The sequence below is a fragment of the Ammospiza caudacuta genome, chromosome 2 (genome assembly GCF_027887145.1).
Source record: "Ammospiza caudacuta isolate bAmmCau1 chromosome 2, bAmmCau1.pri, whole genome shotgun sequence".
NCBI classification, from domain to species: domain Eukaryota; kingdom Metazoa; phylum Chordata; class Aves; order Passeriformes; family Passerellidae; genus Ammospiza; species Ammospiza caudacuta.
Window position 1 is genome coordinate 44,758,209 of NC_080594.1, and position 144,179 is coordinate 44,902,387.

A 144,179-nucleotide genomic window follows, 5' to 3' on the forward strand; every position below is an offset into this window, starting at 1 on the left:
CTGAACTCAAGTAATTAACAAGATTTAAAGATACAATTAAGTAGGCAGCAAGACTATCTTGTTATCCTAATAATTCACAAACAAATATGGAAATACTTTCTGATCAAATTATTGTTTTATTAGAAACCAAAAGGAGAACTATGTAAGGTGAAAATTATGTTACTGCAGATGTTCTGAAACATCTAGCACCAGGCACAGTCAAAGGAGACAAAATACTTGGCCTTGAGTCTAATTAAGTATGAAAATACTTCTTTGAAATGTTTTTTTTTAATATTAGTGTTGTTCGGAAATCCAAGTTTTTTACCGTATCAGTCTTCCAAGCAGGAGCAGCCGAATTTCCAAAGTGAAATACCAAAATGTTCATTCAATGGATCACAAAGGCATTTTTAGTTTGGTACATTTAATTTTTTTTTAATCAGCATAATATATTTGGTATTGTGCTCATTTAAAATACTACATTGCTTGTCACACTACATTTGGCAATAGACCTCTTCAAATATATTTAACAAATTGTTCCATGAGTAATAACTACATATAAAATATCTTCAATGATTAAAAAAATCCATATGTATTTTCTTCATGAAATACAATATATACATTATGATCTTATAGTTTTAAGGTACATCAAATTTTGGGTTTAAACAAATTCACAGTGTACATTTTACCTCTGTAATAAAAATCTTCACTTTAAAAGTGCCTGGATCTCAACCTGTGTATATGTATTTCCTCTCTCAGGGTTTATGGAGAGTGAGGGTTTACCATCAATGAGCACTACAGCAGATCCAAATTGTGTATTACAATGACCAAAAATTAAGACTTCTGATTACTGAAAGTGAACGCTGGCTGTCCCTCTTACCTCTGATCCTGACCAACAGATTTTCTGAAGAGCTTCCCTCAGATGGAAGATGTGCTTTGAGCAGCATGGCCTCTAACACAGCCCTTCTGTGGGGCTGAATGAGCTGCCCACTGTTTCAGAAAACCAGGTCCAAAATACTCAGGTGGAACTTCAACTCAGAGGCCAGTCCTGGCCAAGAGAGATGGCCAGGAACCATCCAGGAGCCAGAACACAGTGAAGTTACCATCACACTGCTTTCCAGCCTAAGGTCACACCAGCTGCCTGTTGAATCCTGCCACTACCTTTGAATCCTCACTTTCCTCCTTCTCCCTCAGATGAAGAAGCCTTAGAAGTTTCTAAACCCTGAGTTCATTGCACCTGAAGCCCACAGGACACACATTGCTCCCCATACACCATTTGTGGCTAAACTTTCGTGCCAAGCTCTTCCTCCAAAGCACGAAACACAGTCTCAGGGCAAGCTGACCTCAGTCCCCTACCTCCACCTGTCTCCAAGTGATTTCAAAAACCATTCTAATATGTCTTTTTTCCCTGAAAATACACAGTGATTCCATCAATATTTTTTTAAAAAGAACTATCAATAAAAATCCAGCTGGAAACTAATCTAGACCCCATAAAAATAATCTCCAGCCTGAAAGGGAAAGGCAGAAACATTCTAATACATTCCACAGTAAATAAATTTCACAAAGCTAATTTTAAAGCAAATACTGACAAGCCTTTTTTAGTCTTGTTTCATACAAGTCTTTTACACCTGGATGCCATGTTATAATTTTTCACAGCCCTTTCACTAATCTCAAAAAAAAAAAAAAGCTTAAAGAGAAGCAGAGATGCCCAATGTAATATATGTTTATAACACCTCCAGAATTAGTGGCTGTCCAAAGAGAGAAACACAAATTATTATATTAACCAAGGGAAAAATTATGGAATGGAATTTATGCTGTTTCTATCTGGAAAGACAGAAACCATCTGACTGTCCTGCATGGACATTGTTACACAACAAACAGCCAGACAGAGCATGGGATAGCTCATCTGCAGTTTAACAGAAAGAGATTTTAACTATTGCAATGGGCAGGGTGAAAATGTTGGAGCTTTCTTTACCATGTGGAGTGAAGATTCTTCATTAAAAGAGTCCTAAAGAATACAGCACAAGAGCTGAGCTGTCACCAGTGGAAAAAAGGACGAGGGATGCAAATCCAGAGAAGAAAAGATTTCACTGTGTTTTGCAACAAGATTGTTTTGTTTGCTATCTGTGTCTGCAGAAAATTTAATCATTTAAACAGGTTTAACATAGAGAAAGATGGTCCCCCATGCATGACATTCCCAGAATTCATTCCACCTCAAATAAAAATGTTGCATTCAAACCCCTAACCTGTGGTTTGGGATGTTCAGTTCAAGACATAAAAGCCAGAGAACTTGGGAATTCTGAAACAGATTGGAACATCAAGGGTTAATTATTTTGGGTTAAAGAAGGTTTTCTTCTAGCCTCCCAGGCTCAGAAATAGCTTTTCAATAAACTTGGTGAAAAATATTTCTTTCTTAATGCACTAAATCCCACTGGAACCTAGGTATCTCAAAGGAGAGCCCAGTGCTGACAGGGATCAGTAGGGGAAAATACAACACAGTGCTCTGAGTGTCCTGGTATTTACTTCTACATGGAAACATTCATAGGTTTATTTTCATATCCTACATATTCTTAAGAAAGAGAGTTAGCTTTTTTTCCTTTTTTTGCAAGTTTGGAATGCTGGAAAAATTAAATAGCTTTTGATATATGTATATATATATAAAAGCCTGGATTTTTCTCTTTTGCTTCACTAAAATACATGTAAGAATGGTTACAAAGGGAAATTTGCAAAAAACAAACAGTTAACATAGGAAAAGTTTTGATCTATGCTTTTAATCTTTCGTGACTGAGCTCATTGACATTCCACTGGAATTCTAGACAGTAAATTGAGTACTTAAATTATCTCAGATCAACTACTCTTTAGCAGGTAAAGAATAAATATCTTTACTGAAGTGGTATGGTCTCCCTACTGTAGACCTAGAGGATTTGCAACTGTGTTCTTTCAACGGAATTGGAATGATTTAATTTCTGAATCCTTTTTAGAAATGTGAGCTAGACTCGAGGAAAACAGAAATATGGCTTTAAGTGAATTGTTAACATTCTGTTGCATATCTTATTTTGGTTATCTCTTGCTTTCTTCTTCCTTAGAGTCAAGTGACAGTTTTTCCCCAAGTTTCCTTATAAGTTCTGCCAGATCTTCAGAATTCTGAGATTTTTCCTCAAGGAGTTCATACCGGAGACTTGAGATGTCCTGTTTAATTTCCTTCAATTCACCTGTAACAGATTTTAAAGGATCACAATATTAACAAAAGAAAAAAACAGCATACCCAAATATCTCAAAATTATGGTTTTTTTCCTGTATTTCTTTGTTGCAACAGAAGAAGTAGATATTCTGCTGCCCATTGGTGAATCATAGGATATTCTGAGTTGGAGGGGACCCACAATGACCATTGAGTCCAGCTTTAAGTGAATGGTCCAAGTGGGGATTAAACCCAAAATCTTGTTGTTATTAGCACCATGCTCTGACCAGCTGAGCTAACCTCAGTGGAATGGTGTCTTGGAGATAGGAATATGAAGATGCAGTTCAGGAATCAAACAAATCTGAAGGCAAAAGTGTGAGAGACCATGAGTTCACAAAACTCACATGATCTATTTGATGGAGGATGCTGTTCTGCTGCAAGAGAGATCACAGAATCACAGTCACAGAATCATTTAGGTTGGAAAAGACCTCTAAAATCACTGAATCCAATCATTAACCCATCACCGCCCAGACCACCAGATCTTTAAAGAACCATATGATCTTGAAGGGCTCTTCTAAACCAAACTATTCTATGATTCTATTATTTCTAAATGTAGCAACACATTTTAACACTTGTCAGATCAGTGACAGTTTCTGATGGGGGAGAAGAGACATAAATCCCATCTCTTCAACAGCATGTTAATTTTACCTCTTGCACTTGTAAAGATGTGAAGTGGATTAAGTATTTTGGAAATATATAATCACTTTAGTTTGATTCTCTGATGAAACATACAATTCATCAACATACTCACCTTCATTGACTTCATCACTTTCCTTATCGATCTGAGCTTTCAACACGTATCTTTTAATAAGACGCTTCATTATTTTCTGCAGAGAAGAAACAAAGAAAGGAAAGGGGAGTTTTCTTAGTTGGACTAGTATTGTTATGACTTTTCAAAGTAAGAGCTCTCGTCCTGATTTCAGCTGGGACAGAGTTAATTTTCCTTTTAGTAGCTTGTACAGTGTGAGTTTGGGCTAGTATGAGAATAGTGTTGATAACACACTGGTGTTTTAGTTGTTGCTGAGCAGTGATTACCCAAAGGCAAGGACTCTTCAATGCCTCATGCTCTGTTGCTGAGCAGGGGCACAGGAAGCTGGGAGGGAGAATGGTTGGGACAGCTGAACCAAGCTGGCCAGAGGAATATTTCATACCACAGAGTATCATGCTCAATATAGACACTGGGGAGGCTTGGCCTTGAGGGGTGATCACTGCTCCTTTATGTCTCCTTCTCATTACTACCACTACTACTACTTTTTTTTTTCTTTATTTAAATTAGTGAAGTATCATTATCTGAACTCACAGGTTTTACCTTTTATGATTCTCCTCCTCATCGCATGAACTTGGAAGGCGCAGTGTGGGGGCAGTGAGTAAGCAACTGTGTGGTACTTAGTTGACACACAGGTTAAATTATGACACCTCTGTTACCTTCTATTGCATTCTGATACTTCAGTGTAGAATTTGACAAGTTAAAGAAACTTAATGTAAAAAACTTCATGATTCTGCATATATATATATATATATATATATATATATATTTGAAAGTTAGAGAACTACACATAATCTTATGAATGCTATAATTCATAAGCTTTAACCTACTACTGGAGGCTGTAAGAGCTATTAATAGAGTTGCATCTTTGATCTCCAAGTAGATGAAGCCATCTGGCCTTTATTGCCACCCAAAGATGATAATGACCCTGCTTAGCATTGATAGTTGTAATTCCTTTAGTTTGTTAAGTTTATTTGAACCTATTTTGATATATTTGCTAAGTCATGTTTTCCCAGTGTAGGGCTTGCTTAGAGAAAATGGGATCCAAAATTCTAAGTCATTTAAGTGTCTCAGCTGGGACTCATATAACCAAAGACAGATACTTTCTAAGGTAAATATATGTATTATTTCCTTCTATGGATAAAAGGAGCAAACCTGAGATCACAGCTCATCTGAGACAACTAAAACTGATCAAATAGCTTATATCATGAGAATGACCAACCTCTCTGCTTAATAAGGGGAATCTAGGCCAGCAAATTTATTGTAAATTTTACCTTTCCAGGAAAAAAAATTAATTCTGACCCTGATTCACCCAACAGTTCAAATTACTTAAAAAAGAACAAGGTATCCAAGTACGTTTTAGGATATGTATTTCTGCCTTTGGGTTTAATATTTTCATAGGGTGTAATCCATGACATCGTAATACTTTTTCTTTTCCAGCTTAAGATAGAAAACATTCATAGATTTATATTTCTACTTTTGTCTCCACAATAATAGAGCTGGTTTTGAGGTGAGTCATGCCAGATTAGTGGTCCCAGGCCATCACCGTAGTCACGCCTGCAAGGTCAGCAGCTGTACTGTTTATTACAATGATCCAAGAATCTTTCAAATACAAAGCCACACTACATGTTTATGGCATAGATTTTTAATCTTAGTATCTACCCCTGCATCATAATGAAATTGGCTGTGAAAAAGTGAGGGAGTTTTGGAACAGACTCCTGTAGACACTGCATAACATAAAAGTGGAGCGGAGCTAGCCTGCCCAAGGGAAAATCTCTCTTGTGATCAATAAACTATACTCATTTTCTGTACCTTTTTTCATTCAGATTGTATTTTTATATTACCCAGGCAGCTCTTGCTTCCTCCTTTCCACCCACTTTGCAGTATTACAAGAAGGAAAGAAGCAGTCTCTGGACCAGAATAGCTGAGATTTATGAGGACTGTGCTGGGTCTCTTTATACTTAACTGCACAAAGGCTCACTGCAGTTGTTTAGGAGGCAAAGGAAAACCAGACTGCATTGATAGGATAAAGGCTGACAGATACTCGCAGTGCTTGAGGCATTTGTATGTAGAGATGTGCCACAATAAGCTCATCTGCTTCAGCAAATGGAATGGAAAGATTTGGGGTTTATTTTTGGATTTCTCAGTTCACATTGTGCAGTTGAGAACTCAACTCTAAAATTAAGAACATTTTTCTAGAACACATAAATAAATTGCACTGTAAGGGTGCCATTTAAGAAAAAAAGAGTAGCGAAAAACACCCTCAAATTGTACTGCAAATACCTAAACCATTTCATTTATTTCTGAAATATACAAGGTCTGTGGATTTATCCTTGACTCATGTTACTTAGCATAAATTCAAAACTGTCCTCATGCCATCAGTCTGCCAGTTCTACTATTTCTTGATTTTATTTAAAAATAAACTGTTTTTTACCTGGTATTGTCTTGGAGGATTGTTTAAACTGTTCAAGTGAAATTCATCTGAGCTTCTTATACTTGATTGCTTCCTTTGATCAAGCTGAAACAGAATCATTATTTATAGTACAAAATAAATAGAAGATCAATATGTATATCTCATGTATATATCCTATGACAGAAAACCTAAGGCATCACAAAATGGTGAACTGGAACTCAAGCTGAACGACTGGGCTGCAGTAACAGTGAACAGAAACTGCAAAACCAAATGGTATTGCTTTAGATAAAGAGTGGGGCGGGTTCAACAAATAGCAGTGCAAGAAATATAAGTCATGGTGGATCTGGATGAGGAATAAGTGGGACTACCACTAAAAATTCAGTTCCCTGAAATTATACACGGTCCAACCAAATTTTTACTCTTTCAAAGGATGGGACCATCAGAGCAGTGTCTCAAATCCCATTAGATGTTTTGTACTGCCATTGAACCTCTCTATGTTGTGCCCTAATATATCAAGTATCTACTGATAAGCAGACTTTGAAGCCTGTTAAAGATCTGTGGGATATGCTGGGAAACAATTTGTTGACAAAAATGGGGCAGGATTTGCTGCTTACACAGCTGTACACCGGGAATAATTTAAATACTATTAGATTTTGCTCAGCATTCCATAGAATCACAGAATTGTTTGTGTTGGAAGGGACATCTAAAAACAGGTAGTGCAATGCCCCTGCAGTTGGCAGGGACACCTTCTACTAGATCAGGCTTGTATTTTGATACAAAAATTTATTAAATCTATTGGTAAAATACATTCATTAGCAAGCAATATAAAGTGCACACTGAATTTGGGAATTTTTGGTTCTTCAGAAAGATTCACAAATCTGTTTGCCCATACTTTAAAAAAAAAATTATTTATCTATTTAGTCTATGTTTACTTGACTAAGAAAAAGTAATTATAAAAGATAAATAATGTAAAACATATAAAACAATTAATATTTCTCTTATATATTAATCTACATATGGACAGGCATGTATAGAAAGGGCAAGTTACTATTTTTTCATGCTTGAATAAAGCTACTTCAGATATTTTGAATATATCTTAAAAAGTATAATCTTATCAAAATGTTTTAAACCTACCTTAAACTAGGTATCTGATTTATAATAACAAATAATGACTAGTGAGTTTACACAATCACTACAAAATCGCTATGTTTTTCAGGATTTTAGAACTAATTATACTTTCTTGGGCCTCATCTACTGGGTTAAAAGAGAAAAACAATCTTCCTGCTATTCCAGCTCCTGGATTTCTCATGCAGCACTTTTTGAAAAAGTGTAAGATCACGCTTCCTCTGCAGCAGTAGAGGGAAGTTGCCTTGGGTATTTACTATGTATTTTATTACATATTTTAAAAGCAAAGTGTCATGCTGGTTACCAGTTTCAAACTTATGTTACACTGATTCACCTCAAAAGTTAATCTACTGCTCAATTACAATTTGATTTTCACTTGAAATAGCAAAATTGGAAATATGTGATGACATGAGTTATGACACTGCAAACTTGTAAAACCAGGCACACTGTAATGCCTTTATGTTAAACTTCACCCTCCAGCACAGTCTTTAGGATAATAATTTACTTTTAATTAGCCACCTTGAAAGTTGGCAGGTAAATCAGAAGTGTGAAACTTTAGATCTTATGTGTAGCAGTAACAGGACATAAGATCCACTGTAAATTGCTGAATGACCACTTGGTGGCAGAGACTGCCAAGATTTCATTATCACATTTAACATTTGTTAACTCTCTTTAAGCTCTGTTTAAGCTTCCTGCTTAAGGTTTTTTCTTTCTCCAAAATTAGTACTAGAGTGCACTCAACCTGCCACATGGGTGACTGACCTAGAATCCGTATTTTTAAGTTATCATTTATTGAATATGAGTAACCAGAGAGGAAATGATGTAAATTAAATAGAACAATGATATAAATCCCAACCAAAATAACTCTTCTTCTAGAGTGGGGGGTGAAATATGAAATGCAGGATATATGGATCATTGTTCTTTGAAAACATCTTCATCTTTACACTTGCCTCTCATTTCATTATTCTCTTGTATTACGTAAAATTCAATCAGAATAGTAATGAAATTGTTATAGCTGGTTTCTTCAGCACCTCATTAATGTCTTAAATCAGAAACTGCTGTCAACTTGCAATTCCAAAAAATTGTACTTTCTTGGATCAAAAAGGAGGGTTACCAGAAAGTGACTCAGTTTGTGCTCCTGTAAGCAGACATCACTCATGAAAATTTCAGAGATACTGTTTTACACTAGGAAAGTTAAAGTTAACATATTTTTCTTGTTTGAGTGAGGGCTTAAAGCTACTTCAATAAATAGCTGTCCCTTACTACTTTTCTGAAGGGCCATGTTTAATGAACAAAATTTAAATATATTATCTCTCACTGCTGATTTTTAGCTCAGGAAGATGAACAAGTTCTGTGACACTTGAACAATAAATTTTCTCAATCCCAAGGCAATTTTAAATTTAGAACAGTAGTCAAAGTAGGTTTTTTAAAAAAAAAAAATCTCCTTTTCCTTAATTTCTTTTTTCTTTTTTATTGGTTTGAGTTTCTCACTCGATATTTAAAAAGTCTATTCTAGCCTGAAAAAGGAATGTGGATTTTAATCAGCAGCCTGAAAGAAAACATCTTCACAGTCTTTAGTATTGCATTTAGATATGTCTCAGGAAATTAATTTCTGGTGTACTATACTTTGAACACAGCTATGTAAATTACTTGCTGTTTAGCACTGACAGCATCTGGCTTTGTTTTCTGCTAGCAATGATCAGGGCAGAGCTGGAGCTAGGAGTAGAATTTCCTTCCTTCCCACCCTAATTCTTGTCTTCCCACTCACTCTGAAGCTGCAGCAACTTTTGCAGAGAGAAGATGCAGGCTCTGCAGCAGAACAACCCACAGGCTGGCTCTGGATCAGTGAACCCCAGTGTGTGTTAACATTCCTGGGCACTGCAGTGCAATGTCTCCCACCAGTAAACTTTCACTGTCCTCCCGGGTAGGACTCACACCAGAGCAACCTTCTGTCTTCCTAGGCACAGTCTGGCAACTGGAATGGCTTGGGGACAAGAGGTTTCCTACTTTGTGAGGAACACTACCTGAATAGAGGCAAGCCATTCCTGAATTGGCCTCCATGCCCAGATAAGCTACCCAAGTTATACTAGCACAAACACAGCCCTCAAGTCTTGGGTCTGGTCTTGCCAAATCTTTCCTTATCTTTCCACAGCTCATTTTATTTATACTATAAATATACCTGCACAGGTAGCTCCTTGCTCAGCAGTCATAGCAGCATCAACCCACTCAGCACTAAGGGAACCAAAAGTCAAAATCCCAAAAGCCTGAGAGTGCCCTTGAGAAGATGCCATGACAGCCTAAACAATAATGAATCGCCAACAGTGGATAAAAAGGTTACACAAAACCACTTTAGCTACTTCTTGGAAGTGCACAGGATGGCAACAGATTCAGATAAATTCAGCATGTAGAACCCCAAAAGGTAAGTGAAAATGCAATCATCTGCCACTGTCTGCTGCAAAACCTGAGAAATTAATAAATACAACTCAGACACTTTATGTTTTTCAATGTAAAATTTCAATTTTTTAAAATTTGATTTGCATTTTTATAGCTGCTTTGGCAGCAGAGTATGCACATTTCATTTAGGATTAGTTATACTAAAATCTGAGTGTAAAAGCATTAATATTTGAAGACAAAATTAATTCAGGGCTAGGAAAACATCTGATAAACAATGTTTGCATCCCTACAGCTCTCTTTCAGAGCGACTGCTGTAAAAGCTGACAAATCTGCTACTGTTTTATGTAGAACTGGTTAGTATTACACTATGCACCTTTCTAGAAACATGCTAGAAAACATGAATTGCTAGGTTTGAATGGAGTGATAAAAATACATCTTCTTTCCTTAGTCTGTATAAATGGGACTTATAAGAATACCTGTTTTATGGGAACATAAATTTCATGCTAAAAAGTCATTTACACAAGCTTACAACCTACTTAAGTGCTTTTAAAATTCACAGACTAAGTGAATTAGAAAAAAAAACATTTGTTTTTTTTCCACCACCACTCATTTTTAAGTTTATATGCATCTCCTCAAATGCACAATATTTTAGTGATGACTTTATCACTCACAGAGGTTTTAAAATCGGGTTGCATCACGCAGCTTGAAGAAGAGTTTTGCAAATGTCAGATTCATTAAAAACCTGAGCAAATACATGTGTCATTTCTATTAGGTCCTAAATACATTAGGATTAGATTTTCCCAACAAAATGAAGTGAGATCTGTGAAACACTAGAAAAATTACTGGTAATAGAGATGAGACACTTGAACTTAATAGCAATTTTGACTTAGGTAACAGTGTTTGTAATACAATACCTACATTTGTTTTCATAAACGGTATAAACTTACCCAGAGGCACAGGATTTTTCCCTAAAAGTCCATTTTTTCTTTCTAGGACTGTGAGCACTTTTTCCTCTTTTACTCTTCAACTAATAAGTGTGAAAAATGTTCTGGTCACATTGGTGACAGAGAACTGACAGATGCATGTAAATTCTTTACTGGTCCCCAGACTAAGGACTAATGGCTCTTGACAACAAATTCAAGAACTTTTAACCTTGAACAGGCCTCTGCTCAGACCACGGCCCATTTTAACAAAGATTCTTCCATACTTAAATTTCCTTTGAAGAAAATTTTGCTTTTCCAACATGAAAAATTCTTTCCTTTTTTTGTTTTTTCCTGTATGTTAGCATATGCTCACCTTTCTACTCACTACATCTGATCAGCTGCCTTGGATAACTCTTTTTCCCTAAAATGTTAAAATAGTGCTAGAATAGTGCCAGGCTTTACATTTCCAATGCCACCTAACATTCCATGTTTTTCTCAAGCAATTGAAATAACCTATACCAAGATAGTGTAGGAAAAATACACCTGCTACAAACTAAGCAAGTCCAACGCATCAACTCAAGTGCTTTTTACTGAAGCTGTGTAAGTAAAACAGGAAACAAAATATTTTACAATAAAAGCAAAGGGCATTTTCAGTGGAAGCAGAGACAGGGTGCCAAGGGGGGACTTTGGAGACTGCCCAGGCATGTGAGGGTGGCATTAGGAAAGACAAAGATTGCCTTAAGCTGACATTTGCAAGAGCAGTAAGAAATATTGCTACAAGAGCAACGTAAGGCAGCACAAGGAAAATGCAGACCTCTTGGCAGTGGGGAAAGGGATTTAAGTGACAGCTGGATTAAGGTAAGAATGAGGGACTTGATGCCTTTTTTGCCTCAGGTTTCATCAACAGTTTCTCAGACCTCTGTGCCCAGTGAAGGAATTTGAGGAGACAGGAAGAACTTGAACCAGGCAAATCCAGAGCGCTACATCCACAGGTGTATCTGAGAGAGCAGATGCACCCCTTGTAAATACGCTATCATCTCTGAAAGACCAAGGGTATTGGGAGAGGTCCCCAAAGGCTGGAGAACAGCAAATGTCAGATCCATCTTCAAAAAAGGTCAAAATTATGATTCGAGCAACCCTGGGCCACTCAGCCTCCCTTCAGTAACTGGCAAAAAAAAGCAATGAAAAATGAAACTTACTGGAGCACATTCAAGAACATATGGTGACTGGAAAAACCAGGTATGTATTTATGAAAAGTAAAATCTGTCTGACCATCTAGATGGTATTCTGAGATAAAGTGACTCGCAGATAAGGGGAAAGCAGGAGATGTCATTGGACCTGAACTTCAGCAGGGATTGTAATTATTCTATTCTATTCTATTCTATTCTATTCTATTCTATTCTATTCTATTCTATTCTACTCTATTCTATTCTGATCTCCCATATTAGTGACTGATTCAGTATGAATTAAGTAGGTTGGGAAATTCATGAATAAAGCAGGGCAATAATAAAAATAAAGTTAAAACTGGCTTTATCTTCTAAAAATAGCACAGTATATACAAGAAAAAAATTACCTTATTCATCTCTGCATCTTCCTGAAAGCTTTTCTTTTGGCACAAAAATGGTTTAGAAATACATTTTTTGATTCTGATTAGGAGATACAGCAAAGATTTTGGGCTTGGCACTAAGTTGAAGGGTACTGGAAGAGTTCTCCCTTCTTCAAAGTAAGAAAACCAAAGTTTAGCCCTTGCAAATTTCCATTCTACATCAGCATCATCCTGTAAAACAGAAACACAGCAGTTAAGACATGGTTAATACCACTCTGAGTATTGAAGATGCTTTAGCTAAACTTCATGTGTGTTTTAAGTGTAATTGGCTGAAGTAAATCTCAAACAGATCAAGATCTATGAAAACCAAAATTTCAGTGAATGGAACTGTTCTTAATCCATTTAATGAGCTTATGCAATTGCAGAAGAACAGAATGGATTTAATTTAAATGTTGTTTATTCCACAATAAGTGCTAATAGTCTGTGGTACAGGACCACAATGACAGACTCTATTACTAGCCTGTAGACTCTATTACTTTAAACATGAACTTTAAAAAGATGAGGTGATTCTTACCTAATTCCTTCAATTTTCTGAAGTATATGATTAATCTAGATATAGTATCATCACCATGGTTTATGTTTATCATTTATGATCACCAAAACACTCACCTTATTTCCCCCTGTAAAGTTTAGGAGGGTTTTCTACAGAAAGGACTGACATCAGTTCAAGGTCATGACTCAATATTGCTGTACCTTAGAGGCTGTTTTGTCCAGTCACTGTATTTTTAATGCTCCAAAGCTGATAGATTTGCCCTGTGGCCTCCTGATTCAGAAGAATGTGAACATCCCTAGAGAATGTCTTGCTCTTGCTCTAGCTTGACAATGCTACAGGCCCCAGTCAGAGCCCAGAATGTGAGACCAAAGTGGAGTCAAACCCAACCGAGTTTGATGCTTTGGCAAGAGCAACCCCTAGGAAAGTCTGGGATGGCCCAGCTCCTGGAGATCTGCTTACTTTTTTCCTAAACAGTGATAATGATTTAGCCCTCTGCTTTCCATGGAATGCAAAAGGTAATGCTGGATTTCGGCAAGTAATTACAAATGAGGCAAATGAAAGATTCACAAAGTCACATCATGTAGCCCATACTCTTCAGGAACATAACACAATTCACCAGTAGTTTCTTATTCCAGTCTGGTTCTTACTATTGCAAGCACATGCAGCCAAGTAATTGACAGGTATTTTATAATAAAAATGAACAGTGGCATTAATATTTTCTTCTGAAATTTTCCAAAAGCTTATGTGGTACTTGTCTTGATGTCAACATGAAAATTTTCCAAGAGCCAGAGACAATCAGTTGCAACAGTAAATAGGGTGATATTTCATCATAAACGGACTTTTTTACCTCAATTTCCTGGAATGAACTGTTGATCATAGCGATAAGCATGTTCAGTAAGACGATGACCATGGTAACATTATAGACTCCATAGAGAACATAGCCAATATTTTCAATAAATTTGTGTTTATAATTGATAACAACTGATTTAACTTCTGAGAGTCCAAATATAGCCCAGAACAATGTTTTGAAGCTTTCTTCAACACTAAAAGGAGAAATTGGACACATGCATACGTTATTGAAGAAAAGCTGTATATTCTTATTGTAGAAATTGCCAGTTATCAATTTTATACAGTGTACAAATTTTTCCATTATCATAATGTTTAACTACATCTCTGTACATAAAAGTAGACTGTCTAATTTCATGGCTGTTTCATAACACAAAATTCCTAATAGAACTAACAATAAAACCATCTGATTCAGATCAGATGGTTTTACGAATCATATATCCATCCTCAAAAGAATATTACAATGATTCACTTGTTAACTACTTTAATCTATATACTACAAGCTTGCTGTTAGCATGAAAAAAAATTAAAAATAATTAACCTGTAAATACTTTATTTAAATTGCATCATTAGTTCACTTACTGAGAATAATTTCACTGCTAATATGATAAATATTAACATGAAACTGAAGTATATAAACTATGAAGAAGACAGGATATCTGATGGCAAATCAGCAATTTTCAAAAAAATTAGTCTTATGGACCATAATCTTCCAGCTGAGATTTTACTATTCCACAATTCCAGGGTAAAGTCATGGTGTGGAAATAGTGATTTTTTTTTCAGGTTAGTTAATTTAAATGCATGTATCTCGTCCTGATAATTTATAAATAAACGTAAGTCCAAACCTCTGAGGTACTTTTTCCTATTTATCTCCATCTCTTTGAAGACTTATTTTCTCTTGCTTTGATAAAGAGATCTCATTTCCCCACATCCAAAAATACAGTAGCATTGCAAAGAACATTTAGTATTTTACTGAGTTATTGGTAAGAAAATAAAGGTTGCAATTTAATCAGTTGTACTTACGTTGTGAACGCTTCATTTTGTTTTGCCCCCAGATAGTAGGAATAGAGATTAAACATGCCTATCATGAAAGCCACAAACACCATGATAAATATCACCATAAACTTGAAGATGTCTTTCACGGTTCTGCCAAGTGATATCTGCAGTGGCCCAAAGCTTTCATTAGCTGGTAAGATGTAGGCTATCCGTGAGAAACTCAACACCACTGCAATTGCATACAGCCCTTCAGAAATGATCTGAGGATCAGACGGATCCCAGTTTATTCTGGCTGGAAAAAAGATGAGAATTCCTGTCAATACATGTGCTTATCTAAGGGAGGCGTTTTTGGACCGCCTGCTGCCAATGCTCTGCCTAATGTAGCCCAGGGTACCACGGGCCTTCTTTGCTGCACAGGCTCGTGTTCAACCTGGTGTCCATCAAGTTATCTTTGCTACCCTATGAAAAAACCTGGCATTAAATACTCACTATTAATACCATCCATACACAGATGCTCTTCAAACAGACTTCAGTGTACATGCATACATGAAAAAAATGCCTCAATTATTGCTTTTAGGACTTATGTGAAATTTATAACTTTCAAGTAAAATTTATAAGACTACAATTTAATGTGTTTCAGAATATATACATTTTAATTGCTCTGCTTTTCTGCAGTCTGGAAACTTTCTGAAACCTTTTCAGAAACAGTATCTGAAGCACAGAATAAAGACAGAAACTGATGCAATTTAGTATCTAGAGAAAAATATCTAATAATGGTAAGTGAGATGTGGTGGTGTTGAGAGTGAACACAAGTCAGCAGTGCTTAATTTTTAGCCCATTTGGGCAAAATACCTTCTAGGACTTCCCAAATATCCCAAGAAGAAAGTTTCTTAACATTTTTATCTCTTACTGGTAAATAGCAAGGATTGAAAAATATTAAAGAAATAGAATAGAGTCTCTTAGCAAATAATATATAAAAGATATATTGGTTTTTCTGGCAAAATAGGTTTATGAACTTCCTGCACCTCATTGCTCAGTTCTGTCCCTGCATTACAATACATTCCATTCAAAGCTGCACCACCACAGACTGGTTGGCAGGACAGTATTGTATAACTGAACAGATTAAAATTATCTAGAAAAGGGGTGGGTGACAGTGAATTTATTTTGATATTAGTTCATTTCAGTGCTGTCTAGAACAGTCTACAGAAAGATGTACCAAGGCAGACAGGGGAGCTATGATCAATAGTGGAATCACAGAAACACAGAATATGCTGAGTCAGAAGGGACCCATCAGGATCATTAAGTCCAACTCCTGGACGTGCACAGCACCATCCCCAGCAGTCACACCATGTGCCTGAGAGTGCTGTCCAAATGCTTCTTGGTCCCAGTCAGGCTGTGACCACTTCACTGGGGAGCCTCTTCCAGTGCCCAAAAACCCTCTGGATGAAGAACCTTTTCCTGATATCCAGCCCAAACCTCCCCTGACACAGCTTCAGGCCGTTCCCTCGGGTCCTGTCGCTGCTCACCACAGAGCAGAGCTCAGTGCCTGCCCCTCCTCCTCCCCTCACAAGGAAGCTGTAACAGAAATGAGGTCTCCCTTCAGTTTCCTCCCCTCCACGCTGAACAGACCAAGTGACCTCAGCTGCTTTTCATATGACTTCCCCTGAAGGCCCTTCAGCATCATCATTGCCCTCCTTTGGACACTCTCCCATAGTTTAATGTTTTTTTTTTATGTGGTGGCACCCAGAACTGCCCCCAGCACTGCAGGTAAGGCTGCCCCAGCCCAGAGCAGAGCAGGACAATCCCCTCCCTTGCCCAGCTGGCCGTGCTGTGCCTGATGCCCCCAGGACAGGGCTGGCCCTCCTGGCTGCCAGGGCACTGCTGGCTCACGTTCAACTTGCCATAAAGATAAAGAAGAGAAGCAGTGGGAATTTCTTCACATTGTGAAACTATGGAATTGGAGACTAATTAAAAGAAAATCAGTTTGTTTTGGCCCAATAATTGTGCCATCAACTCACCCAAGGTGTAGTATTTTATGTTGGGCTCCAGTGTTGGACTTGTCAGATCTTTCATATTTGCATCAACGATGTTCTGGGCTCTGGATGCATGCCAAAACGCCATAAACCTTGCTATAAATGATGCTGCAAAAATTGCTAACATACCAAAATCAAGCATATTCCATAACTCAAACAGGTATTCCTTTGGACCTTGGGACCAAATTTCTTTACATTCAGACCATATCATGCCTGTATAAGAGAGAACAGAGAAAACAGTGTGTTCTTTATTCCTCATGCTTGTTTAATATTTTTATTATATATAGGACATGCTCTTGGTGGCAGTCAAATTCAAAACTATTTTGATCAGTGGGAGTTCAAACACAAAATTAAATCCTTGGACCTGCAAATTTATATACATTCTGAGACTTCTTTCTCATCTAAGTAATAATAACAATCTTTCAGACTGCTTCTTCCTGTAAAACTAAAAAAGCTTTCCAAGAGAGGAATGGGATGTGAGTATTACCATCTGTTACAGACACAGAATGAGATGAGAAGAGCAGAAATACTCTGGCATGAACATTCAATGGTGGCAGAGCTAAAGCATAACTCAAAATTTCTTATTTGCCATTTTCCTGGCTACAATCTCTTTTACATATGTGACAAATGATCATGAAAGTAAGACTCAGACCTAATTCTTCTTCAATAGGACAAAGGTATCTGTCTGATTCCTAACTAGTAATAAAGTGGAAGTACATTATCAGCTTATGACAGCTTTTTTCATTGTGAAAACCCTTTTTTCTTTTCAAGGTAAAAAATATGTAATTATGAAGTAAAATTCTAAAGAGCTAATAACTAAATGGAATAATGTCACTAATTTTTACACTTACTAAATTGAAAGCACTTTTGAGATAAGGACAATAATAATGTCAATTACAGTCAATGTTACATCCTGTATGCATGAATCAATTTTTCATAAACTGTCTTATGCATGACACTGATACAAAAATAGATTAAATTAGCAAAGTAGAACTTCAAATTGAGAATTTATGATTTATTTCTTTATTACCAGATGAAAATATTGATGTTTATAGACTTTGAAAGTCTAAGTGCTATATTATTCCTAAAATAAAAAATTATAATAATTTATAAATAGCTTTACAAATAAATAAATAAATACTGCCAAGGTCTTTTAAAGCTATAATCAGTTGGTATACAAATTTTGATCACAGTGAGATCATAAAAGCAATATACTTTAAATGCATAAGGTCTTGAATGGATAGCTTGAATTTAGCTTTCCCTTTTTATAGGCATAAGTAACAACCAGCTCCTTAAAATACTTGGACATCTAAACCCTACTGACTAAAAGGTAGTAGACTTGAAAGTAAGAATCTGACAGCGAATATATTTTGGAAGGTCTATGCTCAAGTTCTGATGCTGAAGAGTTCTACATCACCAAGTTGAATGGGTCTGCTCAGAGTATTGTTCATAGAACTCATTTAATTCCTGTGTCGGGATGGAAAAAATAAACCACTGAATCTTCTGGGATCTATATTCTTCTCTTTTGTCACTAATATATTCAGCTAAACACTATTAGTTCTGCAGGCATGCTTGCAAAATAAGAGATTAAGAGACAATTGGACACAAATTAATCTTGTCTCATCACGTAAAAATCTTTCCTCCTGGAAATTCACACCGAGACTCAACCACCCCAAAAACTGATAGACACTTTGCTTTGATATTCATAAAACTGAATTAATTAATCTTCAGATAATATAGATTTCACCTAAATACTTAGTCTGTATGTTTGTGATCAACTAGACACCTGAATCCTGCTGCCATCTAATAAAAAACAAAAGGCCCACATGGGAATGCAGACAGCTGAATAAACTCCCTTTGTTGCAATTTTTACACAAAACGTTAAAAGGAAAGGGTTCAGTTGGGTTCAGCTTCACTTGTAATCATAGCAACTTAAGCAAAAATTTTTACCTACTACCCAAGAAATAATAAGCATCTCCATCCATGAGAAACATGATGTTTTCATCCTAAAAAGCTGTTTTACGTTGTCTGTTGTTTCATTGGGTCGGAGTTTGGTGCCATCAAACCTGTCAGCTGCATTCATGACAAGCAGACCAAGAAAAATGGTGAAAGAAGCTGCATGGGCTACAAACTTCATGAATGGGCCACGCATTATCCTCCCCAGCTGCAAAAGAGATCAACAAACACAAGGCTATTGCACTGATTGATTCCAAATAAAATGTATATAAAAAGAGCAGTAACACAGATAATCATATATTTCAATAATACAAAGCAACAAATATCTGAAAACGTTTGTATACTGTGATGCCCTGTTCACAGTCATCTTTACAAGTTTCTACTGATTTGCTATTTTCAGAGGAATAATCCATCAGTTTCACTGTTAGGATATCAGCAATAGATTAAAAGTGAAACTGAAATGAAAAATAAAAAATATATATTTTAACTCGGTGACTTGAAATAATACTGTAATTATTTTTGTCATTATTGTCTATTACAGATAATCAAGAGAAAAATCTATTACAGCTGTTGAATTTTTTAATATTAGCTAGCTTCATTGTAAGGCAAGACAGAAAATAAGATTTTGACACACTTACTAAAAGCATTATCATTATGAGTGAATTATGAAGAAAATAATTCCCTTTCCTGACTGATGAGATACTCAATTTAGCACAGTTATTGTGCAGTTTTCCCAACTTATTTTCTTTTTTTAAAAAAGTCGTGACATCTCAAAAAGTTGTATTTGTAGTTCTGTAGAGTCTTAACTTCCTCCTGACTTGTACAAAGGAAAAGTTCTCAGCTTTGTAATCACTATGAACAACTTAAAAAATAGCTTAGCGCAACACTTTAAAACCTGAAAGCTCCACACAAACTCACATGAGGTTGAACTTTTAGCAATTCTTTATTTTTGAGAGTGCCTGTATTAGTATTAAAAGTCTTAGCTTGTCCACTTAGGTTGGCAGCTCCAGAAAAGTACTTTTTAATTTTAGACTGACCGCATTTGTATATGACAAATAAATCATTTAAGGAAAATAGCAAGGTAAGTCAGTGCTACAGCAAAAATTCAATTACTGAAATGTGTTGTATCTCAAGGCGTTTTAAGAGAAAATTCTTCATAAACCCCCTAGGCATAATACTAAAAAGTGAAAATAATGCAACTCATTTTTATTGTCTAGATTGAAAGAGATGAAAAAAATTGGCAAAACATAAAAGGCTACAGAGTCTAATCTGCTAGAATTGTGGATCTTGTACTGCAACATGTTGAATAATCCTTATAGGATTTGTCCCTCTAACATACTTTCAAGGGAAATTTTCCATGAGTGTCCACTCAAAAGGGATACTGGCCAACTGAAACAGGGATTCAACAAAAAGCTCAGTGAGGTCAAAAACTGCAACCCATCTTTATCAGAAAGGTTTTCCATACTATATATAAACCAAACCAGATATATTGGTAGCACCTAATCCCAGACAGAGTATTCCAAGTGAATGCAGGACAGGTTGTACAACTGCTTTGAAGACCTCACAAAATATGATGAATACTAGCAGTGTCTTGACTTTTATAGAGCTATTTTTGATAATGAAAAAGAAAATTTCCTTTGAAGCAACTGGAATCAACCCACAGCCTGAGCTTAGCTTACATCTGAATCAATGGAAAATGAGTATCCTCTGAAATGCCTACTAAGGCAAGAATTAAATGAAAAACTGTTTGACTGGTTTATAAAGCAGGATTTCCTCAATGTAACACTTGGTTGACCATTTTAACTTAGTTTCCTTCACACTGCAATTAACACATTTACTTGCCTTAATTACAATTGCCTGAATGTGCAACCTTGCAGCCATTCCACTCTAACCTGGCTTTAAAACAACATGTTTCTGAAGTGCTGTGTAAGTGTGTCTTTGCCATACAGGAATTTACAGGCTGGGGAGTTCTTAGGAGGCCCTGACAGGGCTTCCCAGGCTGACCTTACTGCAAGGAGCAATCCAATAGGCCATGGAGAGGAAGGGCAGTCCGACCGCAACAGCGAGGACAACCAGAAACTTCACTGCCATCGTCTGCTGCCGCAAACCCGACAGATTCTCGTACCAGATAGAGAGGAGCTGCTGCTGGCAGTTTGGATGTGCTACAAACTAATAAAAATAAAAAAGAGCACAAAAATGATACTGCTTTCAGAATAACTTCTCTTAAAATACAGCTATAGGTAGCAGATTAAGAATGCTGGAATTGTGAAAATGCAGCTTAAACTCAAAGGAGCATTAACAGGGGCATAAGAAAATCTATTTTGATAAGCTAAATCTCCCAGCAAACATGCATGTTGCCATCAGCAAGAAATACTTGAACTAAAAAACTTATTTATTAACACTATGTTCCATCACAAACTATTAATTTCATCTAAGGCTGATTTATCTGGGCAAACTCTATATGTTTCTGACATTTATAATTTTAATTATACTGCTTCAGAAATTCCAACACCTTGAATCTTCTGTTCTGCAAAAATCGCTACGTAATCTTCACTTAGGAAAGAAATAATACATCCCATTTTCACATAATTACACAGAAAATACCATTTTTTTCAGCTGGCATGAGAAAATGGCTATCATATTTGCAGGAAATCAGATGAGGATTACTTATAACTTGGAACCATTTGGACAAACTGCAAAACTGAGAAGTCTGTCCTATAAGGCTCTTTGTGTCCTCTAGACAGTAAAAGAAGCATCTTACAGAGGTAGATGTTAAAAAACTGTAGATTCTTGTGCACTGTACATTTTAAAATCCAAATCTATAAATAAATAAAAATTTATTTGAATGTAGTATTTTTTTCTAGGTCCTTTCTCTATACTTAAAAGATGACTGGCTGAAGGGACAAGAAATGTCTTTATTGAGATAAGAGAAAGTGTTGCAAGAAAGTTCACATGTGCAGAAGCACCAAGACTCAAACAATATAAAGTACCCAAGCTCAATGTAATCTGTTCTCTTCAACAGCTGCTTCAGATCTCTTTAGTGACTGTAGCTTGGAAGTGTTTTGCAGGTTGTGCTCATATACTGGTTCAGCCAAAATGGTTTTTGTCTTTCCTTCCCTTCGTGAACACATAAATACACCTCTCACATATAAATCTCTGTGTGTCCCCCAGGCACAGGAACTCAATTTCTGTAAAAATTTAGGGTAACATGCTTTTGAAGTACACCTTTTATCTGTGTCTCCTTGATCTTTGGTCTTACAAACTTCACTGCACAAATCATTTCTCCCTGGTTGACACAAGTCACCTAGAATTTTACAACCTATATTATCCAAGACAAGTTTCCTGGGAAATTCCAATGTTTATGCAGTTACAAACTCAGCTGGTTTCACTGAGCACTGTTCAGATGGAGAACAGAGTATTGTTCAGCAGAAATAAAAGCAAGCCAAAGAAGGGACAATAATTCCTGTAGCTGGCATTGCCTAAAGCCTGCTTTCTCCTGAACTCAGAACCACAGTTCTAATATTCCTAGGTTGTTCCTCTGATCCCTCTGCACAGACACAAACACAGTTTCTGTGAGACATGTAATTTTTCCAGGTTTTCTCAAATTCCTGAGCAAGGCACAACAGCTTGACAAAAATCAGTATCGATACTCATGTCACTACTCATGTAGTGCACTAGGTCTGATGCATTGTTTTTAGCTTTTATTAGATCTTGCATTTTTCCAGGCTTCAGAAGTAGTGCAAAACTTTTCCATATTTTTTCTTTAAAAAAGAGATTTAAAATTAAAATGTATATCAAAAATTTTTGCATATAGCTACACATTGTTTTAGAGTAATCTGCTCTCATGCTCATTGTGAGCAGTATTCACTTAAATATCTGCTTCTTGTTTACATTGCAAGCAAGGACTCTTTAGATTGTTAAAACCACTGTGCCCAAAGGGCCCAAACATTCATTTCAGTGTCAAAGGCTACCAAAACATAAAATTTAACAAAAGGATAATTTTATACCACCATCATGACATGCCTCTTTGATCAACAGAATTGCTTACTTTTTTAACTTCATACTTGATTGCAAGTTTTAAGCGGCTGAGGCTGGGACGACCATGCTCTCCATTATTATGGCTCATCTCCACATCACCATTCAGAATGGCTTCCACTTCTTCTGTATTTCTGCACAAATCAAGCAGTCCAACTACAAAATCTTTGCATTGCATAGACAGTTTCTTGTAATCATTCTAGAAAAGAGAAGCAGAAAGAAAAAAATCTTGGTGTTTAGATCCAACATGAGAGAAGCAACTCTACATTCCACATACACCTCTGTGAATGTGAATAGCTTCTTTGCATCTTGTTATGCTTTTTTTCCCCTAAATGTTCAAGGAATGGAGTTCATCTCACCTTGGTTGTCTTGTACATCTACATTATCAATTTTCACACCTGAGTCACTCGTCTAGACATGCTTTAGAGGAAATTAAAGTAAGAAAAGAAAACCAAAACACTTTCAGCAACATCGTATGACACATTTTAATGACCAGTTCAAGTTGAGATGTATAGCAGAGGGGAAATTTTTCTATCCACTGTTGCAGAAGTTTAGAAAAGATGTAGAAAATTGCACCATCGAGATTTCAATTGGCCAAGATGAGCATCCTACGCAGAATACATCTAAAGAAATTCCCAACCTTCTTCCGAAATGCATAAATATACTGAAATTTCTAATGCCTAGAATTATTCTTGTAAACTTTGTCTTTCCCCTTTTCCAACATCTATTCTAGCTTGCAAACACAAGGTTTGATTGCTGTTCTCCACAACACTGCTACCAGTGGTAGAGCTTGTGTGGTGACACCACATCTCTGACTGCAGCCCTGCTCTAGCTCAAGGACCTCTCAGGAGACTTCAGCACAAGGGCCGAAATGTTGCTCTGCAACTGCAGCTTCAGTTGCTTTTTGCTTTAGCTAACAGTGTTGTCCTTGGGCACTGTTTTCCAAAAGACAGAATTCAAAACAGAAAACGGTATTTTGATCATTGCAATCTGCAGTTCATTAAACACTCCTTACATGCAGCTGTGTTTGGATCATAAAAGTTGGACATAGCTGGGAATTAGGTACAGATGTGTGTCTAAAGCTAAAAAAAAAATCTCTCAAGAGATTTAGTCACACACGTGTCAAAAACTTCTGCTATTTTTTGATTTCTGCTCATTTTAATGTCTCAAAAAGATGAAATTACTGTAGAATTTTTTCCTAAATGAAAGAATGGAAGAAACCTCCCACCACCTCACAGCATGCAGGACTGCTCATGTAGTCTCTGTGGCATGTTCAAAGTAATTTTCTACAAGTGCTTTATTACACAGACACATTTCACCCTCTTCCAATCTCTTCTTCGCGGTATCTCCCCTTCTTCCACCCTTAGTCTTGAGTTAGCCCCTTCTCTTTAAATACTTCCTTCATACTAACTGCCATCTAATGCATCCAATACTTCATCCTAGAAGAGAAGGAGCATACAGGATACCCTAATTTCTTTGCTAAGGGTGTACTTCATGCATCTTCGTGCTTTATTACCCACAACACTACAATAGCAGTTTATTACTTGGATATATTAAAGGATTGCATCCAAGTTTCACACTGCACTTTGCTTAGATGGATGCAAACATTCACAGACAAATATTTACAGACATCTACATAAAACTGCTAGTGATTTATTTTTTTAATAATATAACATAAACAAGGTAACTCAGATCTCTTAGAAGAGCAAAAGGCACTTCAATGCCATTTATCTACAAAGACAACAGAAGTTAAATACTAAAAGTAATAACTTCCTGTCATTCTGAATAATGTATTATTGCATTATTTGTTTTCTCTCCATTCATTAAATAACAGGAGATTTTAACCAAAATCCTGACTTCTGACACTACAGAAAGACTTTTTTGAGAGTAATATTTCACCTTCTGTTTGGCTTTCATTTTTCTGCAGAATCTAAGATTCACTATTCTGTATTTTTAACACATTAATTTTCTCTTCCAAATGAAAGGAAAATTAGCCATTTCAAATTCACAGACAAAGTAGAAACACAGAGGCAACTACCCACCTGTGATTAGGTACTAACTCTTCCAAACTGATATTTGACCCTTGAGTACCAATATAAAAAACCAAGTAACTTTCAGTAAACATACGAAAAGTATAATTTGGCCTTCATAAGAACTTATAAAGCATTGTAATACATTAGTATCTGTATTTTTTCTGGTAGAAGATTCGTACATACCTCCACACTCATACACACTCTCCATAAGTATTTTCCAGCTTAAGTGACTTACACCAGACATGGAGTTTCAAGACTGTACATGAGGAGACCATTACTCTACAGGGGAATTATCCCTTCTGAATTTAAGTTTGTACACTACTACAGTATGTATTAGAATCCTGTAAATTCATCCATAAAATCCACCAGTTTATTTTCTCCTCTGCAAATGCAAGAAAACACTGCCCCCTCCCATGAAATACTGCCACAGCTGTGACCAGTGGTGGAAGCCAAGATGAAAAGTTCTCAGCAGTCAGGTTATGGCAAACAACTGCTCAACTGGGAAATTGAGCATTGCCCATCACTGCCTCCTCCTCTGCTGTGTCACAGGCAAAGTCAGCTGAAGGCAGAACAAAAAATGAAATGACAGCAAAAATGATTGATGCACTTTTCAATGTGTCTCTGTATATACACAAAAAAAGGTCCCCCTCCCCGGGGTCCCACATGTCTCCTACCATTTATGTGAGCCAAGGGAGTGGGGCAATTTATTTGGCTTAATTTATTTTCAAAAATGGACAAAGGCAGGGATAATGAGTTCTCCTTTACTACATGTTGTAAAAGTAGTGATTTAAAAAAACCCGATTCCTGAGAAACTTCAGATGGTAGTTAGAAACTAAGTTACAGTTGGAGCCTCTAAAAAGAATCAGCACTGAATTATTCAGCAAAGCATGTGTGCTTCATTCTCTGCATGTGACAACACTGGCTCAGAGCTCCTCAGCAGTTTAGGAAAAAAATAAATTGTGCCAAATTTCACAAATTTCTTCCCAAGGATGAGGGAGCAGTACCAGCTGCTCCCACCTGCAGAAGGAGGTGACGCAGCACAGCGGGGGATGAGGAGCTAGGGAACAATGCTGGTGGCAGAGGAGTGTGAGTAGCACTGCTGAGAGGAGTCACCTGCCCTAAACATGCCAGACTGTCTTGGGGTGCCAAGTAAGGGAGCAAGCAGGCTCTTGTCACTCTGAAAACCTCAGCTGACCATGGCCTGCTTTACCTCTGACCATGCACAGGAGAGCACAGCCAGGAGAGCAACACTACAGCTGTATCTCCCAAAGAAAGAGACTTTTTTCACATGGTTCCCTGTGACCAGACACAGGCTCCTGCTGTCTCCCAGACTGCGCCTGGGATTAGAATGCTCTCAGCATGCAGGACGACATGGATGGGATGGAGCAGTGCTCCAAACCATGTCCTGGCTCTGCTAAGTGAACTGCAGAGGACAAGATCAGAAATATGGATACTGCTATACTAGAACTTAGGATTTCAAAGTGGGATGTCATGTTGAATTTAGGTGTCACAGTAGATACCTAAATACATTACTTCCCTTTCAAAAGAGGCCCTTATGCCTTCAGTGCTTCCCTCCTTCTCTAACAAGTAATGTTACTTTTCTTTAGGAAAGCTGATAACAGCTGTAGTGAAGATGGGGGCCCCATTTCTGTAATGGGGGTTGTATAAATGAAAAAAAAAAAAACAAAACAAAAAAAACCCAACAACAACAACAACAAAAAAAACCACAAATAAAACAAAAAAAAAAACAAAAAACCAAAAAAAACCCCTAGAAAATTAGATTTTGAGAGGGTTGAACTGAATTTTGCCTCTCATCAGAAAAGCAAATTCGGATGATTTTATTAGGGGGATTACTGTACAGCAAACAGTAATATATCTATGTTTAACTTAAAAACACATTTTCTATTTCATCAGTCAGTTGCCATTATAGTTGCAGTGGACTTTTTAACAAATGCTAATCTTATCTATTTTGAACAGCACTGGGCCACAACTGTCCCTCTCAAAACTTCAGGTCACATCTCTCTGCAAGACAACCTTTGTCATGTATCATCTACATCTTTATGTGTATAGTAAATATATTAGCTCTTAGGTGGGCAAACCACTGAGATGACAGAAAACATGAACACCATCTCCAAAAATAAAAATATTCGCTATAATATCAAACTTTGTAAAGCTGCACACTAAGCCATGTCCTGCACATGTGCTGAGGCAATCCCAAGTGCAAGCATGGGCTGGGCAGGGAACAGATCAAGAAAAACCACGGGAAGCAGGACTGGGAGTATTGTGGAGGCAGCAATGTCAGACTGCAGCCTGAAGAGTCAACTGTGTCCTGGGCTGCATCCAGTGGTGGGCAGCAGTGCCAGGGAGGGGATTCTGCCCCTCTGCTCTGCTCCGACCCCACCTGCAGGGCTGCATCAGCTCTGGAGTCCCCAACATAAAAAAGAGGTTGACTTGTTGGAGCAGGTCCAGAGGAGGCCAACGAAGACAATCAGAGGGCTGGAGCACCTCTCCCATGCAGACAGGCTGAGAGAGCTGAGGCTGCTAAGCCTGGAGAAGATGAGGCTCCAGCGCGACCTTACAGGACCTTCCAGTACCTAAAGGGGCTCCAAGAGAGCTGGAGAGGGACTTCAGAAAAAGGCCTGGCAGGACAGGACCAGCGCCAATGTCCTTAAGCTGAAGGAGCATAGGTTTAGACTACATATTAGGCAAAAATAGTGGTAAGGCACTGGAATAGGTTGTCCTTAGAGTACTTTGTATCCCTGGAGATGTTCAGGACCAGGTTGGATGGGGGTCTGAGTAACCTGATCTAATGGAAGGTTCCCTGCCCTGGCAGTGGGGTTGGTACTAAATCATCTTTAAAGTAATTTATAACCTAAACCATTCTATGGTTCTATGACACAAAACTAAATTAAATGGTCTTCAGAAAGACCTGAAGATCTCAGAATTACTTAGGAAGCTTGAATTACCTATTTATTTGGTACAGAAATATTTCTACACTGTGATTTACACATCTGTCCAGTTATTCTGCCTTCAGAAGTAATCTACTTTTTTCTGATTTTATGCCTCATAAAGTATTTTTCTCCAAAACACTATTAAATACTGCAACACTTTTAATACCTGCAACAAAATGCAAAATGCATGTAATGCTGGATAACACTACTGCATAGGTTTGTAGAAAGAAAGGGGTTTATTCCAGAGAATAATGGTTTCTCCTGACTGTGGCATTTCCTATTTTGTGTGAATCACAGTTTCATGGCCAGTGTTCTCTCTAATGTTAGAAGAGAGAAGCAGTTTATAGGACAGTCATAAAACAACCAGCATCACAGTTTGGCACTGATCCTTCCGATTGCCTCTGAGGAAGACCTGGAAATTATCAAGACCTGGAAATTATCTGTGTCACTGGCTGCTGTAGGCAACCACTTGAAAGTTTCCCTGCTACAATACCCTATCAGCACTATAAAACAGGTGACCTAAAGTGGTGTGTAACCAGAAAGCTCAGTTTTAATTTAGGTAAGATTTGAAATATTTTACATGGCTCAGGCTAACCCTAGGTGGAGCTAAAGATTTGCCATGTCCAGCGCCATAACCTATGCATTAAAAATATACTTGTTTAGATTACACTAACACACGTTAAGCATTTTTTGCCAAGCCCACACTTTTATGCAGTGACCACACTCTTCAAATGATTGTAGAAAACTCCTGAAATTAAGCAAGGGTAACATTTTTTTTTAGATCAATTGCTGCAACCAGGGATATAAACTTGCAGGAGAGCAAACAAGCCCAGACTCATCAGAGCTGACAGCCTCCATTTCTTGTAACTTTTACACACTTGTACTGCCTCCACTGAACTTAAGGCAGGGTATTTTGCAGTCAAATCTCTGGCCTGTCTAGATATTGTAAATATCACTACTTATCAATATCGTAAATGTCAGCTCTCATAAATTCAGTCATAAATGTACTTCACAGTCTTTAATATTTATCCAGAATCCCTACATGGTTTTAGTATCTATAAAAACATTCCCAAAAGACCTCATGTTGCCAGCTGCCAGCTCCTGGTGAAACCTTAAATTATTGGAGAGTTAAATTTCCTTGTTGCCTTGTGCTCCTCAGTGTTCCTATTCTACTCCACTCTATCCAAAGAGTATTCATACTCCCAGCAGAGCCTGGATGATTAATGCCCAGCAGCATGGAGCTGCTTTGTCTCTAATCTCCTGTTTTGCTGAGGGACAGTATCCAAAATTCTTTGTACAACATTACACTAGAAGTGAAGCTCTCATTTTACAGAGAGCAACTGAGACAAAAGAGGAACTGGAAAAACAGAAGTCACCAAAGAAGGACCTCCTCATGGCACTTCAGAGCTGGCAGCAGAAGCTTTTTCTGTGACCCAGCCTACTTGGGTTCTCACCTGTGAGCTCCATTCTCTGCCTGGTACTGTCCTCCCACTCATCTCACTGATTGTGTTCTCTAGCATACATTGAAGGACACCTCTTTTTGGCTGCACCAGATGATGAGTTTATTTATCTTTATAATAATCTTAGCTTGTGTCACTCCAACTGTGGTAAAGGGATCTATGCAGTTCCTACAAATCAGACATGCTATTTATCTCAACATAGCTGTAAACTTAACAGGCTGCACTTATGGTTTATGAAAAATGGGTTTTAGCTCTGTTCTAAATTTACTCTGCTTTAAGTTAATCAAGTCCTTTTGTTGCCATCAGCAGCTGCTGAAGAGAAAAAAGTATGTGGTTTCAATACTCTTCACTGAACTGCACAGGAAATCAGTGGATGAAATCTCAGCCCACTGAGGTCTTAAAGGTTTCTGCCAGGGACTTCAGGGGGCAGATATTCATTCTCTGCAATAGTCTCAAATGGTCCTCTCAGCATTTTGTTTTTTTCTCCTTCCCTCCAATTTCAGCAGTTCAGGTGCTGTTTTTAAGATCACCTTATACATTCTTCTTCCTCATTTTCCCTCTCCAATAAATATTTCAGCTTCTTATAATAGACTGGTGCCACCTATGAGCACAAGTCCAGGGGAATTCATTCAGAACTGCAGCACCTCAGCTCAGGTTGGCTGAGTAGAGACAGTTCACAATTTTGTGAACTGTACCACTGCCAAGATTATTGTTAAATATTGATCATGATAACTTCAAACACTTGCTAACACAATGTTGGAAATTATTCTGTAACAGCTTTGGAAGGACGTTGATCTCCTGCTAGTGAAGTCTATACATAGAGCTCTGTCACAGGAGCATCTGCTTTTGACAGGGTCCCATGAGGCAAACGCACACTAGATGATTTTAGCTAACCCAGGTCATAAATAACATTGGCAATGTTTGCACAAGGCCTGACTTCACATTTACTGACAGATAAAACCTTATATTCCTACTCCTTAACTCATGCTTCAAGAGTCTCAACTACTAATATTTTTTTTCAAAAACATCCATTTATGAAATAAAAAAATTTCTATTTAACACTGAAAAAGCCTTTTAACTCTACACAGTTTACATATAACTAAGTACAAAAAAGTAAGAAAGAGGAAGAAGTGAACAGAAGTACTAGAATAGCACATTAAAAAAGGAGGACATCTACTTAGAATTCTCCTCATGAAGGAATGCAATACACTGTAAGTATGAAAGCTTCAAGTCCAAATACAAGAAACTAAAGAGAATGCATGAGGGTTTGATAGAATCACGCAACTTATCTGACATAAGTGACTAAAATGTACCACTTTAGACTCCTCTTTCCCCTGCCCTAGACCAGCTTCAGCCATGGGTTTGAAGGGCCTCCTTCACTCTCCTGCCTGGTAGGAAGTAGAAAATTAGTTCATTGGCACATTCTACATAAGCAGCATGAATTACAATCGGCACATGGCAGTAAGACATTCACTAAGATTTAAATCTTCCACTCAGTAAAAAACTGTGTGGTTTCCCACATTATACTGCTGATTTATGAAGGATAAAGTTTGCAGTTCCGTGTCTGCCAGAATCAGTGTCCCTCTACTCACCTTGAACTCTTTTTCAATGTTGGCAAGCACGGCCAGCTCATTGCTGAGCTCTAAGGCAGTCATGACCGGGTCCTCACTGGACAAAGACAGGTAGGCAGGGCTGGCCAGACCTTTGTAGGCATTGATCCTGGACCTAGAATGGCTGAAAGAGTCATGCTTCTGTTTCTGGTTGCACTCGCTGCACTTGCAGAAGTAGTCGTGCGGCCTGTCGATGCGCGCTCCCTTGCGCAGCAGGGTGTGCACGATCTCGTACTCGTGGCAGTGAGCCGCCAGGATGATGGGCGTCACGTCGTGCGAGAACCGCGTGCCGTCCTCGTCGTACGCGTAGAAGTCGTCGTGCTGCAGCTCCGACTGGCTGGGACTCAGGGCCAGCCTCTTGCCCTCGGCGAACGCGGGGTGGCTCAGGATGGCCTCCACTATGCGAACGTAGCCCTTGCTAATGGCCAGCAGCAAGGCGTCCCCCACCCGGGCCAGGTTCTCCTTCTTCAGCAGCAGCTCAGTGATCTCCAGGTGCTCGTTGGCCACCGCCAGCTGCAGGGCGTTCTGCCCCATGTAGTCCACGCAGTTGACGTTGAGCGAGGGACATTCCTCCAGCATTTTGCGAACCACCGGGATGTTGCCATACTCAGCGGCGTCCAGGAAGCGCTCCTCCTCCAGGGAAAGGCTGGTGGAGCGGTCATTGAACATGTAGGCCGGCCCCCGGCTGGCCTGCCTCCTGCCCTTCTCCCGCAGGATGGTCTGTCGCCGCAGGGCCAGCCTGTTCTCGTTGCCCCGGCTGTGAGCACACAGAGAAATTAAATTGTTAGTTCTTCTTTATGCAAGGGCATTTTGAATCATAATTAGTAAAAATATTCTGGTTCTTTATCTGCTGTGTATTTTGAATGCAGCAGGGACACCAGAAACCCTGCCTTTGATGCATTTTGTAACTACTGTTACTACAAAACCTGAGAATCAGTAGTCAGCTACATTTTATTTGAACAAGAAGAAAAAGCTGTCATCAATCATCATCTAAAACTACACTTTTTTCCCTTATTTTGTCCTCCCATCTCAGAGTGAAAATACGCCACAGTGTGAGAGGAGTCAGCAGTTATGGGATGGGAAATGAGGGATTGCTCAGGATAACAGGGCACACAAAGATGGAAAATGTCTAAACTCCCTTCTGCTTCACAAAAGCAGTCAGGCTGACTTCCCTTGTTCTTACTCTCTCTATTTCAGCAACCATCTAACTTATATCTTGGCTCTGGTTTCTACTCTTCACCCTGCTGATGATTTTCTCACATCTATAATGGAGTGCTCAGGCATTAACTGAATCTGGACAAGATAAAAGCACATTAAATACATTGTATGGCATCTCTTACATCCCATCTCCACCATTCTTTTCATTATTGCAGTTCATAATCTTGATATGATATTTATTCCTTCACTCAGGGGCTTGCCAACAAATCCTGCTAATTCTTGATTCATGACAGCCCTGAAATGTTGTCCAGTCTGCTACTACTGAAATCCTCAGCCATTTCCAACCATAATTATTAAATACATCATTAATAATTATTTAGTCATTATTATAAAGTGAACATGGCAAACTTAAGTTTTCTAAGAAATGTTACAAAATGTGCTATATTCTTGTTAAAAGAAGGAAATCTAATTCACTAATTCAATCTTATTTTTTCAGCCTATTAAGATTCCAATCTTCAATATAAATTAAATTGCAAATAATTTTCTCTTCTAGAGTTACCTTGCTAAACTACTTTATATTCCCCACAACTTCATCTTTTTTCTTCATTGAATAATAGCTTAATTATTCTTTACATACATATGCTCAAATACACTTTACTACATTCAGTATTTCCCACAAAAAATAACCATAGGCAATATTTTATTCATTAAATGTTAACAAATATGAATTTAAGTTTCAGTAAAAAAAATTAGTCCTTTGTGATTCAAAATTTCTTCACAAAAAGTAACATTAAAAGGTATAATTTATTCTAGGTTGTTTAGATTTAGCTTTAGTATAAATTTCCTTTCTGCTTCTTGCCCTCTCTGTTCTAGAGATACAGTCTTCTGCAGCACTGGCAATACTTGGAACTGTGAAAGTCTTAAATATAAAAGGACCATTTTTCTGCACGATAATAATAGGTATGGAATGGAGAATATATCACAACTGACAACAGTAACTATTAACTATAATTATTAGTTTCATTATTTGATATTGTTAATAGTTATTCAGAATTGCTAGTAGGGAAGCACAAAATATTTAAATCAAGCAAAGAAACGTTTACTTTTATGTTTAAATTCATTTCAAAAGCAAACTTTTTCCTAGTGATAAATGTGAATCCCATGAACTAAGAAATGTAGCTCTGAAAAAAAGCTATAGAAACTTTATTTCATATTTATCCTAGTTTTCCTGTGTATATGTTGAAGTTTGTAACTTGCTGTATTTTCACAGTGCAGTGTGTTCCTGTGACATCACATTTGTAGAAAGTCTGAAAAGCAGGGCAAAGTTTTCATATACATTTTTTATTGATTTGTTCTTTTGTACCAGAGAAGGTCCTTAGCAGTGTGAGGCATTACCTACATTTAAGGCAAACTGACCTGGGCTTCAATTTAACCAACAAGACGCAAAGTCCTGAGACCTGGCATCCAAGGGTGCAGAGGGAGAAATCATGGCAAGGTTGCTCTCTACCTTTTTTTTTAGTGCACCAAGTTTTCCAACTTTCTTAGCTCCACACTGGCTTCTCAGTTTTGAGTAAACTGATTATTTAAATGCAGTAGTTCACTATCTATCTTGAACTGCTTCTTTCTTCAGTGCAGCAATCAATTGCTGTTGAACATAATTTAAATAATTTATACTGAAGTTATTTCACAGAAGGACAGAATCATTTAGGTTGGAATAGACCTCCTAGATCATCAAGTACAACCTTTAACTCATCACTACTTTGTCAACCTGACCAAAGCACTAAGTATCAAGCACCAAGTGATTGCACCACCTCCCTGTGCACTCCTTTCCTTAACAACCCTTTCCATGAAGAAATTCTTCCTGATGTCCAACTTAATCCTCCTCTCAACAGATTATAGACAGATAAAAAATTCAACCCATAAAAAAATTGGAACATATTTTTTAAACTTCTTCCAAATAACAAAGACATGTTCAATAGAGACTAAAATATTAGTTAAATTGTCAATAACAACATCATTGATATAAAATATGTATCTTTATGTGGCCTGCAAAACTAACCCAGTATAAAATTATTTTGCTAGTATTTAATCCTTAAACAAGGAAATAGACTTTCAGCAGAATCTTGGTCATTATTTTTTCCTGAGATCCATCAGCTTCAGCAGTCTGGGGTGATTAACTGATCCAATATAATGCTTGTGGGGACAGATCTTAATGTTTAAAACAGGCAAAGGAAGTACTGAGTACCTCAGCCTCACCTGGGTCCTTTGTCACTGGGTCCACCAGCATAATCAGTCTGTGTTGGTGAACTGACACAGCCCACAGCCAAAAATTGCTGTTCATTAAACACTTCCTCTTCCATCTTTCAAATAAAGGAAAGAGGTTCTATTTCTATTCTAGCAATACATTCAGTATGGTTTATCAAAGCACAGGGTAATCATTGCAGTGAAGAATACTTTGAATTAGTGTCTTTGTCTAGTACCACTTCCTCTTTCCTTGCCTGCATTTAGAAGAAAATCATTGCTTAAATGGGATATTAAATATATACATTCCTTATACAGTAGCTCATCAACTGAATTAGAACTTATTATAGAATGAAATAAAATATATTTTTATTGTTTGCTGGCCTGTACCACATGTCTGATGCAGATCTCTAGAATCTCAATGTAACCAATTTCTCATGCATCAATGCATTTCATATGTATGAAATTATTGTCCTGGTTTGTCCATTTGCAATTACAGTTAATTAAATTTAAGGATCTGTCATTAAAACTGGTTCTTGTAGCACAAGGCTATAAGTATGTTTAATTGCAACACAGAAAGCTGAATTTTCTTTTTTATTATTTCTGCTTGACTAGACAGAGAAGTAAACATTACTTCAGGAGTTTGTTTAGAAAAGTATAAGACTTGATTGCCTCCAAGCACAGGGAAAGGAATTTTGCAATCCAGAAGGGTATGTTCAGTCTTGTTTTAGTCTGATGTTCTTACATTTATTTTACACTCAATAAGTTCATTCCAGTTCATTTTTTCTTAAATAGATGCTTGTGTCATAGTACTGGCCACAAAGCCACTTGAAACCTCATCCTTCTCAGACTGTGACTGTTAGTTGCAAGATATTTCCCCAATGTACTTTGGAGAAATGCAGTCTAAAGTACCATACTCATTACTCCTTAGAACTGAAGAACCAGTATGATCAAGGCTGGAATACTGTCATCATTTTTGATCTCATATTACAGGAAAGGGGTTCTACAATATTAGAAATTAAATGCAAGAGAGCAACAAAGGTCACACAGTCTCTACCATATCTTCCACTTGAAGCACAGTAAGATTGATTTGTGAATTATACAGGATAGTACTCCACTCATTTCACTTCCACCATATGATCAGTAGAATTCTAGGATAAATTTGTCATTTTTATCTTCTCTGTAGATAAAGGACAGACATTTCTCCTACCTACTCTATAAGTGGAGAACCTATATTTTTCCATTGTTTCAAAGAGAATCCCAGCAGATTAGGTGAGAGGCCTCCTTTAATGCATAGAATTTAACAGGAATATAGACCACAGAAGGATGATGGAGTAAAGTCCCTTACAAGTACAGGTATCACCTCAAACAATTCCCATTAAAATATCAGACTGTCTTGAAGGAAATTGCTGTCTTGCTGAAATTTTATTGTCAGTTACTAATCACATGGAATGACTGGTCTTGAATTTCCCTGCTGTAGTACTCAGAAACATTGACTTAATTTTCAGCCTAAATTTCAAAATCACCAACTTAGATCTATTTCACTCAAACTAAGTATCACTTTTCCCTACAGTGTCACCTGCAAAACACGAACTCACAGCAATCATATCTCCTCTCAACATTCACCGTGCTGAGTGAAATTAAGCTCCTCTCATTTCCTGCTACATCTATGAGGTTAAGTCTCAGAACAAAACTCTTCTTGATTACACCTTCCTAAACTTAAAATAGTTTAGGAATCTCTTGTGTCAAGTGTTTGTAGTCAAATGATTAGGCACCTTTTTTGGTGCAGTACATCCAAGAAATCATTTAGGCACTATGGATTCTCTTGTGAGGCAGAATTCTGCCTTTGTTGACTTTCCTTAATCAGGTCTCAGACAATGAGTCTCAGATTTATGAAGTGAAAGAACTATGCTGAAAGATCTGATTTTGACCCTCAACTCCCTTTGAGGATATGAACTGTCATTACAAAGAGTTGTGAAGCTGGGAAAGTTTGGCCATGGGAAACAACTGCGAGTATCCACAGCATAAGAATCCAAAGTAAAATGTTTTGTAAGAAATTCTGCAATATCTGCTAGAAGTTGAACAAGCTGGTATATGGAATTGACAGATTAGAGTCCTCATCTTCCTTTACTCACTTAAAAGAGCTTATAATACTTTAAAACTACCTTATAAGAGTAATCTGTTAATGCATTTAAACTTGAGGCTTGGCTTTCCTTCAGAAGATTTTAACCTTTAGAAGAAGACTGGCTTTCTCAAGAAATTAGAACAAATTAAACTCAAAAAATCCAACTTTGCTACTATCCTCAGGACCATGCTTTAGTAAGAGACTGCACTGAAGTCCCTGACCTGCATATATGAATATAAAACCAGACATAAAGCCTGCTGTTCTCATGAGAACAAAATAAATGTGTACTCGTGTACATTGCCAGGAATGCAAATCTACAGGCTGGAAGCACAACAAGGAAAAAAGGAGGCTGACACTACTGGCAGCATCCTAAAGAAAAAAAAAAGGCATAGACACAAATGCTCTCAGAGCAAACTAAGTGGAGAAAGTTGTGTTGACACACTGGTTTAATCACAAACGCCTCAGTCTTGTGAAGCTCAAGAATTCTGAAAATTGTCCAATCACTGTGACAATAGTTTCCACTGCTTGTTCAAAGTCAAGTACACAGCTCAAACAAGGTTGAAACCATTAGTAACCATTTCTGAATCAGCTCTGTGGGGAAGCTTCCAGAAAACTTTGAAGGCCGTGAGCTTATTTTTCCAAAGAGAAGAAAAAAGCTAAACTAAATCAGTAATTTTCAAATTTCATTATCTTATGCTATTGGTAAACTGTCAATAATTAGCAATTAGCTACAAGATCAGATAGGAAGTAATAGCGAACAAAATGATCAGCACCAAACACCCAATAATAAATTAGCTTGAAACTATCGAATTATTTGGATTTGGATGTTCTGTTCTTCTGCTTTTTTTCTGTTCTTCTACTTTCTTCTATCGTTTAGAATACTTCTATATAAAAAAAATATATGTACCATATAACATAATATTATATATAATCTGTCAAATATATTTTATAAACTTATATATTGCTATACCTAAAATAATAGCAGCGTATATAAGATTAAATAATATAAACTCCATCTAACTAGAGATAGGATGGGAGCTTCGACAAACAAAGGGTGTGGACCTCTAAATGATACCAAGCTAAAGCACAGAAAATGACAGGTTGTAGAAATTTAGATTAAATTGAAATTCTAAACATAAAGATGGTAAATGTCTTGAAACAAGTATCTGAAAAAACTTGGGTTTTCCATCCAAAGGAAAACCCAAGTTTCCATCCCCAGCATGAGGGTCCAAGGTTCCTCCATAACCCCTGGGAGCTGGTGGTGAATTGTAAGTGAGCTTGGGCTTAAAAACACCTTAAATAACAAGACAAAACCACCTGTGGACATGTACTATAAAGCTTACAAATAATCAGTGACAGTGACTGTCTTAGAAGTAAGAAAACCGCACAATGAACAACCCTAAGTATTTAATTTTGTAGCAAATGAAAGGTACAAGAAAGAGTATTTTTACTCTTGTGGGGTTTTTATCAGAAGATGTACATGTAACATACAGTATGAAATAGAAAATCTTTAAGACTTTTATTTGAAATTTTGGTGAAAACTGATTTGCCTTCTGCAACTGTCCCAGAGGTCTTTCTTAGACCTGGACTGTCAAAGCTTTCTTGTTTACAGACTGCTGAGAAGTGTTTTCCCCAAGTTGATTGATTATGTTGTGCAAATGCTTTTGTACAGAAGCAGTTAAAAACAATTATGTTTTAGAGTGTGTTTCATCAGTCACAGTTTGTGAACCTGGAAGGGTAACAGTCTGACAAACACTTTCTTCAGGAAATAACAAAAGGTTTTTCTTTCTCTCCTGAAAAGTAGTTTAGTGGCTAATGGCTAATGGAGAGAAAGCACCCTACATAAGGCAAACAACCAGTTCTCAGGCTCCTTATTTCATTTGTCATTCATTAAGCCTAATTTTTACCCTTAGTTGAGTAATAAACCAATGGTTTATTATTGATGAAGTAGCTTCCAACCACAGAAATGGGAATGACAAGTAAACAGAAGCATTTAGGGAAATGGTTGGGAAAACAATGTCTGAATAAAAACGGCCTAAGGAGAAAAAGTAGCCTGGAAAGCTGTAACCGAGTCAGCTTACAGATTTATCAGCAACAACACACAAAAGATTATAGCACTCAGATTGCTTGAAGCTTCTAAAGAGGGGTGTGAGATTTAAATTCTTCCCCAAGATAAAAAAAAAAAGAGAGTGCTTTACCAGCCCAGAGGCTTTTATACATCACAATTGCAAAGCGAAGCAAACAGATTCACTGAATATTCTGAATTGGAAGGGACCCACGAGGACTACTGAGTCCAGCTCTGATGTAAACAGCCCATATGAGGAATAAATCCATAACCCTGGTGTTACTAGCACCATGCTCTGACACTCCAGCTGAGCTACCCTCAGGGTCAGCCTAGGACAGTGAGGCAAGGCAGATGACATGAAGAAATGGGTTGAGACCGCTAAGTATGGATTGTCAAAAGATATCATCCTTTCCTTTGAGGATTACTATCATTTTAAGGTTTAAAAGACTTCTATGGATCTGGATTGTGCAGGTCTGAAGACTGAGATGCACCTGAGCATAATGATAATTTCATTCTGGCTGCTGAAAATATTTGACAATAAATGCTAAATACAATTTTTAAAGCCTAATTTTAGTGTCATTACTGAAAAACTGAATTCCTACTTTCCAGTGGCTGATCTTACTCAGAATGATGTCTAACTACATCTGCAAAACCAGTTCCTCTCTGTGTAACACCTGCTCAAACATTTTTCCTCAACTGTAAAAAAATGTTGAATGCATTCACCCTTTAAAATACAGTTTAATTAGAGTTCAATTGCCTATTTTCACAGCTTATTTGATCAATGTGCAACCTCAGCTCTGCGGTTTTTTTAAGAGAGGAAATGTTTATTTTTCTGCACTGTTTATTACAGAAGGTGGCAAAGAATACTGGTGTGTGCCCACCAGATGAAACACTTTATTAAGCTTGGCACTTGATAACACCACTGTTCTCCTCTATACCCAGTGTCTAATAAAAAATACAGAATTCCACATTCCTTACATGATTTTCAGGAAGTTCCTCTTGGTGCCTACTCTGTAAGTTAGTTACATACTCTTGCCCTTCTGGAGACAAGACCATCCAAAGTTCACTTGTTAAAGAATAGTAAAACAAAGATCAAAGAGTCATAACAATTCAAACTAAAGTGTGCATTTTATCCTCTGGACTGGGGATAAAAAGGAAAATTAGAAGACATGAAATATAAAGCATGACTTTAGCATAGTTTTATCAGCTGGCTACTTAGCTAATTTGTGGCTTTTATATGAATACCTGAAGTACATCACAGTCTTCACTGTCACATGTTTATAGAGGTATTTCACTTGCATATGCCAAGGGATATGTTAAATTCTGTATTCCTACAGTCTTAAGCAAATAATTCTAAATTTCTGAAGGTTTCTATATGGCTTTGTATTTGGGGCTTAAACAAAGTATGTAGGTCTATCTGAGCTTGCATGTTTTGTAAAATGCAACGTCTTGTGCCTTGCTCACTCCCCAGTAACCTGGCCATGCCTACCTTTGTCACTGCAGCTGACAGTCCTTGTTGAGGTTCCTCCTGTTAGCCCTGAAGCCACCTCCCCTTTCAGAAACTCCATTTTCTGCTCAAGTGCCTTCTGTCCATTTCAAGGCACACCTTTTGCAGAGCTATCAGTACTGTACAGTGCAGCTGCCTGCCAGCAGCTCTGGTGAGTTATGGCTTTCATTACTCACCTCACTGAGAGATGACTGTCAGGAAGATCACTGTGGACAAACAATTGCCAGGTGCCTGCTTGCCCCAAGCCAGCTTCTCCTCTCCACCAAGAGACATCTTTCTGTCTTAATAAGCCACTGCAGTTAGCAATTTAAGAATTCCAGGTCTGACTTTATCTGACATGGCAATTTAAGAACCATTTGTTTATTTAGATACGAGCCCCCTGAAAAAGTACATCCAGTTCATATTAGAGTCACCATTGAAATTTCCATTACTCTCTTATCACTATTACTATCATAAGACTACTCTGATGATTTGTAGACCAGATCACTGAAGCTAACAGGTCATATTTTTTTTTTTTTTAAATGAGGTTAAAACTTTGTTCAGTTAGAAGGATCACTATCAATATAGCAGCTGTAACACAAACACAGCTGTCTGTATATGACAAACATGCCTCTATAAACAGAACATTATTTATTACATTAGCAGTGAAATAGCAGACATGAACACCATAGCCCTTGTTACTTTCAGAGTTCCTCAGGAATGAAGTGACAAGAAATCAAATAAAAGCAAAATCCACTTCTCTTATATCTCATGGAACATTGTACTTCTGTGTAGCACATGCTTTAGTGCCCTGTCCCACTGGTTATAAATAAAAGTACTCTAAATAGAGTGTGGATACTTGTACCAATGCTAAAACTGGATACAAACAAAGCAAACTTCTATTATATACAAGCAACTTGATGCGGGCCCTCAACTGTTGGAAATGCTGAGATTCTTAAAGAGAAAATATCTTTTAAACAATAAACTAAAGACAAGGTTCAGTGTTTTATTCTCCAACTCTTTTTACACAAAATGTTGATCCCACAGAGATGGAGGGACAAACTGAATTTCTTTTTTTTTTTTTAATTTCAAAAGGATAAAGCCTAATTTCTATTCAACTAAACAGGTTAATTCCTGTATACTGCCATATTTTATACAGTGCAGCAGTTTTGCTAACTGCTTCATAAATTAGGTCAGGATGCTGTTTCATGTGCATCCTTGCAGAAACACTCCAAACCTTCTGCTCGGCTTCGGCTGCTCATGGTTACTGTTGCAGCATGTCACTCAGTGTCCTGACAGAAGTGCTGGGATACCTCCAGGCTGACCCCAAGCAAGGAGCTATCTAAATGAAAATTAACATTTCTGAAATAAGCAAACTCCTCTTCTCCCCCTACCTCTCCAGAAAAAAATGCTTACTCTAAGCCCAGCTCTCCAACCCAGATTATCACACAGATGTGAACCCTTGTGCCATCCCCTGGTAGGAGGCAGAGTGAGGACAGGAATCGCTGGCAGGAAGTGAGGAGAGAAGATTTGATTCTCACACCACTCTGCACCACAAAGATTACTGTCTACAGTAGTCACTTAGACACAACTATGTATTTTCCCTTGTATTTTCCCTTTGTTGAATCACCCTACTGTGAACTCTTACTCAAAACAATAGGTTATGATGCAAAATAAAGGGGATATTTTTTTAACCAGCATTTTGTATTCACTCATGAAGTGATCTATCTATGATGATGACAGATGATTTAGAAGACAAGGGAAAAGCAGAATAGACAATTTCATGTGGATTTTCTCTATCAAGCTCTGGGTTGTGCTTTCCCATTTCACAACCAGATAAACAGAACCTGGGCATATTAATCATATTTAGACCCGTAATAGTGGACCTTCAGCTGAAAAAATTGGAAAATGCAAACCTGAAAGACACTGCATCTCTAGTTTTAGTGAATCCTAAACAGAGAACAGGTTGAAACACATGAGTCCAGAAGGGCCAGGTTATTTTCTCAGTATTGAATGCTCTTGTGTCCACTCACTGTTGCAGTTCACAAACAGGATGCCTGCAGCTAGCACCCTGCTCTGACTCCTGCCCCAAGGGCTGCTCATGCACAGCTCTCTTGCTCACATTTCTGAGTCACCACAGAGCCACTAATCAAGAGCTACAGAGGATCCCAGAGGCTGGCTGGGAGCTGATGAAGATGAGAAACCCATTTACACACCCCCCCTCTATCTAGAGAACATGTGCAGTGCACTGACAGAACAATACATTCAGACCTATCTGGAGACACAACATCACCCTTTTTATAGTGTGCATTTTCCTTCTGCCATGTCTTCCTCAATTTTGACCACAAATAGGCATGTTTTTAAGTAGCACTTGGAGAGAAAGCTGATCACTTATTCTGCCTATCCTCCTTCCTTTTGTATATTTTTTTTTTCAGGAACAAGTTCTAGCAGAGCCTGTAACTTATCCCTAAAAAAAAAACTGAAGAAAAGGGAGAAGGAAGTAAATTAGCAGATTACTGATCCAAAGCAAGGCAAAGGAGGTGCTCTGTCATACTGTGCAGTTAGTATGTGCAATGTGACACACAATGCTACAGGTGATAAAAGCTAACAACAGGCTCAAGGGGCAACTAGGCAAATTCAGCCCACAAAAATCCACTGCTGGGATTGAATTTCCTCTTTTATATATATCTATATTTAGACATAGAATCATATGTATGCCAAGTAGTATATATAATTGCATATAGCTGCCTACCTGAAAAGGTTTTCTTGAACCATTCTCATGTCTGTAGGTATTTGCATAGCCTACAGCACATTCCAAAAGCTGCTATTATAATCTATTCCAGTCTCAATAGTTTTAATATTCATATCACATAGATGTTGTAAAAATTTAGCTGAATGTTTATGGACATTTTGTTATGTAAACTTCAGTATGGATAAAGATTATTAAATTAGGCAACAGGAAGGTACATCGATATACTAGAGACAAAATTACATTTGTGCTGCTCCTCTGAGTAAAGCCACAATTTATCAGAGAGACGTGGAATCTGATTTAGTACAGTGGTAATTTACAGTTAATGGATTCATGTTTATAAAAATCACTTCACGCCTAAGAGAAAAAAATTGTTAATGTAAATAAATTAAAGGAATAGAAACTATCCTGACCGTAGCCTTTCCTGAGAATTTGAAGAACTCGAGCATTCAGACAGCTGATCTTGATTTAAGTTCCTCTACAATAAATATCAATGTCTGAAATTAAACAACAGCTTTAAAAGACATCTGTGCATGATGTACCAGAAAGATGGGGAATCAACCATTAATTGATTAGCTCTGTAGCAGCCCATTCTTCTCAGCCATTCCAGGGCTGAAATGTGAAAGTTAAATGGCACAAGCTCTCAATGCTGCTGCAAAGGCCTAGAAACTCTCCGGCAACACTGGTGGGTGTTCTACTGGTGCCATATACCTTCCTCTAAATCTCACTCCTCTTGCTTTTGCAAAATCTTACTCACCTATGGCTCACAGCTGGAGAATAACACCCATGTAAGCCTCATGGTTCTGATGATCAGCTTCTTCCTACATGAGTAATTAGCTGTAAAAAACACAGGTCAGGAAAACTTCCCCCAGTGTTCTCCCAACCAAGCTTGAACCTCAAGTTCTTTAAAGTACCTGGCAGCACAGCCAGAACCTTGTTCTAATAGCTCCCCTCATCTGAACAGTTCACACCATAATGTGTGAAACATACTTTGCATAGTGCCTCTTGACCTTTAGAGGGGAAAAAAAACTAGATGCAAGTACATGGGGTTTCAGTTTAATAGGATTTAATCCCGTTTAATAGTGCTTCACTATTGTAAAGCTTAATACTGCTGGGACCATGGGATTTTGAATTAAAGGCAGGAAACCTCAGATACCTAATTTAGGATAACTAGGCAGTTCATACTTTGTGAAACTATGGTTTCAGGCTGTCTGCAGTCAGGGGAGTGACACTATCCACAGTCACTAGCTCGTATTCCCAAAGCAAAGAATAATCTCTGGAGAGGTAGGGCCCTTAAGCACAGTTACACATTTATGAACTCCAGCAAAATCCCAGCTGTGGAACTGCAGGGGCTGGGACACCAGATGGCCACAGCTGAACACTGTAGATAGATGCAGCATGTGAATAACTGCCTAAATCTGTGAAACAATGAGTAAACCTAACCTAGCAGCCTTTATTCTGTTTTGCTTGCTAGAATGGGCAGATCTGTAGGTACTTCACAGAGGTACGAGAAAGATTCTGGTTGAATTTTGTTGACCAGAAAAATGGAAAACAGAAAGACAATTCAAGCAATGCTGGGGAAGGGTATATTTAAGTCATGCCTCAGATATGAAGTGATGCCCTTTTACAGTCCTGAGGCATTAGTCTTCTGGTAGCAGTGGAGTTGCTATCAGAAGATGTTTAAAAATTAATTTCACTTCAGCTCGTAATGTTGTCACATTCAGGAAGATATTTTAAAAGCAGAGAAACTCCACACACATGCTAGCACTGCTATTCTTCAGTTTACTTTAACTGTGCCCTTTCACCACAGTCATTTTCATTTTGCTGCGTTTTTTTCATAACTGAATGCTGCTTACTGACATATGTGTTAATTAACCTCATTTGTGAAATGCTTCTCCCCAAACACTTTCTCAACTCCTTCATTTATTTTTAAACGAACACTTATTAGATACAATATTGTCACCAACTTTATCCATATTCAAAAACTGCCAGATGATATTAATCAATTGCTTGTAAATAATAATATACTATGAAATTAATATACTAGGGAAAAACCTGAAAAACACCACAACATTCTTCTCAATACTCTGGGTTCTAGTTTCATGTGTAAAATTAAAGGTATTTAAGGCACAGATGGGCTGCACTTCACATGGTTTGAACATAGAAAATCCCTATTAATAACAATCAACTAAACCAGATCAGGCAGAAAAGGCATCCTACTTAGAAATTCTTCTGGGAATACATACAGTGAAAATGTTGCACAAACATTTCAGGGGGATACACCAGATTCCAGCAGACAGATAATTACCTACTCAAGTAATCAAGGCTCAAAATCCTTTGCCTTGTAATGGTATAGAATAAATGTAGAGGTTTTGCCCCTAAAATACAACAATCCAAAACAGATTAAATTAAGATTAAAAAAAAAGCTCATCTACCATTTCTATTTCTGATTCTCTAAAATACAGAAGGTATCAGAAGGTATGTTACTTTTCCAGAAAACATGGTACCGTTTTTTTTTTCAGGATGTAGGACAGCATTTGTCTCTCCTGTCTGTGCTATTTCCAGTCTTCAACTTCCTTTCACCCCTCAGACATAAAGAAGCCCAGCAGTATAATAAAATCTCCCTTGTGACAGAAACAGGCTGCTGGATTACTCTAACCTTAGCTCCCTTCCATTAGGAAAAGATCCATCTATGGCTGTTTCTTGGTTTGTGGAAATTGGCCAATATCCTATTTCATCTTTCACTCAACACCATTTTACTACAGATCATAATCTCCAGAAAGGAATCTTGTCAAGTGATTTTAGAAAACATAAGGCATATCACTTATCTCAAGCAACATTTTTATGGTGCTTAGAAAGGACTTCGGAAAATTAACAAAGGGTGCTCCCTTGTTTTCAAATCTTTCTGCTATTGATGGACAAATCATTTATTTTCAGGGACTCCCCAACTCCAAGAACCATAGAAACTTCCAAGGGTTCATATAACAAACAAGTCATTATTACAGTCATACACAGTGTAGATGCCTGCTTTTCCACAAACCATTTTAGAACCCAGAAATAGAATGGAAGACATTCATTGAAGTACAAGAATTGGAAATAACACAGGAAATAACTATATGTCCTGTCATACACAGCTTGGATTCACTTTCCACTTACCAGAATGCTGAATTTCCATTCACACATTTTACAGTAAACAGTGCTAAATCTAATGCTACAAAGAGCAGGTCATCTCCTAGGGCTACTTATCATTGTTTTAAGTGATAACTTGGGCATTGTATTGAGCCCAGACAGTCATTACTTCTTTGGCAGAGTAAAAAAGGAAATAATTCTTCATTAGATTCACTAACCACCTGAAGCAATTACTTTTGAAGACTGCTCAATTAAACTTAAGACAACCACTCCCTATTCCTTTTAATGGTATTCCTTACCATTTTCTTGCTTTTTTTTTTTTTTTTTTTTTTTGACTGAGCTTTTAGGGATCACTGGTGATGCAGAGGAATCAGAACATGACAGGTCCTTAGTTGGATTGTCCTGATGCAAATTCCTGATTTTATCCAGAATACACTTCACAAACATGCAACTGTTATCAATATAGAGATGAAGTAGATATATGGAAGCTGAAAGGAACCAGACTGAAATTGCCTCTGGAAGGAAAAGGTGTGCTGAAGTACTTCAGGCTGTGTAAGCTCCAACTGTACTTGAGAACAACTGCTGTATAACTCCAGCTCTGTTCTGCTTAGGAGATTTGCCTTGCATTGCACAAAATATATGTCTCTCAATGCAAACAATGAATCTACTTAAAATCTATGTAAATCCTGATCTTTCAGGAATAAATAAAAACAGTGAACTTATGCTGTGGCCAGTTTTGATGAAAATAAATTCGTAACTTCTGAAAAAGTGTACCAGACTGGGATGAAGTAAGGTAATTGTGTTCAAGATTTCATTAAATGGGGTTTCAAACATTTGAAAGACCTATTAAGGAGAGGAGCATTTGTGCAATGCTTTAGTTCTACACTGATAAAGAATATTAGGCAAATGTACTGGACTGTTTTAGAAGATATCCAATCAACCTATTCCCTGCTTATTCAACATTAATCAAGCTGGTAAATAGCCCAGGGTCACTCTGAACTGCTTTTTCTACCAGTGAGCAGAGAAAGTGATGTATCCCAAAGTCTAGTCCTCAGCTCATTATGCCAATAATCAAAATCTCCTCGCAGACAACCTGCACACTGCCCAAAGGAAACCCTTCTACAGAGATGCCTGATATCTCCATATACAAGACAAGCAACAGGAATGATCTCTACTCTGTGAGTAGAGTGAGAGCATTCCAGTGCTTAGTACTAAAGGCAAAACAATAATCAAATTATCTCATCTGCAGAAGCAGAAATAATCCTGAAGCTGTTCAGAATTTATCTCAAAGAGGTTTTTGGCCGGTGTAACTGTTACCCTTGCCTTGGTTTGCCACTAGTGTCATTGCTGCTCGATTCTAGAGTGGTAGCTTTGGTGGGAAACACAGACAAAACTAGATTTCTTCATTCACATTTCATTTATATTACATTAAATTTCCCACTGTCCTCTTTCTGTGTGACCTAAATAAAAAATTCTTGTAAGTAAAGAATGAGCTTTAACTTTTTTTTCTAAAAATACTTTGCATTTTACCTATAAATAAGTAATAGTGATATGAAGCATCTGGGCCAAGTTCAGTGTAGAAAAATTAGGTCAGCTATCCAAAAAAATGAACAGATTCATTTAATGCTACCTCTAGTTTCAGAATGGATTAATTTCTTACTGAAGCACCTTTTGTGCCTCCTTAAATGCCTGGCACTAGCAGATGTTGAAAATTCTATGAGAAATATGGTGGATTATGTCAGTCTTTCTTTTTGAGATCTGCATTTTGGATATTGTGTTTTCTTTTTCTTAGTCATGAAAAATCCTACTGTGGGAAAGGGACAGGCGTTCTGGGAGTCTGAGAAGAATTATGTAAAAGGGACTTCTCTGACCCATTACAAGAAAATTTAAACCAACACTTAAAGAATTCAGAGCAAATGAAAAATAGCTTCAAAACTGAATAAAATGAAAAGATGAAATAAAGTGGAAACAGATGTAAAGAGGTGACTATTCAATGTTCCTTATAAAAACCACTCAATTTTACCTTTATCCTGATTAAAGCATTTTGGATAAATAACAGTGCCCCAAATTACACACAAATACAAAACCTAAGGACTTGTTCTCAGATTTTCATATGAGTTGTTGTACTATTTCTTCCTGTCCCCTCTTCATCAGTTTCTACACTGGTCTCTACCTGAGTCTTACAAACCTTCTGAAAATTGGGCCAGAAGTTTTAATAGAATTTGATTTAGTTCTTTTTAGTTTATTCCACTCTCTAGACAGGTCAGTAATAGCAAAAGTATTTGCTGTGTCAGTCTCATCCTTTCCAAGAAAATCAATGTTTTCATTGCTATGGCAGGGAAAAAATAAATTTAATACATTATGTTCCCATTGTCTGCGTCATCAAACATAACAGTCTATTTATCATGGTCTAGCTCTTCAGTGTCCCTTTGCATAGCTTCTCATTTATTATGCAATTTCTAGAGCCATCACAACAGCTTTAAAATACTGAACAGAGCAATACTGAGCAATAATGAACTTTCTGAAAGGATGCTAAATTTATTGCAAATTTATTAGAGAAGTAAAACAATACCATGACAGAGAATACATATTTCCTTTAACTTCTGCTGACTCTGGGGCATAATTTCTCAGATTTTTGACTAATTTCCATTACTGAAAGAAGATAAGCAAACATTAAAATACTTTTAGAATAGTTAAAATCAGAAAAAGGCAATCAAAATAAATATTATCAAAAATCAAACAATAGGACTGAAAGTCATCAACAATATGAGTCTCAATGGCACATTTTTTCTTAGAGAAAAGAAAACCTGAATGAAGTCTGAGAAACTTCTGAATAGGATTAACTGAACCAGCTCATAAAAAATTGGTTGAATGACCTAAAAGGGTTGTGTTATCATAACACAGCTCTATCAGGAAGCCCTGCTGACAAGAAAGAATATTATGCAAGAAACCTGACTCATAAACACACTTCTCATGTTGGCACCTGGATTATTTAAGGCACTTCAAGAAATTAAAAGATGGCAGCCAGCTGATCCAAATGGAAAAATGTTCTTTGAATAGGAAACAGTATGAGAAAATTAAAGGAAAACTTAAATTCAGGAATTCAGGTCAGGAAATTACTCAGGAACACAAAATCTGTTTCCTGAAACAGAACACTGTTTTGGACATTTCTCGCAATACTAAAATCCATGTGTGTCAGAGGCAGCCTGAATTTGGATTACACAAAATCCAGAAAACGTGCTGCCCACCCCTTTCTTTTGCATGTCACCTCTCCTTCTGCATCATAAAATCAGCAGATCCTGGTTGAGGCTTTAGTCTGGCATAACAGGATTACATCAGCTCTACTCCCAGGTGAACTGCTACTATTCAGCATCTGTGAGGCAGGAAAAAAAAAAGAACCAACAAAAAAATTAGAAAAACAAACCCAAACCCAAAACCAGTGAAATGGCAGCTGGTGAAGCATTTTGATTACTATTTTCACATGAAATTATGGACAGCATCAATAATGTAATAAAGAAACAATGTGAAAATGTGGCTGTCTTACACTGCCAAAATTCATGTTACCTAGTACCCAGGAAAGGCTTCTTACACTTATTATAAATTCCACAGAAATACTGAAAACCTGCAAGCAGATCTCCCAACCGAGCTTATGTTTCAGGGCAAGTAAAAAGAAAGTAAATTCCAAGTAAGACACTTGCAGATGTCTCTACATGGAACACTGAACATCCATAACCTACTTGGCTTTATATCTGCTGGCTGATTCTGTTTCCCTAAAAAAGGTAACAATTCAAGCCCAGCCCTCCTCCCTCAAAACAGCAGAAACTCAAATTCAAAACCTGATGACAACAAAGGAAAACATTCCCCTAGATGCTAATTCATTTGGAGTAAGACCAAAGGATGAAGCAGCTTATTTTCTAGGGAAACTTGTTTTTTCAGTTGTTCTGAAATTCATTAGTGAGGAAATGAAAGGTTTTAGTGACTTCAGGCATGGAGCAAACCCCAAATATTAACTTGGGATTCTCTGCAGGGCAATCAGTGCAAAGTTTAAAAGAGGCCTCAAGTGCTTTGCTTAATGTCAAAAGGACATGTTTTAATCTTGATCTTCAAGGTCACAAGCTAATTGCTAAATTGTAGGGTTTGTGCCTTAAAAGGAAAAACAACTGCTTATGTCTTATGCTTGGTGTCAGTGGCCCCAAGATGTAACCATTAATTTCTGTCTGCTTTTGCTTCTGGAAAGAATATAATTGTGTCACTAGACCCCTGAGCACTATGGCTTTTTGCAAAACCAACTCTACTAAGAACTGAATAATAAATACCATAAAATAGATCTGGAATAAAATAACACATTTTACAGTAGCCATTGTTATGTCTAGAGTGTTTTTGTGTTGAACGCTGTCAGAAACTAAATAATGCTCCCAAATAACCTGTATTGCTAGGATTAAAGAAGTATGTCCTAAATTATGCCCTTGGTAAAGAACTAATAAATGTCCTGTGTTTCGTAAAACATCACTTTTTGTGTTCTATTTTCTGAGCTTCTGAAATTGCTTTTGTGACAGGGAGCCACAGCTCTTTGCATGAGTTGCCCATATCTGGTTATGACTGTGTACATTGAAACAGCCTTTGAGACTATGCCAGAATAAGACCTCACATCCATTTCATGTGTCCAGAATTCAGTGATGTGACAGGAGTTATTTGAAAATACTAGGCAAAACTAAATAAACAGCACTCATCTTATAAGAAAGGTTTTGCCCTTATGATTGTTTACTGGTGTAGCTCCTAATTCTTCTAATCCCTATTTTTCTGGCTACTCCACAGACACCCAGGAAGCCTCAGAAGAACTTAGAGGAATCTTGAGCTCTACCTTTATGAGCACCATCTGTCATGATAACCTTTTTTCAAAGATGGCAACCTGACAATCAGACACAGTAATTAACTATCACAGCTGTCTGTGGGTTCCCTATACATGCCCTGTCACCTCAATCAATTTTATGGCAAAGCTAAATATGCATGAAAATGCAGGGTTCATATGGTCATTAACGACCTTGCCCCTCTGTAGGTTTCATTTGGAGAGATTTCAGAGAACATTCTCTCATAACAATGTTTGGTCATCTCAATTTTCAAAGTAACAAGCCAATTTGTGGCTCAGCTCATAAAGGGACACTTTTAGATAGGTTAAATGAGCAAGGAAGGGATGTGTATGCATTTGTGGATAACAGGGTTTGAAGGAATCAGGATATAATAACTGGTGTTTAAGGAACAAGTACTGTAATTGTTCCCAGTGCTGAACTCCAGACACTGGGCAGTGACTTGTAAGAAATATCAAAATATGCCATCAAATTCAAGACACAGATTTAGCAGAGCTTGGTATGGTTAAGTCTATAATTTTAGAATTTTAATTTCTAAATCAATGCTTCTATGTTTTACTTTGTTTTTAATCACAACTCAGAGAATGAGAGGTTCCTTACCACCTCTTATTTTGAATTTTACTCCTAAATGCTTCTTTGACAGAGTTAGTAAACAAATCACTTTCCTTTGAATGGCTGCAGAATTTTTTGCAGGACTGCTTGAATGCCAACAACTCTGCCCAGAAGGATCAAATTAGACTGATTCTCATACTGTTGCACAGAAGATTTCAACACACCTGAGCAGAACACCCTGGGCATTTCCAAATACCCCCTAAAAATGACTCAGAACACCGACTCACTCACATTTCAATCGCTAATGAGATCTGGAGGAACTCTTCTGTCAAGCAGTCACTCTCGTGCTGTGCACAGTTTACCTCAATACACAAGATCTTTCTGACTTTAGCCACACAAGAAACCCACCAGTAAGAAAGACAATATATGTCAGAATGGTCTGTTTTGCTTTTAAAAAAATTTAAACATGAGTCACTCAGCACAGCAGAAAACAATCTGATGCTTTTAATGGGGTATACTCATGTTGACACTAGAACTGACTTGGGAAATGAGATAATATCTAATCATATCCATTTTGTGTGACACAATCAGACACGATTGATTTGACTAAATATAGATGCACACAATGCAGACATCTGCAACTGAACACGGCATCCCGAACCCTCCACGCTGCTGATGGACAGAAATAAGCCCTTCCACAGCATGACTCACTGCCCCAAATAAATGTCTAAATTGAACTGCACATTAGAAGTGCCTATTTATCTCCACTTTTTGTAAAAGACCTAAGCACGGCCAGTTGAGATGGAGATACCTACATATACATCACTAAAATTATCTCAGAGGATTACGACTTTTTCATGCTCTGATTCAGGTCTACACTAACTGGTCCAAGAAAGGTATTGCCTTCGTCCCAAAACCTTATCTTTCCAACATCCTTAAATCATTCTGACTGTAACACTGTCTGTAAATTAAAGCATGCCATTTTTTCCAAACTCTGCCACTTTGTAAAGCAGAATGCAGGGAATTTAGCTAGAAGTTGTACCAGAAATCAGATTTAAAGCATAGATCTGAGAGATTTATGTAAGAACAGATGCCCTCTTGAAAACACACTTTTCTGATATTCAATCTAAGCTCTAGCAAAAGGTCAAATAATGCTGTGAAAATTCCCCAGGCAGTTGCATTTTCACCATGGCAGCATAAGCTAGATAAAGCCAAACATCTCCTTGAATCTGATCCAAATGTTACTGACTTGTGTGGGAACTGGTCTGGACCTTTAATGTTCAAAAGGATCAGAAAATTCCTGTAATGAGATGAAATAATGCTATCTGTTTGGAAGAGATGAATCATTATTAAAATATGCCACCATCTTATTTGAGTTAGCACAATGTATGAGAACATCAATCTTTGAAAAACTAAACAAGAGAACAAACATCCACGAAAAATGTACAGGGATAAAACTCTTACTTGATCAAAGACAATATAAAGCTCTGTTGCTCACTTTAATGAGGCTGGGATTTTACTGTATGACTTGGCTGTATGTATATCAAAATGAAACCTCTTAAAAAATGAGTTCTGCTTTGCTGCAGGATGTAGAATATTAGTTAACCTACGTAAATACAAACAAATTTTGCATAACATATTTTCTGTGTGTACTTGAGCTTCACTCTATAACTAGATATAAATGTTCACACATGGAATCCCAAATAGAGAGGATGAAGCTCATTCATTTCCCTGGCTTTCAGCACACCACTCTGTTTTGTTCATTCACTCTTCTTGATCTCATATACTAAGTGCCATGAGTTGCTGAATCATAGGGAAGGCTAGTGAGCTGCCACTGGCACACTGGGTCCTTGAAGGTTTCATGGTCCTGCAATACAAATAATTTCCCAAGAAAATATAGACTTTTCCCTTTAATGCAGGAAACCAGTCAAAATAATTGTTCTATGCTCAGAACAGGACACATCATGTATGGTTATAGAGAAAGAGAATTAATTGCAGGTGCTTTCTGCTGCTTTCTCCTTTGTCCTGGTCCGGTCCCCCAGTCGATACTGAAGACCCATCTGGAGCATGCTATGATTACCTTTCAGCCAGTAGCTTAATTTTCTTTCTTTGGAATACTCAAGACATGGGAAGGAAAGATGAAGAAAATGATGAGTTAGAGTATATGTGGAACACATATAAGGGAACTGGTATATCTGCAGCAAAATGTGAACTGGTGCGGAACAACTCTTGACCCTTTATTAAACCCTGTTATTTACAAAAACACAGTGGCAGCATTCAGACTACCTAATGGAAATTTTCCATGGTCTGGGTTAACTCCTGAGTGGTGCGTGGGAATATTTGGGAATGCTAGTTGGCTTATCCCAAAAACATACCAGGGACCATTCTAATAATTTAGCCATACAGAGCGAGATCTGCTGCCCAGGAACATTCCCTGGCACTTACTCATTTACTAGTTCAGACATACCCTAGGGACTAAAAATTGAGCAGAAACCTGTTGTGTGAGACCAGACACATAAGAAAACAGTACCTTTGTCACCAACAGGTTTACAAGTGACAAAATTACAAGTTTTCAATTCAGTTCCTAGTAGTTACTGATTCCATTTACAGGTGTTGTGTGAAATTTCTGGGCACGTTCAAAAAGTTGGAAATAGCACACTGGGTCCTGAAAGAAAAATGTGTAGAGAGCAAATGCCCAAGAATAACCCTAATAAAGCTCCTGTGTTTCCAAAACAAATAATAAACCTTGAATATCCCAGGAAACATGGCTAGCTGAATTACAAGATTTCCCTTCCCCCACATATTTCCATGGACAGCAGATGTAACAAAACAAAGAGAAGAAAAGAATATTGTGTAGTTATTGACGAATTTAGGGAGGAGAGGGAAGCAAAATTCCTGAGGTCTTGCATCCATTATAAATGTATGATGCTCTTAAAATCAAAAAAGCCCTTTGTACAAGAAGCAGCAGCTTTTATTCCCAGTTTTCCTTAACTCTTTTTTTTTTTATCAATTCAGACTTACATCTATTAGAAAAAAATAAGCCATCTGTTTTCTCTGGACATGTTGTCTGCAATGTAAAAATGTAAATATTATTGTACAATTAGAAGATGTTTGGGATGGATCTTCACTAATGCTTATGTGAATCCAAAACAGGAGGCAGTTTGAAGAATGGAAAACTAAAACAATTGAAAGAAACTGACATTTCAACCCATGATATATCTAGGACTGCAATTGTTTTATGCTTCATCAAGCTATTGTCTAGAAAATGAAACAAAGTGAGGAAAAGTAATTCAAAATGGGCAGCATATCAAGTTCATTATAATTAATGGCCATATCAGGATCCTCTGGGTCTTTTGAATTCTTCTATGTAGATAAATTGCAATATTTCACCTTTTTGTGAAGGTAAGCACTGAGATAAATGGAGAAACAGAGCAGTGGGAAGAAACGAAGACTTTCAAAGTGTTCTGAAATATGAAATCAAAATAAAACTGAAATAAATATTTGGAAGAAAAACATTGTAATCAATATATTATTGATAAGCAACAGTGTAGTATCTTAATTAAGGCAATGGTAGAAATAGAATAGATAATATACTTGTAATCACTGCAAGATTTTCCTTTTCCCTCATGCAGCAGAAAAGTCAAATGGAAGTTCCTGGGCAAATACACTAAATGGACATAAAAATTACACTCTAACATCTGTAGAATCCCTGCCTGCAGGCAAGGTTTCATTCTGCTGACTTTCTACAGTGGCCTGATGTGAACCTCCACCAAGTGCAAAGCTGAGTAATCACAGCTAAGCCACAAGTTCAGCCTGAGCCATCTGCTGGGTGCATAACCCAAATGCTGCACCATACCAATGGCATTTACGAGCTAAGGGCAAGTTCAGGCCAAGCTGGCATCCACCTGTGCAGGACTGTGAATTAATATCCATGTAGAGGTTCTCTGTGGGTACAGCAAGCTATTTATGTAGTCCATCTGAAATACCTGATTTTGTAGACAGCCAGAAACATGAAGTGCATATATGCTGATAATATATATGGAATTACAATGAGAATGCCAAGTAATTTCTTATGAACAAAGAACAAAAGGCTACTAATAATTTTGAAGTTGGACTCTTGAAGTTCAATTAGGCATGACATTTTTATTTAGGCAAGGATCTTCCCCTCAGTTATAACAGCACAAAGTGGATTTGAATCTGTTATACACAAGTATAAATTCCTTGTATCCTGTCACCACAGAATCTCATTGGTGTTATGTAATCCAGGGAATGATTTTGAGAAATGCTCAAGAAACCTGTCTTCACTTTTCAGATGTGAAATTATTGGAGGAGTGAAAGATTCCTAATTTTCTCATTGCCTCATTTTCACAGTTTATTGGAATGCTGCTTGTTCTTACGTTACCAAGAAACATTGGACATATTTACTCAAATACAGCCTCATGAAACAGAAATTATTTATATGAAAAGAGGAATCTCAAACAACTTTCTGATGAAAATTCTTCATACTTATCTGCTGAAATCAGAGTTCCAAGATAGTCAATCCCAAATACCTATGAAAATTATAAACTAAAAAAAAAAAAACCCTACTTTTGAAATCTGGGGTTGGAACTAAAGAAAACTATCAATAAATTGACTCTAAGTATTTAATAAAATATTCAAAAATATCTTCTACAGGAATTGAAAGAGGAATTTATGTGACTTCTCATGTTGGAGGCAATTTTGATAAAATGTAAGGAGCTTTTAAAGAAACCACTATTCATCTAGCAAGGTTTTCTATTCTTCAGGATGAATTAAGCTTTAGGCTGATGAGTCTTTCTGCTGTAACTATTTGCACACTTTTGCTACCTGTTTTTAATATGGGGAAAGCACATATCAGATGCTACAGTAAGAAAACAATCTGTGTTAAACAAGAAAAATTCCCATAAGAAAAATGTCCTGTAAGCCCCGCACAAAAAACCATTCATCAGCCTTATATGCATGTGGCTGATACCTCTTTCAATCATGAACTGGCTCCTACTGAAATCCTCAGGAAATCTCATTCCATGATTACTGGCATATAAGCATTTTTACTTTTTGCAAACCAGTATTCCTACACAGTTAGTGCACCCAAACTCTCATTAGCAGTGTATCATCACTCTGGGATTACAAAGATGATGAAGTTGTGACAACATACACACTGGAGTGTGCTGCAGAGGCAGAGCTATTGGAGAGTGTCCAAAGAAGGGCCATGAAGATGATGATGGGGCTGATGGTGAAGCCATATGAGAAGCTGCTGAGGTCTGTTCAGCCTGGAGGAGACTGAGGCAAGACCTCATTACTGTTAAAACTTCCTTGTGAGGGGAAGAGGAGGGACAGACACTGATCTCTGCTCTCTGGTGAGCAGTGACAGGACCCAAGGCATGAATCTGTGTCAGGGGAGGTTTAGGTTGGGTATCAGTAAAAAGGTTCTTCACCCAGAGGGTGGCTGGGCACTAGAAAAGGCTCCCTAGGGAAGTGGTGACAACACCAGCCTGGTAGAGCTCAGAAAGTGTTTGCACAATGCTCTCAAGCACATGGTGTGACTCCTGGGGATGGTGCTGTGCAGGGCCAGGAGTTGGACTCAATGATCTGTGTGGGGCCCTGCCCTTCCAACTTAGCATATTCTGTGATTCTGTGAATTTACACTGCACAAAACAGCCTACAGCCACCATGCTGGCAAGAAACTGCAGCTATGGAGTCCATATGACTCCTGCAGTGTCCCATCACTCTGGGATTGTGAGGAACAACTGACTGCAGTACTGGAGTACACGTGGGCCGGCAGAGACACAACCCACAGTACCACGTGTCTCCAGCAGCACTGACTGATGATGAGATGGGAACTCTGCAGGAGACACCTTTGACCTGTCCCGGCTGAAGAGCTCCAGTTCAGTACAAGTCATGACATCTCCATCCAGAAGGAGATGCCCATCACTGCAGAATTACATCAATACACAGATTTAAATTCCACCACTACAAACACAAAACCTTCATAAATCATTTCAATAAATTGATAAGAAGTACCATCTAGAGGAGTTCATGGAAGCAAAACACCCAGAAGAAACACTGCAGACAGTAAAAAAAAAATTAAAAACATTAAAAACCCCAATACACTGTGAGTAACTATTCAATTAAATACTATCATACAATAAATTCGTAAGTGTTGCTCTAGCCAATTTCTCCTTTTTCCTACTATGACCCATTTTGATTTTATTAGAAATATTTGAGAACACATTTACACCTCTATTGTATAACTATAAATATACTGCCTTCCAGCATATTGTCAGAGAAGATTCTTTTCAATGATTACATTGTGGCTATAATATGCAGCTAGATTAAACTGTCATAGAAGATTTATTAATTAGGATCAACTCCAAACTCTGCTTTGAAAAATCTGCAGTTATACGGCTCCCTCCCAACCTGCATATGAGAGGTTCTTTAGTGTAAAGCCAAATGGAGACAGGCAGGGAGTGGGCAAGATGGAAATGGAGAATGGCTACTGTGATCCTGGAAGCTTCCAGGGTACGTGCCAGGTGCAGGGCTTTGGAAGTGCGCATGGACAGGTTTAATTAAAAAGCATCAGCTACTCCTTCAGGCTTTCCTTCTAGAATCAGCAGGAAGTGGACTCTTAGAGCAAGGAAAACCAATATAGCAGATGGGGGGCAGAGGGTGTCTTAAGAGACCATTTGTCTCTTACTATCAGTAAACTCTCTACTTAAAATTTTCCCAGGCTGGGACTGGCTGAGTGCTTGGGAGAACACATACAGACACACACTTAAATTTCTCTATCATTTCTTCTGTATCTGTCCCCTTTTTAGAGCTAAAGAAAGTCTTCTTTTACAGAACAAAGGAATGTTCCTTAAATTGGCATTATCTGGTACAGCATTTTTCACAAGTTTAGTCAACTGTTTGCATGGCACGCCTGTGAGGCTAATCCTCATCAACCTCTACACTGGTTAAAATGAATGTTTTACTACAGCCACTCTGTTCAGTTCCAGTAAATTCTCTCACTGTTGAGAACAGGATGGCTCCATGAAAATGAACATTTGGAAACAGGTCCAGAAACACTCTCAATTCTTAAACCATGAAGGGAATTGTCTGAGACACTGTTATATGGATTATGCAAAAAGCAGGACAAGGAACTTTCCAACTCGTTACACACAAACTAAGAACTGGTATAAGATACAAAGGTCATCAACAGCCTTGTCATCAGGAACTGTGAGGTTGTACAGCTCAAAACCCTGAAAGAAGGCAGCAAGACAAACAACAGAACTAAGAATCTTGGACTTTATGACAGCAAACATGACCTTGTTTCGAAAGCTATTCAACAGCATCCTGTGGGAAGGCAAAAAGTCAAGGAGGACTTGTTGGTTTTCAGGACACTCTCCTCAAAAGTATGGAAAGAGCCCTTTGTGATATATTAAGAATGCATTGAAGGAGGCCAGCATGAATGAACAACAATGTCCTGACAGGTGTAAAAAGGGAGAACAGGGATGGTGGAAAAAGGAGGAAACTATTTGATTCGATACAAAGATACTGTCCAGCCACACAGGGATGCAGCTAGGTAAGCCAAAGTCTGGGTAAAGTTACAATTAGCAAAGGAAAATAAAAGCACCTCTAAAGGTTTTCAGAGAAACCAAATAGTAAAAAAGGAAGGCTGAAGAGAAGATATGTCCATTACTCAATGTGGCAGTGAACCTAATGGAATGAGTAAGTCTAAGGAGCTTGGTTTTCTTTGCCTTGACAGGCAAAATTTCTCAAGTCTGTGAGCCAACTATCAGAGTGCAGGGGAGTAAAGCATTGCCTACATTACCAGAATATTAAATTGGACCAACTGGATATACATAAGTACAATTGATCACATCAGGCACATGCGAAGTTGCTGAGGGACCTTGCCAATACCATTGCAAGATTGTCATGTACTATCTTTCAAAGGTTTTGGCATTTGAGGAAAGTTCCTGATTCTTGCAGAAAAAGGCAAATGTCACATCCATTTTCAAAAAAAGACTTCCCCAGAGGTAACCAGTGCACAGCTGCAGGTGAATCAGTCCAATCTCAGTATCTCAGGAAGTCTGCAGTAAATTCTCCCAGAAGACATTTCCCACACATGAAGGATAACAAGGTGGAAGAGGCAGCAAATCACACTTGATAACTGGACTTCCTTCCATGACAAGATGTTGGGCTCCCTGCACCAAGCTAGAGCTATGGCATCACTGACCTTGATTTTAGCAAGGCCTTCAATATCACCCCATAGTAGGGCAGACAAATTGATGCAGTATGGTTTGGAGAGGGACGGGATAACGTGAGCACAAAAATGCCAGGCAATTTGGGCTCAAAGAGTAGTGACAAACACTACAAAGCCCAGCTACAGCTGGTTACCAGAGCATCCCTCCTGGAATAACACTGGTGTTTAATAGTGTTTAATGTGTGACGTGGATGACAAGGTAGAGCACACCTTTGGGAAGATGGTGGGAGCTTCGACACACTGGAAGGTAGGGCTGCTGTTCACAGGGTAGACCACAGAAATGGGCCAAATGTAGCATTACAATCTTCATCAAAGGCAGTTGTGAAATCTATATCCAGGACAGATTAAACCAATGCAGCAAGCTGGAGAACAACTGGAGAATACACAGCATTGCACAGAAGATGTGAAGATCCTCAAGTTAAAGAAGACTCAGCAGTATACCCCTCTGGCAAGGACAATGAACCCTGTACGGTGCTGTATCAGTAACAGCACTACCAGCAGATCAAGGGAAGTCATCTTTAGCCTTTTCTGAGCACTGTTGAGACTCTGATGGGCACATATGGAGTACTGTACTGTATTGTGTCCAGTTCTGGACTCACACGACAAAAGTAAGACATGAACACAACAGGGCAAGGCCAGCAAGTGCTCAACAGTGCTGGAGCTCAAGAAATGAAAGAAGAGATTGAGGAAACTCTTCTTATCCATCTTGAAGGAAAGAAAGCTGAGGTAAAGATCTTACTGCTTTCTATAAAGACCTGCTGGAAGGGTATGAAAATAACTGAGCCAGACTCATCTCAGTGAAAGGACAAGATGCAAAAAGCAAAAGTTGCAACACAATATATTCCGATTTTATTTAAAGAAAAAATGCTCCCTCGTGGCACAGACTGACAAAATAATTTGTGGAGTCTCCACTGCTGGAGACCAAAATCGTTCAAACTCAGCTGAACAATACCATGTGCAACATGAACTAGCTGGATCTTCTCTGAGCAAATAAATAAGTATATTTTGGAAGCAGAGAAACATAAGAAACAGGAACTGTTTCTGAGAGGCAACTATGTTACAAGTGATTGAATATGGACAAAATCATCACCAGCAAGGTGTGGTGTATGGTAATAAATGATAAAAAGTCAAGGGAAGAGCTATTGAAAAAAACTGAAGGAACTGAATTGCTGCTTCTTGATCTGGGAGGACCTCCAGTGCACAAAAAATTTCTAGATACATAATGCTTCAAAGAAAAAAGAAAAAAATATTTCCTTGAACTAGGCAAGGAGTTATATCATGAAAAACTGTAGAAGTTAAACATTTGGAAACCAGAATTCAACTCTTATTTCCTTCCACCAAGCAATTTCTTCAATGACAACAGTACTTCCTAACTTAACAAATAAATTCCTATATGACATTATATCAAATGGATTACTGAGTCCTGCTACATTAACTCTTACTGTCTTTCTTATTAATATACAATTAATCTCGCAGTAGCTGGCAATTAGCTACATTTAATTTTGTCATATTATTCCTTTCTTCAATTTTCTGTCTAAAGCTTTGTATTCTGTTCTTAAAATAGAGCTGGTATATCTACCATTCAGTAGTCACAAAATATCACCCCTATCTGATAGAGCTATTAAAAACTGAAATGGCAAAGAAAAGACTGCTTGCCTTTAGAACTGAAAGTTTCTGATAGGCTTTGAAAAAATTATTTTAATATTTTCCATATTCCTTTTATAACATTTTGAATCAACCCTACAAACATGAAATTTCATTTTAAGAGACAGACTTCTAATTCCTCCTCTGAGCATCTATCTGACTGAAATGCAGTTTATTTTTTACCAATTGTATTTCATAAATTTCAGTTACTGGCCATCTTTAGGATGCCTAAGCTTGTGTGAAGGTGAAAGGGCTTCTAAATTTTAAGGACTCCAGCTGGTGATCTACACAACCCTTTGACATTTCAATATCCACATGAGAATATGTTACAGAGCCTTTCTATTTTGAATTATTGTGTCAAGTGCAATGATGCCTTCAGGCTCTAAATGGGAATTTTGGTCATTGAAATGTACATTTTAGAGTAAAGAAAGCATAGATAAAAATCTGCTTCACTAAACTTGCCCTACAATATGGAAGCCACAGTATCCATTTGCCCTGAGTTGGAAACCTACCCCTATTGCAAAAATTCAAATCATGACCTCTATCTGGTCCAGAAAGTCCAAAAATCAAAATCTGATCAACTCACAGTATAGAAGTCCCCAAAGAAAGCTCTTAGCCTGATAGTGTACTATATATATTGAGATGTAACTTTAAAATTGAGACTGTTTCAGTGCTTTTCAGGCTTGAAGTTCACCATTAACTTTCCTTGAAGTTATTACACTTGTAACTGGAAAAATACAGCTAAATGAGTACTGAATAGCTGACTACCTAGTACTTTTTCAGTAGGATAACATTTCAAGGAATGCACATAAAAACATTCTGCCATGATCACACACAGGCAACTTTATCAAACCTTGAAGCTCACATTAGGAAATTCATTTGAAAGTCACAAAATCAGAGATCTTTTAAATCCAGTGCCAGAAAAAATAAACAAAGACATTTGTTCTCACAGTAGTTATAGTTGCCCATGCAGTAAGCTCCTCATTCTGTAAGTGGTATTACAATCTGAGCATACAAAATCAGAAAAATTAGTCTTCACTTTCTTAAAATAAATTTACTATTTGGAGGGCTTTGCATGTATGAAAAAATGGCTTTTTAGAGTTCATAATAAGTTATTCTTCAAATAAAATATATCAGTGTTGTCCATCTATATAAACTTTGCACAAACACTGCTCCCTTCCCACAGCCAATGCCATAAATAAGGGTGATCTCAAGATGGTGCAAGCTGTTACAAAACCACTCTGTTTTCCCAGTTATGCTCTCATGCATAAATGCCCATTAGTCCCATTACATTTATCTGTGTCTCAATTGCACTTATAATATCATCTGTACCACAATTCCCAAGAATTGTTTTTGTCAATGATAGGAACTCCGAAGATAAACATAAAGAGGCCTGAACTGACATTAAAGAAAGTGGATGACAGTGAACTTATTTTTTGTAGTTTTGCAAATTAGAAATCATCCAGTCATCCACTTAAGAACAAAAAATGCAAATTTTTAAGGTTCTCAAATCAAAACATAACACCCCTCACAAGACACAGACAAAAGGCAGTTCAAGCAGCAAGAATGTAAGTCATCCAGGTAATTGAGAATGCACACAGCCCTTCAGCCTGCAAAAGGAAAAGTCAACCAGTCAATATCTGGAGAAGCGCAGGAAACAGAGCACAATTTTTATAACTAGAAATGAAAGTGTTACATAAATCCAGTAATATCCAGTCAAATACACTTCACCTTCAATAAACAATCTGCAGAGATGTGAGATGGATACACAATGCTGAAAATTACAAGGTTCAAGGCTACTGCAGGAGAACTGTACAACAGCACTTGTTCTCCCATCCTGTCATCTGTAAGAATATCTGAAGGTCTGTCAGTAGATACTTCAACAGTTTGTCTAAAGCCAAGATACACTATATGTTTTTAATGACTTTCTCAGATATATCCAGGTTTTAGTGTGTACATACTGCGATTTGCGCTTCAAAATTAATTCAGTGGCTGATTTTTTTTTCCCTGTAGTCAGCAGGCCTTATTCTCAATTTCTTGCTCTTCAACCAGACATGAAACATTGTGATTCTCTGCACTGACTCTACTATGAGTTAACACCACTACTCAGGGCTGACATATTTAAATTGTCAGGTAGCAAGAAGAAACCATCACTGTTAAATTAATTCTCATTCTAATACTTTACCGTCAATAAAACCTCTTAGGAGATAAAAATCCTACTGTTCATCTACTCCAGATCATTTTTCAATCTTCATTTATGCAAATAATCTTGTTTTTAACCCCTTTAAATCTACAAAACTGATAACTGCATTAATGCCTTATAACATGCTTTATAAAATTCACACACAGAAACAGATTAGCTCAATAAAAGTAAAATAGTTCCATGCCTATCCATCCTTCTGTCAAATCATATAAGCACTGTTAACTAATGTTAAATGCCAGAACTAAATTTTTATGTCTTTCAAAATTTCTCACTCATATTATTATAAACTCCATTAAATGACTCATTAATATTCAATTAAATACTAGAGAAAATTTAATTTATTGCTTCCAAATGTAATGAACCATAAAAATGATTAAAAACATTTAGAAGCACAGAATGCCAGAATCATGTTTAGGAGTGTGATACAATACATGCACTAGGAAAATTAAATTAATTGGTTTAGTATATTTAAAAGTCCATTTTTAAGGTCAGTAAGATTAATATACTAAATATGTGAAACTAGAAAAAAATTTTTTGTAGAACCAAAAGAATAGTAAAGTATTAGTGTGGGCTCTTTCCACTTCCTTTTACGTAACTAAAGTCTAAGTTCATAAAAGTAGTTTGTTGCTTTTCACTTTAGTTGCCTTAAAACTATTAACACTTAATCACAGGGTAAAGTGCTTTCTGAATTGGAGGGGTCTTAAGGTTGAATACACACTTATGGGTAGGCTTAGATAATTTACATTTTTATACTACTTCCACTGCTCCCTACATACTTTTTGTGTACAGATTAATTCAGAAGCTTAAAGAACTACAATTTAAGCACAGAGAATCCCATTTGTCACAACAAACTAACAGCTATCAAGTGCCTTGTAGTCCTCTCATTTATAAGCTGCTAACAACGATTCTTTCCTGCATTGCTGGTCATAAGTTAGTAATATTCTGCTTGAATGGAGCCCCTATACTCAGACCCAGCCTCAGAAGAAGCAGCAGCTTCTCTAACACTGCTTGCCTGCTGCCCACGTCTGGGATTTTACCTCCCTGGACACAAAACCAGATAAACAGTTCTGTGTGTGCCAGTGCACCCCACAAGGCTGGCTACTTCAGACACCCCTTTTATGCACCTGTGGGACCGAGACATGGTCCTGTCTTCTCCCTGACTCTCTCTGCACCTCTGGGTAAGCCTACTGAAGGATATCCAGCCAGAAGGGCCATGCATTTCCTTAGCTCAGAAGCTGCAAGACCCCCTAGGGACCTTAATCCCAAGTGATGGGAAGGGAGCAGGAACTCCTGACTGCCTGCCTGCCTTTTTGCAATTCATATAATGTAAGGTCCAGAGACCATCCACCCACAGAATTTTCAGCAGGTGAGGATAAACACAATAATACAGTGATAGGATAACACAAGCTCGTGCTGGCAGTGTGAAGAGCTCTGCTGAACTCTCTACTTTGATCATTTAATGATAGGGGGTAATTTCCTCTCATTCCAATTAATGCCATCTATTTTCAAAAGGGAGAACATATATGAGCATGTGCATATGTTACATACGTATCTATAAAAGGAAGGAAAACAAACATTTATCACATAGTAGAGATAACAGAGCTCATCCTAGACACTGAATGTATTTAAATCCAATTGCAATACAGCAATACAGGAACTGCATCAGGGGATACAACCACAAGTTGAAACACTGAACAGAATTCAGACCAAACTCACAATGTCTTGTTTTACTCCTCTTCCCTGGTCTTCTAGAGGTATGAATTACTTCTGGCATGAGTCAGACACCATTTTCGCCAATAGCTTAGCACAGTTTATTTTACAGCTGTAGTTCCAGACAATAGGGTATGGTATCAGCAAAAAATGTCAGAGAAACACAAAAACCATCTTGAACAGCAGGCCTGGAGATGATTAGAAAAAGAATAAATAAAGTAATGCAAAACACCCTAAAAAGACAGCTTTTCAGGTAGCTGCTTCCTCTGTTACTTGGTCAGAGGAATGCTGCAGAAGGTAAGAAGTCTAAATACATCGCTTTCACTTTATTTTTATAAAGGTTTATTAATTTTAGCTAGCCACATTTTTAATTGCTTGTTCTAAACCAAGACTACTGGGCATCCTTTAAGAAAAACATGCACGAGAGCCTCAGTAGGATTGTTCTTATCCTCTATAAGGATAAGAAAGCCCAGAGTTCACAACAAAATTCCATCAAGCTGCAAAGTACAAATCCTAGACAGGAAACAACATGGTAACTAAGATTACTCCAATATTTCCACATGCAATGCAAGTAAAGACAGAAAAGAATGGAACAAAATAAAAAAAAATTGCTAACTGAATGAGGGGAACACACCTACATGGTTTAACCATAAAGCCTACAGTGAATGACACAAAACAGTGAATCTCTAACAGGGCAGATCAACATGCCCTCCAGTCAGCACTGAACTAGCACTCCAACACAGGAATAAACTACGCCTTAATCAGATTAGTCAGCTTCTGGGTTATAATAAAAAATTGAGTATTTCTTTTACCCTCAGAAGGTCTATTCAGCCTGTATTTCTTTCTTGTAGATCTGACTACTAATATCAAACGTAACTGAAATCTGAGGAAAACTGCAAATATGAAATATAACAGCCCTGAGATCTCATCAAATTCCTAGGTAGAGTCTCCACATTCAGAATCTTTCATGGTGAAATACTATTCAGAGTACATTCGGTTTTTTTATTTCAGATGCTACTCCTTTTTATAAATATAATATCTTTCAATATATTCTCCTTTGTGCATCTCCCACTAATCTTGACCTGTCATGGGTGAGGGCTCTGAACTGAAGAAAACTGCCTAAAATAAGGATGGGAAAAAAATAAGGATTTTAACATCATGGATCCTCCAAGCTGAATATATGCCTCATGATTGCAGGAGAACTGGAATAATTTATGAGTGCATGCAATTGTGGATAAAAGGGACTGGACATGAAAGCTGTGTAAACAACTGATTAGGAAAATGACAAGCAACAACCTCAGGACTACTCAGAGTACAGGAAAAAGTACTAAAGATCTTTTAAACATCTGAATAGAAAAGAGCAATAGGAAAATCCATTGGAATTGGTTGAGCCATCAGGGGTTTAGGGACAGAGCTGCTTCCTTCTGCAGAAGCAGCATGTGCATTTTCTGCTTGGCATCTGAGGAAGAAGGAACAGTAAGCTGTCTCTGCTTTGCAAAAAAAGTAGAAGAGAGTATAATTATACTAAAGAGAGCAATTAACTTAGAGATAATGTTTCAAATAACAGAGATATACAATAATATAGCAATTACAAATGAGAAAAAGGTAATGATTAGGATTATTCCAGCAGTCACACTGAACTGATTCAGGAACTTCATATGCCTAACCATTTGTTCTTCCATATACTTTGTATAAAATAAAATATGTCCATCATCTAATATGAATCTGGATCTGACCTCGTACCTCTACAAAATTAAAATTTCACTAAGAAACTGCATTTGTAACTCAACCAACGATAAAAGGCTGACACCAACTTCAGAGAGAACACTAGATCTTCGCAAACTTTTCCTACCTAGAAAAAGTAAAGATTTGCACAATATACAATGCTCATGGTCCAGGAGACCATTTTTTTAACAGCTGTGTTTGAAGGAAAATAATGAAGCGTGCTTATCAATGCTCTTCCTGCATCTCTGTTTGGAATAAGCCATTTTCATCATGTAAATGTGATGTACTTCTAATTAAAGAATCCATGCAGTAGCATTAAATTTACCTTAACACACGCACACAATAAAAACTGCAGCAGGATGAATAGGAGTTCCTGCAGAAGATCTTAGTATTTCAATGTGTGCATATGTAAACGGGGAAGCAGTAGAAAAAAAGGGAGTTACTTTGGTTTACTTATAATGTTTGTAATTACTGTTATGCAAATTAATTACCTTATAAGAATAAAGAAACAATGATGATGTTTATTATTCCCTGATATGCACAAGTACTTGGTATCACAACCTCAGTGACACTTTCAGAGAAAACAGAATTGGTGGCAAGTCACACACACAATTCCAGCAGGAAAAGATCATTTGGCTTTCTCAAATCTGAGATGTAATGGTGACTGCAGCACAGAGCACAACTCACAAAAGAGCTGTGATCAGATTTGATAGATCAAAGGCGTAGAATGAGACCTTTAACAGCTACCATTACTTTAGAATTGCAGAATATTTTGCAGAACGTGTGACATTTGCAAACATTGTCACTCAGAAGAGACTCCCTGGCCTCCACTGAACACCATGTTGCTTTTGATTCCACAGAACAGAAGAAATCCATGAACTAGCTAGCCACATGACAATGTTATTAGCTCTTGTTGCACTCCAGTCAGGTAATAATAATAGAATAGCATGGGAAGGATTTTACAATCACTTGACAAAGACTGTTATTAAAGCTAAAATCAAGAAGTTTGCTTTCACAGGGAGAAAATAAAGTTTCAGAATATACAGAGAAAACCTTGAGACCTTTATCTTCAAGAAAAAAACATAAGGAAGAGAAGCAGGAAGAGTTCTGCCTTGCTAATATTTTTCTGGCAGGTAGCTGCTGTGGATTGAGATTTCTGTTTTTCCTGAGTTGAAACTGGTCTTGCAACTTGGTCTTTGACACCCTACAAACCTACCTTACTGCTAAATAATTCACTACACTGAAATATAGACATGAGAAGTTTTCCTAAGAGGTATTTATTCAAACTGACAGATTGATTCAAACTGTAAGAATTTGGAGCACTTACCTTTGGGTACACTGATAAATACCAATCAGAACCAGTTCTCACATGGTACTACTTATTATCAAATTATACTGGATTTGTAACATGCTTCAGAGAAGAACTGTAATTTAATTAAAACCTTCCTTAGTTAAATACTGTTAAGTGATAAAGAATGATGATTCTAACATCCAGAGAATCCAGTGAATCAAAGCAGAATAACAATGTACACCGTTTTTTAGCATGAAATTGCATGGGCACTAGCAGAGCTAAGACTTATACAGTAGTAGGTTGTTGGCATGGAAGGGAACTCTCCTCCTGGAAAAATAAAGTACATCAGGAGAAATAAGAATCAAAGTGGCCTTTTCATTTATTTGGTGCTGTATATAGGTTCTGAAAAAAAAAACCTCATCAGGAATTCATCTTGCTTGTCTAACTGCCTAACCTCACTTACCAGATTTTAACCAAATACATTAAAATTAAGGGGACAAGGCGAGGCTCCATTACCTGAATCCAAACTTTTACATTGTAGAGGAGAAGAAAGCATTTGTATGGTTGCTTTGTAACTGATCTGGAATGTAGAGCTTTGCATCGTTCCACAGCACAATCAGCTACATTCTCCCACTGAAGGGAGACAGAACTGTAGTTTTGGTCACAATAGCTTTGCCTGGGCTGGTCTCTTGAGAGAACACCATGAGCTGAACACCCTGAGCACTGCCCAGGGACTCAAGTCACGTCTGCAGAGCAGGAAAGAGTTCAGCAGAGCTGGAGCTGTGCCCTCTACAGCCATCCTGGGGGGGATTCAAAAGCAGTTAATATTGGATCAACCCATGCATGATTTATGGTGGCTTCAACAAACCAAATGCAAACATTCTTATTTCAGCCATACTGAAACACTTTTGATCAAAAAGCCAATGGAGAATACTTCTGAGAACAGTGCTGTCAAGACTTATTTGGAAAAAAAGAATGAAAGTGATTTTTTAAACTATGAAAATAGATACTAAACCAGTAACACTCCACATGAGCAGAAGTCTCAGATTTACTCAGCCTTCATTTTTACATAGGACTTGGGAAATGGGAACACAGCCTTCCTCTATATTTTGTATTGGAAAAATGAAATTGTTTGGTTTTTTTTGCCAGGGATAAAAGGTGACATCCAAGAAGAAAGGAAGGGGAAGGAAATAAACCCAAAAGACAAAACACACACTTTCAGAGTTTTACTTACAATTTTTATTTACTGAGAAATTGGATAGTTTTCCTCATGATTCTCCTGTAAGTGTTATGCCATGTACTCTCTGGAGCAGCAGTAAGTGCAGCAGCAGTAAGTGCAAAAGTGTGAGGAGCAGAGGGCCATGCTCTCATGCAGCAATAATGTCTGGGATATAAAGTTATTCTAGTTGATAGATTATTTCTCTAGATGCTGCACATGAAAAGTGTCATGAAAATAGTTTTACCATTCTTCACCACCACTCTGCAATGTCCCATTCCTGTACATAAGAACATAAAGCAGCTGCATCTCTCTTTACTGGAAATTACCTTGAATTTCTAGGAAGATGCTAATTGATGACTGGAGACAGGTGGGAAAAAAAGGCAGTCTTATTTTGTACATCCATAACTTTTTTGATTCCTTTTAAACATCTCCAGTTACATAGCTTTTAGCACCTTGCCTTTTTTTTTTAAGATATTTAGCAGTCATAATTTCATATTTACTGCCTCTTATATTCTCAGAAGTAGTACCTTGAAGAATATTGGAATAATACTAGATGTTTTCTTCTAACTTTTGTCTCAGTCTTGGGCTCAGGGGCTACTGAGCAGAGCGAGAGGTAAGGTGATCCCATCAATCACTGACTCTTCAGCCAGGACAGTGACACCTGCTAGCATATCTGAACATACTCCACTAATGACCCATGGCCTGTACTCAGGACAAATGTTATGACTACAGCAACACGAGAAGCAGCCCAAGGAGCATGACAAAAAGCTGTGCTTACCTGAACATCAGGCAGTGTGACACAATCACACAGCTGGAATGATCCTGACTGCTTGCTATCACACAGCTGGAATGATCCTGACTGCTTGCTATCACAACACAGCAGAGAAGTACAAACCCAGCAGGCAGAGGCAGGATCCCAACCCTGCATCACATGCAAAAAGAGCCACCCCATGCCCCTCACCAGCAGCAGCCTGCTGCTGAGTCTGGATGAGAGCTTGCACAGATGGGCACATTTCCATTTTCAGATGGCACTCAGCACTACTAATCTTGTTCCATATTTCTTACAATAAAGAGCACTCAGCTGACTGTGCCACTGCCAAGGGGCTGTCTGGTTGGAAATCCATATTTGGGGTAACATTCCCCCTCTGCCAATATAATATTGATAGATTCAGAAGAATTATTCCAGACATAGAAATTATTCAGAAATGACATCTCACTCAACAAAAGACACTTTGCCGTTGAATCTGTCATGTAATTCTGATTCCCCAAAAGTGTCCTCAGGCCTCTAAATACATACAGGAACTGGACCACATGCCACTGCAGTGATTCTACTTCCCCTCCTCCTCAATGTGTACTTCCATGCCTTTTCTGGCCCTCTGGAGATATCAAGACCAGTATGCAGTCAGAAACCTTGTCACAGAGTTTGAAAAAGGCACACAGACACCCATCAGTGCTGCTTCCAGCACCTTCCTCACTGAGCAATGCCCTGCACAAAGCTAGTTAAAACCACAAAGGATGTTCTTTCCCTCTAAGGCATTTTCAATGCTCTCACTGATAACTAGGGAAATTTTTGCTGGCTTACAGATTTGATGTAAAATCAGTAAAATAGAAACATCAGGTCATGAAAGATCCTCAGACAGCTTTGTAAAATGAGAGGCATTAGCCCTGCTATCTCTAAATCCTTGCCTAGGTTATTTTTTTTTAGTTTCTCTTCCTGTTATGCATTAAATGGTGTTGCTGATTCTAGGATGGAAGTGGCTGTGGGGTAAGAAATCCCAGTGTATATTTTATATATCAACTTGTTAGGTAATATCATTATTATTTTATCATACAAAGAAGTTCTGAAATTTCACTGTCACGTCATTTGCTGTTTACCTACAAATGTGCTCACATCAGATGTTGCTAAATGATTAAATAGCTGTCTAACTTAAACCTCTGAAATTCTTTTCTGAAGAAAAGTAGGAAACATTAACTTCTTCAGCTTTGTACCATATTCAGCATTCATTTTGCAGACCTGGAGACACTGCTATTGCTGACTTTTTTGTTAGAAGTGCTCTGCAAAATGTTTCAAATAATCTAAACTCTATCTTCAGAAACTTAAGTCCCTCTCCCCTCCTAATTATTGGTGGTTTTATTTGTTGCTTAGACGTCAGTTCAAGATATTGCTAATTTTGCTCCAACATATCTGCCATGTTGTTGCAACTCCTTAGTCTTCCCCGGGCAGCAAGAGCTTGTTACAGACTCCCACTGACAACCAAGAGACTTGAATAGCAATATGGATTACAGCCCAAGTTTTCCAGCCCTTTTGATATTGTGTGGTTGAGTTTGTAAGATCCTGAAGTGAGAACATCTCACAATGAGAAGCCACACCAAATACCTAGTATCCTTTAAAAGCTTCATCCGGTGCTTATTACTTGAAAATGAAGTCATATCAGCTAAGGTTTTTAAGTGCTACTGCACTTCAATTGTATTTTTATCAAGGATTGTTGCAATTTTTAACTCATATGTCCACACTTAGAAGAGAGAAAACAAATTTTTCTCTTGTATGGGGAGAAATACTATTCTAAAACTCACTTGAGATGCACAAGATTTACTCTAAGACTCACAATAGCAGCAGTCTTCAAAAACTGTCCTGAGTAATTAAGAGGAAACTTGTTCTTAAAGGGAGAGGAATATAAAATCTACAGAGAGGAAGAATCCCTGCTGCCTTCCCACAACCTGCCGTTTGCATCCGATTTGTCAGGATAACTAGATAACCCACTCTCCAGTGGAGCAGGATGATCCTTTGCAGAGCCTGAATGAACCCTGTGAGCAACCACCCTACTCTATGCGCTCCTGCAGGACAGAGGAAAGCAAAAGACAAGCAGTGGACATGGCACAGGCAGATCCCCCAGCATTCAGAATTATCCTTCAGGGCTAAGAGAAGCCTGAGAGTTCTCAGAGCACAGGATTTCTCTTTGAATAAACACCAGTAGTATAGCACACATGTGACCTTCAAAAACTCCTCTCCCACATAGCCCCAAATAAAGCTCTATAACCTTTCAATTACCGTTTCAAAAGCTTTTGTGTGTAATATACTTCGATCATTGTGGTTTCACTGGAATTAACTATAAATTAATAAATTCAGATGGAAAAAACTCCAAGAAACATAACTTCTCAACCTTAGCAAATGAAGATAATAAACTAGAAATTTCTAGTGCGTGTTTCTTTCATTAAGACATTCTTTATAATATTTGAAAATTGAAAGTAATTTTAAGTTATCTTAAGGAAGAAAAGCATATAACTAAAGATTAACACAGTGGAATTAAAACTAGTACAGAAAATCAATTACTGCATTGAAAAGCAAAAGAGAAAATTGGTTTATAACTTTCTATCATGAAAAACAGTTGCTTAGGAAAAATTCTCATAGAAGTTTACTATGGGCTATTACTACTTGGTAGGCCTAGTACATGCAGACAGAACAGGACTAACAAAGTTTATCAGTCTGGCCTGGCCAGTTGTTCCAAATAAGGGGGAAAATCATGACTTCGGATTTACTCAGCCTTTACAAAGCTGACACATGTTGATGGCAGGCAAACATCTTACAGAAGGAAAAGAAAACACAAATCACTCCTTAAAGATAAGGGAATTTTCCCCTTTGAAAAGCTGCTAAGCAGTCTGTCATCAGTCCTGAAGTCAGTCAATGTGCACAACAGGAGAAACCCAAGCTGGGCCAGGAGGAAAATCAGCACAACCAAGTGTTCCTCTGAACTAACCCCAGTGCTGACAGAAGATGACAGGAGGCACCAGACCAGCTCTGAGTCCATCCCTCCAGTCTGCTGGGCCCTCACTCATCTAGCTGCTAGCTAAGCTGATGTGACATGTGCAGACAGGGATAGGACAAGAGGAAAAGGCTTTAATTTAAACTAAAACAGGAGAGAGTTGATTAGCTGTGAAGAAGAAATTCTTTACTCACAGGGTTCTGAGACAACTGGAATAGGTTGCCCAGAGAAGTTGTGGATGTTCCATGCCTGGAAGTGTCCAAGGCCAGGCTGGATGGAGCTCTGAGCAAGCTGATCTAATGGGTGCCATCCCTGCCCATAGCAGGGGTGTTGGGATTAGATGACAATCTTTAAGATCTCCCCCATACCAAACCCTTCTAAGGTTTTGTGGAAATTCTCCAGACTGAACAGTCTGCAAAATTGTTAGTGCTGCAGCAGCAGCAGGCCTTGTGGTCGGCATTGTTTTCTACAGATCAACCATGATCCTTTGGTTTATGATCCTTCTTTCTACCTGCTTGAAAGGCCTCATAGATGCTAAATACTTTGTAAATATCCTCACTTCTCTGTTCTCTTCACTAAGGTAAATACTGACATCAAACCCAGAGTTTAATCAAGTTCTAAGACCAAACTGAACTCCAGTCATGCTCTTCTGAGCTGGCATCACCTGAGCTGACAACCACAATATTGATATTTTATTCATATGAGTAATTTTTTTTAACAAAAAGGAACTACTCTTCAGAAAACAAGTTATCTACTTCCCACAAAGCTTTGAGAAAGCACCTAAAAATAACAATACTTGATATGCCATTATTTCACTTATTCAGGGTTACTGTAGTAAATCTCACATTTTATTCTTAATGCCAAAGTTTGCCTTTTGGCTACCTTTCCAATTTTGACAAAAATGTATTCAAACATATCAGACTAGGGGTTACAATACAGCTGTGCTGACAAATGCACTATTAGTAGAAAAAATGTAGTTGGACAGAAATGGATATGGAAGGTAAGCCCAGACCAGGACCTTAGTCAGTCATCTTCACATTATATTCCACACATTTTATTTCACTAAAAATAGTATACTTGATTGTGTATATCAGTGCTAAACAAATAATAAACTTTCTACTTCAAGACAAAAATGTTAATCCATTCCAGAGAACACTGCCTGTCATTTAATTACCATTAAGCTTTTTGTCCACATTCAATTATCCAAACTTAGATTTAAACACTGCTTATCAACGCAAGTCCTTTAAGCCTCCTGTTGAGTGGACTCTGTGTAGCAATGGCTACACCCACAAGTAAGTGCACAAACCTGTATATAAAACTCACTGTATGCACTTCAAGTTTAAGGCCTTCTGCTAAGGCATTGCCTCACACCGCACAACAACCTGAGGTATGAAAGCAAAACAATTTGATGGACACAGTTTAACCAGCAAACTCTTCTTCTGCTTGTGTTTGCAGAGCTGCAAAGTCTAACACAGCTTGATGACGCAGACCCACCGTGCCAAATCATATTTATTTGGGGATACCAATACTGGCAAGAATTCTTCAAGTAGCCAGTTATTATAACCTTCAGCTTCTGTGGTGGGAAATGCTGCTGGGACAATGTTTGACAAACAGCATGCTGGTTATTATATTTACATTGAAAAGTATGCCATACACATCCCACACATTTCTGAATCACTACTCCACCTTCCTCATGCAAATTTAACAAATTACTTATATTTTTATGGAAATCTTACAGTTTTATAAAATTATGTCCCCCAGGGAGTCAACTTTCATTTGTTTGGTGACTAAATGAGAGTTAGGGTATAAATAAACTTACAGATATATCGCAGTGGCTCAAGAAAAATTATTATTCATAATCATAGCATAGGAAACTGGGTACTGTAGCTGACCAAAGAAGCTCCCAGTTAAATTACTGAGTGTACACAGTGAACACAAGAGTGCCTAACAACTAAACCCAAGAAATCCCACAAGCCTGCACCAAAAATGAACACATGTGGGGGAAAAAGTCTACTTAATATGAAATAAATAGGAATATGTGTGATGTGAAAAGTGAAGCATTCTCTTCTACCTGCTTGCAGGATACACAGTGAACTAAAAGCTGGGGGGCTTGATAACAATGTTGTTGTCCTTTTACTCGAGAGCCAAGGGATTACATTCAGTCACCCAGAATATGAGAGATTCAGATATGATTTTTTTTCCAGTGCCCAGTATGAATTAGATCCATCAAACATAAATCACATTATGATCTGTGCATTTGTTCCATACACTAGGCTATAAAAGGAAATGAACCCCCCTCCATACCAACTCTTCTACCTTTTTGATTTCAACGAGACTATTGCAACATATTTTCAGAAGACAAAGCATCTCATCAAAGAGGCTGACAATCGGAAACACAGCTGCCACATTGTACAGTACTCCCTGAAGAGATTATGTCTAATGAAGAGTCTGGAAAATAATTTTACAGGTCATTTCAAGCAAGACAGTTGAGACTAGAGATAAAAATTACATTATGTCAATGGCAGAAACCATTACATTGCAGACAGGAAAGAAATCATTAAACATGTTATTTAACAAAGAATAGGTTTTTAAGAATGTACTAGGTTTGGTAATTTCAAGAAACAGCTGGAAAACCACAAAAGTTGAGGAACAGTCTATGTCTCAAGGCAGTTATGGACATCAGAACCCTTTTCCCCTGTTTTCATCTGATAACTTGTGTGCCTCATTTACTTTACAACTGACATTTTAATACACAATTATTCCTCCTCACATCTATAAGAAAACATCTATTTTTCACAATGCAAAATATTGTGAAGTATAAATAAGCATTCTAACCAGATGTCTGACTGAATTAGTGCCTTCTCACTAGCTTAGTACACTGACAATCTGTCCTTCACTAACATTTTTCCAGCAGGGAAGTTTACATACAAGTGCTATCACTTCCAAATCCTACTGCACATCAGTGCTCAGACGTGGGGTTAGACATTGAAATGCAGCTTCCATCCTGTTTTAAACCTCAAAACTGGGCTTTTTGCCAATGAAATACTTGCACAGGAGGGACAAATCCCAACATATACACATTTTTGCATTGCAATAGTCAATCTTCTGACACGTATATTGCAGTGTATTTCTTGATACATAAGAGGCAGGACTCAATGACCACATGGAATAGCACTACTAGAAAGAAAATGTTTACTTGCATATAATTTCTAACACATCTTAGAAGTCTAAGTCTTAAAAAGTAAGACTTTGGAGTAAGTAAGTAAGTAATCTTTTGGAAATAATTTATTTACACATTCTACAGATTGCCTAAATTTTAGATTTCCCGCTTGAGGTTCTGAATTCAAAAGAACAGCAGAATTTTTCAGCACAAAATTCCATTCAAATTTTGGTTTGCATCATGCCACATATAAAGGTAAAAGCCTTCCATCCATTGCCAAAAGACTGTGTGACCCTACTTGGCACAGCTGATAAACTCAAGGTACCTTCTTGAAATCTTTTTTGCAGTAAAGATACCTTGGATACAGTAAAGCTGTTCTCCAGAAAGAGGAGCTAAAATACAGGAAATACATCTCTGTAAATGGTTTGGGTTATTATTATCATCCAGAAGCTACAGCACTTAACAGCAGTCACAAAACAACACATTAAAAGCATGTGCTACAAAGAATGTCCTCAGTAACATCAGCATTAGCACCAAATCACCATTTGAGAAAAACTATTCCTTAGTATCAAGCTACTTTTCAAGCAATAGTCACGTGCCATATTATGCCAGTAAGTGTGTTACCCTCTCAGTAATGTTTAAAAGGAGGTAAAACTCAGCTTTTTTGGACATCAGCTGTACCGTGCATTACTGATCTCCATTAATCACCATAACAGCATCAGGAAATACCAGTAATTTGAGGAGTAAAAAAAACATAAGTAGAGATAAGTATTCTTACTGCATGTAGATGATAAGGAGTATAAAGATCATATGCTACACATGGCCCAGCTTATTATTTATTAAATTCTTGGCCATATGAAGGCCTCTAGCAAAACCAATGACTTATGGTTGAAAAGGCATATCTACAAAATGTACCTAAAATGTGATATAGCTGGAAGTTAGGCAGAAAAATTCAAAAACTGCTTGGTAATCACTGTAGCCTAGAGGAGCCTGTTCACTCACTGCATTCATCCATGCCAGCCAAGGAAGCCCTGGCAGTGGCTACATGTAGGCATTGCCTATGGATCTCTGGGAAGTGATTCTTTTCCATAACCAGAGAAACCCCAAAGAACAACTTCTCTTCATGCCTAATGTGGATGTGAAAACCAAGCTCTTGATAACTTCCTGTAGTTAGTGCTACCCTGGTTCTACAAAGCAACTAGATTAGGATGCAGGCTGTCCCTATGGCCACTGTGAGGTGATGAGAGGCAGTCTCCACACTGAGAGAGTGATGGACCAGGAGCTGCAGGCACAGGCACTTCTTTCACTTCATTCTTGAAGGGAAATTATCAGCACCCCACAGACTTGCAGACTTTGTTCGAAGAGATGATTTGAAACACTTAACGCAAGCTCTATCCTCTCACATCTGCACAACCACTCTGAGTGAGTAGATGGCAAAAGAACTTCAAACTGCCATATTAGTTCAAAGCTTTAGTCCACTAGTGAGAACCAATCTGAACTAAACATCAGAAAGCTTTTTTTTCTGAAAGGATTCATTAGATATTTGCATTAGATACGTGCATTCATACATGTAGGGTTTAAGTCCAATGTGCAGTAATATATGCTGTTACACATAGTTCCATGAGCATACTGAATTAGTGATCCACAAAGACACTCAAGAATAGCAATACAGCAGTAAATTTTGAAAACTCTGGTTGTTCTTAGCTGAGTTGATAAATATTCAAGCACTCTAAGTGTTCCCAGTTTCACTGTTGTTATTCCTTTCCTATATCCAGGTAGCTGTCAAGTGGCTGGTAGGTGGCTCACAGATAAAACAGCAAATATTAGGAGAGCCTGATAACTGTAATTTACCATTTAAGCAATAAAATATAATTTGTAAAAAAGAAAGTACACATCTTCTGGCAATCATCTGAGATTTTAGGACTCATCTTGCATTGCTTAATACCCATTTTCCCCCTGTTGGGTAGGTTCTCCTCAGAAGCATTAACAAGTGGTAATTACAGTAGTCATGCTGACAGCACATAACCAAAGGGACACTGCCAACACTGAACGCCAATAGACGTGGATGTTAAGTTGTAGTTCCTGGAACCTTTGTAATTTATGTTTACATAATTCAGCTTTTATTGCATATGTTCTTACACTCTGCTTTAAATGATAACTACCTGCCAAAACTCACATAATGAAATTACACAAGGCTACGCGGCCTTAAAGATAATGATAGGAGGATAGGATTTTTTGTAATTATTTTGCAATAACGAAAGGAGGATGGTTTTATGCACACACCTTCAATGTGCGCTCTCTCGGTGGGAGCAACCGATCACAGGAATTAACATTAATTACATTAAACCCATCAGACACCATCAGTTCTATGTACACCCGACGTCTCCTGCCCTGCTCTCCACAGCTGAGCCCAAGCCACCCTTCGCCTCCCTGCCAGCGGGAAGGCACCACGCCGTGCTCAGAGGAGACCTGCCAGCGCGGGCACGGCGGTGCCAACGCTGCTCCTCCGCCTGGGCAAGCACAGCTGCTGCCCCGGGGAGGCGCGGGAAGCTGTCAGGTCCCCACACGGCTGCCCACCAGCGCCGACCCCCGCCCGCCGCCCCTGTCCCGCGCAGAGACGGAGCCACCCCGGCGCGGCCGGCGGGACTCACACGGGGTAGAAGGCGTAGGGCGGCAGGGCGCTCTCCTCGCACAGCTCCGCGTCCAGCAGCAGGTAGTCCTGGCTGTCGTTCCGCCGTGCCCCGGGCGCCGGGGAGCTGCCCTTGCGCGGGGCGTAGGGCTGCGCCTGGCTCATGCTGTCCCGCGGCCGAGCTGCGCGGCGGCTCCCTCGGGGCGCGCCGGCAGCGCCGCGGAGGCACCGGCGCTCGGGGCCGCGCTGGGCTCTCGCCGGCAGCGCCGCGGCCCCGCTCGCTCCGCGCCCCGGCAGCGAGGGGCTCCCGGCAGCCGGAGCCGGCAGCGAGGGGCTCCCGGCAGCCGGAGCCGCCGCCCGCCGCGCCGCGGGCGAGGCGCAGCTCGGAGCGGGGGCAGCAAAGTTTGCGGCGCGTCAGGCGGCGCGGCTGTCCCCGGCCGGAGGGAAGGGGCGGGAGGTGGGAGGGCGGCGGGCTCCGCTCGCCTCCCCTGGGGTTCCGATGCCCCCTGCGCGCCTCCCCCGCCGGCGCCGCCGCTCGCTGCGGCCCGCGGCACCGGCCCGGCCGCGCTGGGGGGCCCGCAGCACTGCCCTGGACAGGGGCCATGTCCCCCCGCCGGGACCGAGCCAGCCGCCCGCCGCTTGTGCCGGGCACGGCCCGCGGTGGTCGGCAATGAACCCCGCCGAACGCTCCCTTGGGAGCTCGACAGGACCGGCGGCGCGGCTGGCGGTGGCTCCCCGCGGCTGGGGAACAGAACTCCTGCTTGGATTTACAGTGGCTTGGTAGGACAGCCTGCGCTGCACTTGTCTCCTCGTGTAAGTGTCCGAGGAAGAGCATTAGTGAAAATGAATGCTAGTCAAGTACACCCAGAAAATCTGCAACTTTACGTCTTCCCCAAAAACTGGAAAACTTCATTGAAAATTCTACGTCCTTTTCAGGCTCTTTACCTCTCTTTCATCTCTGAAATATCCTCTTACAAACGCTGTTCACCTGTTTCAGAGAGGAGCTAGTTTTTAATCACCTCTAATAACATCAGTTAAGAGCAGGGGCACAATATCAAATATAATAGTAAAAAAAGCCCCCAAACAACACAATATTTTTGCAGTAATAGCACTTAAGCGAAACTCAGTCCACTTGTATTTCTCAGTTCTGCTTCACTGGTAGCACTTTGTTTGATGATAGTTTGCAAATAAGTAATTACAAACTTTTCTAGGAAAAATGCATGGCACTGAAGAATTAACATCTGACCTTTAGGTATCTTCCACGTTAAACATAGTACTTACTGCTTCGTAAGGGGATATTTAGAATTAAATGTTGCAAATGTATAGCTAAAACATTAGTGCATCTAAATAAAATCACTCCTTCATTCCTGGCCATGTTCTCATGTTGAATTGTGTTTGTGATGGAGTAGCACACAGCCCTGTACTCTCTAGGCATGCACACCTTCCCCTGATTTAGTGACGTGCTGAGAAAACAACTGGGCAAGCCCCGGGAGAGTCGTTGGCAGAGCAGGCTGGCGCTGCCCCTGCGCTCCAGCAGCCCCAGCCAGCCCGTGCCTTCAGTGCCTGCCTGGGCCGCTGGGACTCGGCTCGCCCACTGAAACTGCCAGAGCAGGGGCTGTGTAAAGGAACCTGCTGCTCATTTACGTGGTCTTTAGAGGAGGTGCAGAAATACCTGCAGTCAAATTTCTAAAATTTCTTTTGTCCTAGCTATGGCTCTCAAAATTACACTCTAATGAGTTTCGGAAATCTTCCCTTCTTTGCAAATCATTTTTTTCTGTTAAAGGATATCTTATTTTAAATAGGAAGTTTAGTACCGATGATACCATGTGTATTTTGTAATTCTCATGCTGCTACTTCTTTCATATTACTATAAAAACAGACAACACAAAATTATGTGCAGGCTTTGCATTTGAGAAATATGTTGTTGATAATATCTCACATTTTTAGTGAAAGAAAATTGCTTTCTAGAATACTTTGTGATGGAATCTTGATGTGTTCCACTGCTCTTTTGTGTAACCATTTAATTTCATTTGTTCCACTTTTTTATGAAGAGACAGTACTTCTCCACTTAGTGCTTTTCGTATATTTCCCAAATCTTTGCAGTTACTTTTTATTTCAAGTAGTCTATTTGATATTAGGCTGTTGTTTCAAATGTTTTCTTTTAGGTACCTTTGTTTTTTCCCTTTTCTTCCCTCTGTTCTTTTTTCTTCTCCCCTCTGGTATATTTTCTTCTTTCTCAAACTGAGTACCATCCTACTTTGTTGACAGGCATTCATATCCCTTGATTATTTTTTTCAGTCTGCACTAGAGCCAAAAGAGCCACTTTCTCTCTTTCACTCTGCTGCTTCTTCAGTCTTGTGCCTACTGATTGAATGTCCCTAGATTATTTCCCATCTTCCACATGATACCTGTTCCTCTCTCTCAGCTTCCAGGTGACATTTCTCATTTTCTCAGTTGGTGCTCTTCCTAGATGCCAAGCTTTCCTTGGTCTTCATTCTTATTTCAGCCTCATAAGTTCTGGTATTTCCCAAGGCACTCTTACTTTCTCACCAATCCCAAACCTTTCACAAATCCTGAAGCCACACTCAATAGGTGTTATGGATGATACAGTGATGACACAGCTGTGTGATTTTCCAGAAACATTGGACAGATAAATTATAGGAACAAAAAATGTTCAATGCCCTTGAAAGGGAAAAAAAAAAAAGATGCTGGGCTGAAATTCTGAATCTTTTCAGCCTGATTTATATTATAAAAGGCATCTTTCAACATACTTGCCCTGTCTCCTGGTTACAGGGTGAAAACTGGTTACAGGGTGAAAACACGCAGCACTATAGGAGCGGGCCATACTTCTACTAGAGGTCAGATAAGCACAGATGTTCTGAAATCTGTGGGTTTTCCAAGAATTACAATATGATGGGAACACTGGCTAAAGGTAGTGTGTCCTTTTGATGTGTTTGTGTTGGAATGGTTCAGGATATGGGAGTGGACTTGCATTTTTTTTCTTTTTTTAGGCTAGAGATGATAACCTATTATGTAACTATCTGAAAGCTAGTGGGGTTAAAGAGAATTATTTTGGATGCCAAAATGCTGGAATGAAGAAGCAAGGTGTGGTCCTTTCCTTCTGTGAGAGAGAAGAAAAGAGATTCTTAGCTGAGAGTTTAACTTTTAACTACTCATTATGCTTTGTGCAAATCTTTCCTACACCAAATGACATTTATATATTATTCTGGCTTTCCTAATGACTTGGCATTTCTGTTGCAAAGATGAACATATGCCATTTTTTAATGAATTTACCATTACTGATATTTATGCAGTCATCTATTAGACATTTAAATGGCAAATTGAATTACAATGAAATTGCTGTTCTGGAGAAAGTTATCAGATCTTCACTCTATTATTTCCTGTAAATATGTGTATATATCTATATGTAAAATCAGAGTGAATACTGAACTAGTAAACCCAGCTGTTTTTCCTGAGTCTTTATGTGGTTTGTGTGGCATGGTTTTAGTGGGGATGAGTTCTGTGAGAAGCTGCCAGAAGGTTCTCCCATGTCAGATAATGTCAGTGCCAGCCAGCTCCAAGACAGACCCACTGCTGGCCAAGGCTGAGCCATCAGCAATGGTGGGAGCACCTCTGTGACAAGGGATTTAAAAATGGGGGGAAATTTCTGAGCAAGAACATTTGCAGCCAGAGAAAGGAGTGAGAGTATGTGAGAGAAACAGCCCTGCAGAGCCCAGGGTTGGGGCAGAAGGAGGGGCAGGACATGCTCCAGGTGCCAGAGCAGAGATTCCCATGCAGCCCTTAGTGCACAGACTATGGTGAGGCAGCCCATGGAGGTTCATGGTGGAGCAGAGATCCACCTGCACGAATTAAACTTTCATGCTTTAGAGGTAAAACATACTTAATCTCGACCAAAAAAGTTTGCAGCATTGACATGCTTAATATTTCCTTTGTGCACCTTTTTTAGTACATTATCAGAAAATACATCTGTCTTCTCAGATAAAAAGAACTGGTGAATTAATGTGAAGTGTAAGTGTAGTTTAGAGTTGGTTTAATTGGTTTTATTACAGACAGCAAGTTACAAACTATTCCATCATCATTCACTCAATCAAGTCTAGTGACTGAGATATTTCACTCACAAAGATGAAAAACAAAAGCTGAAAGCTCCTGGGAGGGGGAAAGGATGAGAGATGGAGTGAGCTTGCCTAATGAGTGACAGGCACATTGCTCAGTGCACTACTACAAGTCACTTGGGTGCCATGGCAATGAAAGCTGCAAAAAGATGCCATGCAGAACAGCACAGTACCATGATTCAGCCTCACTGCATAACTTACAAAAATGTTATAGTGGAATATATATAGGTGCAGTTGTATTGCTAACTTGTAGACTAATCTAAACCGCTTCAGGAACAAGAGAAAGTGGCAACATCAACCTCCACTTCCAAGGAAATTTTCAAGGATTCATACAGTGATATTTAATTGCTCACATTTAACCAAAATCTTGTTGTGTAAGCTGGTTGAAAAGCACTAACATGACAAGGGTACTCCAGCACATGCCACAGTCAGTTTCGTGGCTTTCTGTTCTGCCATGGGAATGCTATCAAAACCACAGTTGAATAGACCAGGAAAGGTGCAAGTCAATTCAGCAGTGCAATGGGTAAGCAGTGTCACTGCTGTGGGTGTGAGTATCACTTGGAAAGAATAGAAGAATGCTATACAGCCTGGAGTCGGAATTCTTCTCTGCTCTACAGTGCAGAACTCTCAACTTGCTTTTGGAAAACCTGAAAATGGAATCGTTACTCCTTAGTAATTTTGTTTTTCTCTGCATAAGATAAATGGAATAACCATTGTCAACTACTGGTTCTAATCTCAGCTGCCTTCTGCCTTTCTTTAAATGTGAATGAGGGCAGAATCATGTTGTGCCAATCAGAAACCCTTCCCCATTTCTAAAATTCTTCCTTTGTACGGTCTCTTCTGGCCCCAATCCAACCTGCTGTTTCACATTCAGGTTAGATATTAGAAAGAAATTCTTCACTCCGAGGATGGAGAGGCCCTGGAATAGGTTGTATCGAGAGGCTGTGGGTGCCCTATCCCTGGAAGTGTTCAAGGCCAGATAGGATCTGACCTTGAGCAACCTGGTCTAGTGCAAGGTGTCTCTGCCCATGCAGGGGGTTTGGAACGTCATGATCTTTAAGGTTCCTTCCAATCCAAACTGTTCTATGGTTCTGTGACTTGGCTCTCATAGATGTACCCCTTTTGTTCACACAGAATGCTGTGTGGGTATGAAACTGAAGTGCACATTTTAATCACACGGTCAGAAATTACAGAGGAAGCTTTTTTCTTCAAAGGAGAGCTTGATGAGGAGTTAGGCATAGATGGCTGGTGAGCTAGATGAGAGCAGTAGGACTGGATTGCAGAAGCTGTTCAAAATTTCTTGGCTAAAACCACTCTTGGGTGTTCATGGGCCAGAGATACTGAAGGATTTTTGAACTGCAAAAGAGTAGGAAGAGAAGTGGGGTCTACAATGACAAAATTTAAGGATGTCTTCCTACCAGAACTTTTATACCCACAAACTCAGGACTCGAGTTTGTGGGGACCCAGAGATTTCTGGGAGCTTAATTATTGCTGGACTGCTAGGGGTGATCCTACTCCCATCACATACACATGTGTACACACACACTGCCCCCTCCCTTAGAAGATCCCACTTAGCCTTTATCTTTTTCAGAAACATACAGCTCTTCTCTATGTGCCTTCACACAAGATCTGTCAGGCTACATTTGCCTTGGTTTACATGGTGTAATTAATGATTGTCAAATAACTTTAAAATTTTGAAACGCACTAACGCCCACTTGTGCTATATGTACACTGTGAAAGTCAGTCCAATTGAAATACTGTCACTAAACCCATTGCAGCTTCATTGCATATAATTTTGTGGGCTTTGAATAGATACTGTGTTTCCAACCCAGTAGTCTGAGGCATATTGCTCCAAAATAAAGAACTCTACTATTCCCATTACAGATAATAAGATACTCTTCTATTTTAAGTGAGTAGGAGGATATTTGAAGTCAAAACTAGATAGAATTAACTAGAAAATACCTTTTTATTTTCCAAGGAAGTGGAAAGGTTTTTAACCTTCTAATCAAAGTGTATATGGAAAGAGATCTTGAACCAGAGATCATGTATGTCATGAAATGCGAGATAATTTGACAGAAATCAATAGACTTAGAGTATAAGTGAGATCAAGATTACATTTTTTCCCTTTTCTACCTTCTTTCATTACAGAAAGAAATAAAATATTTTCAATTTGTCATTTTAATGACATTCCATGTTCATGCAAGGCGCTACGTTAACTTCTGTGTCCTGCCTAAGTGGTTCAAAGCATCTCCACTTGTCACCTAAATTTGTCACAACAGCAAAGAATGTAAAGAATGTGATACAGTGAAGCCTTCTGTGTACATACTTTGCAGAATCATGTTCTTATCTTGGAGATTTGATATTTAGACCTGCAAATGTGTAAAGAGTAAACAAGTGGCATAAAGAGTGACAAATACATCACGGCTCCAACAAAAATAGGCTCTTAGACATTCCAACAACTATTCCTGGTATTTAACTTTTGCCTGAAAAATGTGTTTGAATAACAAGTTGTTTAGCTTGATGTCGTGGTTTGAGTGACTGGAAGTAGTTTTTTTTTGATATGCTGTGGTGACCAATAGGTGTTCAGATTTTAATATTAGCACCTGGTGTAGCCACTGAAGTTTGGACACGCCTCTGAGAACACACAGGGGTTAAAAAGCAAAGCTGCTCCTCTGGGAAGCTGTCTTTGGGACTTCCGTCGGGAAAGGCTTTGGATCTCAACCCCTGTCCCAGCTGCTGGCTGGGCAGGGGGAGGGGAAAAGCCACGCGGCCATGAGGTAGGCCCAGCCCAAGGATGGAAGGGTGGAAGAGACCAAGAGACATCGGGCAGCCATTCCCCCCCCAGGAGGGAGAGAAGGAGAGCCGGCGACAGAATTCGATAGCGGCGCTGGCCCAGGAGGAGAAGGGGGGGGGAGTGCCCGGCCAGGGCAGCGTGGGAGTTCTGGAGCTCTGGGACAGGCAGAGACTGAAATTTTTACCCCTTTTCCTGCATGATAGAAACCTTGCAATTGCTGGAGCTGAATGAGAAGAGAGATAAGAGATAAGAGGGGATGGGCCATGAGGGAAGTGCAGAAGACTCTTGAGTGGGGGAGAGATGACGGAGTGGCTGTTTGGCTGGACTTTTCTTGTGTGGCCATAGACGGAACCATTTTTTTTCCTGTGACACAGAGACTGCATTTAGGGGGAGGCAGTGCCTCAGAACCAGGAGGGGTCAGTGTGGGTACCCCTCGGCCCCAGGGGGTGAAAAACTGGGGGGGACAGATGGCCTGAAGGAGAGACTGTGCCTTTTTGGAAGGAGACAAGGCATCCTTAAAAGACAACCCTAGAAGCAGCTCTGGTCCATGCACAGGGGTGAGAGCACTGGGCATGGAAGGAAGGTGTCATGATGGCAAAGGACTTTCCGGGCGGTGCTGAGTGACATGGACGCACACGAGGTTTCAGCGTGTTTCCAGGGGAAGCCTATGGTGCAAGAAGGACTCCTCTCCTCTTCGTGAACTGAGGATTGAGTATTCTAAAGGGGGGTGCCAGACTGAGTTGGTGATTTGGGGGAAGGTATTGCATTGGGAAATTTGGGGGGGAGGGGGAGGAGGAAAATGCATTTGTAAGGTTTCCATTTTCCTATTGTTTTTTTTTCTTTCCTTGTAGTTTAGTTAATAAAGTTTTCTTTATTTCTAAGCAGGAGCCTGCTTTGCTTATTCCTGGTCACATCTCACAGCAGACACCAGGGAGAGGGTATTCTCATGGGGGCACTGGCATTGTGCCAGGCTCAAACCATGACACTTGACATGATCATATACAGCCACAGCAATGATGTGGTTAATAATTTGAAAAAAATTCTATTTGCTTTTTATTTTAAGTTCTTTACAAGCTGAAGATGTGAAGCTTCTATTAATGAGAAGACAATTTTGTGGTTTGTTTCTTCTTCTGGTGCATACTAGAAATGTCAAGTTAGCATTGTCAACAGTAAGGTTTGTTACTGTGTCATATTAAAAGATGACATCAGTAGTTACTTTAGTTCTCAAATCACTTATGTTTATTGATGATACTAGAATAAATTTATCAGTTATCTGCCTAGCATAACACTAGGAATTTTCTACCTCCTTTGAGAAACATACAAAACCACAAAAAGTGTGAAAAATATTTTGAAAGGAGACCAACAGATCTGTGAAACTGAAAGCAGAGTAACTGCAGTGAGTACCTCCTAAACATCTCACTGCTATGTCAGCTTTGTCATTTAGGGATCCTGACATGATGGATATTAGTGCCACCATTCTGCCTTCAAGGTGAAATTTATAATTATCAATATGCCATCCTTCTGTATTTAAAATAATTATTCACAACAGTTTATCTTTCAAAAATATATTTTCTAAGTTATGCCCAAATGGTATCTTACTTATGTTTTCTCTGAATTACATATGTGCATCCTATTCCTTTACAGTAAATCAGTTTCTACCCTAAGTTTCTTTTTAACAAAGCTCTAAGTAATAAAATAATCCTGTCTGGATTTATATTCTATTTTGTATTTATTTTGCCACCTGTATGTGCTATACCATCTTAATCAGTGTCTTCAGCAGTAGAGAGCTTTAATGCTTCTCAGCATTAATATCTTGAAGGGTTCCCACCTTTTAAAGCATAAGACAATGATATTTTTTTTTCCCCTCGTAATTGCAAGGCCTGAGACCATCAGTCTTACAGAGAAGACATGTATTACATGTATTATCATCTTACAGAGAAAACAGTATTGATTGGCATCAATACTGATCTTTGAACTCAGACACATCCTTTTATTTGTTTCTTGCTGCTATACCTCCGACAGCTATCACAGAGATTTCCCTACTGGCTCCTGCAGACAGGCCTGTGGTAAACTCTGTAGTTCTGCCACCCTGACTTCTCTGTATTCTTGCTGCTGGCCTGAGTTGTTTTGTTTGGAAATTGGGAAAAAAAGTAAGTTGGGAAAAGAACATTGTATTGCTTGAAGGGTTGCAAGTGACCTGTCAAACAACTCCATTATGTGGTGCATGACAGCCTTCCCCTCTGAGTGATTCTCTGGTTTCTCTACATTCATGCCTACAACATCTGTCATTCATATAGTCTTAGATTAGTAAGGGTTTGTTTGAATAACTGTTTTAAGAGAAAATTCCTCTGTGTAATTATCTTTTACTTATTGTTACTATTTTCCTTTTACGTTTCTTTTTTTTTTTTTGAAGATCCACCAAGCATTCATTAAGAGAAAATAATAAAATAAAATGAGGATAATTATTTGCTTATTGTGACCTTTAGGAAAAGCACATAAACAGATTTCCGTGATGAAGTTGTTTATATACATTAATTGTTGATTCTAGGAACTAAATTGCAAGATATAATCTATAATACATATCATATAAAACACAAGTATACATATATCTTGAGAAAGAAAACACGTCTGATACAGAAAATGTATGAAAACTCAGTCTGCTATGTAGTGATTTTGTTACAAACAATTTCACGAGCTCTACCCAACATTCTTGGTAAGGTAAAGTTTTTATAAATATATCCTCCATGTATATGTCCTCTATTCTACAGTTTGAGCTTTGGTGGCATATTTCAGGACCTGTTTTGACAACCAGTTCTACCCATTGTGACTTCAGTCCTGAATGAGCAGTCACTCTGTATCCTGCCACCAGAAGGGACAGTTGGGTATTAATTACCTGGAAATCTTCTATACTCCCTATTGCAGTTCCCACGCTGACACCGGATGCAATTTCAGTTTCATAAACTACAGTAAAGGAAGTTAAATTGCTAACATGCATTGCAAGATGCTTATTCATTGTGTCTGGCTATACCACCACAGTGTCAAAAAATACTTCTTGCTGTTGCTGATTAGACTCTTTTAGTAATTCATAGGTTTCCCAAAGTTGGCTACATCAGATTGCATAACATTTGCCTGCTCCTTTTACGTCATGGCACTTCAGGAATGATGGTCACTGCTTACACAGTTTATGAAATTTCTTTGATCCAGACCATTCTGATAGCATGGAAGGATTTAGCTAACACCATAACAAGCAAATAAGAACAAAGAAACAGTCTATGGAAACCTGCAAGTAGTATATTCATTAAACACAGTATCATGTAAGTTGAATCAATTTCAATCTAGAGAAGTTAAAATATGAAACAAACCCACCTGCAGTTTCTCTAAAGAAAACTTTCCTTCTGATGGACTTTACAAAATGCACTGCAATGTTCATCTGCCTAATTTGCTACCAGATTATCTGCAGAAAAAGCAAAGTGATAGTGGCTGGCAATAAAAGAGGGAAGGTATGTTTGGAGGCAGAGATACATCATCCTTTGGCTTTTAAGAATACCATATGGGGTGTAAACAATTTTCACTTATCTTTAGATGCTTATAACACAGGCATAGAGCTATTCAGTTTTCTTCTTTGGCTCATTGTCTATCCAATTTTCTCCCAGTGATCATCAGGGAAGCCTAGATAATCACCCCAGTAAATGTCCTTACATTGCAAATGTGCAAAAGCTAAGCAAAATAAATTCTGGTCCACAGTTCAGCATTCACCTATTACCTTTTAGGCTCCCCCACAATAGTCAACACATAAAACTTAGACCATATTGTAGTAATAGATGCATGGACATCACATGAAATCATAAGAAACAAAACTGTGAAAAATATTAAACAGGAATATGTTTCCAGACTCCTATTTTGCAAATAGAGGTGATGAGATAGCATCTGCATTTCATGCCATGACCACTTAACCCTCCAAAGAAAAGAAAAACAATTCTAGAATTTAGTAGAGACCTTTGAACATAAAGTTTGTCCACTTAAGGAGTGGAATGAGGTTGGGGCATGGGGACAGATGGGGATAAAGTTAGGGCAAGGGAACAGACAGAACAGCTCTAAGGAATATTATTTTACCCTTCTGATTAAAAATATTTATTGAAAATTTGAGTAAAACTACATCTTTAGAAAGATTTGGTTGGGGTTTTTTCCATTATCATATGACAACTGTTATGTTGTAGGAAATATTTCCAAAATACTGATATCTTGCATTTGTTAGCCATAAATTGAAGTCTGGTTCTTACTTTTGTTCAGTCCTTGTAAAGTATCTGCATGGCTGTTGTATTTGTACATAATGCTAGCAAAGAAATCAAATGTGATGATGAAAGCATTGAATCTTTATGCTCATGTCCTTTTCAGTAAATATGCAGGTTCTTCTTTTATCCCCTGAGAGCAGACGTAGCACACATAATAGGATTTGGCAAAGTGTATCAATATGCAAAAATACCTCAAAAGGAATCTGGGTATTCAGTTCATTCCTGGGAAGTGGGATTAATGAGCAATGAATAAATATGAATTTAAAAAGCAAGACATGGTCAATGTTTAAAGATTACTGATGATCAGTACATTGGAGAAATTCTCCCAGAGAAAATTTTTCAGGGGAAAAAAAATATTTTGAATATATTTTTGAAGTATATGAAATAATTTTGAATAAAGCAATACTGAGAGTTGAGCTAGAATTATTTACTCAATACTTCCAGGTAAAGTTTAACAGATTTTTGATTGTTTAGACAGCAGGTCTCTGTTTTCTTCACCAAAGTGAAGTTGCTAAATAACTTGCAGTTGCAAAACATCCTTGTCCCAGACTTCACAGTTCTCAGATTCTCACCAGTCTGCTGATTCCTCAGAGCTTAAGAGAACAGACTGCAAAAAATACCTTGACTGTATGCAAAGTACAGCAGTGATCTGCTGCACACAGGAGTCATGTGGAGCACAGTTTGTTCTGTGCAGTTCACCTTCATTCTGAGATGGTTTTTTGCAGAATTAGATGTTACTGAGATTTTACTCCAAAGGGAGTACATCTGCAGTAAAAACTATGCAAATGTCCTGCACTTATTCCGTTGTAGTCCATGCCATCCACATGGATCCAGAATTGTATGATGTATTTTTAATCTTGTCTGAGTCCTCCAAACTACATCATGGATGAATCTCCTCATAGAAGAGCCCTCCTCATTGATATACAGAGATAAACCACTGTAGTTTTAACTCTTCATGGCATCTTTGCAAATATGACTAAGAGAGCATTCTGCTGGGCTCTACAGGATTATTCTGGTAGATCACTTTTATGTGACAAAAAATTTATAACAAGGACAGAGCAAAAACTTACCCAAAATACATAGTATCCACAAAACTATCCATACTGGGTCACATAGGTCACATCCTTAGTTTTACTTCATAATATTGATTAATAACAACAACAAATTCATACAAAAAGGGATTAATTTTATTCTGTCAAAGCAATTTGTGTCTTTAGGAAGCAATTCAAAGGAAAAGTCAAAAAAGAAAGGATATTGAAGAATTTAAAAACATGTAAATGCTGAATCCTATCCAAGATACATGAGCTAACCTGCATCATGTTAATTATATTCTGATATGATAAATTTTTCAGACAAAACTTGTCTGCAATATTCAGCAGATGCAGTGTCCACAAAATCATCAGTTATTACTTGACAGTAATAACTGATGAAGTTATTTGTTTGTCTTGGAAAGAAATTAAATCCCCAAATGATAAGCAGTCATTCTTTGTCACTTCAGAATGTATCACTTTATTTTTTTTTGTGATTATTTTATTTTGATTTTATTAATTACATTTGAAAATATAAAACTAGAATTAAGTACTTTAAACACTCTCAAAGTTAAATGGTTCAGGAAGCCAAATAAATTTTTTTCCCCATTAATTAAGCATTGGAACAATTTCATCTTTCCAGACAGTTGACAATTGGTACAAACTCTTTGAGTTAATGACAAAGAAAAAAAAATATTGGTGTCAGCCTCCTCTGTAGATATTGCACCAGAAAACTAACTGTTGAGATGAAATTCTGATCCCTCTGGTATCCATGGAAGTCATGTCATCAATGGACTACAACAAAACCAAGAGTTTTTCCTGGATATTAGCAGGATTGGTACAGGGTTTAAGCAAATCTCAGCTGTATGGGTGAGCTAGATTAGCATCTTCGTATAATTAATATTTAGTAATAATACCAAAAACTCTCCCAAGAGTCAGCCCAGTGGAATTCCATTTTATTGTTTTGGCCTTGCTTACTGGGAATTGTTGAAAATTACTTCAAAAATTATCATTGCATGAACTGTGTTACCTGTGCTTGCAATTTAATATTCTATAGAGTCATGAATGCTTGATAAATGCTTTTAGAATCATCAGTTATAAACCCAGTTATAGACCAAATTCAGAAGAACTAATGGGTTGCTATACCTTGGTATTTTATAACGAGTAAATCCTGAAATCCTGCAGGATTTTGTTGGTCTCTGTAGCTGTTGGGGTTTAGGAATGGTATATTCAAATTCAGTGCTCCCACTGAGACCACTCCATACCATACTCTGCTCATTCACTCCCTCTCACACCACCCCTTCCCTGTGGTGGGCTGGAGAGGAGAATTGGAGACACAAAAGGCACAGATCATGGACTGAGACAAGAACAATTTACTGGAAACAGCAAAAAGATAAGAAAAACAACAGTAACAGCAACAGTACTGATGACAGGGTACAAGAGGGAGGTAAAAAATTCATATGAAAACCCCCAGAGAATACCTGGCTGCTCCCTCTGCCATCCTCCTACATTGACCCTTAAGGGAGCCCTTATCTCATCCCTGGAAAATGGAAATAGGAGGTGGTATCACACAAGCTTTGGGTCCTGGCCATGCCCCTCCTGCCTGCTGCCAAAATTATCCACATCCCATCTGTAACCAGGACAGTGGGCATCCTTGTCCTCTGTGGTTGCACCATGTACGTTTTTGGAGATAAATACATGATCTTTGCAGGACTGGAATTGCTCTTCAAATCCCATCATAATCTTTAGTGTCCACTTTCTGTGCTAAGGTACCTGCAGTGGAAAAATAATAGTAAGTTACTGTGGCTACAAGACTTTTTCTGAAAGTGTTCCACTGGAAAGGAACATGTAAGCTGTGAGACTGGAGGTAAGAAATCTCTGCAAAAATGAATTCTCAGTTTCTGTCCTCTTTGTTGTGTCTTTTCTGAAACACTGGTATTTCTAAGAAGTGCAAATGTTTCCAAGGCCACAGTAGCATTCTAAAGAGCATTTTTCAGGTGACAGCTTACTTCAGGCATTCGTTTTTGTTGCAGAAAATAAGTTGTTGTGACTTAACTGATTTATTTAATAAATTCTTGGGGGAAACTCCCATGGAACTGTTTCAGAGCTACAAGACTGCTGTTATTCATCTCTAAGTGTTGTATATTGTAAATAGTTCTTTGGAATCTTGAGTCAAAGGGTCTGCTCGCCTTCTTCACTTATCAGCTCTTGGGACCATGTTACTTGCATGAGGGTTCTCAGTGAAAAAGGCTTCTAGTACTCTGAGTAGCAAAGACAGAAGTGAAAATAATAATCCACTTCACATTCCTCTTGGGAATAATGCTTAAAATAATTCTTAGGCTTTAATGTTAAAATTAATTTTAGCTTCAAGAATAACAGGAATTGGTTCCAATTAAAAAGGGGGAAAAAAGCAGTAGACCCAGTAGACCCAGCAGTTTAGATACAGTAGTTTGGGAAGTTCCCTGTGCCTGTATCCTCTTATTATCCACTGTAGCAGCAATGAAGGGGCCTTTCTAAGCCCTTTCAATAGGACTCTGGAAGAAGCTGGGTTTTTTTTTCAGGTAATTTAAAATTAGTACTTAATTCCACTAAGTTATGAAGTGTTGTGCTCAAAGTGCGAATGCTTCTTCAAAATCATATCTTGCAACTGAGAAGAGCTGAGATGTTCTTTTGTGAGATTTAAATCAGAAGAGCTGAATCTCCAGTTGTGGGATTGGGAAGTCTTAAACTTGGCCCTTTGATAATCAGTTATAACAGATTTGGAAAATCTATAACCTTTATCTGTAATGAACACAGTTATACAGTTTCATTTAAAATCATATTTTAAGCAACATCCATTTCTGTCCTGGTGAGAACAGGCATCAGCTGCTCAAGGACAGAAGTATAAATTTCTAAACACAGAGATATTGCTACATTGCATAGGATGCAAGAGGGAAATATAAGAATACTATACAATGTAATATATATCTCTGACAACTGGGTAGTCCTCAATTTATAGGTTCCAAAATCTACTTTTAACAAAACTAGTAAATATTTTTTTCCTGAACTAATGACTTTCAGTCTGATTAAAATAAAACTGTAATGGCTTAGTCCAGAACTACTTTCTGGGGAACTGAGGGTGCAGCAATCTCTTAGAATAACACTTGCTGTTGTTACCAATGCCCTTGTGCCACAGCTAACCCCAGTCTCCCAGCCTAAGGCAGTAGAGGACCTGATTTAATGGTGAACGTAGTGGTGGTGCTGAGTTGGTGGTTAGACTTAACCATTCCATGATTCTAATCCTGGTTGAGTTGCTGTGATCCCATAACTCCACTGCAGCACATACACGCTTCAGCAAGGTATTGTATGGAGTCACCTTTCCCTGATTTGTTTTCTCTATATTTTAAACTTAATCCTACTGCCACTGTAGTCACTGTTCCTTTCCCCATCTCCTACTGCTGCAGTTTTGATGTAATATGTTTTTGCTAGGCTTTTGGATGTAACTACTTTTTATAGTAGAGACAGAACCCATCCAACAGTTCACAATGTATTGAATTTAAATTAGGCAATCTAAGTACTTGATTAATTTTCCATTAGCAGTCAGTCACTATTATGCAATCTGTTTCTGAAGATATCACCCAATATTAAGCACTCCTTCTTTATGAGTCTGTTCCAGTGTTTTTTTTCACAGTGACTGAGTGCTGCATCACAGTTTACATATGCAAATTAAAGCTGCCATATTAAACCCTTAATTCTTAATTGCCACTAGGATATTAGAAGAATGGCCTGGCCAAACTTTCATTTCCCAGCCAAATCCTTAGATCTGAGAAGTTTTAAAAACTTTTTTCTCCTCTTTTAATCATCAAGCCCCAAACAGAAGATGTTGATTTTCACCTGAACCATCTTCAACTACTGCAAAATCTTCACAGAATGCTCCAGAATGATCCTTACTCAGCAAAGTTTCCACTAGAAGTTTCCTGTAAGAGTCTGGGCAGAATGAAGGCTGAGCAAAGATCTTTGAGTTTGTCCCAGAGGATTTAGTACCTCCTGTGTAACACACAGGTTTTATTGTGCATAGCTTTGTATTTTTAAACCTGAATAATTCAACCTGTGTTAAATAATTAATTTGGGGGAATTAGCATTTCAGAGATCCTTTGTATTAAAAAAGTCAAATCTAATATGCTGCTATGTTTAAGTTTTATTATGTACAATTGCTCCCTTGATTTTATATCCATGTTTTAATACTTTCCAGTCTCATTCTCAGACAGCATAAATAATAAAACTAGTCACAGCCCTACACTTGTTATTTTGATATCTGATAAAATGCACTATCACTGGACTCCCTCCACAGTTTCTGTAGGGTTCAATATGTATTTTTTTTTATCATGTCGTGTCACCATTTACACATTACTTTAGCTAAGGACCTTGAATTTTACGTGAACCTTAAGTAATTATTGAAACTTTGAAGGAACTTTGAGAAACAAGAATGAATTATGGGTAAATGAAGACACAGGAGATTTTTGATTTGCTAAATTTCAATACAAGTAAGAAGCAAAATGAAGAACAGAAATGCAGCCCATGAAGGAGGCCATGCCAGAGCAGGTTGATGCCCAAAGGAAGTTGTGACCCTGCCTGAAAATTGTATTGAATTACCCCTTCAAAACCATTCAGACTGTTACACTAAAGTACTTTGCTGGTGCAGTGCAGTCCGGTCCATATGTGTGCATTTAAGTCCTTCTTTAGGCAAGCAATTAAAATATCTGAATAAAACTGCTTGCTTAGAATTAAAACAGCTAAATTCAGGAGACCTACTCAATTAATTTCTGTGTGTTTTCCAACTAAACACAAATGCTCTTAAAACAAAACTAAATAATCAGCCAAAGCCATTCAAAATTAACTCATTTACCAATCAACTCATCAGCATCTCTTTCATCTTCTTAGTGTTGAAGAATAGCACAAATTTAGCTTTGGGAAATGAGACTGCAAGCATATTAGACCCAAATTTGTTCAAATTGATCTAACTAAAATGGTGAAATATTGAATCCAGTTCTGTGGTTCATATTCAGCTTTATTTTACAATCAGATCACTGTGCAGCAGAAATCCCCTATATGAATAAGGTCTGAAAGAAAGAAGGAATTACAAGCCAACATTTTTATCTTTGCTTCATTTTGACCTTTGCACACACCTGTGTGGACATCCAGGTCCATCACGCATCCAGGACTCTGAGTATTTTGAAGCCATTAATCTACAGAGGGCTTGGAGATGATTCCTCATTCTTGCTCCCCTCACAAAATCAGAGAAAAAAAACTCAGAAAAGTTGAGCTGCTACCTTCCCTCCCTCAGTGCAGACATGGAGGGAAAACACTTAGAAAATTCATCTTAACAAAATTGTGTGTTTCATTTGTTCCTCTTCTGCATTCCTACCTAGGAGTGAATAGCAGAAAGACATTAAACTTAGACTATTACTCTTTCAAAATTTCATCACAGATAGGTATCAGTGTACTCAGTAGCCAGCTTTTTTAAAACAGAAACATGGCTCATCAGATACTCTGAGTGTGATATGCACTAATGAAACATCTGATCTAGAGAAAAGATAACTTTTCCAGTTGGGCTGTTTGATATTGCAAGATGAACGGTTTATAAAATCCCATAGCATTTCAAAATAATACTGTGTAGTTAGAATTCTAAAATCTTATCTTTCTAAATGTTGTTTCTAAAGGCACATAGACTCTTTCAGATTTATCTTTGGAACTATGAAGTCTTACTACTACTAACCATCCACCCGGAGTTCAATATGTTAACAAAAATCATAGAATGGTCTAAGATACATATGGAACATTGTTCTCTCCAAGCTGAAAAACCCCAACTCTCTCAGCCTTTCTTCAGAGCAGAGGTGTTCTACACCTCTGATTATTTTTGTGGCCCTTATCTGCACTCGCTCCAGCAGGTCCCTGTCCTCCCTGTGCTGGTGCCCCAGAGCTGATGCAGCCCTGCAGTGGGCTCTGAGCAGAGCAGAGGGGCAGAATCCCCTCCCTGGCCCTGCTGCCCACCACTGGATGCAGCCCAGGGTGCAGATGGGTTTTCTGAAGCTGAATTATATTTGAATGCAGCACAATGAGCAGCAGTCAGCACCATTGGATGGGGTTTTGAGGGGGCTGAAATGGTTTTTAAAGTCCTAGGTCAGTCTCCTACAAGTAATAGAGGTCCATATGTGCAGGGTGCTGCTGAGCATGCCTAGGACATTTGCTGTTCAGAACAAAGATGTCACCAAAATTTTTGTGTGAACTGTTTCAGATGCCTGTACAGAGGTTGACTTGAAATTGATTCAAGTCTCCAATCTAGAAATTCTGATTTCTCTACAGTCCATCCCAAGCAGGATAGTAAGAAATTTCAATGTGCACTAGATTCTTACATCCATTGAACAATCCTGATTAATGACACCCATCTTTAAAATAAATAAATTAGCAAGTCTAACTGGTGAAAGAAGAATAAACCAGCAGTTAACTTCAATATTTTGGATACAAAATAATTTTATTTGAGATGTAACACTGCAGGCACTACTTTTTTTTGTTGTTTTTTTCGCTCAGGTATGGTGGGGAGTGGTGCTGAAATACCTCACAGTGTATGTTCTGGTTGTTTTATTTCAAGTATTCATACTATAATTGGATAATAATGACAGTGTGTACTGGGTTTGGCTACTAATGGTGGACTTAATTTTTTTCCTATCAGCCTGAATGGTGCTGAGTTTTGGACTTGTGATTAAAACACTCTTGATAGCACACCAGTGCTTTGCTTATTGCTGAGCAGTGCTTGCACAGCATCAAGACTTCCTTTTTTACCATTCTGCTGAAAGTGGGCAAGAAGCTGGAAGGGGAGACAGCTGGGACAATGGAGTGCATCTGCCCAAAGAGATATTCCAGGCTATGTAACATGTTCAGCAATAAACCTGGGGGAAGGGGGCTCTGTGTGACCCAAACTCATGGGTCATTGCTCTGCTACTGGTCATCCTGATGCCTACATCACTCAGGTTTTGTTTGTTTGCCTTCTCATCTTTCCATCACTCACTAAACTGTCATTGTCTTGACCCATGAGTTTTTTTGATTTTGCTCTTCCTATTCTCTCTCCTCTCCAGTTAAAGGTGAAGACTCAGTGAGCAACTGGGTAGGGCTTAGCTGTGCCACAGTGAATCCACCACCCACCAGTACATTATCAGAATCTCACAGTGCTGCAGAAAGAAGAAATTGATTTCTGAAGATAAAAGATAGGAAAGAAATAATGGAAACATAGTGATCTATCAAAATGTCAGCCCATCTTATCTGTGTAGTCAAAAGGTCCGAGTGTATGTGAACAGGATTTGAAAAATATAAACCAGGTATAAAGATTATATAATACCAGACCAATATGAGACCTAATAATACATAGGTGATAATAACAGTCATAATAGGAGCAAACATTGGTGCATTTTCTCAAGAAGTATTACATTATCTCCTGAAAGAAAAGCAAATATGACACACTTGTGTGAAGTGTGACAATTGACTTGGAGTCAGCAAAGTAGGAAGCTGTAGATTGCAAATATGCTGTATTCTTGAAGTAATGGTGCAAGGTCTGCACATATCCTTCTCCCTCATCTTGCTTTTTTCAGAAGAGTATAGGAATTCTCCTAGAACAGGTGAAGCAATGAGGACTTTGAAGAAAACAATGTGCAGTGGGACTTGGTTGCAAAGTAAATATCTGTCCAAAATCTTAGTGCAAGACCTCCTTCAATAAAATCTACAGCAATATCCCTTTCAGGAGAGGTGACCACCTTAGTCTGAATGACCCCTTTTTTTATCCTTTTGTAGTCTTCAAAACAGCAGTAGGTATCATTAAAAATAAATTCAAACTCCAGAGCAGAGATCTGATCTCATTACAGTTGCTCAAGTCCATAATGCCTTTGCTCACTAGATGAGATGGTTTTCTTGAGAAGGACTCTCCTATTCCAAGTGCACATACAACATTGCCACCTCTAAAGTACTTCTAGATCATTGGCTTCTTTTAAGCAACAAGCATGTTGAGCAAGTTCTTCTGCACAGCAATGTCCTTTCCCTGTCACACAGAAGGCAGTTTGAATGCTGTGCTCTGGGTGCTCTGTACACTTAGCAGCACTGAAAACAGGTCTTCAAACACAAGTTACTTCAGAGATTTCTCAGTTCTGAGAGTGAAGAAATTGAAGGGAGCCTCTGAGTTTTGTCCATGTGTTTATGTGTGTGTCCGTGGCACAAGCATGTGGATGTTTGCAGACTTAGCTAACCATTACTAATTCCTTGGCGCTTAGTAGGACACTGTACACTTGTTTATGTTTTATTAAAGGAATTTTAAATGCTCATTTTGCTAAGAAAGAACCTTCCAATAGTGCATATAAAAACTTCATTAAAGTGTTTATGCTTTCTCCTTTGGATGTCCTAGGAGCAGTAGTCAGTGGTTACAGCTGCTCTGCTCCAGTGCTTTTTCATTGCCCTTTTCCTCTCCTGTCTTGATTCTGTTGTTGACACTCAACAACTTGCACAAATCAGATAGATGAAGCTGGATTAAGCGAATCCCAACAAAAGACAGATAATAGCAATATTTGCCTGGCTGGATATCCACTATTAGGTGTAAAACTACCTTTTAAAAGGGAAATTAAAGAAGGACTCATTTGTCTTCTAGCGGTATATACCTTAATGCTTCCTTACTATCTCCCCCACACCTTCCTCTGGCAAGAAAGGCTGCACAGGGTCTTTACAGGAGCAGAATCAGAGAACTCCCTGGCTTGGCAGAGGCAGCAGCTCTGCCCTGGCTTTTCAGCACACAGACTTGTGAATGATGCACCAACATGACTCCATCAATTCAAGCACTGAGTGATAAGAACACATTTGTTGCCACTGATTTTATGCAACAATTTGGCTTTCTGATGACAAGATTATACAAAAGTCTGATTTAACTAACTATTCGTTATCATTCCTCATTTGCCCAATTGATGAAGCATTCAGTGCCTCAGAACACTTTTCAGCAGATTTCTTGAAACTCTTTCATGCTCTGCAAGTTTTTGCAGATCTGCTACATTTCTAATGTTTGTAGTTCTGCAACGTGGGTGAGCATTTTTGATGTTCTGAAAATCTTTTATTGAGGGGAAAAAAGTCAGAAATTTACTCTTCATAATTGGTTACAAATTTCAGTGTTATTTTACACAAGAAAACCATCCTTCAGGATTAGGTGAGTCTTGCAGATCATGATGTCAATTCAGAGATGCAAAATGTGCAATTCATGAAAATCTGATTTTGACTTGTCTTTGACATTTAGGGGAGAAAAGATTTCTGGTAAGGTCATAGTAAAACTTGTATGTACACTATTGCAGTTATTCCTAAGAAAAAAATCATAAAATTTGAAAAATATTTAATCTTTTTTTAAGAAAAATTCATGTGAAGAATTCATCTGACTTGATCTGTGTTCTACTCAATATCCACTTTGAAGAGAGGGTTACGAGAAAATATTACTGAGTATGTCAAGTATTTATGAGCAGATTATCTACTGTCTATAACCAAGAATGGAGAAAGAGCAAAGTGCCATGATTTACCCATGATTAAGTAGGAATGTCTCTGGCAGACCTACCCCTCATCCTTCTGGTTGCAAGGTGCCTTGGAGGAGTAACAGGCTATGCTTACATTTCAGTTAATTATGTGGTATTTTTGAAAATCTGAATGTGATATTCTTTTTTTGAAAATCTGAATGTGATTTTTTTTACAAAAACCATAATAATAATATATATCATATATAATATAAATAATCTGACAGAGGCTTCATTATGCTTGAATTTGTTTTTCTAGTATTTTGTTAAATGTTTTTTCATCTGACAATTTAAAACACATCCCACAGATAGAACTGTGCAGGCCATAATACACATGAATGAACAGAGACTTTAGTATTTGCCTGTAAAGGAGAAAAACAGCAACTGAGATATATAAATCAACCTGTTGATCATGGAAATTCTGCAGTGAAAGATAAACCTAACAAGAATAGAGAAATGTGTGAGGCTGCTTCTATGCATCACCAGCCTCTGTTTGCTTGAAAACCTAGATAATGAACCATCTTTTTTTAGAGTAAGATGAAAGGCTGTTGTGTTGGGCACTTTATGATCCAAACTAATTAGGCATTTGCTCCAATCCAAATCATGACATTGCAGAGTGCCATAAAATAAGGAAAATTTATAATATAAAAAATATGGAGGGCATTAGTAAAAATTAGGTGTAAATCAATTGCTGTTTGCTGTTTGTTTTTGGCTGATTTCCCAGAGCCATACCTCAGAAAAACAAATTTGATAAAGTGCACTTCAAATTTTATCTGCATAAATTTCTGTAATTAGGCTTCCTACAGCAAAGGAACACAAATGACTCTGGGCCATGCCAGTCCCCAGAAAAATAATGAAGAACCCTATTTGGGCTGTTTCTGTGGCCCACAGGGAGTGTCTTAATTTCCAGGGATTTCAGGAATTGCACCTGCAAACCCAGAGATATTTGTAATACTTTATTCTGGAAATGTAATACCAAAATTCTGGATTATTTTCCTTGACTGGATTTTATGAACAGAGTATGATATAATGTTTAGAAAGGATTAGAGACAGAAGTTTTTATCCTCAGTGTTGGTATGTGCACTGTAAAATGTACAAGTCACTTAAAATGTACAGCTGTATGAATAAAGCCTCTTTAGTTCACGTTCAAATGAAGAGGAGAGAAACTGAAAAAAATCCAACAGCCGAAAAAAGAAAATGGAATGAAGTGGGAATATTTTAACACTATTTTAAAACTCAGAGAAACTTAATTTCAGGTTAAACGCAAATGTTTCATTCTTTCAAGATCACATGATTTGTATTCCATTTATTTGAAGAAGTTGCCATACAGAGACTATGGCAAGCCCCACCCTAGCAGAGAGGGCAAGCTGGGCTGAGAGAGCTGGGAATGCCCACCTTGTGCCTCTGGCAGGGATTCTTCCTTCAGACATTCTGGCAAAGACCTAAGGAAGCAGTTGCACAGAGAAAAAATTACTTCAGGCCTGAAACAGAATAATATGACAGCAGGACTAGATGACTATTCAGAATTTAATAATTCATGCTTTCCTGATTGTTAACAAAATCAAATTAAATTATTGTCATTTCTGCCTGGAATTCTTCAGAGCTGAGCCACAAGTCTGCTTCACAGCATCTGCTAGGGTCACTGGACACCACTGAACATTTACAGCAGTTTTGAAACATAAACAACCAAAGGTATAAATCCAGTTGTGAGCATAAGACAACTGTAATATTTTAAAGTTAAATGAAACTGCAAATCATGAGAATGTTTTGCCTAAGCAATTGTGAATATATTACAATGGTAATCATTCTTTCTTGTACACTCAATAATTTAGTGTCTTTTAATTCCATAAGAGGAATAATATTATATACTTTTTATCCATTTTAACAATAGAAGGGAAGTGTTTATTTTTGATTTCTTACCTATGCATGCTTTTCCTATCATGATTGCATATTTGCTGTAGCCTTGCTCTCCTCAAAACAAGAATATTTACTAAAATTCCTGCTATAAACTAAAGAAGTGTTACAGCATCTCAGATAAGATATTCTGAACAAACCTCTGTATTTCCACAGCTCTATTTCAAAAATCTGGCTGAAGAACAACCAGGAATCTTGATGATAGCACATGATCTGTAGCACCTAGAAACTGCATAGCATAAGTATCCCATAAATTACAAGATCTTTTAGGAGACCAATATGAATGAGGATCTCAAATCCCATTTGGACTTTCCATAGGAAAATCACCTGCTCATCAGCTGAGCTAAGATGAATTAGTTCTGGTCTGAGGAGACCCTGCCAGGATCAGCACACAGCTTCCCACTAACATACTGAGTGTTAGCTCAAGCTGCCTTCTAGCATTGCTGTACACAAAGTTTCAAAAGCCCCATTCTAGAGCCTCAGTAAAGATCCACCTACTTTTTGCACTCAGTTGTATTAATACAAAACTGTAGTATTAAAAGGTGGTTTGTGTTCTCCTTTGTCCACAGCCATTTCAAGTGAAGGTAGTTGAAACACCCCAACTCTTAAGTGAGTTTCTGAGAGAAAATAAGAAACCTGTGACCATGAGTGGAATCAGCAGCCACTCAACACACCTTGTGTCTCAAAAAGCAGCTAAGTTGCTGCTGGAGTGATGAGTCCTGTGGCTGAGACACACATTGAGGAGCCAAAGCGAGTCCTGGGTTGTGCTGTTCATGAAGGGGTTAATTTCCACCATCAAAATGGAGATTTGAAATATTTAACTTCAGGCTTTCCATGTAGCTTTTCACTATTTGAGGAATGATCCATTGCAAAATCCTAAAGATTTTGTTATCTCAGGATATTTGTTCTCATCTATTCCTAACCTTTCTCTCATCAAACAGTGAGAGGAATCTTATGGGATTAAATTCTCTGCTGTTACAGCAAGGGCACTACATTAAAAGGTTGCTAGGGCATCAGCACATGATGATTTGGCCTTTTTGTCATTTCTAATAGGCTTAATGAAAATGGCAGCATTCACCCTCCTTACTTGAGGCATTTAACTTTGTGCCTGAGGTGGGAGCCCATGTGGGAGTGGAGGAGGCTCCCAGCACGGATGTTCCCAATTAGTCTCCAAAGGCTGCCTTCACTGCAAAGGGGCTCTGAGGTCCCAGCCCATGCACACAAGTCAAAGGTCTAAAATTATCTCCTGGCTCTGTTATAGCCAATTTTCCTGCACTTCACATGGCCAGGCTGTGTGGGACGCTGTGATTAGAACCACAGCACACAAAGGTGTTCAAAACTGTCACTCACAGAAAATTCTGCTGCCTTGGTAAAATATAATGACCTCTAATGACGTATAATTCAGTTTTGGAGGACTGTAATTAGCGATAAACCAAAGCTGAAAGATTGTGTAGGTGAATTGAAGTTTACAGAATTACAGGGCCTGCTCTTTCTGCCATTTAGTTGTGTAGGCTCTGAGCCATGGAGCAGCTGCAGCTCCACTCCTCACACCCCACTGAGCAGGGCAGAAACTGAAACTTACTCTGTCTCCTATTGGGAATTGCTGCTCAGCAAGTACAAAACCCAGAGAGGTGGAGACTATCATAACCCAAGAATAACTTAAAGCTAGGATATTTCCAGGGGGAAAAGAGGCCTGAATTCACTTGGATGCAAGAGGGAATTAAATGTGAGGATTCTGAGCAAGTGCTAAGATACTGCTCAAAAACAGCAGCATAAGACTGAAGATTCAGTTTTAAAAGAAGAAGCTGTTCCTGCCTATGCTTTAGAAAGAAAGGAGAGGTACTATCCCTGCTGTAGGGTTCAGAGGTGAGAGTCTCAAGTGGAGAGAAGCACTTATCTGCCACACTGCATGAAGCATCTCAGCCCTGGAGAGAAATGGCATTCAGAATCTACCCTGTTTTCAGTGTTTCTCCACAGCCTGACCTTGGCTGGCTTCCCAGCCAGTGCTCTGCTTTAGCTGCTCTCATCTTTGGGCACTTTGGGGCATCACCCTTCCTTCCCAGGAGCTTGGTGAAGACATCAAGCATATAGGCAGGGACAGAGCATTTCAGTGCAGCAGTGAGGCACACAAACATCTTATTGTACCAGCACCAGAAAAAAAGTTAAATGTCCTACTATTTCTCCACCTCATAAAGGAGAACACCTGTGAGAGAGTGCATTAAACACTGTGAGATGCTCAGAAACCTTAATAATTAGGGGCTGTGGAGGAGCACCAAGGTATGCTCAGTGGCAGCCCCTCTGATTTAGGAGCATCTGAAGTGGCCTCTGCCAGAAGTTCTGTGGCAGTGACTATCTGTGTCTATGCTTAGCACCCAGGAATTCACATTAAAGTTAAATGAACAGAGAATACCATGGCAGCTTTCTTCTCCTAGATGTTTAATGTTTTTTAATACATGTACATGTTACCCAAAAATGTATGATTTTTTTTTTTTGATTCATCAATTGTTTTTCACTTGTTCTTAGTTTCATTTACAGCCTTCCAAACATGGTTCTGTGTCATAGCAGTGTTACAAAATGAAAGCAAATGTTTCCCTGTTTAGGAAAAAATAGTGTTGTATAACTGACAATTACTTCTCAGGCATAAGGCACAGGGACCTATTAACTTTTTCATTGGAGTTAAAGTGTCCATCATTTTGATGCATAATCAGAGATATGTACTGGGGATCTATGGAGAACATGAATTCCTATTACTGAAACCCTGGCCTTTTCTCAAGCTATGAAATGCTTTTGTGAAACAGCACTGTTATTATGAATATATGCACTTGAATTATAAATTCTCAGGGTGTAATCTCAGACTTGGGTATGCATATGTGAGATAGTGATACAAGAATACATACGGCTTCATTGCTTGAATAAACTGATGTTAAAAGTAGTGATTTACTTTTCATGGTGTTTTTGTCTCTTAGCAACCTCAATTGTTTTCATCATAGTGCATTTATGTTTGAGTTATTCATTAACTTACACTACTTGAAAGTGGTTATTACTATAATCTTTTGGGTTATGAACTGTTCTTTTAGGCTACAAGCTAATAACAAGAGAGGCGGCCACTTTATCTTTTAAAAGTTGTAAATGTTATCAGATGAAATAATTCTCTTATTGGAGTACTAACAAGGCTACCTGTATTAACAGGATTACCTGAGAGACATCTTTTCTGAATAATTTAGTCTCAGACCTCAAGCATGCATAAATTAAAACATATTTGAAACTTTCACATGTACTTTATGCATAATCTATGGATCTGAATAACATATTTTGAGCAAAAGCATTTTTTCGTTCCATTTCTTGGCCAAGGCTACTGATTACTTCTATGCTTTGGTTTTCTATTAAAGTTCCTTTCACTGAGGGGTTTTTATTAACTTACTTCAAGAAGATTAACCTGACATAGCCTAAGAGTTGTTACAATTTTTTAGTAAGCTCAGTTATTAAACTTCTTATGTGATGTTACAGTAATCATCTCCATCACAAAAATTGCAAGGGAAGGAAAAAGAAAAGACAGCGCTTGCAAGGATTCAGGTTTACATTGGTGTCCTTTTCAAAGGATGTAGGCTCAGATGATATCCATGAAAATGTACCAAAACATATGAACTCCTATATACATTTCTCAATATTTATTCTTTCCTTATTTTGAAAACACTTACTACTTTTTATGTGTGTAAATTATTAAAATCATACAGCACTAATATTTCAATATAAGGAAATTATTGTCTTGGAACAAGTATTTCTCTATAGCATCCGAATAATTAATAGAGCAATTAATAAATGTGATCTTTACTGAAGCAGAGGAACTGAAATGAAACTTGACAACTAGGAGAGAGATCTAATTGTCTAAATCAAATAGGGGTAGAAGGTAAGTCACTGGTCTTTATAATCATGACAGAAAAAAATTCAGTTCTGGACTGTAGCAGTCAAAGTGTTTCCTCAGAGAAACAGCAGTACCTGATAACTGTGGGCAATAAACTGATGTACCTGAGACTCCTCTGTTAGGAAGGTGTATTTGGTAATGAACCATTCCTGACCTCCAAATGGCAATGGGAAGCTCAATAAAACATCATCTCATATTGCACTTGTCACAGATGTTTGGGCCTCTGCAGTGCTCCCTGGGACTTGTACCTGTTTAGGTTCATTGATCGGTAATGGAAAGTGAAGCCCAAGAGAAAAACCTGTTTCTCCAACTTGACATTGAAGAAGCTGTGAAACTGTTCCTTTAGGTCCACAACTTTCCAAGAAGTCCATTCCATTCCCGTGCAACAAGAAATTTTACTTTCCTCAAAATAAAACTTTCCTCTAAAAGCAAAGAAACAAAACATTTTTGGCTGCACTTAAATGAAACTACAACTTTTCAGGGGCACCCCCCATGCTATTAGGAAGTGAAAGCATTTAAAGGTCATGATTGCTGCTTTGATGTCTCCTTTAATAAATGGAGATATGCCAACATAACTGATGTATGTCTGTTGCTTCATGAGCTGGTTATAGATACACTGAAAGTTTCACAGAGTTTTGCGAGAGCATGTGAAGCAGAATACAAATCTGAGCTTTCCAACTTAATTTTAGAAATGCCAGTAATGTCCACCACATACACCCATACTCATCCAACACAAACTGACACGTGCACACACAAATGAAGACTGGTCTCATCAGGATATCTGTCTTACCCTTTGTCAAGTCTTTTCACACAAAAAATATGAAACAAGGTGAATTTACATGGTTATGTTTCGAATATCATTTCTTGGAAGGAGGTTAAAAAAATCCACAGTATAGACTGTTCTACACTTAGATATATTCTGATGTTTGGCATTGCAAATCACTCTTATTTAGGTGTCTTCTAGAGGAAGGCCAGCCTGTTTTGGCTATTTTATGCCTTTGATGACACATCTTCCAGGGTCAGAAATATTTTTTGTTGCCAAAGAACCTTATGCTTGCTGTACATAAGGCAGTGATGTGGAAGAAAAAGGCAGGCAGTGCCCATATTCAGTGAGCGTGTTGTTTCATGTATTTGAACGTTGGCTTTGGAACAGCTGCTACATTCCCTCCTGGTTTTCAAACCTAGTAAAGCACCATCCTGCTAAAGGTCACCTGGCTACAGTTAGCCTGTAAAAATTACATTCCTTGTTCTAATATATAAGTAATTCCTCTCCAGATTTTTTCCCTTGTTTTTCCAGAGATAACCCAAACTTGCATATGACTCCTGCTGCTTCTGGAGAACACATCCTTCTCCCTAAGGAACACTTTATAATTCTGAGAATGTTGAAAATGGAAAATATGGAATACAATATAAAATTCTGTAAAAGTCTTGTTTGCAAGATGAACACAATGTCCCAAATTAACAATGAAATTTGGTCACCACAGATTTTACAGAGCTAACACAAACTTCTAGTGCTTTAACTTCCAGAAGAAGAGATACACAGTCTGGTGAGAGAAAAAGCACTACAATTCTTTCCACAAACCTAACAGATCTTCATGACTTGGCTGTTGGCTTTTCCTGATTTAATTTGAGTTGCCATAGATTTTCACTTATTATTAGTGAACCCAGTTTTGTGGTCATACCTAACAGCAACAAGAATAAAAGCTTACTGTGATGGAAACTTTATCAAAAGAAAGCCTCGAAGACTATGAAAGGATGCTGAAATCAAGAAGGTGAACAGAAGGGAGGCTGAAGACAGAGATGTCAAGAGGGAAAGAAACATTTATTTCTGCAGAAAATCCTCTAAACATTTAAAGGCCTGTTTGGTAATGTCCGCATCTACTTCTACCAGCTGATGGTACTCGCTGATTTATCTTCACTACAAACCCCCAGTCAGACAAAACCCCAGTTTAAAAAAAAACCCAAAAAATAAAACAATGCTCCCCGCCAAAAAAATGAGCCACTCCCACCAAAAAAAAAAAAAAAAAAACCAAAAAAAAACCTAAAGTAAAACAAAAAACAAACAAAACCCACAAAGAAACCAACAAAATTCCACCACACTCTGGTAGAAGAGAGTGAATGGAGAAAGGATTCCCCAAGCCTGAAAAATTCTCCCTTGTGCAGTCATTTGTTTGAGGAAATATAGAAGTAATTGCATTTTAATTGGACATAATCTTATTGGAACAGGGATTTAGCACATTAAATAAATACAATCAAACTACTTTTTAATTACCTTCTTACAATCTCAGTAAGGAATTTGCAGTTAGATTAGGGTGTTTCAGGCAATTACATTAAAGACTTTCTAATTCAGAAAAGAATCCAGCTGGCACTTGAAAAGCAATATTGTCCTTGCAGTGCAAAATGCAACATTCTCCTGGTTTCCTTTAGTCTTTTTTTTATCTGTTCTTTTGGTTTGGTGGGGTTTTTTGGTTTTGTTGTTTGGGTTTTTTGTTGTTTTTGTTGGGGTTTGGTTTGGTTTGGTTTTTTTTTAAGACTAATGAAGTTTGGAAGGAAGTGTTAGATCCTAGAGCAGTACATCCTAATGCATGTTCCAACCCACAGAACACGGCAGAAAAAGTAACTGAACAACACCAGCAGCCATCACTATTGCTGCACGTGCTCCATGTCCTGACAGAAGCTACAGACAGACAGGATATGGTACAATGCAAGTAATGTTTTCACACATTAATTTTTCATAATAAAACTACAGCTTAAGGTGGATGGAGTAGAGGGGGAGCATGCCTGATAAATGCCACCTTAAGATACTTAGAACTGGCTAAAGCAGCATCAGAAGAGTGCCTGCCCTGTTTGAGAAGCAGTGGAGATAGAGAAAGAAGGCAAATACTGCACCTTTCCTTTAAAAAAAGTCAAGCATTTACAAACTAATCCACTTATTTTACCATAGAAATTCTGCTAAAAATAATTAACTAAGGTCTCAAATAAAGCCATACTAAAACAAACTTGTTATGGACAAATACTCTCAATCCAGCACAGCTTTTTCCATGACTGCATGATGGACAGAAGCCCTTGTTTTGGCACAAGCCATTTGTGTGCTTGTCAAGTATTGCATAGGATTTGGTAGACAAAACAATGGATTAGGCTTCACTTTTCTAAAACAAGATACAACTACCATAGGCTGGATATAGCATTAGTTAGAAAGCCTCATTCAGTGAGAAATCTTTTGTTGATTATCAAAATGGAAAGTTGAACTATTCGCTAGGGATGTAGTGATAGCACAAGGGGTAATGGCTATAAACAAGGAGAGGGTAGGTTTATGCTCAGAAACAAGAACTGTCTTGGAAACAGAATTGCAATAAAAAAGGAAGTCTTGTGGAGGGTTCTGTAAAACAAGGACAAAATTCAACAGGAGTAAGTACTAGGTATTTGTCTCAGGATATTGAATTTTACAAGTGTCTAGGGAAACAATTCATTAGAAATATTTGCCTAGAAACTCTAGGGACATCACGAGCTGGAAATCAGTTATGACCATCTTAACTGTTAAAAATGTGTGTGTGTGTGTGTATTAGAATATAGCCTGCAAGACACAAGAAGCAGTCCTTACTCTCTGCACCATACTGGCAAATGTTTTGTCCTAATACTGTGCTCAGTTTCTGCAACTGCACTCTAAGGAAAACCAGTTAAACATTAAGGACAGTTCAGAGAAGAAGCTGATAAGTGGTTGATATAAAAGAAAGGGGGGAAAAAAATTGCTTTTCATTTTCATGCCCATTGATTCCAGTAGCAGAAGGCTAGAAAAGTTTCCATGTTAGATAGTATGAAAACTTTGCTAATTATATGGCTCTAGACCTCTACACTGCCTGGGAAATTGGGTTGGAATAACTGATTATGATACAGAGCAGTGCCTCTTTACACACTTCCATGAAACACACTATATTGTCAATTTCGAAGCAAAAAAGTGTTTATACTATTTTAAATCAGATGGCACTAATACCTGGAGAAATTTGCTTTTTAATATATTTGTAATTGTAAATAAATTTGTGATGATCTTACCATCTGCTGTTCTAGCGTAATAAACTTTCATGACAGCTCTTTTTAGACTTGTAAAGTTCATATTTTGATAACTATTTCATAACTATCTAAATTCACTGAAACTGACAAATTCAGTTAATTCCCATCTTGCTCATTACTTATAGCAAATTGTAACTAAGACTAGTTTATAGACTGAATTACAGGAATTAATTGAATGCTGTTCATTTCAGCCATCTGAAGAGCATTGAAAAAACCCAGATTTCCTATCAAAAACTCAAAGTGAGTGAAGTGACATGACAGATTCATGCACTTACTAAGTGCAAAAGACCATATCATGGTATAAAAGGGCTGCTTTAACTGAATGAGTAGCAATAGTGTAGCTTACAACAAATTCTGAAGCACCAGAGAACAATATATTTCAAAAACAGAGAATTACTACCACTCTGCCATCTCCTATAGGGAAAAGTCTAATTGTCATTTTGAGAGCAAGAGAAAAAAAATTGGATTTGAACTTCATTTTTCAGAAGAACAGAGAAAGAACCATAAAGAAAGGTGTGGTTTTAAAAAGTGTAAAAATCATTCTTCCTCCAGTAAACCACTTGAATTTAATTTGCCCATAAGTACAATTTTCTTACATGAAGATCTGAGTAATTTTCATTACTTAAAATGAAAGCACAGATGTTTCACATTAGTTTTTGTGAACTCACAACACTGGGTCTTGCTTTGGAGATTAGGAGAATCTTTTTTAAAGCAACACAGGCAAAACTGTGAATAAGCCTAGGTAGCTCAGCTGAAAATGAGCTTCTTGGATTGGAAATATTTATAATATTTTATACTTGGAGGTCAAGGTCCACGAGATTCTGTTGCATCATCTCTATTCCCAGTACCATTGCTCCTGTGTAGTCACTTGCATCAGTGAGATGTATGTCTGGGTTCAAAAATATTATCTTGATCAAGACAGTAACTTTTTTTTTTATTTAGCACTTTTCACAAACTTTCTGGGACTTTTCATCTTTTCTGGGACTTTTATTGATATTGTTTCATACTTGCTACATTAAAACAATGCCTAGTAGTTTACAATTTGTAATTAAAATTGAATCTGTAGTATGACAGACCAATATTAGCTCTTCAGTAGAAAGATTAGTTTAATTAAAAATTAATGTCCTTCTTTCACTGTGCCAAATTCTCTAAGCTGGTAATTGTTAACAAATGGATTTTTCGTTGAAATAACTGCAGGTATGCTATCTAAGCAATGCAAGATATTTTTATCATACATTAAATTACGTTTTTAATATGGTATGCTCATTATTTAATCATCCTGATGAAACTGCATTCATCAGCAGAGCATCATTTAAGTACTGCCATGACTTCAGCAAGAGCACATCCATGATGCAGAAGACATCCTTCAGCTGGCATTGACAGGATTTTGTGCCATGTGCAGCAGTGGCAGCACATTCCCCTTGCTGGGAGGACAGAGCTGTGACATTGGCGATGGACAGTTATCAATTCAGGGGACAGCCGCAGCCACGAAATTATGTGCAATGACTCCAATGATTGCAGAAGGCTGAAGAAATGCTTTATTAAGCTATATTACACTACATACTATACTATACTATACTATACTATACTATACTATACTATACTATACTATACTATACCATACTATAACTAAAACTATGCTATGTCACTGACATCTTTTGTGAAAAATCCTTTCTTTAGGATTTTTCCCCCTTCTGAGAAGCTGTGGCCTCAGCAACAAAATGCAAACAATGGTTATCTGGTAATGCTGTGGAATGCAGCAGGTGCGTCCATGATTGGTCTCCTGTGAATGTTTGGATTTACTGACCACTCACGGCAGAGCTGTTCTTGCTTTCTTCCTGGACGCAGAACTTTGTTATTCATTCCTTTTCTATTCTTAGCTTAGCTAGCCTTCTGAGAACTTTCTCTCTATTCTTTTTAGTATAGTCATAATGTAATATATATCATAAAATAATAAATCAAGCCTTCTGAACATGAAGTCAACATTCTCGTCTCTCTCTCACCCTGAAGACCCTTGCAAGCCCTGTAACAATGCTGTACTAAAGAAAAAACACGTGATCCTTTCCAGACAGTCACGACACAGCTTTGACCCAACTGGTCAATCAGCCCAAACAACCATCAGCAAAGTCCAATTAACAAATCTCTTTTGGTAAGCAATCTCCATAACACATTCCACATGTGCCAAACAACAGGCGCAGCGAATAGAGATAAGAATTGTTTTCTCTTCTCTCTCTCTGAGCATCCTCACTATCTTCCCCAGGAAAAATCCTGGGAGAGAGAATTATGTCTCTCTCTGTTCAGAGAATGTGAATACCACAGACAGTGGTTCCCTCCATGCCAGCCAGTGTCCAGCTGGGCCTCAGGGGCAGCCAGGACCAACCTCTCACTGGGGACAGCTCTGCAGGCACCACTTTGCTCCCCGGCACCGACTCCCTTCTGCCTCCCTCCAACAGAGACCATGTGCTAATTTAGGGGTTGGGGCAAAGAGAGATGCAGAGACAACATGAGCTGAAGAGAGATGGGTAACACGTCTGGCATGTTCCTTCACAGGCAGGGCTCTGTCCAGCTGGTGTGTTTTATGGCATGGCTGCACCAGGAAGCATTAGTCTAGGTTAATTTTCTAAATTTATTTTTGCAAGAGGGTAATCATTCATACAAGTTTCCCCAGCCTCTTTTGCTCCAGTCATCCAGCTTCTGAGATATTAGAGGCTCCTGATCACTTCTGTGGCACAGTTGTTTATCTAAGGCAGGACTAAAACATGGGCTTTCTTCACAGAATTTTTAAAATCTGCACAGGACATTTACATATTCTTTTGAAGATGTTAGAGAAAAGTATTAAAGTTCTTTGTCCTGTAGCTCTTAAACACAATACCAGTACTGGCTGACATACCAAGATCAAGTATTTCATTTTGTCTTACTAAGTACCAGAATTTTTCTACAAGGTAGCTAGGGAAACCAGAGCTCCCATTTTGCCCCAAGTTCTTTCCCTAACATTGTGATCTGATGCTAGAGGCAGAAGTAATTTCTCTCACCATGGATACCTAATATCATCTGAGGTGCCCTAGTGATAGCAAATAAATTCCACAGAGGACTGGTACCCACTAGAAATCCATACTTCACTGGTACAGCCAAAGGAAGATCAGCAAAATCAGCCATTGACCTACAATGGCATTAAACATTCACAAATAGGCAAACACGTGCTGCCCAATCTATATCTCCTCTGAGCAGTGGAGACATTCATGTGAAACATGAAACTGGAGAGGGCTAAGTACTTATATATTAGTAATCAACTTAAATTTTGAATCTCTGTGGGCTCTACTAGAAGTTTGGACAACTGCTTAAGCAAATATTTACTAATGTCTAAAATGAGGTATTTATTTGCATCCCGAATCCCATTCTCCATGGCTTGGATTTTTCTAGGGCCGTGGCAGCATTTCCAGAGTTTTGACCTGGGGTCATTGAGCTTTTCAGCCTTAGTCTGTATAGGTTTGTGTCCTGTTTGTGGACTGACCTCAGACAGTTTATTGCCCTTCCAGTGGCTGCCCTGTAAACAAAACTAAGAGCTTCACCTTAATTTAACCCACACTTTTCCTCAGCATTGTTACAGAACAGATTCTTTCCCAGCTGGATAATCACATCCTCTATTGTATAATCACATCCTCTCTTGCAAGACCAGTGTCACACAGCCCAGCTTTTAGCTGTTTTACTTCTTTTTTGTACTAATATCATTGTTTCTGACACAGCTTTTGCTTCTTCACCTTTTTTTTTTATCCAAATCAAAATTTGCAAATATTGGGTGTGCTTTTGGTCTGCTTGTTTATTTTTTGCCACAGTGTCACCTTTTGTGTCTAGCCCTAATTCTTTTGAATTAAGGACACTGCCTCAATCCTCCAGTCTATGCTATGCACACTGCTGTCATTTGCAAAGCCCAAATAAAATAATCTGTTGCTAATAACATCTCCCCAAAAAATGTTGTTAGTTCTGGAGCTTGGTATGGCAGATATATGCTGGCTCTGAGCCATTTTTCACCTTGGATCATTTTTCTTCTATTTCATGTTGTGCCCCTGTCATGGCTGCAGTATCAGAGCCCTCTCCATTCTTAATCAGCTTCAGCCTGAATGGAAATGTGGGGGTATCTCAATTTTCTTGGCATACCCTAATGACTCTGAAGGGTTAACTCTATTTCCTAGTGTAAATCTGCACATCTGCCTCTTCTGCTGGCATCCAAAACAAATCTAATTATGTAACCAGTATAAGTGTTCTGATCACTGAGTGCTGTTAAAAAATAATCATAAAATCCACCACCAGAAGCATAGCTGCCCTCAGACTTTGTGCCTTCGTGCTGCAGCCCACCAGTTGCAGATTCAATGGTGTGTGAGTAAATCTCCACATTTCATGAGTGTTAAAGCTAGCAGAGCTCTTATCCTCACCAGTCTCTCTCTCAGGGTGATGTTTTCATCACCATAAAACTGACTCCATATTATTTCTTACTGAGCAATTTCAGACAGGCATTTCACTGCAGGAGCATGATTCATTTCCATCTAAAATAATTTATTCTGTACATATCTCATGATATTTTGTTCCAAAAAATTCCCATGCTGTTGATTTCACAAAGTACAGAAAGAATTGCTTAGAGGTTTTATCATGGGAGGGCTGCCCACCCTGTGAAGTAAAGTACAAGTATCATCCTGATTATATTCCTTTTGAGCTGATACCATAATTTCACCTATCAGTGATTACATATCAGTTAATACAAGATTTTAACCTATTTATTCATTTAAGAGATGTCTTCTGATTAGCATCTGCAAAGGTGTTTGCCACTGTCCTCTGCCAATACACCAAATTCCTAATTTTGATCCCCTGATGAGGGTATGGTAGAGGATGTGTTGTTCCCTCGTGTCCCCCATTTAGGATGCAAACTCTGCTTTGCAAAAAGCACCTCCACAGTGAGGCATCATGTTGCCAGTTTGTGCAGTGAGTACAGGAGGCAGTAATTTGCCACAAGACGATCCACAGTGAGGTCTCATTAAAATATATTTCTCATATTTATTACATAATATAGTGACAGAGATTAAAAATCCCATTTAAAATGACTTTGGGTATTTTGATTGGTCTAGGGCAGAAGATGCAGCTCTAAGATAACTATATTAGTGTTAGAAAAGCAATTCACAGTTATCAAATTCAGTTATTTTCTTTCTTCCTCTGTTATTTACAGAACATTTTACATTTTTGTAGACATTAATCCAGAGCAAACCAGAAAAACTAGCAAGTTTTTTTTTTTTAATGTGTGTTGTGAAAATCATGTTCTAGGCACAGCTGCACTATTTTCTAATAGTTTTTTAGCAAGAAATGAGGCTGTGATGAGCACCCATTACCCAACCCTTAGCCCAACATTTTTTCTTTTCTTCTTTACTGCAGAATTTCAGGTTTTGCTTGTCCATACACAAATTTCATTTCCAGCTGAGATACATGACATGGTAACAGCTTCCTTAGGGTTGGTGTCCATTTGAAAGATTAAAAGGCCTCTGGTTCTTCTCTGGGGCATTTTAGAAGTCAGTTTTTAAGAAAAATTACTGTTTCCTATGTGAGAGCAGCATCTCAGTGCTTCAGACATCAGCAGGAAACACTGCATTGCATCTACTGCACATGCTTTATGGACCAATCAAGGAATAATTCAGACAAATGTGGAAAAAAATTTACTACAGTCCTATTCAGCATTCAAGTTTGATTTTGGTGCATAACAACAGATTGAAACATGGCTCTCTGCCCTGAGATGAACCATATATACATTTAAATACAGACATATACAAACTCACAACTTTTCCATGTACATGTGTATAGTTAAGGGCTTCAGAGCATATGCACAAGCAGTTCTTTCCTCCATTCTTGGAAATATTTAGCACCAAACACTTTTAGTGATGCAAGGACATGGGCTGTTTTTAATTCATCTTCTTTTTTCCCCTCAAAACAAGAAGAAAAAAAGGATTATTTCTCTTCAAAACTGAAATATTTATGGTAATTTGGAACAACATATTTTCTCTGACAATTTTTAAGCAACTGCTGTATAAATGATGATACAGATGCTTCACAAATTACATATTGCTCACTGTCAATGAAAGTTATGTATGACACACTATGGATTTGGTCGATAAAAATTTTTCAGAGAACACCTTTACTTCAAATCATTTGAAGTAGATTTGAAGACCTCCTGAATCATTTAGGCTACAGAATGCACTATGTCAGATAATCCCCATCATAAATTTATTATTGAATTTCACCTAAAAGTAGGTTCATATTTCACTCCTCTCCTGACTGCATCAGAACTACTCTTGTGGCCATGTTTAGGGCTTTTATGATTTTTAGCCAAAATTGAATTATTACCACCTTATTTTTATTTGGTTTTATATATCTGTTCAACTTTCTCCCTCCCCTTGGAGGTATTTGTAAACCGGGGACACTTTTTCCTGGAGGTTTCCTGTGTAAGGGACCATTTTTCCTTTAATACTCACACAACACATAGACAAACATGAAATGATTTGCTACTGATTTTCCAACAAGTCTTAGAACTTCTGTGTAAAAAAATCTCAAAGTATCAAATACATTTTGTTACTGACTTTTTCTTTTACAGTTGTGTGTGCTTTCTGCATGCTTTTTTTTACCCATGCTGTACTCCACCCCATGTCTGATAAACCTGTAGGTCAATATGGTAATCTTAAGATTTTCTTTATATTCAAAACCAATAGGTGAACATTTCCAAGAAAAAGTAAGCACATCATAAAATTCCCTTAAAACTTTTTTCTTCTCTTCTTGCTGGTTACAAGAACTCCTGAGTAGCTGCTACTGGTTTTCAGTACATGTACTGATTGACAATTTTTGGGATTGTTGGTGGACCTCACTATCATCTGCCTACTTATAGAGAGGCAGTTCAATAAGAAAGAGAGGGAAATTGCAGCAGGCCTGGAAGTCCATCAGTCCAGCTCCCCCAGGACCTGTATATACAGAAGTCTGAAAGCTGGGACCTAAAGCAGTGGCAAGAACACACATCTCCCTCCCATCCCCAGCAGTGAGCCCAGATGGCAGAGAACTCCCCCAAAAGGAGAACTCCATTGTTACCTGATGGATCAAAGGGAAGAGAAGTAAAAGACATTAATGGGCAGAAATGGGAGTAGGAATTGAACTTCTTGCAGTGGAGAGCTGTGTTTTGTTAGGGCCTGATAGAAGCACAGCTGTGATGACCAGGGGTGGCTACAGGGCAAGGAGGAAGAGGCAGTGTGGAGCAAGGAGGTGACGCCAGGCAACAGCCAGTGCCACAAGTGGTGGTACAAGATCAGCTGTGAGATCAGAGTCACTTCATTTTTTCGTGTCGTCAGACTTGTCTTCTTCCCTCTAGTAAAAACTATTTGTTAAGCCAACTTTTAGGCTTTACAAGTGAAGAAAACTAGCTCATTTAGTATGAAAATGTTTGTTTAGTTTTCTTCTTTCCCCTTTTACTGGGAGGCACAAATCAGCATGTTGGCACTGTCTCCTTTGTATCTAAACTTGGCCCTTTCTGCTTCTAGTCAGATGCTGACAGAAGCACTGTACAGGGTATAATGAACCATGGCTTTCATGATTAAACACATTTATCTTCAAACAAACTCTTCAAGTCACATTGAACAACAGCCCTCCCTGGAAACTCTCTAACTTCAAGCACACTGACTGATTGTTCAGTCAGCAGTGATTTTTCATTGAAAGTGTTACTGTGTGCTAGCCAGGTTTTCCTAATTTTATTCCAAACCATGTCAAGAAATAGTCTGGGACACAATGTAGCAGCATAAATAAGTCTTTAGGAATATTAATAGCACCCTTCATAGCAACATCCACTATGGATACCAGTATATTGTCCTAAAGGAGGTTTAACACAGTGTTAACACTGGAGTCCTTGAAGAACCTCTTCAAAAAGCAAACAGCACAACTGTGCTAGAAATATTAGTCCCTGCAATTAAGGCCAATTTCTATACAGAGATGTCAAGTAGGAGCTGATTTTTCCCTACTTACTGCAGTGGTGGATGATTAATTCTTACCCAACTACTTCTTGTAACACATGGATTTCTGAAGTTCAGGGAAAAAATCTGGTATTGCTTTCAACACTGTGGTTCCTAGCCTTTACTGTTACTAGGAACACAATAAAGAAAGATGGATAAATTCTCTCATCCATACAAAAGCCTTATAATATTGGTCCCCTTCAGCTTTTATTGACATGGTTTAATGCCTCCCATGGTCAGTCCATTTCACCCTTGCCTCAGAGTTGTCTGCAAGCACCATCTAGTCTGAAATTGTCTTGGAAAACAGCCTCACAGCCCCAAACAGCTTGCACCTGGGCATTCTCTAATCTTTTTCCACCACTTCACCAGCAAGTGCACTTTGAATTGCAGCAGCTGGCACAGAGAGAGTCACCAGAAGCAAAAGATTAACAGCTCATACATTAAATAGTAGCTTAGCCAATAGATGTAAGGAGGATGTTACAGTGATTTGCTCTCATTGAATAGAGCCTCTATCTTAGTCCATTTAAACAGATATTTAATGTGGATTCTCTGGAGACCAATCCCTGGCTGCTCTGTGGTGTCAGGTTTAGCTGAACAAGGGCTTGTGGGTTCAGGTACTCTTTTAGCCCATGGAGTAAAATTGAAAAGAAAGTTCTTGTTACCACACAATTATACAGTGTTTTTGTTTCCTACTACCTCCCAGATTAATATTGTATCTAGTATTTCCAGAAAACCCATGGCCTCCTTGCCGCCAGCAAGTATTTACAAAATTGTCTGAAATGTCCTTAGTCTGCTCCAGAAAGCTGGAGAAATTTAGTGCAGCATGCTATGTTATAACAGCACCTAGATCTGAAGTTATTTTCACTGAGAGAAATATGAAATATTATTGTTGATTCATAAAATGGTTTGGGTTGGAAATATAACCCAGTTCAACTCCCCTGCCATGGGCAGAGACACCTTTCACTAGACCAGGCTGCTGAAAGGCCCATCCAACCTTGAACACTTCCAATATATACTGATTTTTAAATTCTTTTCTGATAAGCTCTATCAGATTTATCATGGGGAAACTTTTCCTTGTGTATTTCCATCCTGTAATTTACTGTGCTGATGCCTATTTCTAGCTGAGAAGCACAAGAAATCTAGAGTCCAGCTTGAGTATCAAATTTTCTGACATTACTCATTCTCTAGAAATGTCATTTATATTCTAAGAGAAAGCATCAAGGAATTCCAGATGCTCAGAAATCTGAAATGAAATCCTATAAGACACAACTGATTCTTTATTTGTTTACCTTTCATGCAAAATAGTTTCAAATTATACATTTTATCATTATGTTTATTTACTGTTTACTATTATTTATGATAATTTACTTTTCACATTAAAAGCTTAGTTTTTCAAGTGTTTGCTTGGAGTTTAATCAGCAAGTAACATTTCCAGAAATAGTTTATGATTTTTATGTCAATGCAAAACAAATTTCACTGCTGTTATGGCAGCATTTTCTGTATTCCTTTTTGCCTGGTGCTAAGCTTAGCTCTATTACTGAAGTACAGAAATTGCACATTACTTGAGGTTTCAGAAATTTCTTTACAGCACCATGAGCGGCTGTTGGAAACTCCTTTAAGAACACACACCTGAGTCACTGAAGTTTCCTCTGCAGCTGTTCACAGCTGGGCTAAGGAAGGATTCAACCTCTTGTCCCAGGGAAGAATTCAGCCTCTTGTCCATCAGCCCTGCTAAATTGGCATCAGATCAGAGGCAGCACTTGCTAAGAACTGATTTCTAAACAAGGCTATAGGTAAGGAATATGCTCTAAAATGAGGGTTTATTATGTCAAATTTTTGGGCAGAGGCTAACACTCAGTTTCATCTCCCAAAAATATTATTTCTTAGCATGTATCGTTCTATATCCTAATCTAATGGTGAATTTTGTGGGGTTTTTTGTTTTGTTTTGTTTGTGTTGTCGTTGTTGTAGTTTTGGTTTGGTGTTTGGTTTTTCTTGCAACTCCAAAAGAGAGCAGTATTCTGCATGGATTACAGAATTCCTGTATCCCTCTATTTAGTTTTGTCTATTGGGAAATTGCACACGGCATGCAAGCATACAAAATTCAGACTCTTGACATGAAACGTGACATGTCAAGGATCATCTCTCTAGCAGAGTTACTAACATAACTACAATTTATGTGTGAGCTGAATCTGTCAGCCAAGTGTAGGAACTGGATACAGCCTCCTGAAATAGAGGCACCTCTTAGAAGTCCTTCACTCTCTTTCACTAAAAAATAAACATGATAGTCATTGGAGTGACATGCCAAAAGCAAAGCTGCATTTTTCAGAGGTAGACAAGTTTTAGCCAACACATACCCACAGGTTTGCGGCTGTGTCATCAATATTGCCCAATGGCTTCAAAACCATTTTAAAGCCTTGAAAGTCTCTAGGTGCTTTGTACATGCTACCATCCCAGTTCACATGCTTTATCCAGTCAGAAATTTGACTGAACTCTCTATTCTTCTTTTCTTTTTTTCTTCTTTATTTTTTTCTCTCTGTTCTGTGGGTATTTTGGGGTTTGTTTTGTTGAGGATTTTTTTTTGTTCAGTGTTTCTTAATGAACAGGAACAAATCTCAAAATATCTATATCTATTAATTTATGAACCTCACAGTTCCAAGAGGTAAATCCATCACTGTTTTCATATATTACTTATGATCAAAGCCCAGGCTGAAGTAATGATGAGCAGCATCACTGCAGTGCACTCTGAACACTAATTCCAAGAAGTAATGAAATAAGCTTTTTGTGATACTATTTGAAAGCAGCCCTCCTGGAGCCTGACTTTCACAGTGCATTTGGATCTCAAATTTACAATTTACACTGTAAATTAAATTTATTTTTATGAGCTTAGTGGAAAAGAAAAAAAGGAAACAAACATGACAAACAAGGGTTCAACCCTCTTGGTACAGACTAGTCTAACAAGTGACTCACTGGTTCATTGATTAGCTCATGAGGTCTCTAACTCACAAGTTCTCTACTTTACAACTTAGAACTTGTACCTTGTGCACCTATGTGCAAGTTAGTGGCCAACAGTGAGAGAGCTCATCCTCAGTCCTCTGCCACACCACAGTTATGTCCTTTATCACACCAAGCACAAAAGGCTCAGCAGTCCAGCTGCTGTTGGATCTACTTCCAGAGCATTTTAGATAAGGTGACATAACTTTGAGCATAATTACAAAACCAAGGAATTTGGTCTTTCAGGAGACAGCAAGTGCAGGTGGCAGTGGCTACATGATGACCTTTAGCCCTCTCTGGCCATGGTGTCCTGCCTAATTGTTGTCCTTGCTTGGACCTGATGGCACTGCTCCCAGCACACACCAAGCTTTAGCATGAGCTGGGTAGTATGCTGAATCTAGCAGAAATTGAGCAGTCCCAGCTAACTCATTTTCCCATTACAAGTACATGAGAGCCTTTGGCTCTTAAATGACTTATTTGATTAAAATTCCTTCCATTTACATGCCAGGTGTGTAGGACATTCTCTTTTCTTTCTCTCATACACTCTTGCATTGCCAAACTCTACATGGAAGTGAGATATTTGATTGCAAATATGGCCTCACATATCTGTTATTGTCTGAGAAGGGACAGAGACGTTATTTGCACACAGAATCTTTTTCAGAATACATTAGACCTCTTACTCATTGAGAGCTGCAGAACACCAAAAGGACTATTTTCTTTCAGTAAGCTCAGGGGAATTACAGAACTGTCACTGTGGCCTCTATATATTCTATAATATCTTCTCTTGTTTCAGATATAAATAATTAATTTACATAATAAATGGGGGAAAACCCAAATGTTTTCATCAAACTGATATAGCAGAATGATACTAAACAGCTTAGTACTTACAGATACTAGAAAGCCAACTGCACCCACAAGAAAAAAAAAGTTACAGAACTCTATAACCCCTCCCTCAAATTCTTTACAATGAAATGAAATTGAGTTCATTAGCTGCAAATGGAGACAGACTTTCTAGTCAAGCACAATATACTAGTAAGAATAGAAAGTCAAAGCAAGCTCTGTCCCAGTTCTGTCTGCCACTGAACAGACACACACATGCCTTAGGCTTACATGCCTTGCATCTGCTCACACACACACTTGCTAGAGCTTGGCTCTCATCCTGTACACAAAACAATTCAACATCAGCCTCAGGTTTGTCCCTGTAGCTTTCTGTAAGCACCCTTAACTTTAACTCTTCATGCTACCTTCTGTGCTGTTCCTGTGTCACTTTCCAAATTGCTTCTTCCTTGGAATTTCTTTTCTGTACATATTTTCTACATTTTAAATATATTATTCAAAGTCATATTTTGCCCTTTATAACATGTTCTGCCTTCTTACTGCCTAAACTTGAGGCAAACAGGAGTTCAGTTAGAAGGGATGACAAATGGATGCCCTAATCATCACACATTATGGAAAGGGAATGGTCTAACAGACACCATACTGGGTTTTACAAATGTGTTGAGCAGCTCTAACAGCTATTACCAATATGTAAACCTGCTTCCTCTTCCCTTGCTTTCTCCTCCCTTTCCTATTCAGCTCTCCTGATTTCACATCCCAGCCCCTCCCATGAAACCACTGTAGTTGCCATCAGGATGAACCAATTCCTCTCACTAAATCTTCAAAGAACGAGCCCATCAGAAACAAATGTGTCATTTTCTGCCAGTTTAAGGAGCTGAAACAGCTCATCACAAAACCTGGTGTGTGCCAGTCCCAAGCAAGGGAAGTATGGTCGAGAGGAGAAAGTAGTGGGACTGCATCTTTTGTCAGATCCAGGCTGCAAAATCTCTTCTTGTGCTAAAATTGCTTGCTTGAATTAAGTCTGCATCGGAAGAGGTGTAATCTCAGTTTCAGTTCATTCATCATCTCTAGACCAGCTTTGCTATCAGCCATAATGTCAGCACTTAAAAAGTAAATAGAAGCACTACTTCAAATACAGTCATTCTCAGTTTTCGACCGTGCAGAAGTTCCCTAGTATCAAAATATCATTCAGTAGCAAAGCACCAAAACTGGTGCTTAAGAGCTGTTCAGATTTCTCACCAAAGTTAGCGGGAAGCCTGTTTTTCTTTATATAGCTTGATCATACTGGGATGAGTTACAAGATTAAGTTATATGGCTTAGATTTTCTGCTACCTTTGTCAGAAAGTAAATATCTCAACAGAGTGTCCACTAACTTTGTAGAGGTACAGAAAATCTCTGTCATATGAAGATGAGCAATTACTAAGCCAGAAGATAGTTCTCTGTCACTTGAAGCATAAGCCTCACTACATTACTAGCAAATAAAGTCAATAACTGATATTACCTGCTTAATTTTTTATTTAAAAAATAATTTTATCACTCATTAATCACAGTTACATCCCTTGTTAAAAAACCCTTCATTGTTAACAATGGCTGACAAATATTAAGGTTTTAATTTTTAGAGATTAAGCTGATCTGTAAATGAAGAGAAGAATCCACAACCCACCCTTTACCCTTCCAGGTGCCTGGCAGTCACTGTAGGGGGGCTTGCTGCCTGAGTGCTTTCTCCAATCCTGATTTAGAAAGGCAAAAACTCTTACAGTTCTGCAATGATAAGACTGTGATGTAAGTAGAAATAAAATTCAACATGAAAAAAATAAGAGCCATTTTTTCCATGAGGCTGGGCAGCATATCCTCATGGGCTAATGTAGGGTTAGGAATTTTGGCAGCCAGGCTGCCAAGGAGGTTCCATCTGTGTCCTGGTGTGACCCTCTAGAGCTGTGCTCAAGGTGCAGATCACTGAACCTCAGCTTAAAGCTGGAAATTGCACAGATTTGTGCTGCAGCCTCTACCAAGCATGGGTGCAAGACGGCACAAGACAGAGGGAATGCAGGAGAAGGGGGAAGCTGGGAAATGGGAAACAAAACTTCTGACCCCTGTTAGATTCCAGCCACTCAGCAATTTATTGTGTGTCAGCACTCAAAACACATTTCTTACCAAATTTCTTACCAGGATTCTCCCTAAATAAATAGGAAATTATGTTGAAGTTTTTTATATGAACAATTCATCTTGAAAATTGCAAAGTAATATTTTTTTGTAAGACCCTTAGGATCATGAAATGTGTATTGCATTCCCATATAATTTTATCAGACATCTTCAAACACCAGTAAGAATCTTCAGAAAGGTCACATGAAATAAAGATTTGGCTTTTATACTCTCTCTCAGGAAGAGAAGAGTATAAAAGTGAGTGGTGTTCTCTCTCATGGAAGTTATTTCAGTATAGCGCAGTATAAAATCATAAGTGAAAGAGGTTATTATTTCCTATTGAAAATGTGCTAACTTTTTTTACTGTTGAATAGTTAATAGTTTATTCCAATTGTTTTAGTAGTTGCTAAATGATCTCAGTAACTTACAAAATTTAATTGCAGCTGATTTTTTAGAAAATTACTTTTGAATAAGAAAGTTCTTGACAAACAGGCTTTTGCAGCTATTACAATTTCACCAATGTAGCCTAACATAGAAACTGTAGGTCTCAGTTATGCCAACTATGAAGATAACTGATGAGAAATATCTTTATTCTTGTTAAGAAAAAAATACAAGGTTGTGAGGTACCTTCACGTTTTGAAATAGAGGAAAAGGTTATGGAGATATTGACAGATAATTTTTCACAATGAAAAAAATAAAACCCAGTAAACATAAAATTCATGACCTAAACTAACCATAAAGTTTATTTCTAGTTGAGTTCTATGTCTTAAAAGAAATTTAGAGAGAAAATTTCAAACTTGGCTGAATATTATAGCTGTGTTACGTAAATTTTAAGCTAAAACTTGGAGGAACTAATCTAAAACTGGAGGAAGTAGTGTATTACTTCATCTGTTAGCTTGCAAAAATTGTATTTAAAAATTTTTTATTTTATTAGATATGAGGAAGGGGACAACTGAGCTCAAAGAAAAAATAGATAACTATTAATTGGCAAGATTTTTGACCCATAATGATTGCTTCCATCACAGGCAATACAGCACTATTCTAACCATAAATTAGCACTCTTTCCTAGTAACTGTGTCAATTATTCTTAGGATTTTACTGAAAGTTTCATAAGTTGAGTTTCTAGGTTTTTCCTCAACAGCAGCTACCTTGACAATCTGAGCTCAACTCAGTTACCTAAACACAAGTTCTGTGCTCTTTGAGACACCACAATTTTCTGAGACAGCCTTGCAGAGCAGGCTGCTATTACACAAGGTCTGTCAGAACAGAGTCCTTCAGCAATGGTTTCTGGAGGTCAAGTTTCATCTCAGACACCTCTGGCCAGGTGTTGCAGCCTACAGAGAGCTATGTGCTGCTGAGATTATGCTAGAAAATTTAAGGTTAGCTCAGTCATGTCTGCATCAGAGGCAATCACTAAGAGAATGACAAAACCAGATAAAAGGGGGATCCAGATAACCTGAAATTAGAGTAGTTTAGGGGACCACTGAATTTCCTGAAATTTTACAACTAGAGAGGTTGTGCACAAGGAATTCTCACTGCTGCAATACAAAAATGATAAACTGTCTTTCCTGGCACAGAGAATGACCAGAAATAGGTCCAGTGATCCATCACCTCTTTTAGCCTTCCTCTAATACTATGTCCTTTAAAGACATTATTTATTGACACATATTGTCCAAGGTTTGTTCTGAATCAATTTCAATAAGCTTTAATTAAAACAGAGCTGATTCCATAAAGGCTGTGGATATTATTAAAGGTTGAAACACTGATTTAGTGAAGCTTATTGATTGCCTTTTGTTGCATAGTTCATGGATTCAAGGAACTGAGGGCAATTCATAAAAATTAATAGGAGTGACCTTGCCTGTAGGCAAGCAATTTGTTATAGAGCTTGTAATAGTTTGAGCTCAAAGGTAACTGCTAGAGAGGTTCTCACACCATCCTTGACATGCTCTTTGTTCTCCACCTTTTAAATGGATGACAGTGATTCATCTTCTTATTTAGCCAGTTGTCAGAAAGCCTTGGAGATACATAATAGTGCCTGTGGAAAGAGCCATATTTGACACTTCCCATTCTGGCGCTAACAGTGCCTAGAGGGTTTAAGAGAGAGTGGATTTTTGTATTTGTTTCCCAAACTGAACACAAGAAAAATATTTAGGGGAGATACTGCAACTCTGGCATCTCTGAGCAGTGCATTATTTCCCTGACAGGGGCCTGGACTTGGCTGTACAACTTGCTTGAAGAAAGTAAATCAACCCAAGGCATGCAGCAGGATTTAGCAGAATAAAACTTTTTTTTTTTTTAAGACCCTACATGCCTTGATGCAGATGCATTGGGCAGCATTTTTAACCAGTCATTTTTTCCTTGCCTCTTCCAAAAAAATATGCACCAAGACATTCTTTCTACTCACTACCATGAAATTGTCCCCATGCAACACTAATTAAACTTTCCTATACTTCCCAAAGGAGAAATCTTTGAAAGTCTGAACTTCTGCCTTCAAATACTCAAATATCCTTCCATTATCATCTCAAAGAGGTGAGCGTTTGTCCCTCACTGCTGGCAAAGAAGTAGTGCCAGTGTAGGGAGGATGAACAGGAAAGTGTGTTCAAGTCACTCTGCCATTTTCAGCCACACATTAAAGTTTACCCACCTGGTCTGGGAGACCAAGTGTTAATAAACCACAGTCATAGCCCACTTTGCTTAAATTCTTCCGTAATTTCTCTAAAAAGAGTGGAAAATTGCTAATTTTTGAACCAGTTTTGCTGGCAGCAAACTGTCATGCTATGAGGAGTATGTGAAATTGCACTTCGGCTTCTAGATATGTCAGTGCTGGGGCTTCCTGCAAAATGAGGGCAATGGGCTTGCTAGGGCTGCTTACTGTCATGTGGAATAAGAACTTTTATTGATATACAGTCTATATATGGGCATTTTATTTGATGGTCAGGAGTTATGGAAACTTTCAGTGCCAATTCCAAAAATGTGTAGGACCAAGAAAAGAAATGGTAGCTTTCATTTAATCATTGCTATTTAATTTTGGGGGTTTTTTTTATATTCAGTCAACAGGCGATTTTAATTGAGTCCATGCTTGACAGAGATGTAATTTGTTACATTTCAAAAATCTATTAGTCCAGAATAGAAATGTAATTATTTCACCAATATCTGGAATTTACTGAGCCATCAATTCTGTGCTATTAAGCAAGTTATTCAAGACTCTGGGAATCTATTTGGTATCAGTCCTCATTGGGAGCATCAGAGAAAAGTTAGAAGGTTCTTACATTACCTCTATGAGCCCTTTGATTCTTACTTGAGAATTAGCTCAAACGAGTGGTAAGTATGTCCAAAGGAGAAGAGAAGCAATATTTTCTGAAAATAGACCTTTGAGATTTTCTTCAAGTATTGGATTGAAATTAGTTAATTAATTCAAACAAAATTTAATAGTAGTCAATTTAAATTACTAGGAATCAATTTTTAATAACCTTGAGTAAGCTTACGCTAAAAATTAGTTCAACATGAGATTAAACAAAAGAATCCATAAAGTATTATAATGAAAGATGTATTTCTTTATTTTGTCATCATCTTCCACATTGCTGTCAACTTTGTTTGGTTTAGGTTGAGGCTTTTTTAATTGATTGTGACCAACAGAAGGACAAATATGAAAAAAATTAGGAGGGAAACTAAACTCTGTCTGCAAATGAAGGTCAAATTCATGACATCTGATCTCAGGAACACAAATTTCCCATTATCTCTCAAATGGAATACCACAAGCACTTGGGCTGTAATACTTGAAATCCATGAACTTATTTAGAAAATACTCAAGTAACTGCTTTTGCTTATGAGAAGGAAATTAATGCCTGTGTAGTGATTAAGAAAAGCCCAGGTCTGATGCCAGCCCTGCCCTGCCAACCCGAGGTACCCCAGGCTCCACATCTTCTCCACACCTCACTTAAAGGCTCTTTAACTCTAACTGGTTTTTAATTTCAATTAGCACCCAATAGCAATGGCTGCTGAACAGTGTCAGTCACTTAATTTGAAGACAACGCAGAACTTAATAAAGAAGATGAGTAACAGCCCAAAAAGAATAACATCTGCCCCTGATCTTTTCTACAGAATCAAAATGATTTCAGAAAACCACTGCAATTAAGAAATTTTAAAAAACAATAGTTCCATTCATCAATAAGCAAAGCAATTGTAACTACCAAATTTGATACAGAGGGAAAGCATCCAAATGAAGCATCACACTGACCTGCCCCAGCACCCAAGTGAGAATGTCCATCTTGTGTCATCCTGGGTCAGGTCAGAACCAGGTGTAGCCAAGCTGTGGGGCATTTGCAGCAGCAGCAATAGTTCACAAGCAAGACATTCCCAATGGCAGTACTGAGAGAGGCCCTCAGTTTACTTTGTTAAAGATTTGTAAGCAAAATTAATCTTAAAAACAGATTTCAATAAATGTGGGAGGTGAGAGTTTTTTGTATCTACAGGATCTCATTTTTTAGTGACACCCCTATTTTGCCTGGATGTTCACCCAGTGAAAATTGTGGGGTTTCACTACTGGTATTAGCCTGATTTTGTACCTGTGGTAGACTTCATCAGATTTCAGCACAGGCTAAAATGGAGGTATTTTGTGAATCCTATTTATCTACAAACATTAAAGAGAAGGAAATGGTCTGCAACAACCCATGAAGACAGAAGCTAACTTGTGTATTATTTTCTAGTGTTCAGATAGAGAATGTAGCACAGGTCAATCCCTGACAACATTTTCAGCTCACTTTAGGGAGAGAAAGGTACCAGTCTTGCAGTCCATGCTGGAACATCCTCAGCATGCTCATGGCTGCAGGGTTTGGGGCTGGGCAAGCCTTTAATTCCAGAAGTATGAGATAATAGCTTCCATCAACCTGATGAGCAGAGTTTAGTCTTCAAATCCACAAACTTCAGCAGCAAGTACCACACAAACCTTTGACGTAAACTTGGGCAGCAAGTAGAACTTGCTGCTTTTAATTCTCTTTAATCCTTGCTGAGCTGCTTTTCTTTAAATTGCACTACAGGTACTAAATTTCTCTCTCCAGCATTACAAGTTTGTTGGGTTTTGTGTTTGGGGTTTTTTTTTATTTAATTCTTTCTTCTTGCTTGAATGGTGGAAGATAATGGCTATCCTGTGGCTAGCTGGAACTGCCTCCCCAGAACGGATCAGATCACAGCTTCTGAACAGGTCTCTTTCCTTTAAACTGTTCTGCTGTAGTCTTACAGAGAGCTGAAAATCTTCCAAGCCAGGACTAATGTGCCACGGCTGTGGAGTGAGCAGAGGGCAGAATTAATAACTCAGCATGAGCATAGCTGTAGATTGAAGTATTTGAGTTTCCTGATTTCAGATTACTGTCTTAAGTAGGTTTCAGGTACAGGAGAACAAAGAGAAGGCACTGGGGGAGAGACAGCAAAGGGCTGGAACAAAGTATTTACAGGAACCTGAGGATCCAAAGGCCATAAATGCCTTTGCTTTGCCTCAGTGATCCTGAAAGTGCCAAAACTTGCTGTGTGCCCCTCACTTAATGTTTAGGATCCTAATCTCTTGTTCTATATTAGCACACTCTGAACTAAGCTTCTGGACTCTGAACTTCTGCCTGCTGTGGATCATTATCCAAAAACCAGGAGAACTAATGTTGCCTCTTCTGGGACTCATAACTGGTTCAGGTCCTCAGAAATCTAGTAATTGCTGCTTAAAAAAAAAAAAATCATAGAATTCATAACCTAATCACAAGTCCTTTCAACAGAGAAAAGGGAATCTTGAGGTTTAGGTCCTGCTTAGCCTAAGTATTTCCACCACTTCAGATCCACATTCTTGGAGAAGAGTGCTAGTGTTGGCTACTACTGATGCTTTGAGCATTTCATTCTTTTCTCCATTACTCAAAAATATTTTTTCTTCCCTTTCCAAAAGAAAAGATTTTGCCATCTTGTGCTTTGCTCAGCCAGTGAATTTATGGGTTTTGGTTTTGGTCTTTCTTGTTCTTTGCTTGTTTGGTTTTGTTCTTATGGAAGCGAGGGCAGGATTAAAAAAATGTGGAAGAACAGAAGAATATAACAGAGAGGGAGCTAGTATCAGGAACTATGAGTTATGCCGGGACAGTGATTTCTAATTAATGCAAATCTTTACAGTTCAGAAAGAAAAGATAAAACGGGAAAATTTAAGCAAAAGAAAAGGTATTTTGCAGTGGAGGCAATCTAATATTATTTCTGTAATTGCTATACTAATATTCTTTTTACAGTATTAACTGTAACAGTGACAGAATTGCAAAGGGAGATAAACTATGAGAAGAAACTGTCTTTGAGCAGACCACTACACATAACATATAAACTTTGAATAGCACAGGTTGGTGTCCTGTTACATCTCACACAGTCCTGGCACCTCAACTATGGCAAAATCATCATGGCAACACTAAGGCAAGCCTTGGCCAACAAAAGCAGGGAAAAAATAAGTCAGTTCATCTTTAAAGAACTTTCAGAAGCATGTTTAAAAATGGAGCCTGAGCTCAATAATGAGTTTTTAGATGCCGAAAATATAGTTTCAATAGAATCAGGTCTTGTCATTCTAACCCTTCAGACTGGGAGTCTGAGTATGCAAGTGTTTTTCACAGGCCAGTTCTAGTGCAGCATCCATCCTGCTTCAAATCTGACACAGAATGGGGAAAGAAATTGTGGATTATTGAAAAGAATGCCTTTGGGATCCAAGCCCTGACTCAGAATATTAGCCTCTCAGGAATGCCTAGAAGCAGGCTGGAATCAGACTCCCTGTGTCTGTTCTTCCTTTGGCCCCATGACTTGGATCCATGAGGAGCTGTAGGAAGAATTCCCGGTTCAACAACAGCAGTGCTGGTGAGGACATTTTCGCAGAGGTGTAACAGTGAGTGGAAACTATAGACAGGGAGTAAGTTTAAGGTGGTAGTGATTGCTTTACCCACTAAACATTAAGTGCAAAAACATATATAAAACCTCTTCTTCCAGCAGTTGCACAGACTAGGTGACTGTCTGCCCAAACCTGGATTATGATATAAGTACAGCCTGCTCATCCTCCCAAGGAATGTTTGCTCCTCTTTGGAACATGTTTGAGCAACCAGTGCAGGATACCTGAAGGTCTTCTTGCAAGCTAGGTAGCTAAGTTCCTACAGGACTTGGCAATATTTGAAAGATGCAAGTCTATGTTGTTCTCTAGGTGAAATGCACACAGCTTTGATTTAGGTGCCTATGTCTCAAATTAGATGAGATTTTGACAGCCTGGCTTCTATCCAGGGTGAGTTAATTTATTTTTTTTGCCACTTGTTGATGTAAAACAAATGATGAAAAATGTTATCAATACAGAATTTCTACAGTAGATTAAAACTAAATTATTTTTTGTATTTTTAGCTAAGCCTAAGATGATAAACAGGAATATACAGGTAAATGATAAATTAATGAAACACAGATTCTTAATAATCCTTGGTCTCCTGTGCCCAAAGTATTATAAACTCAGGAACAGTTGTAGGTAAGAGTAAATGAGGAGCCAGCAGACTCACAATCACATCACAAGACCTGGATTTGTCCTGTCATGCCACACGGGTATAATTGACCTTGTAATTGCTTCTGAGAAATCTGTATGTGCTTAGAGAATTATTTTAAATTACATTTCTAGGACTTCCCAGAGCACCCCACAAATTGTTTCATATTTTAGAATCTAAATTGTACTTCTGGTTAAGTGTAATGTGTTTATCCTTGAATAAAGGTATGGTAGCTCTGAAAACAGCAATTTATAATTAGAGGTAAATACATGGACATAATGAGCAGAAAAGGAAGAAGTAGCTATTAGAACTAAACCTGTCTTCTCTCCAGACATCTTCACAGGAAATATTAAAGCTATTATTTCCAGTCTTGAAGATTTAGATTCCATCTGACATAAACTTGGAATTTTCATTAATGTTAATGAAACTTATGCAGATGCATCAAGTGAAAAATAGTCAGTGAGTAATGAAAGCTTAGTATAGCAAAAACAAATTACTCCATACAGAGATGACTCAGCAAAGCCAATATTTAAATATTCCCAAAAATTACAGTAACCTAATAAATTATAGGGATTCTAGCAACACTATTTACATAAAGATGCAACTGGACACAAATAGTTGGACAGTTGTTTGGTCTGTCCTTTAACACCCATGTTTCCAGCTGTCCCCCTAAAGAAAAAATCTCCTTCTCTGAGTGTATTCATTAACCAGATTCCATAAGAAGAAAGCATCTATAAGACACTATTTCTCCCTTTCCCAAGAAAAACATTCATTACTCTGTGTGAAGATAATTTTTTTATAAATATCTACAGATAAATATCATTTTTATGGTCTATGTCTCTTTGTCTACTTTACATATATACATACAGTGGATTTTTATCTGTTAAAATAAATTTAAAACTTTCAGGTATCTGAAAAGCTGAATTGGTGAACGCTTAATTCAGGGACCCTTTTTGGAGCTTGGTGTCTTAAGTATTAAATTTCCCCAGTTTTTAAGGCTGGGTGGATTCTTTCTGAGTTATTAGTAATTCAAAGGCCTCAAGATTCCTCTGCATATTTCACAGGGAAGCCAATGACAAATTATACATAAGAAGGAACTATTATGTATTTTGGTTGCTCTTTGTAGCAGCCAAAGTATCTACATCTACCAACACAGTATTTTATTTCTAAGTAAATTTTGCACATTCCCAAATGGGAAGAATGAAACCAAAACCAATCCTGTTTGTATGAACAAGACATACTTGTTTTCTTTCTTTCTGTTTCTTGTTTCAACTTTTCTGAAAAGCTGTGCTGTTCATGCTGTTCACTAGTGTTACCTCCTTAGGCTGCAAAGCCATAACACTGAACTGAGTAGCCTGGAAGAAACTGATATTTTCCAGAGGAAGGTGAATAAGGAACTATAAAAATTGTGGTTTTGGGCCTGAGCCACATAAGGCTTTAAACTCGAATCCAATTAGCAATTAAACCGGTAGAAGCCTAAATCTGTGTCCTGGGTCTCCTAATCTCATGTTTCAAAACTTTCTTCTCCCCAAGGGCTGATAGTTTATCTGTGTGGTGAAACAAGTGTGGGCCAGTTTAATTCAGGCAACTTCTTTTTCCCTGATTTCAACATTAGTCTTTACAGATCTATTCAGTCCATGCTTGGGCTATGGACTGAGTCTAAAATATGTTTGATAGAGATGATGATACAAAATAACACAGAGCCCTCTCCCTCCTGTCTGCTGATTCCCACCCTGTGCCTGGGAAGGGCTTTAAGGAAAACCTTGAAAAATATTAAACAAACAAACAAATAAACAAACCACCAAAATAAAACACTAGATTTGTTCATGGTCTGACTGGCAGACCAGGCATGCATGCTGGTGTCAGCAAGTAGGGAAGGGCAGCAAAAGAGGGTCCAACAAGGGCAGTTGTGATGAACCATTTGTTCTGTAAACAGGGACATGATTTCCATTTCCCACGTGCTCATCCAGCCTTTCATAAATTGGCAAGTGACTGCACAAACACTAAACAAAGAAAAGGTATTTGTAGAGGTTTAAATGATCTTTTCGTAGGCAACAGGCAGATGGACTCTGCCTGCCCATGGCAGTCAGTATGTTGGCAATTGCTGAAAACAGCTGGCTGGAAATACATGTACTTGACTCCTTTCCTGCTCTACACCAGCACAGGCTGCTTGATCACTACATTGACTCTGCAATTTGCAGAGGAACAACAGCTGGCTACCATCAGGTTTTTTTGGAACACTAAGAGTTTCACTGGGTAAATGATTAGTAGCATTCACAACAAACTGAAATTTCTTCCTTTTTTTTTTCCTTTTCTTTTTTTTTTTTTTTTTTTTGCGTGCAAATGCTGCCTTGGGTAATACATGTCTGAATTGCCATATAACAATTATCCAGCCATAACCAAACCAACCAAACCTTTTCTGCATGAGGAAAGAAGGTTGACAGAGCAAATGAAGAGTATTTTGAGCTATAGTTAGTTCCTCAACTTTTGGGAAGTTTTTGAGACAATTGCTACAATCTGCAGTGCAAGAGAGTACAGAGCATAATGTAATCACAGATTATTCTTTAATTTACTCAGTGCATAAGAGGATGCACAAGTTGAACATCTGGTTGTAGAAACATCTACCAATGAACTTCGAGCTGCATTTTAACTCGTGCAGCTGTCCTAGCCAGCCAGATTAAACACTTTTGTTACTCTGAATGTCTGCAACACATGTGTAAGGGTCTGTGGGAAAAAAATAAGTCTCACATCATTTGCAAGCTCTTTTTGTGAAGAAAACTCTTTCTCTCATAAAATATGTATTCATTCAGGCTAAAAATAGAGCTTTGTAAGTCACGTTCACATGACCTATGTACTGAGAATGTGCCTATAACATCAAAACAGTAAATGTACCAGAAGGACTGACAAAACAGCAATACCTGACTGGACTGGCAAAAGGTTTTCGTTCCCTCGTGAGTTTTTTCAGTATGTTTCCCAAGGAATCGAAACATCACATACTTCTTTCTATCCCTTGAAAATTTAATGTATTTCAACTTGATCCAGGCTAAGAGCTTCTGGCTGCCCCTCTGCAAGTCAAAGACCTTGCACAGTGGGTATGTCAGCAAATAACTTGGAGAGCAAATATAGTATGATTTAGGCACCTTGGACCTTTGCACTGGTTTTGCACAGAAGGAGAAGTTATGAGAATGTTTGCACTGGTTTTGCACAGGAGGACAATTATGAGAATGTTTCCTCCCCAGGCAATGGAGGAATGGGTAACACAGCCCTGACTACACTGACCTGAGGAAAATGAGTCTTGCCTGCCACCATGATTTGGGACATTTTGGTAGAACCAAATAGTACAGGATGAGTTCTATCTATTGCCTGTGAATGATTTTCCAGATATGTGTGGCTGAACATCTGGGAAACTATTCCTGAGATTCTTAAAACCTGCTCTAATTTTCTGTCTTTAAATTTTGTCTTTTTAAATTTTGAACAAGAGACATGAACAAACCAGTATTAAAAGTTTGGCATTCTAAATTTTTTTCACCATACCAATATGGAATTTCTTCGAACTGCAGGATGTTTACTCGAGCCTGGCTGCAAATGAGACACTTCATTAGGACACAGACATTTGACTAGACTGTCCTTATTACATTATTTTTATTAGTTATTGAAATTCTGTTTATAAAATCTGCAGTCTCCAAAATTTGTCTGCTGTCCTGAGCTACCTTATTACCAATATATTATTTGTGCTTCAGTGTGCATCAGTGGCTCCACATAATTAGTCATAATCCTAGAATTGTAGGATTTGTGTAAATCCTTAAAGGCAAAAATGAGTTCTCAAGGTGGTATTCTAAATCTAGAAAAGATATTAGTAAGATACACAGTAATAGGGACCGTCAGGCAAAACATGTATGATTGACTAGATGTTCAAAAAATCTTAACAAAGAGCCAGGCAGACGCCCTGTCAGCATGCAAACTCTTCACTTCTCCTGAGACACTCCTGCTTGGTTTGGGCTCTTGTTATTCTGACACCACACTGGATGGGGTCTTCAGTAATCAAGCTTTACACCTAAAATTCAAAGAGGCTGGAATTTTACTTAGGACTCGGGTAGGACTGGCGTAGTAGTTTGTAAGCCTTGTTTAGTAAATGCCTCTTTTGTGTTTATGTCAGTGTAACTACATAGCAAGAAAATGGAAATTTCCTTTTGTGGGCTACCATTGCTGTGTTAAAGATCCTCCAAAATCAGTATGACTTGTGCTCAGTACGTGCTGTTCTGGACTGCATGAGACTTGTGTTCCTGGGAAGTGGATTTTAATATCAACAAACAGGGAAGTTTCACAAAGGCAAGACTTATGCAGCACGTAGCATCACTTCGGGGAAATTGGTAACATCTGAGAGTTGCTGTATGTAGCTGCCTTGTTATTTGGGTACTAAACAGAGGACAGTGTGTTTAATTCACAAAGGCAATATTAATTTTCTATTTCCTATTTATTAATAGGCAAGCTATTAATAGGCAAATGCAATTGACAAACACTCATATGATGCTGAAAAACACATCTGGAAGTCCACCAGGATCATTGATGCAAGCATTTTTGTAGTGCCTGTGAAGTGTCAGTCAGATCCATGGGCACTCTCCTGGAAGTGTTTGGTAACCTGAATTCTCTGTGGGCACAAGGATGGCCATCCTGATATCCAGGGCTGCACCCAGTGCCGGAACAGGGGCAGTTCTCCTTGGGAGGCTGTATCACCTCTCAGAGGGACAGCTAACATTGTATTTACAGCACAGCTGAGAGCAGGGTTCCAGGGTTCCATATTTGAAACATTACATGACCTTTTACTACATTTCCTGCCAGTTTTGCTTCAAGACACATTAGACACTGCTGTGAAATATGCTCCAAAACAGAAAGTTAAGTCTTTTGAATCAAAGCTATTTATAACTAGTTACTCTGCTTCTCTGCTTTTTAGGTCTTTCTTGGATTTATTTTTTTTTTGCCGGCTTACCCTGTTTACCATGCATAACTTGATTCCCTGTAATGCTACACTTTTACAAAGAACCATAATAAATATTTTTTGGATCTTGTTTTCTGTCCTTATTGTAAGTTAAATCAGAAATACAGAATTTCACTTTAATCTGAACCACTTATCTGAGACTTTTAATCCTTAACTCTGCTGCTCACTAATAATGTGTTCATCTTTACAAGGTTCAAAACCATACATAAATTAGTATAGAAAATTATGGAAACATAGAAAAAGGCAGGTAATTCTGTGGTAGCTCAAGTAAATTGCTTTATCAAGTTTCTTCTCAAATTAAAAACATAAAAGCATAAAAATAAGATGAAATCTACAGAATCTGAAAGGTAGGAAGATATTAAGGCATGAAATCATGGTGACAAGACTAAAAGATTTTTAAACAGTAATTCTGTTCAGGCTGATAGTGTCAGCTCTATTTTTTTTTTCTTTTTTGGAAGTCCCTTGTGTAGTAATAGTATCAGGGGCATACTGAACAGGTTACAAGGTAGGAATGAGGGAGTGAATATGAAATGAGAGAGAAACAGGGATATGTAGGCAAATTCTTGGATAGTGTAAGGTCCTTCAAGTGAAATCCAAGACAGAAAGTATTACAGATCAAATTAGAAACTGCGGACAAAGTGGGAGTCATAGATGAAACACCTTAAAATGGATGAATGGTTTAGAAGGAAGGACACGCCAGTGGTCAGATTTGGGAATGTGAATGTCTCTGCTTTATAAATATAATGATGCAAGGAAGACTCCCCATAAAGGCAGCTCCATATTCTCCCCAGGCACAGGGGAAGAGAATGTTTTCAGGAACATATGCTTCACAATGATAAAAATTGATGTCTTGAATTAATCAATTTATTAATTTTAGTTATGATGCATAATCCAATATTTTGGTGGAAGAGGATAATGACCGTAAGAGATAACCCAGTTAGGAATGTCTGACACAGAACACTAACCATTCCTCATGGAATGAACCAATGGAAACAAACACTGTATAACTGTTCCTCCATAAAATCACGTGCATGTGTTCCTGTATGTTAATGTGTATGTGTGTGATGAGGACAAGCAGAGTTTAAACATGAGTTGGTATCATGTTGGTACAAAGAAGGAAAATATTTGAAGACTAAAAAAGCAGCTTGAGAACCTTCACTACATGCAAAGTCATTCTTCTTTTGGAGTAACATTATTTAAATTCTCTTCATTACTTGACATAATGATCATAGTTTTTAAGCATGCTGAATCCTTGAAGTAATACCTTCAGTCATAAACAGCAAATGAATCCTTGGCGTAAGTCCTACCCCTGACATTTCAGACAATTCTAGCTTGTTATCTCTCACACTTAGATTACTGTTGAGTAGAGTATTCATTGGCTCAAACAATGAACGCCTCTCTCAAAATGTATTGTTAGCAGTTGCCAGTTAAAAATCAGCTATATTTCTTGGGTTAATTATTGTGGTGTCCTGGTTTAAGGCAAATTTTGGAGAAAACCTCTGAATTGAGATCCTCTAGAAGGCAAATCCAATAATAAAGTCACCCCAGGACATGTGGTTGCCAGCTGTAATTGGGAACATGCTTGCTCCTTTATTCTGTGAAGCAAAGCTAAGTACTTGGGTAATTTGGGATGGCTCTGGCTGTCAGGCAGACCGGGATCACCGTGAGAACAACTCCTCAAATTTCATTTTGACCCTTCCCTTTCCTGTTTTTTCTAATAAACAAGAAGAACAGAGGTAAGCAGAGCAAGTCACAGAAAAGTACACAAGAGTTTCTCCAAGACTTAAAAAAGTTTCTGTCTCAGTTTGATGTGAAAGTTCATGAGACTTACCAAAACATTTCAACCCTATTAATAGCCTTGGTTTAATATAGGCACAGAGCAAAGCCACTGTGAAAACTTCCTGACACAAATCTATTAATGCACTTCAGGTTTAAGCTACATAATTGCTTTTCAACTTCTAGAACCTCTTCAGAAGCCAGACCATATTAAGCAAAATTTAAAGTTTTCTATGTATGGTTCAGGGCAGTGCTGGATAAGATATTGACAAGCCAGCAAAGAGAAGGTCTAAGACCCCAGCTAGTTCTCCACCAGGTTAGTGCTGTGGTGTTCCCCACCTCACATGGGCGCAGTACCAGTGAGTTTTTCCACAACTCTGGGGGGAATGGTCCATAGGGAGGTGTTTTCTCAGGCCTGGCCTTAGCTTTGAGCTGCAGATGGAGCTACTGAGCCATGAACTCTTCTGAAAATTGGGTTCCTACTGGAAGAAACAAATTACTTGAAAAGAATTATCAGTCATCACCCATCGTGCAGCTGTTTCAGGACTGATGTCACTCTTGATCTCAGTTTACCAGACAGAGTCTCTTAAAGGTCATTTCACTGTCATACTTTATACTGAAAGATGCTGGGCTTGGCAGCGGCAAAGAAGATGCTCAGTGTCTTTTAGCACTGGAGTATTCCTGTGAGTTATCTTGAGGTTTTGGCATCTTCTTCTGAATGGGGATGAAATGTTTTAAAGTCTGCCAGAGATTTTAACTCCTATATTTCCAAATGAGTAATGCTTTAATCTGAAATTTCGTGTATTCCAAGTGCTTAATTTTGTGAAAAGATAAATGCACGCATTAGCTTTCAGGTTCTATTAAAATACAGTGAGATTCTCATTTATTTCAACTTTTTTTTCAAAGATAAGTGCAAATATAGCTCCCAGGTGATATTCCTGGGAAGGAACTATGGCATCCATGGGATAGAGAGGGCAACCAGAGCAAAAAGGGTTCTCAGATACCCCCCAAGCAGTGGGTGGGGAAAGGAGAGACGCAAAAAGCAAAATTCAGGGATCAGCCACAAAATAGAAAGGGCATAGGGTGAACTGCATAGTGATAATTTTGCTTTGGGCATGAACTGAATCATGGGATGACCCGGTAATGACTTTTCCAGTGATTAACTTTCTGGATTAACTTTCTGACTACTGTTGGAAATGGTAATGGAATACTTCTTTTGCAGTGGTTACAGAGAAGTAAATGATAGTGCCAAAAATGAGGGATACATAATAAACTTAACATCTGTGAGGCTCGCAGTGACATATGCTCCAAATGTGTCTCCTGGGGAGATATGATTCCAGTGACCTCGACTCACAGTAGTTGTCTCTGAGAGATGTCCCTTAAAAAGTTGTTGTTATTCACAGAAAAAGGCATGTGTGAAACAGAATGTCATGACATACAAATAGAACTGTGTTACAAAGAGTCTCATACTGGGGGGAGGAACCCAGAGTTTGTTTTGATTCAGGGTAGGATCACATTTCAATGATCTCAATTGGAAAATAACTGAGTATGCAGCTAAGAAGATGAAACAAGCCCCTCATTCCAGCACATGATGGACTTGTTAATCCTGAGCTCAATCCTATGGGATAAATTATTCCCAGTTAATATTAAATCATACTGGATTTGAATTTTATGAAAAAGGCTCAGGAATGCTTTATTTTTTATTGCTCTAAGTAATTTTTTTTCTACAAACAAAAATAAATTCCTTTTATTTCATTTTTCCTAATAGCAGTATTAATTTTCTGTAACAACTTATTTATTCCCCATAGAGAACCTCTTTAGGGAAACATAGAAACAAAATTCCCAATACTAAAAGTTAGCTCCTTCCTACATTCACACCAATATTTTCCTGCAGGGTAGGAGGATGCATTTGAAATGACAACTTTTGGAGGATGGGACTGTTTATTTAAAGGCTGCACTTGAAAGCAATCATATGAGATGCTTGATAGAGGAAGAACCAAGGAGATGGAACAACCTTCACGTCCACACCTGCCTATTGGAATGAGACTTCCAAGAGGCAATTAATTTCCTAATTAATTAGGAAAAGATGAACACATTTCTAAGAAATTTTGTGTTTACTTGTCCAGTCCTCCACCTCAGGATTTAGATCCAGATAATAATTTTTATATTCCTCAAAGCTAGTTTTACTTTCATGGGCCTGTCACATTAAAGCAGGAATAAATGCTACTCACAGTGTGTTCTGGGGGTTTTCAATCCTATAATCTTCAAATAGGAAAATATCTTCAAGTGAAAATTACATACTTTCCAACAAAGAACCTTTTACAGAAGATAGATACTGCAAAAAAAGATCAAAAAATTATTTTGTGAGAAATTGAGTACCAAGCTGAGCCCTCTGCCTGACTAATCAGTTCTGTCCATATTCTCTGGCTACCAGCAATTTGTAGAATGTAATGCCACATGTCTTTGGAACACAGTTCTGTTTGCTCCAAGTTTTTGATGGTTTCCTTGTCCAGATCAACAGAAAATCAGTTCACTATGATTAACTATTCTCCAGAAAGGAGAAAACACTAAGTATGTTACAATAAAAGCCTTTAAACTACTACTTTCTCAATTACAGCACTCATCCTCAAGCAATTCAGTCTTTGTAAGAGATTGCAGGGAAAATCTGGACCTTTATAAAGTGATGCTGCTCAAACTCAGCAAGCATGAAAGATGCAAACAGAAATGTTAGATTTATTCAAGCAACTCTGCAAACACAGAGGTCTTGTTCCCACATGAAGCTCATTAGGGCACACACTGAAATCTACTTGCCCAGTACAGACTTTATTACCAAAATGTAACTTCATAAGAGACATGAAATTAGTAGGATAGGCAGAAGAGGAAAGAAACACCATAACCTTTATCTCAAAGAATGTTACAGTGCCCAAATTCTGGAATTTCTGTTCTACATGCCTATTTAGTTCTTCAACATTTCCTTTTGAGAGAAACTGAAATAAAATGTCCAAACTTCCCATGAGGTGAAACTTCTAGAAAAATTCACTTCAGAATTATTGGGTATTATCTGGATTTTCATTTCAACAAATCAAAAAGACTCTTCTCACTAAAGCTTTCCTTGATAAATTTTACCATTAAAACAACATGATAAAGGAGAATAAAGAGCTTCAGCTTTATCACAACACTCCATTAAGAATTTACTTGCAGCAACTATGAGAACTGACAGTTCCTGGAACCACAGTACTTAATCTGATCTCTCCTTTCCAAATAGAAAAGTGTTCAGAGGCCTTTAACATAATAATACACTCATATATCAATATTCCCAAACATTCTCAGAAATTTCAAGGACTGATAAGACCTCTGAAAGTATTTTTAGAAGTGTATATTATTATCCACAGAAGAATAATTTATCTTCCTCTGTTTGTGCTTAGCTTTCCTTGATGCACTTTTTTTTAATTTTCTTTTTTTTCCTAAAAAACATCGCACAAGAGCAGCTGCTTCCCTCCAGTCCCACAGAGCCCCACAGCACAGCTGGCAGACACCACAGCCCAGGCAGTGGTTTCTGGCTGCGCTCTGAGATCCTGTCTGTCTGCTGGGAACTTCTCCTGACACTGTTGGGGGACTCCTGGGAGCCCTTTGAGGAACACCAGGGTGCCTGCTGCTGCTGCTGGGAAAGAGGATGCAACCACAGCATCCACAGGGAACTCTCGCAGCAGGAGGAGGCCAGGAGCCTGCAGAGCCTCAGGGTGAAGAGGAGGAGGGTGGCTGGGTCCTCTCTGAGACCTGCAGCCTCACGACCTTCAGCCTCAGCTGCCCTGAGGGAGGGATCAGCAGCATTTCTGCTCATCGGGTCGAGAGAGGGAGACTCGCATAGCAGGAGCTCCAACCAGGGCCCAGCTGGCTGGAAAGCAGCTTTGCACTGCAGGCCTGGTGGGTCCTGGCAGGGAACAAGTTGCCCATGAGCCAGAAAAGTCCTTGAGGTAAAGAAGGGCACCAGCTCCTGGGCTGCATCAGGCACAGCATCACCAGCAGCTGGAGAGAGGTGATCCTTGCCCTCCATTCAGCACTGGGGAGACACACCTGGAATGCCGTGTCTGTGTTGGAAATGTTCCTCTGCCTCTCCTGAGAAGTCCTGATCCCCAGGAGAACACTGCTTTTAATCTTCATCCATGGAGAAAGCTTCCAAGACTTTGAGATGAATTGGAATCTACAAGTGTGTGAAATAGATAGTTTATCACAGGGTGAAAAACTCACCATTTTGGAGTTTTAGTATGGAGGTAGATAGGAGACAAGATGGAGGATTTTGGGTGTTGTCTAATCTCCTCCTTGTTCTTCATTTATTCCATTTTCTGCAGTGTTGGTAGCACAGAGTGATTGGTTAGAAAGAGCCGCAATGCAGATGTTGCATGAACAGACAAATAATTAGTTATTGGTAAAAATGTAGAAATAAAGTACATTCTAAGAATTAATTGGACTAAATAATTTTAAAAAACCTTGAACCTATGTATCTTGTGACTTTTTGGTGCCTTCTCTTTGTATGCTATGTGGGGTTTGTAGACAACATACTGAACAGTTGATAAGAGAAAAAATAAACAACAACCTGCAGACCGAAAAAACCAAAAGTCCCATTGTCTCTCAATCCTGGCACAGAAGTTTTTAGGGGTCCCCCCATCAGAGGATCCATGGGGGGGGTTTCACATGTCTGGACCTGGGCTCCCCAGTACAAGAGAGATGTGAACATACTGCAGTGAGTGCAGTGAAGGCCATTAAGGGCTTGAAGCACCCATCTCACAAGGAGAGACACGGATGGGTCTGCTCAGCCTGGACAGGTAAAGACTCTGGGGGATCTCAGCAAAGGGTATAAATCCCTCATGCTGGGAGTAAAGAAAGCAGAGCCAGAGTCTTCCCGTGGTGATCAGTGACAGGACAAGAGGGAATGGACGCAAAATGAAATTAAACACAGAATAACAATCATGATGGAAAAAAGAAATTCACCTCTGAGGGTGATCAGATACTGAAATGCATTGCCTGGAGAGTCTCTAAAGACTCCCTTCTTGGAGGTATTCAAAGCCCAGTTGCACATGGCCCTGAGCAACCTTCTCTAGCAGACCTTGCTCTCAGAGAGATGATTGAATTAGGCAATCTCCTGAGGTGCCTCCCAGCCTCAGCCTTTCTGCTTGACTGACAAAACTACTTTCAGGTTATAATCATGGCTGTGTCACAGCAATGTTATTGCTTTATAAGCAAGAAAACACATATATAGTGTCAAATCCTTTCTCAGAAAACTTGGTTTACTTAGTTTTCTATCCCTCATCTCCATGTAAGTGCTGTCTCTTTCTCTTTGTTATCTCCACCCTATTC

General features: G+C 38.3%; 1 protein-coding gene across 1 annotated transcript; it reads right to left on the reverse strand.

Annotated features, from left to right (window-relative positions):
- Positions 1-284: 284 nt before the first annotated feature.
- TRPC6 (transient receptor potential cation channel subfamily C member 6) lies at positions 285-78,991 on the reverse strand. Its single transcript, XM_058825127.1, has 12 exons — positions 78,849-78,991; positions 30,837-31,611; positions 22,814-22,999; positions 20,770-20,934; positions 18,760-18,973; positions 16,795-17,022; positions 14,804-15,068; positions 13,782-13,977; positions 12,409-12,612; positions 6,415-6,498; positions 3,966-4,041; positions 285-3,188 (listed from the first exon to the last, which is right to left on the reverse strand). Exons 1-12 carry the CDS (start codon positions 78,989-78,991, stop codon positions 3,037-3,039), a joined length of 2,688 nt encoding a protein of 895 aa, XP_058681110.1. The 3' UTR covers positions 285-3,036.
- Between the last annotated feature and the right edge of the window lie 65,188 nt (positions 78,992-144,179).

Coding starts and splice junctions, on each gene's coding strand:
- TRPC6 (XM_058825127.1), bottom strand. CDS start 78,991: ATGAGCCAGGCGCAGCCCTACGCCCCGCGCAAGGGCAGCTCCCCGGCG. Junction 18,974..20,769: donor GGATTGCTCCTTGCAGTAAG/GTCAGCCTGGGA, acceptor TCTCTTTTGCAG/CTGGGGAGGATAATGCGTGG. Junction 12,613..13,781: donor GTTCATTCCAGGAAATTGAG/GTAAAAAAGTCC, acceptor TCTGTTTTACAG/GATGATGCTGATGTAGAATG.